At 38.5% G+C, this 144,179-nt stretch overlaps 4 protein-coding genes across 6 annotated transcripts; 1 reads left to right on the forward strand and 3 right to left on the reverse strand.

Annotated features, from left to right (window-relative positions):
- Window positions 1–15,975: 15,975 nt before the first annotated feature.
- Window positions 15,976–18,198, forward strand: ppp1r3c2a (protein phosphatase 1 regulatory subunit 3C2, duplicate a). The gene is made up of 3 exons (XM_084746013.1): window positions 15,976–16,111; window positions 16,262–16,346; window positions 16,502–18,198. The coding sequence occupies exons 2-3, from the start codon at window positions 16,333–16,335 to the stop codon at window positions 17,511–17,513; spliced, it is 1,026 nt and encodes a 341-aa protein (XP_084602139.1). The 5' UTR covers window positions 15,976–16,111; window positions 16,262–16,332; the 3' UTR covers window positions 17,514–18,198.
- Window positions 18,199–24,396: 6,198 nt separating this feature from the next.
- On the reverse strand, window positions 24,397–26,725 carry LOC146308187 (phospholipase A2, minor isoenzyme-like). Its single transcript, XM_084745710.1, has 4 exons — window positions 25,977–26,725; window positions 25,715–25,862; window positions 25,483–25,616; window positions 24,397–24,732 (listed from the first exon to the last, which is right to left on the reverse strand). Exons 1-4 carry the CDS (start codon window positions 26,023–26,025, stop codon window positions 24,614–24,616), a joined length of 450 nt encoding a protein of 149 aa, XP_084601836.1. The 5' UTR covers window positions 26,026–26,725; the 3' UTR covers window positions 24,397–24,613.
- A 3,757-nt stretch (window positions 26,726–30,482) lies between these two features.
- On the reverse strand, window positions 30,483–38,743 carry prkab1a (protein kinase, AMP-activated, beta 1 non-catalytic subunit, a). Its single transcript, XM_084746088.1, has 8 exons — window positions 38,629–38,743; window positions 36,768–36,950; window positions 36,490–36,659; window positions 36,055–36,148; window positions 35,624–35,738; window positions 34,810–34,943; window positions 34,454–34,522; window positions 30,483–31,869 (listed from the first exon to the last, which is right to left on the reverse strand). Exons 2-8 carry the CDS (start codon window positions 36,915–36,917, stop codon window positions 31,792–31,794), a joined length of 810 nt encoding a protein of 269 aa, XP_084602214.1. The 5' UTR covers window positions 36,918–36,950; window positions 38,629–38,743; the 3' UTR covers window positions 30,483–31,791.
- A 7,976-nt stretch (window positions 38,744–46,719) lies between these two features.
- On the reverse strand, window positions 46,720–93,111 carry phf24 (PHD finger protein 24). 3 transcript variants are annotated; one of them, XM_084746446.1, is made up of 9 exons: window positions 92,815–93,111; window positions 76,362–76,786; window positions 73,643–73,828; window positions 62,573–62,651; window positions 61,336–61,538; window positions 59,983–60,149; window positions 54,971–55,003; window positions 51,356–51,433; window positions 46,720–48,255 (listed from the first exon to the last, which is right to left on the reverse strand). In XM_084746446.1, the coding sequence occupies exons 2-9, from the start codon at window positions 76,782–76,784 to the stop codon at window positions 48,159–48,161; spliced, it is 1,266 nt and encodes a 421-aa protein (XP_084602572.1). In that variant the 5' UTR covers window positions 76,785–76,786; window positions 92,815–93,111; the 3' UTR covers window positions 46,720–48,158. The 3 variants fall into 3 exon arrangements, with proteins under 3 accessions (XP_084602572.1, XP_084602573.1, XP_084602574.1); XM_084746447.1 differs by lacking the exon at window positions 54,971–55,003; XM_084746448.1 differs by lacking the exons at window positions 51,356–51,433; window positions 54,971–55,003.
- Between the last annotated feature and the right edge of the window lie 51,068 nt (window positions 93,112–144,179).

The raw sequence follows: 144,179 nt of genomic DNA on the forward strand, positions 1-144,179 counted from the left end.
ATAAATGTTTCAACAGTGACAGCGTTCTGTGTTGTGTCAAAAATATTGCATTTGGAATGACTGCCGCGTGACCGATACAATATTCTTAGTCCCGTTCAAAACCCAATATTTCAACACAGGGCTGTTTGCTCTTTTCTGTGCAAATAAGGAGCTCCCCGGTGGAAGGTCACAGACAATATGAGATGATGATGTGAAAGGGTGGCCCTCAACCATAGCAGGAGACTTTTTCACATTTCAGATATGGTGTGTTTGATTTGTACAAATTGATTCTAGACAAACACAGACAGAAGCAGCGGTGCGAGATTTCTATATTGTGTCTGTCTCCAAAAACACACATTTTCTGTGAACCTGTTTGTGTCAGCATGCTGCTGCTGATGCCATACGTTACTGTTTACAATGCTTGATGCCTGATACATCACTGGTTCCCAACCTGGGGGTCCTGATCCATACTAGGGGTCGTGTGGCCTTTTCGATTTTTAAGGGGTGTAAGAAAACTTTCTTTATATGTTTTTTTTTTTGGTATAATATTGAGCAGGCCTGTATTTCAACATGTCAAGCCTTTCTTCTAAACAAAACTAAATGAAGTTGTTATTTTTTTTGTTTTATTTATTAATTAAGACATAAAGTTAAAAAAAAATCTCACAGGATAAGGGCACAGTGAAGACCTAACAACAAGCTATATTCAACAAGGATTCACTGTCTACTATAAAAGTACACAGTTAGAACTATCAAAGAGCTATGAAGAGCTAACAGAAGCATCGGGGAGAAAAAAAATGTCAAAAGGAAGCCTGTGATGTATTTATGAATGTTGAAAAAAAAGACATGGTACAGACAGGTGGATAATACATTATTTGAAGGGATGTGCATAAGACTGTCGTTACACTGTTACAACCATGTCATGAATGTTATGACTGTTGTCATTAAGTGTCATTTGGTAAGTTATGCAATTTTTAATGCACAGTTGATATAGTTTGTGATGTGTTTGCTATGACAACTTGACATCAATCAAGCCAATAATGTCTTTGTTTTTTCAACCTCAGAGACTGACAATAGCCAGGTTGACAGGGAATACAGTGCTAAGGTGGATTTCTTGCAGGGTTTGGCAGCCCCAGGGGGCTGAGTCAGCATATTAGTCAGCTAGCTCCACAGCAAACAGAGGTAACTAGCTAACACCAACAGATAAGAGCAGACAGCAGTTAGCCTTCTTAGCAACAAGTAAACCAGCTAAGCGCTATGAGTCCTTCAGGTAACTCTATAGGCTAGATCACCTTGTTCCTGTACTCTGTCATCAAACCGACCTTATAACATTTAATGACAACTTTATGAGAAGTCCAAAGGATTCCACTTTACTTGAAGTCAAAACTACTAATTGGTTAAACAGCACACTTATAATGACCTCATGATGGCCAGTGTCAAAAGCAACAACATATGACAATATAATGTAATGTTAAAACAAAAAGCTAAATAGTTTCTTTAAGTTTGATGATATCAAGTTATCATGAAAAAGACAATGACAGGTTATGTCGTCTAGGTTTATGTCAGAGACAACTCAAATAATGTGAACTTTGCATTAAAAATGACAAAAATTTACAGTGACACTAAATGACACCGGTCATAAACATTCATAAAGACAGGTGTCATGACATGATTATGACAATTTAATAACAGGCTAATGCACACTCCTTCAAGTAAAGTGTTGCATATAACTGGATAGAAAGCTCCTAAAAATATCAGGAAACTCTGATGCAACAGTCATATACAATATCTGTTCTAAAGTCATCCAAATTGCGCATTTCTGCAAAGTTCCTTCAGTTATTGCGTACACTATTTTGGGTAATTACACAGTACAGTTTATCAGTTATTCTGTATACTGTTTTTTGTTATTTTTTTGAATAAAGTATGAAATATCCATAAAACATGTCACTTAGTCAGGGCTTGTCACTTTTCTCAACAACAGAAAAGGAGTTCCTTAAGGGAAAAAGGTTGGCAACCACTGGAATATCTGGATGTTATTAATATATAGACCATTGAAGAAGATGGGGTCTGACTACGGCCCTGCATGAAACATGAAGCTGATAAAAGAGCTAGATAGGAAACTGCTGCACCAGATTAACAAGGACGAGCAGCTTGACTCTGTGCTCCTGCTATTACACCCTGCTGTGACTTCTACAAACGCAGAGTTAGACTCGGGCGTCCCAGCTGCTGCCGCGACCCATGCTGAGGACCCCTGGCAAAAGCTAGGAGCTAAACCCACGGCTGCGCTTATCTCTGCTGCGCTCCTACCTAAGCTCTGGACTGCAGCCTGCAAGGGTAAACACAGCAGCAAGAACAGCCCCATGAAGCCAGCTGCAAAATAGATTCAATATCCGAGATCCTGATTTCACTAATAGCTAAGAACAAGCCACTCAGCTGTTGTGGTATAGGGCAGTAGTGCAGATATCACCAGTTAATCTTGATTCCCCTGAGCTCATTCACTTAAAAATGATGTACCGGCATCCACTGTTTTATTCAGTCTGCTCAGTGTAACCTGCCATACACAGATTATAACTGTCATCTTTTAATGATCACCACTAAGCTTTATATTTATATGACAGAATCATCTCTTAGGATCTTAGATTCAAGATTTTCTCACCTCCAGGGAGACATTGATTACATTTCATGTCAGGATGATGTGAAAACCATCTTCCAAAGGCTCAAAACGTGCTTGTCATAGGTAACACATCACAGTAAATACTCCAGAGATGATCTGAGACGTTTCCTTGTTGGTGCATTCCAGTTTTTGTGGAAGACTACAAAGTACCAAATTCAGAAATTTCAAAATGATCGCAGACTGCCGTTTTGATTTTTACAGGCAGAAATAGAAACACTTTTATTTGATTATTTGATTTTCTTCTTTGAAAAAAGAAAAAAAACTCCCTACCTGACTCCCTCCTGACCTAATGAAAGAAAGACGAAGAGAGAAAGAAAGGCCCATCAGCCCGGCAACATTTCAAATAAAATTTGATAAATATAATACCCATTAAGATTATTATTTTCACTGTCATTAAAGAGAAAGGACAGTATGCACTATATTATGAAATGACAGTACATTAAGGACCATCCATGATCGTATACTTCGTTACCCAAAACAAACAAACTTTTACACTTCAAAATCTTTTTACGGGTCTTGGGGAGTAGTACTGCAAATGTGAAAGAAGTAGCATGAATTTTTTTGTGGCTACCGTGTGAGCTGTAGACTTGTCGGCAGTCAATTTGAATTGACCCTTCTTAAGTCCTGTCCCCTTTTTTTCTCTGTTCTCCAAGCTTAGTCCCCGGTGGAACTTTGGTGAACTTTTTCTTTCCTTTTTTCTGTACTTAGATATGCTGGGTCTACATAGAAAAGAAAACCAATTTTTGAAGATGGGCGCCCTGTAAATGCGACATACGGTCACATCTTCAGTTTTAGAAGCCATGCGCACCGGAAAATAGGGCTCCCCCAAAGGCCACTGTGTAGCTAATTTAAGATGTAACTATATATTTTGCTTCTACAGTTCTCCATTTCAGTGATGTTGAACATTTTGGTTTCTTTTCAGCACATAAGCCGAGGCCATAACACATCTGTAACCTACAGGAAACAGGAAAGGAGAAAGCTGACCGCCGCTCCAAAAGGGGTGGGGCTTGGGATGGGTTAATTGTGGGTCATGTAGACAGCAGGCTTAACAAAGAAGAGACGTGGAGTAAAAAGTATAGTTTTTTTTTATCACTGTCTAGTACTGTTTTAATGCTCACCACCATGTTTCCAACCCAACACAATCCCATCAGTTTATACGAAGCTAAAAATGCAAAACCTGTGAAAACCTGTGTGCATATGTGATTAACAGAACAACAACTCTTTTGGAACAGTAAACATGCAAAACATAAGAGAGCAGACACTCTGATGTGCAGACAGGTGCTATGTCATTTAAAGCTTTAGAAAACAACAAGAGTGAAAGAGATGGTGCATAGACATAAGATGTATACACCATACAGTAATATCAGTTATTTCAAACCAGGCAGAAAAGGACACAGTAAAGTAAATTACAGACATATCCTCAGGATGGGATTATAAGAGTGAGAATAGCAAAAGCACATCCAGACATAATCCACTTACACTGTATTGCTAAATTTATTCAAGGTGCTGAGGAAATATTCAAATATCAAAACACACCTAGGAGCTATTCAGTGTCATTTGAAAAACAGCAAAGAATTTGCCCTCATGTCAGTGAGCACCTTTGAACAGGCAAAGTGCATGCTTTTTACTGGACATTTATTTTTCCTTTTATTATTTACAATCATAATAAAAAATACTATAAAGGTTTGGCCATACTGCTTTTGCTCTAACGCTGTGTTATGTTAAGACATTTGGGTATGAGCTATTACCTTTACTGTTTGAAATACTGACTGAAAACTGACATAAGATGTGAGAAGAGGACGACATTAACATAAATTAAATTTATTTGCAGATGACTTTAGACCTATCTTAGCAATATAACATATGATCCCTGTCATTATTAATGATCAAACATGTAACACCCACCATAAAAAAAAAAAAAAATCAGTAATTTTGGGAAATCAACTCATTGTTTGTCATTAACTTAACTTAAATATACAAGTTTAATTTATTTAAGTCAATTTATTTAATGTTAGTTTATGTATTTATTTTCAGAACACTTCAGAACTTAAATTAAGTTTTTGAGAAACATGATCAGCAGATTAGCAGACTTCCCAGCATGCACTGTTAGAGGGTTAAAACTCTCCTGAGACCTTTCTTTTTGGTGGTTTGAAGAAAACAAATATGATGAAAACTGTGTGTGTCTACACTTTAAGTCATGATTGCTTGTTTTCACAAAAATGAAAACACTGCAAACATTGTGAAGGTTAATAATTCAGTCCCTACAACCTTACACTTAAAAATTTAATAAACTCCCTGGCAGCACTTTCACATTGTGTCCAAGCTGGAATGAAGTTTCTAATGTTTGTCAGTGTGACTGGGGAGTTTTTAGATCAAACAAATGCTTTATTTTAACAGTGTACTTATTACTTACTTAAATTTAATCATATCACAAATACAAAAGCAATTCCATGCTGAGAAAACTTCCTCTGCCAACTCATCACTGCTTTGTTGTTAAAACAAATATCTAGTGTCTCATCACTCTTTAAATTGAGTTCTAAACTGTTTATGTGTCTGTTTCACACACTGTCATTAAAAAAAGAAAAGTAGAAAACTCATAATATATCTGTCTTCACAAATTTTTAAATTTTGAATTTAATTCAAGTAATACAGTGGTTTCTGGACACCTCACAAAGATTGTTTTGCTTTTGGCCCAACAACACCTCAAGGAGGAATAATTAGAGATATATTCCTGGTCATAAACAGTCGATGACAGAGGAGAGGAGTCCTCCCATCTCTTCCCACAGGAGGGTGCTCCTCCCTTATCCCTTCTGGCTGTATAGAGAGTCAGCACAAATGATGATGGAGGTCCTGTAGGGTGATATCTTCAGTCAGCCAAGGGTGGTAATGGGGTTACAGTGTGCAATTTGCTGCTCTACCCCTGCAAGCTTACATCAGCCTCTCTCATCATTCTTCTTAAAAGCGGAATCCTAATCGTTCTGCCAGCAGACATACAGTTTTGGCTTTGAAGATGTTATTTTTCCTCCCCAAAAGAAATCAAGTTTGGGCTTTGAAGATGCTATTATTATAGCGATAGTATAGTTATTTATTTATTTATCTTCCACAGAATGAACTTGAGCCTTGAAAACTGTCTGAGGCATTTTTGAATTTTAAATTAAATCTTGAGAAGTGTTTTAGGCAGCATGTCAGACAAACTGGTTTGCAGCAGTGTGTTTATATAGTCATCGAATAATTTAAACCACAAATAGATATCTGTACGGTCTTTTTATTACTTCATTATCAAGTAATTACTGAGTGGAATGTGCAATAAAAATTCTCATTTATCAAAAGCCAACTATGAGAACTTTTTAAATTAGTTTCAATTTAACTTTGAGGATCCTTCTGTATAAAAAACACAGATAAACAGGATCATCAGTAAGATTGATCATTATATAGTATACTGTCCAGTGATTGTTGCCAATGTGTTGGGTCATAAAGGGCAGAGGGAGCAGAGGAGGCTATCTCAGCACAAAATGGCTCCTATAATGAGATTTATATGTACTCTAAAAATAAACTATTTATTTTAAGGTAAAAAGTAAGTGTCCAGTCTTGAAAAGACAAGTTGTATTCAAGTTCTGTGCAAATAAATTTGATATTAATTTAGTTGAGAAAACTTGAGAAAACATGTTCAATAACATTATATAAGTTGAATCAATAACTCTTTAGTAACACTGAAATATATAGAATATATGTTTTGTTACATTTATTATAATTGATGAACTTTTAAGTGTAGCAGGGTAGGGAAGGAATTTATACTAATCTTCATAATGGTTCTTAGTGTTTTTGTTATGTTGATGATACACAACCTTTACTGATCTTCAAGTGTATTTGAGACAGCCTCATCATAGGCTAAATGTGTTCTTCAAACTACACTGTAAAAACAAAACAGTTGAGAAAACTGAACATTTCAAGGAGAGTTTCGTGCCCAAATCAAACTCTAGATATTTTCTCTTTTTTTTAGATAAATTTGAATCTTTGAGTTTCAGATTTCAAAAACTGTTAGGTAAATAACTGTTAATAATTTGATATTTTCAGTTGCAACCATTTAACTTTCAAGCACCCAAATAATGAAAAATCATGTTCACAGCTCACTGCAAACAATTTTTCAAATACAATTTTGGGGGTTTCTAAAACTAAAAGATTCTAATTCATCTAAAGAAGAAAAACAATTACCTCAAAAAAGATTGTATGCCAGCAAAATGTTGTTTTTCTTTTCTTTTTTTCAAAACTTAAGAGTTTTAGTTTGATTCAAAACTCAAAAATGAAGGCAGGTTTTCTTTTACAGTGTATAAAAAGAAAGGTGTCAGGAGAATTTTAACTTTAATTTTAACATACTGGGAAGTCTGCTAAAATGCTGATCATGTTTCTTTACTAGGTTGAACTCAGTACGCAACATTCATTCAAGCCATCGTTACAAGTCTTTGAAAAAAACTCATGTTTTTGAGTTCTGAAGTGTTCAATAGAATGAAAAGCTTAATTAACTTGAATAAATAAAACATGTATATTTATAAAGACCAATTGATTCCAGTCAATTCTTGCATGATTTTCTACAATGCATTTTACAGTGATTAAAGTCCAGCTGAAAAAGGTAAAGTAGGGCAATGTTTATACAGTGCAGTGCAGTGCAGTGAAAAAAAGAAATCTGACCAGTTATTTATTGCATGTCATCATGAATCATGTCATGTCATGTCATTATAAAATAGTCATTCAGCAATTCCCTTGTAGGGTGAAATTCAGTTTGTCAGTATTGTAGTTATATCACTTTCAATGTCCATAAAAGGGCAACACACATTTCGATTGATAAAATTGTGCAACAAGTAGAAAAACCTAGTTATATAACAAATCTGGCAATTAGTGAACCTTTTTCCTTCACTGCTTTCCAGTTGGCAATAATTAAAGTTAATTAAACTCGTTCAGAAACACCTACACCAATGATGGATGTTTTCACAACATGATGTGGGGATTATACAACTGTGCTATTATGTCAACGTTCGTGTTCCGGCTTGAAGGGAAGTGGGGCAATCCGGTGTCCTTGGAAGGAGTTCATCATACATAAACTAGCACAGGACAGACAAAGAGAAATTAATAACTAATACAACAAAAAAGCCAATAAACCCATGGGTGCTGGTGGTGACACTGCAATGAGCTCACCAGTGAAAGTCTGACTCCTCCACTCCTGCATCTCACTGGATAATGTTGATTCACCTGTATGACTTATTAAATGTTGACTGTGTGCTTAAAGAATTATTTATAACTCACTTTCTTTAATTTGTGTATTGTGTTGTATTAATGCATTCAAATCCATGACATAGGGGAGAGTGGGGACAGTTGCTACCCTTAAAAATACTGTTACGTGGTCTGCTATGAGCTAAGACAGGTTACTTAAAAGTCAACAAAACAAGGATTCAAACTAAGTAAGTTTTGATTAATTCATAAAAGGCTGGGGCAGTCTGACAGAAACATCTCATCAAAAATTACTCATAAAAAAATTCCCTTTTTTGTAATAAATGCAGTTGCAGACATTGACTTTGTCCTCTGTCTTCACAATGGGGAGTGGGTCTAACTGAGCATGTGCAGTATGAGTACCATCACTCTAGCATTTTTCTGATTGGAGAATTTAGACTTCTTCCAACCGTCCCAAGTTGCAACCTTCCCCAATCTACCCTACAATTACTGAATTTAGGTTTCATAAGGCGGTTAGATTCTTTCTTTTGTTCTCCCTTTCTTCCTTTCTTTCTTACATGAGCAAACATGCAGAGGCACAGCTGCAGAGCCCTGCTCAAATCACTGCTGCCCTCATAAGCGCAGATTTTAGCATAACTATAACCCTTTAAACGTCTTTCAAAGCATGCAAATAGGGGCCTAATTTGTTTTGTCACCAGTATAAACAGAGAACCTCAGACAGCTCCCTGCTGTATTAGAACAAACAGCTCAGCTAACATGTTCTACTAATGTGTTATAGAGACATTAGTGGCAATTAGTGACAGGAGGCGTGTTTATGAGCGCGACAGAGCGTAATGTGCTTGTGCTGCTGTGGAATGACAAAAGTATTGTTAAAATAATCTGTTTAAATCCGTTAGAGCCCATAGTCATGACAAAATGTCACCAGGAGAAATCCAGACAGACAGACAGACTGGTAATGCACGTAGACAGACTCTGTGAAAAAAAAGAGATTGATGATGCATGTCGGATGATTCTTTGTGAGCTCACTGAACACCTGTATGCAGCAGACTACAGTCTAACAGGTATGTATCATGACTCCTGGCTGTGCTCCCAGCGACTGTTGAGGGGAGGGGGAGCTGGGAAATAAATTTATTCTTCACGTGCCATGTAGTATTCATGACAAGTGCATATCATGATAAAATATATTGGTTCAATATACATAAATTCATACAGCAAGATAAAATCTGTGCCTTGTGTGACAGGTTTTATCTTGCCTTGACTGAATACTGAACACATGCCAGCACTGGAAATTGTATAGTTTACAACTTATGTTGGATTTGAAGAAAAAATACTGTCTGAATGATGAATATGGAATAGATAGACTGTTATTTTGAAAAACAAAACAAAACTGCCATGACATATTTTAAAATGTCATGGAAATTCTGCACCTGCACTCTAAAAAACATCATATTTCTAATAAAGAAATAAAGAAAATATTATGTTTGAAAACTGTTTCAGTGTAAAGTTGACAAAGCAAAATATTTTTGTGTTTAGTATAACACTGCAATTCTTCTTCACTGTATAAATAATATTTGTTTAACTCAAAAAAGCCAGTGTTAGTGGCTGCCTTAAAATTTTAAGTTGACTGAATTTGAAAAGAGGTAATTTTGTAATGATTTACAACAACTAAAGTTTGCTGGTCAAATAAACTTCATAATAATTCAGTTGTACTTGAGAGAATAAGTTAAATAAGTTTAAGATATTAGGTTGAACCATCAACTCTTCATTTGATTTCCTTTGGGATTTCCTTTTACATTTTCTCAGTTTGAAAGGTAAGTTGCACCTTTTCAACACAGAAAACTCACAGCTGCCACAGTTCCTGTTGTATCTAACCTACATTGTTCCAGTCTTGGCACAAAGACAACATGTGAATCTGCTCCAGGAGGTGTATCACATTTTAAGTGCAAGGAAGGCAGCAGGGACTCAACTCAGTACTAACCTTCATCATGGTTCGGGAAAAAAAAGCAACCATGACTCATCTTAAAGTGTATGAGAGACAAACAGCAAGTTTTTATCGTACATGTTTTCTTCAAAATACAAAGAAGAACTCTAAAACAATGCATGTAGGGAAGTCTGCTAACATGGTCTTCATGTTTTTTTTTAGAAACGTACTTTTATGGATTGATTGAACTCTGTACAATACTCATCATGTTTCTAAGTTCTGAAGTGTTTAATTAACTTGAATAAATAAAACGTGTATACTGACATGAGGTTAATGAGAAAAGATTAGTTCATTCCACTAAATTCCTGTGTTGTTACACTAAAGTTTTTCATCTTGTATGAATTTAGAGTGTAGTTGTGTAGACAAGTGTATCTTTTGAATAGTTATGATAATAATGGAAGTATTCATTGACAAAGCTTTACAGAGTTTAATTCATGTAACTTGCAGAGACAGGATGGACTCTCATATACTGAAGTGGAAGTAGAAAGTGTTATCATCTATCAGCCCTTCTTATACACTGTATAAGTAATATGACCTTGAGGGATCATAGGTTAATATGATACGAGGAATACTGTGAAATACCATATGCAAATTTAAAATACGAAGATATTCTGAAACTAATTCAATCTTCATATATGTGTTGAATTCAAGATTGCTGTTTATTTGTTCCTTACTAGATTTTTAAGTTCAGTGTAACACTGAAACTTCTTGCTGCAATAATGTGCTTTTCTTATGTTAAATGAACACAAATTATTTGTTTTATTGAGCAAAAAATTTGCATGCATAATGTGTGTGTTGTTACTTGCTAGGAAGTCTGGTAATACGCTGCTCTTGAACCCTAAAAATCAGCATTGCTTTGACTCATTTTTAATAAACTGTATGGAAATAACACTGAAACTCTTGTTGTAATAACATGCTTTTGTGATGTTAAGTGAACACACTGTTTAATTAAACTAGGAACTGACTGCTACATGAACACATAAACATTGAATACATATCATTACAACTATTTTTAGTTGATTCCGCTGTCAAAATATATGTATGTGTTGTTAATTGTATTGAATTAATTAGGGTAGCTTGGCTTGGCTTAGCTTTAGAAATCTTAATAAAATGAACTGAACTAACTTCTTGACTTAACAAACTATTCCTGTCAGTATCACCAGGGATAAATTAACATAGTTTTCATGTTATTGAGACAGTCCTGAATATTTTTGTTAACTGATGGTTGCATTGAGGTTTTACAGTGTAGCTGTGCCTTTTCAATGATTAGAATGATAATGGAGGCATTTGCTGGAAAAAATTCACAGAATTTAATTTATATGACTTGTCAGTACAAGTGGTTAGATTGTCATAGACTGAAGTAGAAAAGAGAGTGTGTTCATCTGACACTCCGGTATCAGCTCTTCCTACATACTGCATAAGTAATAAGACTCCGGAGGAATTATAGGTTAATATGATTCAAGGCTACAGTGTGAAATATATTATTCAAATGTAGAAGAAGGAGATGCAGAGAATGACACTCACAGAGACATTCAGAAACTATTTGATCCTTCATACATTTATTCAATCTTAAATTCTAAGCATTTCAATTAGAGCCTGACTGACACTGAATTTTTGGGGCCAATGCCTGTACCAATATTAGGGAGTACAAAAGTTCAGATATAGACTGATATAGCTGTGACAGGCTAATATTGGCTGACCGATACACCTTATTTGCATGTAGGAGGTCTCCAGAAAATAAGTCTGTGTGAGAACCAAACTAACCCTGATCAAACTGCTTTGTAACCAATCGTAACCTTAACAAAAACTTAACAAAAACTGAAAATCAGATCATTTTTACCTCGTAGGATTTGGCTTCTTCTGTTTGTTGGAATAGTTAAGAAACTGTTTGCCGCCGAGTTCATAACGCATCTAATCTGATCTGATCTGATGAAGTGAGGCGCTTTCTGAAATGAGCTAAGCGCAATGAATTTAAAGCACTTTCTGGAGGCACAGCTTGTGGTGGAATAAGCCATATTTATGCAGTGGTGTTGCTGAACATCAACTGTATAAAACTGGCTTGGCTCAAGTTTAGCTGCTGCTCTAAAGATTCATACACTGTGGACACAAAACCAACCCATATTAACCATAGTGAAACAATGACAAACCTATAAAACCACATCTAAGTAGTGCAGATGAGCTGTTTTTGCAAGCGACCTTGCAGTTTTTGGGGTAAGTAAGCGATTAACACACACCTTTGGAGAGCGAAAGTGAGTGTAAATACATGGGACTCAACAGCGCCATAAAAGGATCCCATCATGTTCACAGACAGAACAACATTCTCATGTTATTAGTCATCCTGATATCATTGAGAGTTTGTTTTATCACCAGATATGCTTGAGGACTAATCTACAGGAACAGATTTCTGCTTCTCAATCATCATCAGATGATATCTGATGGCTTCCCGCATTTCTGGAGGACAGGCCAACCAATAAACTGAGACTGAAGGCAGACGAGGGTATGTGTAAAGCCTTACTCATCGCTTTTTTGTATGACCTCACCAACTGTGGTGCCTGCATGAGGGCAACAATGGGCTGTTGACATCCAAACATACACAGTGTCTGTACAGAAGGGTTTCCTAAACTTTTTTCTGGGGACCCACCTGAAAAAAGACAAACCATAGCAACCGACTTAATCAATAAATCTTAACTTGTGCATAAATAAACATTCCTAGCAATTTTCACTGCCATTTCCCCGTGTTCTTATAGAGTTAAGAGGTGATGTCATTGTTTTTTTGTTTTGTTTTTTTGACTTGCTCACATCAAGAAAATAATATATACACACATTTATAAAAGGTGCACTGCAGATTTATTTGGCAACCCAAATAAAATCTCTTGTGACCCACCTGTGGGTCACGACCCAGTCTTTGGAAATGACTGGTATACAGTATACAGCATTTGTGAGTCTTAGCTGTAATGTTTCTGACCAGAAATGAAGAAAACTTGCTCCACCTAAGGCATATAAGGAAAGATGCAAGAGATTGATTCACCTGTACATAAATATATGTATGTTATTTTTTTTGTCATTTTAAAATATTGGCAATATATGCACTTTAGACCCACAACTTGATAGGATTTTGTCTCAAGGAATCCTCTCTTAATTATTCTTGTTTTATTTTTAGGTTTGAAGATAATAGTCAATAAATGATAAAACTATGTATTACAATCAATCAAAATGACCAACCCTATTTTTTCCCATGATCTAACTTTCAAAAAATGTGATAAAAGTCCAAATTGTCAAAAAAAAATGTTTGTCCTCTGGTTCCCTGTTCAGAAAACTGACCATCTTACTGCAGTTAATTCATGATGCTTAACTATTTCTTGACTTGTACATTTAAATATATATTTTTTTTTTCTATTTTTCACATATTACTTTTTATGTCTTTCTGGATTTTATTGATTGTTTAGTTTTTCTGCTTACTGTATTGTGTTTCTTGTTGTCTTTTTTGTTGTATTTTGCTGAAATTATGTTAGCTTACCTTTTATTCATATTAATATTTTCTGTTTTTTGTTTTATGCAGTTTTATACATATGCAAATAAGTATATTAAAAAAATAATTATTATTCCTTTTTTTTCCTGGGGACTCCCTTCAACCTACTCAGAGACCCCGGTTGGTCTCCGGACCTAGTTTGAAAACTACTGCAGTAAGTGACATAGGATGATTGTTGAATGCATTACATAAGAAAAGAAAAACAAGAAAACAGCACCACGTGGCTTACATAACATAACTATTTTAACAGACACTATCTTCCTCGATTAAACCAAGTGGTTCAACGTTATGTCATCAAGACCTTTATTAAAAGGTGCATTTCCTGTTTGAACAGCCTTCAGTCTATGAACCTCATAACCTGATAACCTGTTTATGAGAATGTGGTGTCTTCACTTGATTGAATTTGATTGTTCAAGCCTGTTATTTTAATCCATTTATGCAACCACACCTGGGCAGTGCCCAGAAATTCTTAGCCAAGTCTCTGCTGAACTTCATCCAACTGACACACTAGGTGTTTTATAATTGTCCTGTGAGGTTCCAAGGTGAAAATTCCCAGACTGGTCTGGGCCTGAACCTGTTTTGAAGTTAAGTAATACTGTTTTTGGTACAAGTTCAGTAATGTGTTAAAGTAGGGCATTATGTAAGAGAAGAAGATGAACTTACCTTTTAAGGCCTGCTGGTAAAACTCATCTCCACTTTGAGTTCCAACTGACTACATTTGCAGCACAATTTAACCTACATTTATTATACCTTGATTGCATGACAGCACAACAGAACTCCTTGGACCATAGAGCAGTACGCTTCAGAAAACACACAGAATGCCTCACAGTCATTTCCAGAGATGGGCCTTTGCCATGGTTAAAACTTCATGTCACCCAACCATTTGTCCAAAACCTTGCATTTCCCTATTAGCTATGTAACACCTAGCCATAAATGCACCTTCACATGAAGCAACAGTCAGCCAGTTGGTCCTCAGATGACTTCACATAGCAGGCTTACAAAAATAAACTACACAGAATTCTACTGCAGCAATGGTTAAATGCATACAAACTTAAGTATACAACCTTTCTGGACAAATATACATATTGAAAATAAGATACAAAATGTAATAACTCATAAAATGGCTTTTGAGACTGGCTTTCAGCTTTCTAGCCGAGTTTGAGAATACTGATACCACCTTTATATCTGTTTTGTAAACCATGAAGCTAATGCTAGCAGCCAGTTAGCTTAGCTTATATTGAAACAAGGACCAACATCTACTCATATGCACCTTCAGAGCTGACCAACACTTGCTGGCAGTGTTGGTGTCCCTGATCCTGTATATGGGGAGATATAAAACACTAGATGAAACAGTAAAATTTTAAAGATTTTTTTAGGTAGATTTTACTCATATGTTAAATTATTGTGTAAATATAAGGTTTTGTATTTCTCTTCCTCCAGGCAGCTGCCTGGTCTCCCTCACTACTATGCATCCATGGTGTCTGCAGCTGGCTGTACATGCATCTGTTTTGAGGTGCTGGGGCCTTCAGACTCACCTTAGGTCCAGATCTGCAGCTGCCCGTACCCATCACAAACATCTGCACTGAGCTGACAGTGATGCCGTGGAATTATTTTACCCTGAAGGAGAAGGGAGGAGTGCTCACTCTGCAGCTTCTTTGGGGAACTGAAAATAAAAGCAAAACGCATGGCTTGAAGAATCTCAGTGGACTGAGAAGTTTCCAAATGATGATTCAAATCTTTGACTTTTAGGGGGCAGCCCTAATGTTCTGTACTGTTAACTGTACTAAAGATATGTCAGCAGTTGTGTAAAACATAAAGTTGTGAAATTCCAGCAGGAATAAAGGATAGTGAGTGAACACAAAAGAAACAGAAAGCAAAATTTCTCACAGTACACTTATTTACACAAGAATTAATGCGTCAGTGTAAAACTGTTAAGATGCTCAAAGAGCTTTAGCCAAGTTGTCTATATATGAATATCAATATTCTGTTTTAAGCATGAACAGCAATGTCATTCCCTCCTTCAGCAACATCAAAGCTTAATGTTGGGCCATTTCTTTTTATGCGTTTCAGTTTTCTCTCGAGGTCCATTCCTTTCTCCCAATTCTCAGAATGAAAGTCCTGTGCCTGCAAGAGTGATTTACAAACTAATTTGTGGAAGATGACAGAATTTAAAAGTTAACATGTTCCATGGTCTGATTTCTTCTTCACCATTATGCACATTTAATGAAAAATTGCAAATTAATTTTTGAATTTTTGAATTTCAAGTTTAATTGGATAGTGCGCTTTCTGCCTCCCTGTTATCTGAAACTGGTTAAAGGGATGTCTGGTCAATTGAAAAGGTTGTCCATTTTCATAGTTTTCATTTTCCCAACAAACTTGGCCTACAGCACAAGTTCAAATGCACCCCAGAGAGTCTACATACAATATGTGTCTGTATGACACTTCATTCTTTATCATAAACTGTATGCTGTGATTCAAATATTTGGTATTTCCCTGAAGAGGCTCTATCTCTCTTCCCGTAACTTTTCTTCAGGGGCAGGACATAAACAAAGGAGCTTCACTGCATTGGCTAAACTCCACCCACATGCACATGTGGTGTGGTGAAAGGTTCAGCCTCATTTTGAAACTCCATACATAAGCTCCAGAGAGAGGAGCAGAGAGCCACGACGATCCAGATCTCTTTCTTGTTCTCTGGCATTAATTTGATGAAACTCATGTTTGGCAGTCTGTAAGTATCTTCTGAACTGAAAAATACCATGACCTTTACTTGTGTATGTTAGGGGCTGTTTGCGGTAATGTAGACAGCTCATTTTTGGACTGATTGATGTTTACTTCAGGGGGAGTTTTACTGATTCGTAAATCTGATTTCTGCTTATAGATGACTTGGAATTTGCTGCAGCCCTCTGGCAAAGACAACATACTTATGAAGTAACATCAACAGTGGGAAAAATGAATTGTACAAGGTAACCTTCTGTGCTTTCACTGAACTACTTTTACTCTAATACACTGTGCTGTTGGCGATCACATTACCCGAGAGAGCATGTGAAAGTAAAACAGAAATATGTGCAATCATTCCTTGATAGATCTCGTTTTAACCCTATCACATGTTCCTTCTCAGAGTTCTCCACGCCTTTGGTAGCCACCCCCAGCCAGCTGTGATGCCAGTCGACCTCGCCGTGTGTCTGAGCCTTAGCAGGCGTCAACCCCTTTATCAACTGCTGTCCATGTCTCCTCTGAAACCTACGCAACGCCACTGTCAACCGACTGACGGTCCGCCAAGGGCCAGCCTTCGCCCTCACCACCACTCCGTATCTTCCCCCTACCCTTCATCTTCCTCCCCCATGTCCTCGGGGCCTCGGAGCTGTTTCCGAAGGGACAGCGCCAGTCCAAACAAGAAGCGCGTGGTATTTGCTGATGCCAAGGGATTGTCTCTCACTGCTGTGCGTCTGTTTATCCCGGAGCCCTCTTCCCCTGCTCCCACTCTGGTGATAAAACCCTCCCCAGCCAAACTGCAAAGCCAAGAGTTGTTCGAAAAGAAACAGCAGCGGTCCAAGTTGAGACTGGGTTTCCCACAGCCAATGATTGACCATAAAGCCTTTATTGCACGTCTGCGAGAGACACGCATACAGCTGGAAAGCTGCAGCATTTCAGAGCACTCCTTAAGTGGCAGAGTGTGTGTCTCCCATCCCAGTATCGAAAAGGCTGTGCAGATAAGAGTGACTTTTGACTCTTGGCGGAGCCATCATGACATTCCCTGCACATTCATGCAACAGCAGCGCTGTGGGGGTTCTGATATCGATGTTTTTACCTTTGACTTGAGCCTACCAAAGAACATAGATCCAAAAGAACGAGTCGAGTTTTGTGCGTATTTCAGACCTGGACCTGGCGCAACGCCACAATGGGACGACAACAGGGGGCAGAATTACAGGGTGTGGATGGAAAAAGATGGACCGAATGCCAACCAAGGCGACACTAATCGTTTTTCCCCTGCATTTTCACAAAATCGTCCACCATCATGGCCTTCACAGGCGTCCCTCAGTATGCAGAACTCTGCCGAGCTTCAGTATCTTCAGAGGTCTTTATCAAGCAAAGTTGGAGCAGAGTGGAAAACACTGTGTGTAGCTAATTAAGACCAATGAATTTACGCGATAACATCTCAACAGCTTCATGGGAATATGTAAATAATGTGAATATCTTAAGAGGGTGTCTCTTTGCACCCAGGTGAGAATAGGCACACAGGAGCCATTCAGCTATTCACACCCAACCCCCTCTGTGTAGCTATAAAGAATGTAAAAGAGTGAGGTTCAAGTCCCATTCCAGGAGACTTGGATATGAGTTTAATGTGAATTTCAGTGTTAACTTAAGTTTTTGGACTTAATTGAATTATTATTTACAGTTTGCTATATTTATTATTTTCAGTTTTCTGGTGCAGGTGCAGTTGGGTTTGGTTTAGGCAACTTGTTGAGGTTTTGGAAAAGATCATGGTTTGTCTCTGTCATGCAAGTGTAAATAGCCACATTAGCTATTTATTATGCTATGATATTATGCAATGCTATCTACACCCTGGGTGCAGATAGCCACATTACTTGTGCCACCTTGGGTTCAAATAGCCACATTGACCATTCCACCTGCGGTGCAAATAGCATCTGCTATATCTTTATTATTCAATATTTAAGAAAGAGTTGGTGTTTTTAGGGATGACTGAGGATAGAGTGAAGTCTCCTACCTGAACTCAACTACCCTGCTGTAATGTGAATAATAAATGTGCATTAATGTTCTCATTAAATACATTTTTCTAAAAAAAAAAAAAAAAAAGCTTCTTTTCTCTTTTCTTCCCTCTCCAGAAGTTAAATCATTCAACACATACACATTTACAGCTTAAAGTTTACTGCACATAAGCCCTGGATACAGAGGCCCTGGAGGGAAAGTGAAAACACGAGACCTGTATTTGTTTGAAAGAAAGCATGTGTATCAGTACACAAGGAGATTTTTTTTTTTCTAAAAACCTTTTGAAGTCAATGCTACTAACCCATTTTCTCTAAGCACAGTGAATGATTTATTATCACGATGTTCTTTCACACAGACATTATTTCTTTGGCTCAGGCTCAGATTTCTGGTATCTGATTTCATGTGGTACGTCATACATACCAGACAGAACAAGTCAACAATGTGAAAGATCTTCTGAGCGAACTGGCACACGCGGCATGTATGGGAGAGCCCATTCCAGACACTCCCCTACCCGCTGTGAAAAGTAGAACAACACGCTGGGAACTGTTACTTCTTGTACTGTACGTGATTGGTATGGCAAATAGCGAGTAACCATGGCAGCACAGGGGCCAGCCTGTACTTTGGATAATGCGTGGGCATGTGTTTACATGCAACAGTAGCGTCATCAGAGCCACACTGACAGAGAGTCTCTCCCTCTTCTTCTCTTGCTCTACTCCTTCTTAGTCATGTTTCTGTTAGACTCGTTTCTTTGTTTTCTCTCAGGCTCGAGTCCTCCCAGGACCACCCCCTTTTATGAACTGCCACAGCTGAGTGATATCATGTGGAACGTGAGCATGTGAACGTGTCGCACATGTAGCAGGTTCACACACCTTGAACACAACGACTCATTTATTTATTCATGGGAGTCAGCAGTGTTGGGTGGGTGTCAGGTGTTAAGAGCCAAAAATGAGTGACGAACAGAACGATCAGGAGGCACATAATGACAACTGCTGCAAACTGATTTATGACTAGGTTTTCAGCCGAGGGGACTGTGGCATTTCTAAAATGATTCTTAGAAAAACATTTTGCAACCTGAAGTGAATGATTCAGTGTTTGAAACTGTTTGGGCCAACAAGTGTGTAACTCAGGAGGAGCTGTAACCAAAGCTGTAACCAATGCTTTACCAAAGGAGGATTCACTTGTTAAAGGGCCTGTCATTCTAATGTTAGTTTAGCTTTATTTATTCAGGATGTCTCACGGAGATTAAGGTCTTGGAAGAGACCTGGAACATATTAAGTTACATATACTAACACAAGTAGCCCCAGGAGACCATGGCTTACAATGATACATTGTACTAACACCCTCTTAGCTGTTCTAAAATCACTGTAAATCATGGCCTCACATGGCGTATTGTTTTTTATAAAACAGCTACTATTCCAAAAAAGTTGGCACCTTCTCTAAAACATAAATAAAAATAGAATACGTGTTTGCAAAAACTTTTTGACTTATATTGAAATGAAAACAATACAAAGACAAGATGATTAACTTTATGTCTTTTTGTAAATCACACTACTTCTGAATTTGATTCCTGCAACATATTCCAAAAAAAGTTGGGACAGGTGCATGTTTACCGCTGTGTTACATCACCTTTCCTTTTAACAACACTCAGTAAGCACATGGGAACTGAGAATACTGAGTTCTGAAAGTGAAATTCTTTATTGTTTGATGTACGACTTCAGGTGCTCAACCATCTGTTGTCTCTGTTGCAGTTTGAGCTTCATGATGCACCACACATTTTTGGTGGGACACAGGTGAGGACTGCAGGTAGGCCACTCGCCCCCAGCGTTTTTGGTACAGTATAAAGTGACCAAGCAACACACTGTAACAAAAACTATATCACTGGCAGCATAAGCAGAGAAAGGTGAGAATGATAGGCTAAAACATGCAGGCTAGCTCAAGTTACATAATTAAGTTACTATAGATCGGTATAGTTTGTTAGATTGAAATAGGAGACGGCTGACTAGGCAACAACAGGAGGCATTTCTCCAACAAATCAACTTGATAGAGCAAGTTCCCTGGCTGCTCAAACATAAATCCCTGTAGGCTCTCTTTGATTCTTTCATAGGTGGATCATTGATGTATTGATAAAGTCCTGTACATAGGCCAACGTAATTGCCGAAACCACAGGGCTCACATCTCCCGTTTTTCACTGTGGCATAAATCCTGACTGAGAGCCATGGTGATTGTTTTAAAATCAATAGCCAGATCTTTCTCTGCACGCCACAGTGAATGGACCACATTGTCTGTTAAATGGTCCTTCATTAATTTCAGTATGTCTCCTTTCTTTTTATCTTCCTCCTCCATCCTGTCAAATTCTTTTCAGCCACTCAACCATGCTTTAACCCCCCACCCAACCCCCCCGGTTCTGTCCAACATATTTTGCATGTCATACTCTTCTCTCTCTTTCCTTCTACATTTATACTGTCCTGTCTAATAAAGGCAAAAATAAATCTTCAGGTTAGAATATTTATTTTTGTAACATTTGCCTTTTGTTTTCAGAATAACACTGACAGACAAATGACAGTTATAAACAGCTAATCAATTTACAGTGTAGGACCATTTGTTATTGCTAATTTACGATGTTGTGCTCACCTTGCATTCCTGCGGTGTTCCTGCAGCCTGCCTGAGCCTCTTCACATCTGGAAGGGAGGGAGCTGGGGAGAAATAACATGTATATTGTTATTTGGACCACTGTGGTCATTTTTGGACACACAATTGCTACACATTGCTCCTTTAAAGCCCATCAGAGGAATGAGCACCCCTAACTTCAGTTTGTTTTACATTTCATTCCAGTAGTAAAGAGCATATACCAGAAACCAGTCTTTCCCATTTCATACTGGTACAGTAACAGTGATTGCTGTATTTGGTAACAAATTGAATGGCACTGTCGTAAATGATGACCACATGAGCATTTTAAATATCTGAGGAACAGTTGTTCGAGAGCTCTGTTCTGTTATTCTACTGTGGCAAGAACATTTAAAGAACAAAATCATGATAGTGCATTTAGTTTGAAGAGAATACAGCAGATAAGGAAAAAGTGTACATTAAATATTTGAGTTCTGAAAAAAGAGATTTTGAAAACACAGAGATTTGTGTCACATTTTTTTGCAATTCAGCATAACAAAGTAGTTTGTGATTAACCTCAGAACCTCAGAACTAAAAAAAAAAAATGACATCATTGATTGCCAGGAGCAAAAACAGAAGAAGCACAACCTTCATGGACTACTGAAAAAACTCAGGGCGGAATATGAATCATTTTTGTTGAATCATTTGAAATGGCATTGACGAATGAAGTCATCCAGCCAACAGAGGTGCCAGATGAGAAAACACTCATGTGGGTCATTTAGCGAGGCACCCACAAGCGACCTTTTGTCTTTTTGTTTAGAGGCCTGGTGGACTTTTTGCTTCTTATAATGTGCTGCATGTTGGTTAACTCACTTTCCTGTGCAAACACTGTTTTGGCATGAGTTGTGAGGTTGCCAAACGTATTGAAATATCGATAGAAAGTGCTCGTTCAAGACCTCAATTCATTTTAGTCTTCATTGTCCTGCCTGAAATTTTAGCTTGCAACAAAAGCAGACAGTCTTCAGTGAAATTTTTGGTCCGCACTATTTGCAGTTTGTTAATTTATAAACGAAAAAATGATCCTATTTTGAGTGCCTAGGTCTTTTTTCTGGTACTGCAACAGGTACCGAGTATGTTTTTTGTTCTGACATTTAAAATTCTGGTATTTTGACAGCTCTATTAAGTTGTGTTCATCAGTTTGGACACAACAAGTCTCCAACAAGTCAGGACAAGGCAGGAGGCAAAGCCAATTATACCATCCACTTTTACCAACAAGAGAAAATAATCACAAAGATATGCACACAGTTTTCATATGTATATTTTCTTCCTTGCATTTGACATTTTTCTCATTTTATCTCTGAGCCAGCAGCAGCCACAGCTGGCTGATGGCAAGCAGCCAGCTACCAGCTGCTGGTGCTCACAGTGCTGATGTTCAGTGCTTTCTGAACAATAGCCCGAAGACTGATCCAGTGGGCTGCAGCCACAGCTGTGATCACAAAGAGCGAGCTGCTGGGAGCTAACAGCGGCGGCTGGCTGGAGAAGCCAAGGCAGCACTAGGCTGCAGTGACCAGATTTGTTTTCTTCTGGTGCCAAATACTCTCAACAGCAAACCAAAAAATTTTGCTAGTAACCATCTGGTGCATTGAGAGCTGTATGAAACAACTCTAGAAAGTAGCTGAAATTGGATTGTTTGTTACCAAACGCTGTGTTTGTATTGGCTCGCTAGTATTGTTGTTGCTAATGGTGGCTTTTGGCAGAATTAATTCACTCTTTTCAATTAAGTACCCATTACTGTACATCCTTTGTTTGGCTCAATTCCTGCATATCTATGCGATCATGATTATGGTATTTGATTTTATTTGATCCAGTAGACTTGGCCTATTCAACTAGTTGGATATGGCCCTTTCAAATTTTCAATGGCAAGTAAGATTAAGGAGTCAGCAAGACATGTTTGAGTCTAAAGCCAGAGTTTTTAATGTCACCCAGGCGTCTCTCTTTTATCCTGGCTCGATCACCATGGTAAGTTATTCTACACTCAGTTCTGACCTCACTTTTGTGATACAGAAAGTCATTTTTCTCTTTTGCTTCAGGTCATTTTAACACCTTAAAATATACACAGCAGATCGTCCGCACACTAAAATAAGGATGAAGCAGCTCCAGACACTTTGAATGATGTTTCTGTGCTTGATCCCATTTTGCACTGCTGATATTGCAGCTCTGAATACTGCTTAGAAATCTGATTATGTCTAGTCTATACTATTTATCACAGGTAATATTCACTCAGTGACATTAATTTTACTTTGATTTGGTCAAAAATTAAAGTGAATTCCACGTATCCTTCAGACTAACAGAATCAAAATACTGTATCAACTTTAATTGTTTAATATGCAGTTATCACATTCGGCAGGCTTTGAGAGTGCATTAAGTAAATTAGTAAGTAATTAGTAACTAATTTTTTGTCAGCATTCCTCTCTTGCACTTATTTGCAGCAACAGTGATTTTTTTCCATGATATATTTTTTAATAACTCTCCATTATGACAACTTGTTTATCCTGATTTAAGTACGAGGCACTCTACTTTTGTGTCAAAAAAGATGAAAAAGACATGATACACCAAACATCCCTTTTATGCGATCACACACAGAGCCTGAAGAAAAAAAGAGGTTAAGCCTGGCTATGTTGTACAGCCCTCTGGCTGGACTGTGTGTAACATGATAATTAAAACTAAGGTACATATTATGTCTGAGCCTCTTTAAGACATCTGATCTGAATCAATATGGTTTTGGTTTTGCACCTTGGGATGAAGGGATACAGAGAAACTCATGTTAGCTAAACTAGCAACAAGCTTCAAAATGTCTCTCTCGAAGCTTAAGTTGATTTTGAATCCCCAGTTTCAGTATTTAAAGTACTTAGAAGCATTTATTTACTTAGCTAATTAATTAAAAGTACTTACATTTATACTATAGGCCTTCAAAGTTTATAAGGTATAAGGTCAAAGTATCAAACTATGTATTCTAAAAGAAATAGAGAGACCCACATACTGACACCATGTCCCACATTTTTAATAGCTAGTTTTCAAAAATCATACCACTGCAATATTTTATCCAATGGCTGTGGCCAATGAAACTGTGCACACATGGGTCAAGTGTAGGTTAACCCGTCACCATCTTTTTTACCCTCCACCCAATGCGGGAAACTGTGAGTCACCACTAAGTCACAAGCTTTGCCGTTTTTGGCATAATTTAAAGGGACCTAGCAGCCACAAGAGGACATACAGCTACAACAAAGACTACTTTGGAAAGTACTTGTTTCACATTGTCCCACACAAATGTAGTCTTTGTCCCACATTTGGTTTGCTGGGATCTTATTACCTTAATTACAAACCATGTTCGGTCCACATTCAGGAAAGATGACTTTATGTTAAGTGAAGAAGATTAAAAATAAAACAGAAATAAAAAAAAAAATGTGTTGCTTATTTCTGAGCAAATGCATTTTTATTATTTGATTAAGTGCAAATATTACATATATACAAAACATCAGTCTACACTAGACTGTGCTACTGATTTCATCCTGTAGATTAGTAAAAAAAAAAATTGTGAACCACAGCGCCCTCTGTGGTTTAGTTAAGATCACACCCATAAATAATTGTCCATCAGTAAACAGCATGTGAAGTGAGAGGTGCTGCAGCTCTAAATGTGTTTATTGCCAGGATAACTTACAGATCAAATCACAGTGTTCTCCCACACAAAAGTCATGATTCTTGGTTCATCAATGTGTATTCTTTGTGAATACTTCTAATAAGCCATGGATCCTCAACAAATTGATCTGTCACTTGTGAAAACTACAGAAATGGATGTATCATGTTGAAGCATAAATTCCTGATTTGATACAGCTGTTCTTTACTGGCACTTGTCGCTGGGCAGGTGCTCGTTCTCGGGGTTCCAGTGTGATTTGCTGAAACATTCAGCAGCCTTCCTGTCGCACTCGCAGATGAACATCTCACATGGGTCATTATTCTCTGCAGAAGAGGAAGAAGAGAGAACAGATTACAAAACGTCCAACAACTATTGCTATGAATTAAAGAAACTGATACAGGGTTGAACCAATCATTTTAAAATGACTGAATGCAGATTTAAAGTTAGCTTTGTTGCACAATTGAAAACTAATCTCACTTTTAATGTAAAAAAATATAGTATTGTCTGCTAGAAAAAAGCAAAAAAAAAATATCTGCTAGCTGGCTAAACAGTAAAAAAAAGTAATATTTTTTGCTAGCTAGCTTAAAAAATAAAACAGTGCATTGTTGTTAGCCAGCTAAAAAGTTTTTAAAAATTGCAATATTGTCTGTAGCTAGCTTAAAAGTAAAAAAAAAAAAGAAAATTATTTGCCAGGTAGCTCAAAAATTAACAAAACATTGCATTGTTGATGCTGATGATTGTTGATCATATTTTAAATGGGAGTTTACGTTTTTGTGCAACAGAATTCAATTAAATCTAGATTTAAATTAAAACTAAACTGAGATTCAAAGAAAGTTTAAATTGATTTTTTTTCTTAATTTTAAGGTAGTTTAAAACTTATGTGCAATGAAATTTAAAATTAAACTACGATTTAATCTGGTTTAAACATTAATCCTTAACCCAAACACTAATACAGCAGTTTTTCTCATGAACATTTATAAGTTCTTGAATAAAAAAATGTAAAAATGCATATTACAGCACATTTTATGAGCAAATTAACAGGTTTATATATCAAGTGTTTTTGATGTACTTACGTCCACAGGTGACCCTCTTGTTCGACTCGTCACAGCTGTAGTCGTAGAACTCAGTGTAAGGATTATCCAGGATGGGCCAACATTCAGGGTGCTGCATAGCATCGCTGTAACACTGGTCGTGCACATGACAGCACCTACGTGTCAAAAAACAGGGCAAATTTTTCAAACAGACCGAACAAGTTTGGGATTCTTTCTGCTGTCTGAGTATGAAGCAGGGCGACTGAATCACGACCTGTCCAGTTCATCCACAGGTTTGCCAGAGCCTCCTTTTCCGCAGTAGCAGCCGTAGTCGGCGTAGTCAAGAACGGGCCAGCTATCAGGCATCACGCACAGGATCATGTTTCTGAACTGGTTGAGCGCCCTGTAGTCGAGGGACTGGGCTGAATCACAACAAGTAGGCACAATCAGAAATCCATTTATACTCTAGTAAGTGATGCATTTACTCGCAACCGCCATGAGTCTACAGATGAATGGCTGCAGTCAGGTTTACTCACCAACAGAGAGGCTTACAGCCACGAGAAACACAGCCTGGAGGGTATTCATCCTGTAGGTCAGATGGCTCACTCACTCACAACATCAGGTCCTCTTTATATATCAAGTACGAGACCTTGGAAGCTCCTCTGTCAGCTGTTCACACTGAACCAGGTCACACGCCTCATCTCGCACTCAGGCTCTGTGTTTCTGAACCCTGAACCTTGTTGTTGAAAGTGTGTGATGTTCTGTCTAGACTAGACAGAACCTGCTCAGCCTCGGGGAGACTAAATATAGGCACCCAATAGGGATAAAAGCTGTGTCTGAAACTTCTCAAAAAAAAAGTTGTTTTCAGTCCCAATCCCACTTTTTTTTTTTTTATTTGTTTTGTGAGTTTGAGGTGGAAGAACTCGGCCTGACTCAACCTCATCCAACACCTTTGGGATGAACCGCAGCGCTGACTGAGAGTCAGGCCTCGTCGTCTTACATCAGTGGCTGATCTCTATAATGCTCTTGTGGCTGGATGGAAGAAAATCTTGGCAGCCAGGTTCTGAAATCTGGAAGACAGTCTTCCCAGAAGAGTGGAGGCTGTAATAGCGGCATATTAATGCACATAGTTTTTGAAAAAGATGTTACGTTTGTCTCACAAGTTTCTTTGTTCTCCTTAAGATTTTACTACAGATACTGGTGCATAGATGTGGAAGAAAAACCCAGACCTACGTTTACTATATTTTACTGACTTGTGTACTCACCCCTTATCCCAAATGTTTCCTACAATTAAACGCCATCATGCTGAACACTAGTCAATTTATGAGGGTGATCTATAGTCAAGTGACCGTGGTGCAATTCGTTTACAGCCCAACATTAACTTGTTAATTCTGGTCATTGCATATATGCTTTGAAAATCGTGTAAGCTCTGTTCATTTGAGAAGATTATCTTGCTGAACAAAATGTGTCAGTATCATAAACTTCAGAGCTTGTTTTTTTTTTTGGCACTAATCCTTAAGCCAATGGAAAAATCCCACTGGCTGATTTGTGGAGGGAACCAGAATGATGTTAACTTCACAGCTGGCCAACAAAAATATATAATTCCAGCAGCACTGAACCCACACTACTACATATCATGAAACTATATGCCTTTGTTATTCCTTTAATGTTAGAGAGACCCCTAGCGGCAGAATTTACATATTGAACGTCTAATTAAAAATACCATTACCAGGATGCAAGTACTCCATTACAAGTAAGTAATTAATTAAAGATCTTTTAAGTATTATAATAAAAATGTTCATGAAGCATCAAAAGTATTTGTTCTGCAAATTATATATATATTATATTTTACATTTTTAGATTATTGATCCTAATGATACAATGCAATAGAAGCAGATCAGTAGAGCTAGTTTTAACTACCTCATACAGAGAGGTTCAGTACTCTGGTTCCTAACCAAGGGGTCTGGGCCCTCAGAAGGGTCACACAATATATCTGAGGGGTTGTGAGATGACAAATTTCAGAGAAAATAAAAATTGACAAAGTTCTGCTCTACAAATTTCTATTAATATTTTGGACTTTTTCCTCTAATATTTGTATTTAGTAAAATATTGGATAATTTGATCCCTTGAGACCATGGAGTGGGCTGTTTAATCTTCAGCTAATTTTATTTGATAAAATTATCACTTTTTTATGTAATAAAAAAAAAACTTCATTTCAAAAGTAACTATTAACTACAGCTGTCAAATAAATATAGTAGAGTAAAAACAAGAATGTTTCCCTTTGAACTGTAGTGGAGTCAAAGCAAAAAGTAACACAAAATGGAAATACTAATACCAATAAATCACAAGTACCTCAAAATTGTACTTGACTGCAGTAAACATACTCTGGTGAATGACATAAATCTGAAACTTATAACTCATGGTTATCAATCACTCCTATACATGTTCTGTAAGTAAATAACTAATATACTGTATCAAGTTGGTTGAGGGATGCACTCTCTGAGTCATTTTCTAGTCTCTTAATTATGTATTTGCTTTGCCTCCATGCTCTTGAAAATATAGATGTATGTAATACTTTATGTTATACAGTCATAACTGCTGCAGTCAGAGCCTATGAATGGACTCATAGGTCAGATAAGGTATTAACACCCTGGTCAGTGAGTGAAAATGTGCATCATGAAGTCAATGAACGCCTTGCCTAGTCATAAGTCAAGTGATATTGCCATGTGTAAAGGGGGGAATGATCATCAAGCAATTTACAAAATGATTCCCTGTAAAAGCTGTAAAGATACACTCACTGTAGTTTGCATTCACAGTAATATTAGTAAAATTTTCTGTGGAGACTTTTGCAAAATTATGTAACACTCTCATAAGACCAAACACAAGCTGCAAACTGGCATGTCCCACCATATGTACTGAGACACGGAAAATCCCAGACTTTAAAAGCAACGGCGATATGAATGTTGATGTTGGGAACAAAGTGTTCAAAGGCACGTGTATTGTACATCAGCTGTGGAGGAGAATGATTCAGCTTTACCAGCACATCTATGAATTCACCACAGTGATATATCTCCTTTAATTTTTGCTCCAACATATGACTGTTAGGATGGGATTGTATTTCTTATAGGTTAGGTTCATTAAAATACTAATATTTGCAAGATAATACTTATGAAATTATGTTAGATGTAAAAAAAAAATGCGTTTGCTATGTCAGAACCAGCAACAATGGAAAAAAGCACATTTCTATTTAATGCACCTTATGAACTGAAGTACTTTTTTGTCAAGTTTTATTTGTTGTAATGACCTCTGAGTGTCTGAAAGCATCTCACGATACACAAACACAAGTCAATTATTGCTGACGTAAAGGGGTACATTATGATCAAAAATGAAACAACATACGTTTCTGTAACTTAATCTTTAATAGAAATGTCTCTCAAAAAGAAAACTGTGTACACACCAGCATAGTTCAAAGGGTCAACAACATTTTTAATGATACTGCAATTCATTTGAAAGTGTAGCATTGTGGCATCAATAAATCATTACCATTCTAGTTCTGACGCAACAGTATAATTAACACCAACAAATGAGACCTTCACTGAGGAGATTGTCAGGCTCTATTGGCCAACAGTATACAGCAAATACAACAAAAAAAATGTCATGGTCCCATTTGTCAGTGGCAAGTAGACCAGCTGGTCCCAAACTGAGGTGTGGGCCCCCCTGGTGGGGCATCGAGCCACTGTATAGGGGCGGTGTGGAGTGAAACAAAGTTGGATGGATATGACTTATGTAGGAGAAATAAACAATAGTTTGCTGATGCTATCGTGCTCACATTTATTTCACTAAATTTCAACTTTTTTATCAGTTCCTAAATTACTGTTAAAGATTCATAGTAACTGTGGGGTGAGGGGGTGTGAACCAAAAAAGTTTGGGAACCACTGAATTAGACCAAGACACCATATTTGACAATGAAACATTGATGCTACAAGTCATACCTTTAACTTAAAACACATTCTGATCCTTCAGACCTCATGAAACACAGACAGACCATTAACAGTACATGTCAACTATAAAAAAACAGAAATCTTCAGTAACAGTACGACTCCATCACATGATCCTAGGCTTGTTCCTTCAGTGTTAAGGTTCTTCAAGTCAGTGTTGGTCACATTAGTGTTTTTTACTTAGTCTTTTTTTATGGTCAAGTAACTTTAATATCTTATATCCAATTAAACATAATTTCTCATCAACATGAATTCATCTGAAACATCATTTTATAGAAGCTAATACTAAAGATTGGCATTGTTCCTCGGCCCAAATCAATGGTGCCATACTGACTGACCCAATGTCTAGACCGCAAACACTGTTTCAGCATCACAGTTCCATCTTGTCCATGCATTTCAAAGCATCAGCCCCAAAAGAGGAGCCCAATTTTCTGTGCAGTGTGCATATTTCCTTATGTTTGAATGTTCCCGAACTATTTGTCCATCAACACAATGCTTTCGATTGTGGCACGAGCACCGCACTGTGTTTGTTTGAGCCAAAGAGACAGAGTGCTGGTGGCTATGCTCAGGGGAGGAAGTTGGCGAGCAGAGCAGAGGGAAATTTTAGCCATGAAGTTGTATCGTGGCAGTAAATGTACAGTGGAGGTTATAGTTTGTCTATAAACACTGTAAAAGAAGTTGAAGCACTTCCTCTGTCTTACTTCCCTGCTTTCTTTATTGGGCATCATCTTCATGTTTATGTGTATAATGAAAAAAGAAGTAGACTTGAAGTGTAAATAAAACGCTTCAGGTCGTCTTTACACCTGTGAGACGCAGGTGAGACGCGAGACTAATGACATATATAGAAATGTACAACATGAGAGCTCCCCAAAAGTGAAGCCAAAACCTTTTGACTACCCCCTGGTGGCTGGCTACAGTATAGGTCATAAACCCAGCCTCCTCCATGTTGGCAGATGGGAAATAGCCAAGCTAAAATGTCAAAGTCCATATCAAATTAATTTTTCACAAAGATGGTTTCTGTCATACTATGAAGTGTTCATTTTTCCAGTCAGTTCTGGATTTAATCAGTTATTTGATGCTATAAAAAGCAGGTTTCATGTCATGATTTACAGTTGAGCATGAGATGTGCAAGTGAAAGTCACATTTGAAATGTTTGCAGTTGAGCCCAGGGGTTAGCCAGCTGGGACCAACTATCTGGTGTGACTTTTAATTCATGGAATTTGTTCCCACTATATGAAAGAAAGAAAATAATATTACTTGTGCAAAGATATGTCAGTTTGAAGACCACTAAACCTGCTTAGACAGTGTAAAACGTGATAAGCATTATTCTTCTGATACATTGTCATGCCTTAACTGCACATACATTGTATGTATATTCTACTTTACAAAACAAACGTTTCTTATTATCATAGTGCAAAACTAATAAGGTAATCCTAAAGATTAGACCAAATTCATTGCTCAAAAAATAATAACTTTAACTAACTGGTTTTGGTCTCAACTTGTCTATGTCTTGACTGGAATGATCTTGACTACAACACTGCAACTAACTATAGAAAGTTTTTGACAACAAAACATCATCAGCCAAAGTAGAAAAAAAACACATCACTGAATACTTAATTATATAAAATATCTGCTGTGCGCTGTGTGGGTATCATTAAATAACTATTTCTAAAGATAAATAGGCAAATGAAAACAGTGGAGAACTACTGCAGTGCATTTTTTCCCGTCTTTGACCTTAACATTAACAGTCTTGATTGTACTGCTGTTGTCTTCTCAATCAAGGAAAACACTAAAGCAACGTCAAGCACCTAAGGACTTTCAGTCAGATTTTCCCAGCCTTTTACCAATCCTCCTCATTACATTTATGTCTGTTTTCATTGAAGACATGTCACGGCGTCCTACCTCCTTATTATTGCCTCTCTATGTCTACTAAGCAAAGATAGTGTTGTTGAAAATTACAGAGGGCAATCAGTGCACAAATAAAGGCAGGTTATATAGGATTGGAGCGTGAGAGTGACATTTACCATCCTAAAAAGATGTGTACAATGACTGGATATACAGTGAGTGTACAAGATATAATCTCAGAACGGTTAACCTCTTAACTTTAGGTTAATATATGATTTTCATCTAGGTGATTCCTGCTTTCTCTCAAGTTTGGCTAAAGAATACAAGTGGTCACACACTGACTTTCTGTGTGTTAATCTTCAAGTCGAGATGTGAATTTAACAGGTGAGTAATATGGCCTGGATTCACCGGTTGACTTTCTGTTATGGAAAGAACAGGTGAAGCTAATATTTTGTACACTCAGTGTACAGTTAACACACTCAGACAGGAATAAAAAGTCAGTCTTCAATCAGATGGGTTTATATAATAAGGTGGTGACATACTTCTTCTTGTAGCGATGTGTCGCACTGAGCACCATCACTCCATCCTGTAACAGAAAAACACAACATGGGGGAAAAATTTGCTTTTAAAAACTCACATTTTCTACACAATGCAATGCAAGTTTACAGCTTAAATGCAGTGGGCCAATGGGAACAATGCTATCAGTCATACCATGTGCAGTGTCACCATACTGTAAACCATAGAGATTAGTGGGAGGGCCACCCACTAATCTCGACGACCCGCTCCGCTCACTAATCCCCATCAACAATGAAGCAATATAATATCTACCACTACTATATTCCTGTCTCCTGCTGTTAAGCAACTATTTATGGAAAGCAAGCACTTCTTTTTGCTGCTTTACATTAAAAAGATATGTTCACAACTTTTAAAGCCTCATTTTAACTACAGATACATAGCATAATTTAGCATAAAATGAGGACTGCTGCTCTTCTACTAGAAGCATTTCAGGAAGAGATCTCTTAACAGCCAGTAGGGACAAGAGGAATGACAAGAAAACTGTTTCAGTGTACACATGAATATGTATTAGAAGTGCTGTTAAGAGAGACTTAACCTGTTCTTTAAAGGTCTTTCACCACTGAACCACTAGAGGGCTTTTATTGTGAAGCAGCGACAGAAGGTGCAGTCTTACTGATGGAGGTGAGTGGTTTTAACTACTGCAATTCAGGGGTTAACAATTACATTTATCAGGGCTGATACTGATTATTAGTAATCAGTGACACCACTGACTCATATTAGAAGTAGAAATATGGAGTGCATTTGCAGCAAAATTTTAAAACTCAGTGTGAAAATTTAGGATAACTCCAATAGAAAACTCTGTGTAAATGACTTTAAGAGAATTTTTTAAATTATATTTAAAAAGTTAACTAAAATTTGTTTTGAAATTTGAATCATTCTCTCACAGTCTCTGTCCTCAATCTGCAGTCCCAATTCAGCTCCAGATTGTGGTGCAGAAAGCAGAGCTGCTCAGCCAGCTCTCCAGTGAGAGAGCTTACTTTCTTCTATGGCTATAACTTGGGGCAATTTCAGTCCCTTCAAAAACTGCTGTCATTTTGAAAACCCAGCTCTGCTCGCCAGAGCAGATCTTATCTGCAACTGTATTCCTCCTTGCCAATAAGAGTGCCATTTAGCAAAATATGTAAGCCATAAAACGCAACAGTCATGTTGGTTTTTATTGCTTGTTGATCTGCATGTTGATTTGGGAATTTTCAGAGTAACATGACAACTAACACTTATCACACTTTAAATGTGCAGATAAGCTTGGGTTGCAATATAATAGTTACAGAAAGGCTGTGTGTTGTGTTTGCTGATAAAGAAAAGAAAAAAAAGTCTCTGTTTATGTAATGTTACAACACAACTGGTCCAGGCTGAAAAGGTAGCTAGTAGGTAGCTATGAGTCATCTGATTGAATTTGTTATTCTACCTCCAGCTTCCAACTCCAGAACACATCTAATAAACCTCCAGTTTCAGGCTATTGTAATTGTTTTTAGCATAACTTGTAGGTGTTAACTAGGTAGCTCATTTTCACAACAAATCCCTGCAGACCTCCGTCCCTCACACAGGCTACCTTCCGTAAAGTGGAAGATTTGGCCAGTAACACACACGCCTTACAGTTGGGCTGTGGGTGTGCTAACCAGAGGTGGAAGCAGTATTCAGGTCCATCACTTAAACAAAAGTCCTACACTCTAAACTTTACTAAGGTAAAAGTATGTGTTATAGCAAAAAGTACTTAGAGTAGTAGTCCCTGTCTGTGTTGTATTATTATAGTTGATGTTTTTGGATTAATATTACTGCTGCATTAATGCGGATGTTGCATATTACTAGTGTAGATGTTTAAGGCATAGCTATGTTAAGTAAATAATGTACAGTTGAGGAGTTTAATCTACAATAATGCATGATATTCTACAAGACCATCATATGTTCGCATTATTTGGGAATTTACGGTATGTTATTTTAGAGAAGTAGTATTAACTTGGTTTAAAGAAGATGTTCTTTTGCATATATACGCTGCAGCATCTTGTCTGCTCCTGTATAATTGTTAGATCATATTTGCAGATGTCCTGACACCGCTTTCAAGTGAAAGACACGTTCTAAAAACAAAAAATAACCATGACAAATTAAGCCAACCAGAAAAAAGTCAATAACTACTGCCTATCTGGCCAGCTGTCAAATGACATCTAAAACACTGTGTTTGGTTTGGATGGCAATCCATGAGCAGAGAACAATGTGAACTCTGCTTGAGTTATATTTTTTCCTCTTTTTGCTCCAATTTAGTCTGACAGGGCTGCTAGTATTTATAGCTTGGCATGCACGTTTAGTTTGTTTTTCCTGTCACAATGTGGGAAAAAGGGCAATTATCTGTCCTTCAGCCCCCCTATTAGCAGCTTGTTATCAATGTCGGCACTACACAGATGCAATCTGCTGCGCAAGCTTCGTGCAAGCCTGCTAGCAGCTGCAGCAGCTCACAGCTGCTATTAAAAATGCTAACAAAGCTGGTCACTTTTCAAGTGTCAACACAGAAAGTTTTCCCACATTTAAGCAGCCGTATGGTACTAAATATCAGCTAACACAAAAGTATTTTTAGGCATGATTCAGTCAACTTGGGATCTTACCTTAATGGAAAGAGCATACAGGTGGTTGAGCATGACGTGGTTGGGTTCTGGGAGTAATGCAGGGTCACACTGGATATGAAAAAAAAAACATGTCAACTCTTTTTTATGTACAAACTTAATTAATTACTGATGTTGTACCTGTCTTAGGTGTTTATGACTTGATTATTTTTATTTGTGATTGCATATTTCAGCCAAGTATAAAGATGTTGTTTAATGCTTGAAAAAGGGCTATGACAAAATGTGCTTTTTCAAGGAAATTTTTGACAATATTTCAACAGCAAAAATACAGCATGAAATAGAGAAGAAGTTCTTTATTTCAGGAAAACCCACAGTGGAAATAGCTGTGAGCTACTTACAGAAATTCCAGTGTCTTTGTTGAGAATGACCTGTAGCAAGTGCGGTGGGAGTATGGGTGGAGACTTAAACTTCTCTTCCTGTTTAGGAACATAGGCATCCTGATGATATGGCCCGGGGGGAGAGCTGGAGAGGTCTTAATTAGGGAAAGAAGGAAAGGCAGAGTGAGCGTGGAACAATATGACTGGGATTGAATATTTTTTCAAACATTTCCACAACCATAGTCTAAAGACAGTAATTAGTCTGCGGACAAATGAAAAATTGACAGCTATTTTAACATGTCATTTTTGCATGCATAAATGCTCAATTAGGCCTGGACTTTGTCAGTCCATCTGTTGTATGAAGTCTTCTGCAACTCCATCTTGTTGTGCTAAAGCAACAAAAAAAAACAAACTGGTGGGTGCAGATTTTTAAAAATGGTTGCTCAAATAAAATGCTGAGAGTAACTGACCAATCACAAATGTTCAGCGCTGCAAGTATCAACCCCAAAGTTCCTTTATTTTTGGAAAATATTACCCTCAATGCGGAGACTTTTTAAGGGGTAAAATAATGTCCCTGGAACTTAATTTAGACCCTTGTCCTCCACAGGGCCCTAGACTATCGGAAATCTCCTGCTGTAGAGTTTTAATTTCTAAAGGAACAAGATGATTGTGGTAAATAATACAATGTGATGTTTATTAATAGTTGCCAAAGGTTAAAAAATAATAATGGGTATGTGTATTTGAATTTTTTTTTGCACACTGTTCCATCCTGGCTTTGAGACCCTGCACTACACGTCTTCTAGGGCAAATATGAAAAGGTGTTTTCAGCACTCACCTGACATGTCAGAGCATTTCTGCGAGTCCACCATTAGGGCATCAAACACCTCAAAGTCAGTTTTTTTCACCTGGATGACATTATTGACTGTCCCGAGTTGACTGGTTATGACTGGCTGTGAGGAAACACGAGACAATCAAATTCACAACTAAAGCCCAAAAGTATCAATCAGCCAGACACAATATAATTTCTATGATAGATAACCACTGTTTTAGTTAAAACGCCTTTGACGAGACAAACCCCTAAAGCAAATCACAGGTGAAAAAGAATTCAGTGAGCCAGAGCTGCTCATTTGTCAAATCAATAGGAACTGTTTCCATATTTTACTGTATTTTTTTTAAAGATAAACAGGATAAAGCTTGTTATTTATACAGCATAACAGATATGGTCTGGACAAAAAGTCATATCGGGGTGTGAGAATAATTGCTGACCTCAGCTGGGTCATGGGTCCACTGGCCATCCACATAAAATTTGTACTGATGCTCCCCTTCAGGTAGATCAACAATGGCCACAAAGGTGTTCTGACTGATAGATGAAAAGAGAGAGCCTTTGGCACACAGAAACACTGACACAGAATCTTTAACCACATCAGTAATATGCATGCCTGCTGGTTAGTGAGCAGAATTTAAACAAGCCATTAAACTGGGTCTACAAAACCATTCATACTCCCAGACACTTACGAGATGAAGTGAGACTGGATTTTCCCCTCATAAAACAACCAGCTGTTTCATAAAAAAAACTATCACAACAAGTTGTATTTGTGTGTTATTAGCTTCAGTGAGGAATGTTTAATGTTTTCCTACTAATGACTAGAGAATTTAACTGACAAAATTTCAAAATACACACAAAAACAAATGCCCCCTCACCTTCTAATGAGGGGAATCTTGTTGGCCCAGTTGTTGAAAGACCCAGAGAGGTAGACCTCCTTGCCATCTCCAGTCCAGCGAAAGACTGTTGGCCTGTCTAAAGTTGGCCCTTTGTCATCTGCTTCTAAGTCTTGCTGCCATGCAAGGAATTCCTCTTTCTCCAAAGGAGCCTGAAATACCAATCAAACAACTCCCATTCATTTATAAAATGTACAAAAGTCCATGGGCATGACAATGCTGACAACATAAACTGTCTCTGAGAGATCAACACAACTTACTTTCATGTCTTCACCATGGAAAATATCTGCATCCTCTGGACTGTCCATCAGGATTTTTGGCCTCTCTCCCTCCTTGATACCTCGGCTGTCCCTCCGCTGAGCCTTCTCCCCCTGGCCCATGGCAGCCCTCTCGCTGCTTGTATTCCCCATGGCTCTGTCTTCTTGTAGACTGGCACAAGGTCACTGTGAGCAGGAGTTTTAAAGTTTAGCAAGAACTCAGGGAAAATTGCACAAGCCCATCTGACATTTTTTTCTAATTGGTCATTAATAGCTGCTACTGGAGTACTGGCAAGAAAAGTTGCTTTTTGAGAGAGTGAGAGAGTTCAAGGATAGAAATAAAGTTTTGAGTTATCTAGAATGAATGCGATAGCAGAATATGTTTACTCGAATGGTAGCAAATTGCAAGCGCCTGTCCATCATAACGAGGTAAAAAGAGTTGGCAGGCTTATACTCCACACCTGGCTGCTAGATTTACCAGTTCTTTGCACAGTATGTCTTTCTAAACAAAACATATTGTTTACTCATAAAGCAATCTCTGCAGCAGTTATAGACAATGGACCACTCAGGTGTCTTCCTATATTAGGCTCAAAATTACCTTTACAAAATATTTCTCTCAACATGATACCTTCTCTATTTAAAGAACTATTTTTCTGTTCAGTATATATTTTGCTTAAATTTCACTATGGTATAAAAATATATTTGGAATGACTAGAAACCATCTTGAGATAGAAAACCCACTACAGTCAACACACATATATTGACTTTTTATCATGTACTTTACCAATGAAACTTTGACAAAATAAAGGCAGATACAGCAAATAGATTATTTCCAGGATGTCAAAAAATCAATGCAAATTGAGATTCATATCATTGTCAAACAAAATGAAACCAAATACTAGAGATGACCTTGAAAAAGCAAATGTTGTGACCTGTTTAAAAGCAATATGTTTTCTTTCACCACAAGTGTTATTGAAACATTTCTCTGTGATGTAACAACTATCATGTGAATATTGCAATGTGTGTCACCAATTTGTAAACTCGGTTTAAGGTGGCACAAAGGGGTATCGACAAAAAGTGTTAAGTTAATTATGTTAAGTGGTCTGGGTCAGGATTTACGTAAGAACTGAAGTTTAATAATTCAAATACTGTAAGCTTTTCTGGCAAAATGTACGAAAATGTACTTTCCTGGTGATGTCTGATCAAATCTTAGTCTGTAAAATAAATCATATCAACTATTTACTGCAAATCTTGGTTTATATAATTTGGGTAATTTATGATCATGTTGTTTATTCCAGGTTTTTTTTTCTGCATTACTACTGTTGACGGAGTTGTACTTTTCCACTATATAATACTATTAAGAGTTTGAGAACAGTACTTTTTCTACCACTAATCGTGGTGTTCTGACTATATTAATGAGACGATCATGTGAAGAGGAAATTATATTATGCAGCGTTGTTATCTAGCATGCAACACTTCACATCAATGTTGTTGACATTGGCCACCAAAGGTAGTGACCCGCAGCCAAGGCTAATGTTATGTTAGCTGTTTTTAAAGGCTAATGTGCACGGAAATAAACTCCACTGCTAACTCATATGAGATTGTAGCTTAATTTGGCTGTATGTAGCGTTATTTGACGATTTAGTTTCATTCAGTAGTGACTAACAATAAGAGGTAGCGTAATGGCATACATGGCTTAATAAAGCTAACCTTAGTTAGCAGCTAATGTTAGCATCAGTGTGTTTGTGTAGCCGGCTGGACGTCCCGTTAACCCACACAGCGCTACTGGCTGCTGCACAAAATGATGCTAATTTAAACCGTGGATGTACTGACTATAAATACATTAAGTCGTGACGCTTTTTACCTGAAATACGTTTGTAGTAGCTGTCGGTGTTAGCTCATTTCACCGGCCAGAAAACAAAACATTTGGTCACGCAAAACAAACCCGCCCCCCCTCTGTGCGCAGGCGCAGTAGATCAAACAAGAAACACAAGGTGCACTTGATTAAAAACCACTATTACACAATGTATTATTTCCTCACATGTACATACTATAGTATAAACGGTATTTGTTACAGTCTGGCAGTGTTTTGTAATCATGATCATATTTTAAAGTCTATGTAGCCCTCTGTAATAAATGAGAGATGTAATTTTAGGTATTCAACGCTAGATGGAAGCGTGAGTCAAGGACAGTGAACAGGCTACAGTATGAAAACACACCTCTGTTTGCATGTGATGAGCTGATAAACTGGTGAGCCTTAATTTCTAGTGTGTGTAAAATATGTTTTGTCTGTGAAACTTTAAGGGATATACAAAATGCAATTGCTACAAATAATGTCCATCATAATTAATTAGGTGTGGACTGCTACAGTATAAAAAAAACAGAAAAAATGCAATATTGCTAAGTATTTTTTGCTTACATACAATATGTATACTGCACATTATGTACATGGACAGATTATGAGACTATGGGCCCCTGACACAGACATGTTGAAGGCCCTCCTTTATAAAAGTACACCCAGATTGAAAGACACAGTGTCTCTGTAGTCATGTCTCTCTTTGTGATATTTTTGTGTCCCTTTGTAGTTGTTTTGTTTCCTGTCTTAGTTGTATTATATCTTTTTGTTCATTTTATGTCTCCTTGCTGTCATTTTTTGTAGTATTTTGGTGTCTCTGTAGTAATTTTGTGTCAGTTTGTGGCTGTTTTTAGTCTTGCTGTCATTTGTGCCCAATAGGCCTATTCAGTAATCAATCCATGATTGTGGGCCTTCATATAACATATTGCACCACTGGATCACTGTTAAGTAGAAAAGAGCTCTTTATATTTATCTGTTGTCCTTAATGTCATGTGATGCTTTCTGGTTGGTAGCAGTATCTTCAGCTACATTTAGGGTATTGATCGAAAAGAAAGCATGACAACAGCATTGTTGACATTTACCATGAGTTTGTTCAGCGATGACGTGTGCAGCGAATGAGTTCAACCTGCCATTCACACAAAAGGTCTTTAAGTGGCCTTTGAACCATGGAGGTCCAGCTGTAACAATGATAAGGTTACCTTCAAAACTTTGTTTACTTTGAGTTCTCTGCACCCTGAAATATCACGCTCATTATAGATGAAATGATGCAGCAAATCACTGATCATTATGTCAGGCAGCCCAGTCAGCTCTTAGGACAGAGCCAAACCTCATACAGCTGCTGTGGTCACATTTTCTCAGAGCAGTGCTGCTGTGCCAGTGCACCTGTCAATAGATGAAGCAGATATTTTGACTTGTCATCGCAGGAAAAGCGCAAGTGTAATTAATAACACTAACTATGTTCTAATTTCGGTGTAACAGTAGCCATACATACGGGCCAACATGCAGGGCTCTGTAATGCCACACCTAATAATGGAGCAGTAGTGGACTTAGGCTGTCTGAGGGGCAGAAGCCAAAAGAATAGAAAGGGCTGCAGCTGTATCTGTGGGACACCAGTGTGCCTAGAGTCTTGATGTATCATCATGTTTTCTCTACTGGAAGGGCACTCTATAGGGCACTTTACTGGGCCACTCCAGAGGGCCCTGTACCACATTTTCTCCACTGGATGGGTACCATAGAGGCCACTCTATCATGTTTTGTCCACTGGAAGGGCACTACAGAGGGCACTTAAACACATTTTGGCCACTGGAAGAGCACTCTATAGGGCACTTCACTGGGCCAAACCAGAGGGCCCTGTGCCACATTTTCTCCACTGGATGGGTACCACAGAGGCCACTCTATCATGTTTTGTCCACTGGAAGGGCACTACAGAGGACACTTGAACATGTCTTGTCCACTGGAAAGCAACCCTAGAGGACACTTTACCATATTTTTTCATTGGAAGGGCACCACAGAGGTCACTTTATCAAGCTGTCTTGGTCATCGGGCCACTCCAGAGGGCACTTTATCATGTTGTGTTGGTGGGCAACTCAAGATGCCATTACCTACCAGTTGTTATAAGTTACATGTGCTAGACCAGTTTAAAATGTCTGTTTTCAGTGTTCTTATTATTTATTTTCCAGTTGTTGTTTGGATTTATTTCAAACTGTTACACATGCAATAACAGCTCCTCTGATGATAGCATGAGCCTTCAGGTATCTCACCTCAAGGGATACAGTTCACTAACTTCTGTATTTTGTGTTCGCAGAATCATGTTGAGCTGCAGCAAAACCTGAAAAAGTGCCTATTCATCTTTGTTTGGTCCCTGCACCACCATTCCCTAACCACAGCGATTCTCTTTTTCTGCAAACTTTGACACAGATTCAACAGAACTAATGATGTGCACCCCCAAACAGCTCTCCAACATCCTCCAGACGCAGGGGGGTAGCGCATGCTTGGAGGCTTTAGCACATAACGAGGAGCTAAATAAAAATGTGTCCAGCAGAGATGTGTGAACTTAAGGGAGGTTAGCTTTCACTGGACCGTTTAAAAACAGAAGAATCTCCATTTCACAAGGTCCTATTATCGAGAATGTCACAGCAGACACAGCCCCAAATTATGGGCACGGTCACAGTTGATTGCAGCACACAGATGTCGGCCCACACTGGGTGTTCAATTACAGAGATTTAATTTTTCCCTTCACAGCCTTTATGCCTTGTAATAAACAGCGTATATTGTTGTTTTCTCCTCAGGTGGCTTCTTAGCTGGGAAAAAATATCATTGAGAAATGTGAAAACAATAAGATTGTTATTGTGTGATGCAGTAATTTTACGTGCGTGGGTTTTTTTTTGTGCAGATACAACACTTTCATCAGAGTACTTTAATATTTCATCAAGTTCAAGTTTTAAAAAGCCCAAAGTCAGGCATGTTAGACGATTGTCCTGGAACCAGACGGCTGTAATTGGCTCACGTCAGCTTAGGAGACTGAGTGGGCTCCAAGGAAGAACTTGGCCTGACTGGTGGAGGTGGGATGTGATGTTTTCTCTTGCATGCGGAGGTGGATTTAAAAATGGATCAGAGATGGAGTTGGATGGTATGGCGTGTTGTTAGTTTTGATGTGTTGAGAATGTTGATATGTCAGTTGGCAAACGTAGAACAAGGACTGAAGAGGGGGTGGGTAAACCCTGATACTGGATCGCTGTATGACTTTGAAAGCTGTCTTTTCTCGTGCCAAACAGAGTAAATCTGAAGCCCGAACTGGGAGAGTTTTCACAGTCTCATTAGAAATCATGTATGGTCTCACAGGCCTGGTGATAAACTCAGCGATCTGACTGACGCGCTGACATTTTCTTGTGGCTCCACTCTGGCACCGCTTCCCCAGAGCCATGACCACGCTGCCACTGCTGTTTACCATTACTCATCCCTGCTGAGTGAAGCCACCACACAACGGCAGTCAGCCGCACCACGCCGCCTCGGCCAGCAGCTGGCCCTAATACACTCTCTGTAGGACAAGCCAGATAACCTTTATACTGAGCTCCTCTGGATTACACAGGGAGGGGGGGGGTGACTCACACTTGTTGCCTTGGCACTCTAACAGGCTCACATCTGTGCATGCAGCACACTTGACACCCTTGTATTCATGCATTTGTTCCTTTGTGAAACACTGAATGAAAAGGTGTTTTATTAAAGAAGCAGCGTGTAGGATTTAGCGGCATCTAGCTTTCAGATTGCAGTCACCTCACCTCACCGTCCCCTTCCATTCACGCAGGAGAAACAACGGTCGTGCCGAAACTTGCACAAAATGAAAAGGTCTTTATCTAGAGTCACACCAGTTTCAAGTTAAAACGTGTATCAACCTGGCTGTCTGCGCCTAAAAACATGCAAGTTAATTGCATGCATGTCTTCCCATCTCTTATTGCTTTTTAAATTGTGAGTCTAGCATTATTCTCAGCTACCACAAGTCTTGTAATAAGTATTTAAATTTAGCAAATGCTATGCTACAGACACTTTACACAGACAAGATACTCCTCTGCTGTTACAGTAAAGTAGCCTCAGTAAATCTCAACATATTCAAGAAACCAGGAAAGATACCACTGCTGATACATTTATCGAGTTGACTTTAGCTTACCTCAGTGTTTTCCGCTGGTAACATACAATATCCATGGTAAATAGCATTTCATACAACTCTTCTGTGAAGAATGTAGGGGGACACTCAAAGAGTCAGAATTGTTAGTCATTAACAACCAAAATTGCTAAGCAGAATTAGAATCATTACAATCCAAATGATACCCAACCCTAGTGATTATTCACTAACGAATAATACTTTTATTATATTCAGTTTCTAGCATATTCTGCCATTCAATTCCTCTAAATCTTACACGCTGGATCTTTAAAACATTGAAGTTTGAACATTGTGGAAAAGGACCAGTTCTAGATCTGGGCTTAAAGGATATATTATTTGGCGTTACTCTGTATTGGTCTATGCATTATTTTGGATCTCCACATCAAGTCATATCATTTAAAAACGGGTCACTTCTTAAACCGGAGTTAATTGTACATTTGTTGGGGACTGTTTTCAGAGGCAACTTAATAAAGTTTAGTGCTCTAATGAGTATTACAGCAGCATGGGACTGATTTAAGCCTAGAGTGCCCATGTTGAAGATAATAAAAGAAGATGTCAGCCAGTTATGTTTTTATGGTCTGTGCCACAGATAAATAAGATGCTACAACTACATGGACAGTACTTGTTATTAGGATCAATTCATTGTTGGTTTTGATAATTTAATGTGATATGTTAACTGTAAGAGTGTAGAAATAACAGAAAGGATAAGGCAGGCTTTTATTTGAATCTTGAATACATGGCATATAATTGTACAGCAGGGATTTAAAAACTTGCAGTTTTATTTTGTCTGAGACTTTCAATCTGCTTGCTTGAAAGCTTGATTGGTCAATTTGCCTTACATCGTGTCAAGATTTGCCATGGTCTACTAGAAGCTTAAATTAACTGGAACAACTTTGTTGAATCCACTGACACCGTCCATCAAACTGAGTCCTACACGCCACTGCAGCTTAATTACATGTCTGTGTAAAACTTGTGTTGTACAGAAGGAAGAGCTGTCTGTTCTCTTGATGAAATCAATATTTTCTATAAATACAGGTTAAATCTGAAGATCGTGGAGTCCAAGATTAACATTCAATCTTATTATTAGAGAAAGAGCCATCTTTAAGCCTTGGCACAGCATGTGCAAAAACTTGAAAATGGAATACGCAGAAGGAGAGTAACTGAGTTTAAAGATACACACAAGAAAATGTTTTAGATGTCTTTAGAAATACAACTATTTTAAAAATACTTGAAGAAAAGCTTTGGAATTGGTAAAACTTTTTAAATTGTTCCACCACACTGCAGATTTGATCATTTATTCACAATGGCAGGTGATATTTGTACTAAGGTGTCAATATAGCCAACAGTGCTATTTGCACCTGGGGTGGAATAAACCATTGAGGCTGTTTACACCTGTTTACACCTAACACCTACAACTTAAAATGATGAATCAGTTACCAAAATAATCAGTGATTAATTTAAGGCAGGTTATACTGGCACCCAGAGTGAAATAGCCAATGTGGCTTTTTGCACCCAGGGTCAAATATACCTGGATGGATGTATTTAGCGTAACATAGCAGAGACTAGCACCCAGGTGTTCATAGTCAATAATTCTATTTGCACCCAGTGTGTAGATAGCTAATGTTGCTGTTTACACCAGCAAACCATGATTTGTTCATTTATTCACAGTGGCAGGTGCTATTTGCACCAAGGTATCAGTATAGCCAACAGTGCTATTTGCACCTGGGGTGTAATAAACCATGAGGCAATTTACACCAGACAAACCATGATCCTTTTCTAAACTTAACCAAGTAGCTTTTTTTCCTAATTCTAACCAAGTACTTTTGTTTTCTAGCTAAACTGTGACTAAAAACTGAAAATAATAAGTCAAGAAAGTGTGAACACTGACTTCCAGTTTCACTCTAGACTCAAAAAGCAAGTCTTCTGGGTCAGGATTCAATCCCCGGTCTTCCATGTCCCTTTAGTCTTTCAGTCCATTGAGCCACTGCAGTCTCTGAGCTGTAAGGGCATCGATGCTCTTTGTAACCGACTAAGGGGGCTGGGTGTGAGTAGCCAAAGTGCTGCTGTGTGCCTATTCTCACCTGGGTGCTCTACCATTCATATTAGTTACAGGACCGCAGCAATTATTTTCATAATGAATTAATTTGTCAATCATTTTCTCGATTCATTGAGAATTTTTTGGTCCACATGAGGAAAATTGTTCACTGTTCACATTTGAGAAGTTGAAATAGGAGAACTAAGATTCAGGATTGATTTTTTTTTTCTTCAAAACACACCTAAAATGATGAATCAGTTACCAAAATAATTGGTGATTGATTTAAGGCAGGTGATATTTGCACCCAGGGTAAATAAGTCTGAATATTAAAGTTAGCACCGACTCTAATTTCAAAGTTAAATTCAAATCCTGATCTTCAGGAAGGGATTCAAACTCTGCTCTCCCAGTAGAAAGTCCTGTGCTTAACCCAGTCATCCATAACACCTCCTACCTTTAAACTGAGCTAAGGGGTTTGGGTGCAAATAGCGGCTGGTTGCCTATTCTCACAACTAATTGATTAATGGACTAATGGCTGCAGCTGTAGTATATTAAACATTAAGAGAAACAGAGAAAAGAAAATTAACAATAAAAAAGAACATTTTATGGATTTTACTGCTTTATGTGCAGCTGCTTTCATCCATAAAAGACAGCCTAGCGAGACTGCTTTATTTCCACCCTTTTCAACTTTTTTGTTTCAACTCTGTTAAGTGTACTAAGCCTTTATTTGGGGACATGAGGACTTAATCATAAGCTGTGTGTCTCAAGGCTGTATCACAGGGCTTAAAACAATCTCCCTCATCAGAACAGTAATTTGCGAGGCTCTTCGGGTGGGGCAACCTTGGACTGATTCAGAGCTCAAGTTTCACATTTGACTCAGCATTTAATGTAGCAATTAGCCCGGTCAAGAACATCATCATTGAATCTGTTATGAAACAATTACATAACATCCTCATCTGAGCGATTTCTCTCCCACACACGCTCTTTCATTCTTTGTGTCCTTTCATTTCTTTATCCCGTTTTGTCTCTATGTGTCTTTCTTTTTCTGCTCTATGAGCCTTTCTTTTTCCCATTCTCACTGTTTGACCTTAAGTTCAACATTTAGGGAGACGCTACTGCTGGACTCTTTGTTTTACTGACAGATAGAACAGTAACACAAGCTCCAGGGCAGCAGAGGTTTCACAGCTGTGCTCTCCGACCACAGCAAGTATGTTTTCCTTCTCTACTCTCACTTTTTAAAGCTTGACAAGCCTTCGAGGCAAAGCACCACGGTCTCTGTCCAACCCTCCCTCTTGCAATCCCCTCAGTAAGGAAGGTGACCTTTTTGTTGCACGAGAGACAATCCTTTTCATTTCAATTGCAGGCAGGTGAAAGGTCCAGTGGCCATAATGCCGGGAGAGCCGGGGTTCTGTCCTCTTGATGTAAGCTTCAGCCGACACTCAGCCTCTGTTTGCTACACTATTGCCACTTCTGACTGTCCCTGTGCGATGACCCTCTTGACATTCATGCTATTTGTTTGAAATTATATAGATGAGGGTTCAAGGGAAAGCCCTTTGCCCTTTGCGCAACGTATAATATGTGCAATCACACTTGATGAGGCGACCATGATTTCTTCTCCCATCGCTTTGATTACTGAGCAGAAGTGATCAAAGTGATGGACCTAATAACTGATTTTTAAACAAGTGTAAATTCAATGCTACTTTATTGCCACTGTAGCTGACTGTTTGCTAAATTCCTGCCTCTCAGTAGTCGTCTTTTTTTAGTACCACAAGCTGAGTGCCATCTAGTTCCACCAAAACAAACTAGATGTATATAAAGCAATACAGGTAAGAGGAAAAATAAGATTATTTGATTATAGGGTGACCTGTCCCTTTAGAAAAAAGGCAGAAATGACACAAACCCAAGACTCTCAAGAAGGAGAGTAACTGCCATGCATTTATTTCAGCACTTGTGACATATCCCCCAGACAATCAAGATTCATGTCATAGCCATACTTTATTCACTAAGACAACCTGACATTGACCCTTCATTACATGGCATACACACTACATGAACTTCTACTTGTTACAGTATGTTTCCAGTGATTCTATGGGCAGTTTCATGTGCATTTAACTTGTTGTGTAACCTGTAACATTATAGAATGCCCACCACATTTTTCATATCAACTCTTACACAGTGCTTCTGCATATTAACAAAGGACAAAATGTTTGCACCACATCTCCCATTGTCTTTCAGTATTTCATTACAGTGATTATTTCACACGGTAGTCCATCTACATCTCATTCCCACAGTGCGAATAAAGACACTAGAACAGAAGGGCGGATGTTCCCACCTTGTCAAAGTGCAGCTCTGAGTACAACAGGAACAATATGTACTATATATGGCAGTATATACATGTCACGTAATGGGTTAGCGTTCATTAACGTTCACTTCACATCCCGTTTTCACAGTTAGTACTTCAGAAGAACATAGATTCTTGGATGAGAATGGGGAAAACAGAGGATATATCAGATGATACAGGAATAAATACAGAGTTTTTAATGCATGATAATAATAATTTATACTGATATGAATAGCAGTTCTCATATAATGTTACGTATGCGGATAGCTCTCATTCCTGTTTGGTATATATTCCAATAATGGCAGCTGCAGGGTTAATCTCCTCCCAGAAGCCACTTGTCAAAGAGTACCAATAATGAATTTACATGTGCCTCTGTGTAGTGTGATTAACAATTTTGATGGTGAATAATAACACAATCCCATTACAGTAGCATGGAGCTATTATTAGGACATGATGATGCCCTAAGGAATGAATACTTGAAAGAGTAACAGCCTGTCACACTAATGTACCCACATGGAGAGGTGTGTTATGAAGCTGGAGGGCCGTGGATTGTAGTATTTGTCATTTAATACAGAGTGCGAGCTTGCTGGGCGCTTGTCTGATTGTATGCACGATCTGTACACTCAGAAATATCCCTGACTGACTGACTAGTCGTGAGTGAGTGGGTGGGTTGTCTTCCTTCCTCGCTCCTATCTCTCACATTTGTTGGAAGCCGTCGGGTTTGGGAGTTGGGACCTGTGACAGCCGCTGTCACTTGCGTCGTCGGTGTGTCAGTCAGCGTGTGTGTTTGTCAAGTGTCGTGGGTTTGAGGTGACGCAGAGGAGGAGAGATTCCGTCGATGGCTTGATCCGCTGTCTCTCTGTGCTCAATCCAGTTTGCTCGGCCGCCTTCCCCGCATTGTCGTGTGTGTCATCACGTCTGTCTTCCTCCACTCATCTGTAGGTTATAGGGCACACCCTCTATCTCTCTCTGCCTCTCTCTGCCGGGGTGCAGCGGAGGGTCCTGGACTATAGCGGCAGGCGGATGTGCATGGCAGAACTATTGGGCCGCGCAGCCAAAATATAGATGGCACTCTCCTTTAAAAAGTCTTCCCAGGTCACTGGTCTGTTGAATAAAGAGAAGTAACTTTTATTTATTAGTCAAAAATCAGTGTTTGCAATGTCTGACTAAAATGGATAAGAAAAGGGGTATGAATAAGGTTGCAAACTGGATAATATAAGAGTCAACAGAGGACGATGGTAAAAAGGTTATTGTTTGTTATATTTTTTAGATTTTTTTTACTCATCAAATCTCATGAAAAGACCGAAACCATCAATGGATTGAATCCACAAACAAGTATTGTCATACTTGCCAGCCTTGAGATCTCAAAAGGAGGAGGATTTTGAAAGTGAAATGCATTTCAGTGACTTTTAAAGCATGATAATAATAAATAAGTCACCCTTCTGAAACTTGAACTTGTGAAAATCTCACTAATATTCATTAGTTTTCTTTCATTCATTTATTTTTCATTTATTTTTTTTCCTTGAGAGAAAATGAACGCAGCTGATTTTACAAAATGCATGCCCCTTTCCTTTAAAACTTTCCTTAAAAGTATAATCTGCAACATTTTTCTAAAGAAAACTATCTACAAATTTGTGTGACAGTATCTGTATCTGCCTGTATTTCCTTATTTTTTCCTCATTGTTTTGCTGTGCTCGGGACATTTCACCAATTCAGATTTTGGAATTTGACATCTTGATGTGTCAAATACGGGCACGGACAAATCCTACTGACACTGCCTTTAAGAAATGGGAATTTTTCTTAATCTGGTTTGGTGTAGCTGTGCAGTAGACTTTCGGAGTTGTAGGGCTTTAGTGTGAAGGAAAAATGGTGTGAAAAATGGTCAGAAATCAGGAAATACAGGAGAATTGTCATCTCTGGAGGAAATAGGAAAAATGAGAGTTTCCTGGCAAAAGAAGGGTTGCAAGTATTAGTATTGTCTCTGTGGCCAAAGCCTAATAAATTCCACAATACTAAACATAACACCTAAAAAATACATTAATGAGCCACACTGCTGCACTGGGTGACATGTTCCTTCATTTTGATGAGCACGGGCACCAGGGCAAGAATTCCACAATGACCATGGCCTTATGGCCTTAAAAAAATTTTAATGCACTGCAGTCACAGTTGCCTTGATGCCCCACCAACGATTCCTCTACTGATTATGCCATTTTCTCCTCTGCCTCTTTCCTGTCAGTACAGTTTTCTCTTTTATCTCTTTCCTGTCAATGCAGTTGTCTCTTTCCTGTCAATGCAGTCGTTTTTTTGTTTTTTTTACAGCGTCTTTTGTTAAGTTCTGAGTAACATCAAGGCAAGTGCTGCACACATAATCAGAGGTGGGTTAGAATTCAAGCCTGGTATGCATCACTGAAAAACCAGACTATTTGAATGTGATGCAGCCTCGCAACAGAGACAAAGCACTCAGGACAATAGTGAGAAAGGGACTGTGTAAATATGGACAGAAGTGTTGATGTGATATGAATTCTTTGATTTACACTGCAGACTGGAGTCTCTGTTAACAGGTAGATCCAGGTTGTATACGCTCATCTCCTCTATGAAACATCTGTATTTTCATTATGCTGCTGTCCACGCAGTGTCCCTCTCTCTATCAGTTCATCACCACCAGTGTGATGAAAAAAAGATGCTGTAAGTAATTAAAACAAGAAACCTTCTCAAAGTAATCACTAAGTATACCAAAATAATGAGCTTGTATATCAACATAATTAGAAACTTTCTCATTATTGTTCAAAGACTGTTTTGAGAAAGTCTCTCATTATTTTAAGATACTAAGCCATTAGTTTGAGATACTAACTATTTTGAGATACTAAGCCATTATATATACATATATATATATATATATATGTGTATATATATATATTGCACTGTATTTAGTGTGATGTTAGTGTATAGACTATTAGACTTTTCATAGAAATGAGGGAAGAAAATTAAATAAAAATAAAATCAACACCAAAGGCCAAGTGCCCTTGCCTCTAAAATGATGAAACGCCAAGCCTGATGGGCACTGTAGTTTATTTTGAGTCTATCCTACATACACCATCCTGGTCCCATAAATACCCACTATAGTGCAACAAATGTGTATTTATCCACAGCTGAAAATAATCCCCAACAAATGTAGTGTTTACTAGTGTTTGAGTAAGATTTCAGGTAAATATCTGTAACCCATTTTTAAACATTTCACATCGTTCAAAGGCACAAATGGGTTAGTTGACACATTATGGAAGCTGGACAGTACTGAGAGACCAGTCTTGGTCTTCTCATGGATATATGACAACTATAGAACACCAGCCATTTCCTGGTTATCACACAAAAATTTAACTCTGATCTTTATTTTTGGGTGTTAAGTGTTGTGCTTGTGCTAACCACATAAATATGTAGATGTGCAGGCTTTATCCCACACAGCAAACACCAATTTACAATACAATGCATTAACCGTGCAGTACAAATTATCTGGTAATGTCATTAGTAAGTATCTGGCCTCTGCTCCGCTGTAATTTGACCCATGCTGCTTTGAAAACTCAGTTATGAATATAGTGTTTTTCAGACCTCTGTCTAAGCATGTTCAGCTAATTAGAATTCAACTTTAATAAGACTCTCTTGTGTCGCTCTCTTTGTACTTTTGGTTCCCTGGTGTCGCTGCCTGAAGTGCTGGTGCATTAGCTGAAATTTTTGCAAAATGTTGTGATGTGGCATGAGGAAAAGTCTCAAAAGTCATTATATGTCTTTAGTATTTCATGAGAGTCAGAAAGTGAGTTTGAGGTCATTTGCAGGGTAGCAATGCCTCAAACAGGAAGGTCATCGCCGTCCTCACTGCAGGATTCCAGGTCGTCTTGTTTCACTCAGAATGAATCCCACTGTAGCTGCCTATGAAACACTTACTCCCTCTGCACAGCGGGGACCAGTGCAGGGTCATGACAGCCGCGGGCAGCCGGTCCGGTGGGAAAAGTCTCGGCTTATTCTAACAGGACGAACAAGTTTATGTAAATTTCACTGCTGAGGGGAATCTGCAGGCCTTTAAGTCCTGTTAGAGATGAGAGCCTGTGAGTAGAGAGCTTCACCAAATTAGCATTTACTGCCATGTTGTTGTTTCTGATAATTTCATCCCCCGCCTCACACACATTGACTAAAAATATAAGAGAATACAAACCTGTTTTCATCCGTCTTGCTCCTTTCACTGCCAGAGCTAGCTGGACTGCTCTCGCATATGGGGCCAACATGACTTATACTGTTCCAAAGGCCAAAGAAGCAAAAAAAAAAACACAGAGAGAAAAGTTAGATAGTAGGCTACAAAAGCAGTCAATGAAAGGGCGGGAAAGGAAAATGCACCCTAAAGTATTTCACCGTTCTCTCAACTTTTTGAACAAAGGAGCACCTATGACAGTTTTACTGGGATGAGGACATTTTTTGATTCACACCTGTAACTCCTAAATTCAGTTGCCCCACCATGCCTAAGTTGACCCCCTGTGAAGCTGAAAGATTCAAGAATTTAAACTAAAATGCCAGATTATTTTTTGGGCGCTTTGCCTTTATTTTGATAGGGACAGCTGAAGATATAACAGGAAAGGGGGCAGAGAGAGGGGGAATGACATGCAGCAAATGGGTCACAGGCAGGAACTGAACCAGCGACCGCTGCAGAGGACCAACAGTCTCAGTACATGGGGTGAACGCTCTACCAACTGAGCTTTGGGAGCATCCCCCCAAAAAACGCCAGGTTTAACAACATTTCTGGCAGAAACCCTGTGGTGAATGCACAGATTCAGTAAGTATTTCAAATCAGAGCTATACGCAGTGGTAGACAAGACAACATTACTGGCACCTCACTTGTAAATCCATGTATAACAACACTGCAGTGTATGTGAAGGATTGGCCTTTCTAAGTGCTTTTACCAACACTGTCAAACGCATAACTTCAAGGTAACTGAGTCCACTAGATGTTTGAGTTTTGAATCAAACTCAGATTCAGTCCTTATGAAACAAACAACAACAAATTTTTGCCCACCTACGATATTTTGTTGAGGTAATTTACAGAAAGTAAAAGACACAAGCCTCTAAGTCGTCTCCATGAAATCCTCATGTTTTAATTGCATTCTGAGTGGCATGCAGAGAAAGGATGGACCGGGAACCATAAAGACACCTATGCAAAGTTGATGGTGAACTGCCGTTCCCCTGATCTCTTGCTAGCGTGGTACAGTCTTACATTTCCTGACCGAAAGGCCAAATTTCACAGTAATTGTTTCCGATTTTTAGTAAATGGTGTATTCTTCTGATTACAAAGCATGTGTGGGGGTGAGCATGGTTGGCATTCAGCTGCAGTAGAGCCGCTCATGAGAGCAGGGCCAGGTGGGTTGATTGGCACAGCTGGTGCTCGTTGGCTAATCATATTCCCTGTAATGCAGCATCGTGCCGAACCTCAGATGACTGCTGCACACAAGGACAAACAGCCGCGTCCGCCCGTCAGATATTGTTTTATTGAATGAATGGAAATAATGTTTGTGAAACTGTGTTGTGGGGTTTGAACGCACAATAAGTAGGTCTCATATTGAAACAATAACAAAAGACATGCTTTGATTATGGTAGTGTGGGATCATGGGGTTTGTTATCATTTATACAAAACCACCATAGCTGGTTCTAATCTGACATGACTCAGAGAGAAATCATGTTAATGGACAGGGCAATATTAAAGTTTTATTCATGTTATGTTAATGTGGAAAGAGTACATATTATAGCTTTTAAGGGACTGGACATCATGTATCAGAAAAGCTGGGCTAACAGAGGCACATGGGACAAGAGATTTACATTTATATTAAAAGAGTGTATGAGCAGTTATCACAATAAAATGACGTTGTCTTTGAGTGGACTGCCATGTCTTTGTTTTTAGTTGGTTGATCTGAATCATAGGCTACCACCTGGGTTAACTCTGCTAGCTTCTCCACCAGACTGCTGTTATTGGACAGAAGAAGTATGCTAATGTAATTCTGTCTGACCTGTTTCTGTCATAACCAGCATCACATTGTTCTGTCTCTTTTCCATCTTGGAACACAATTTATACACTGATATGAGATAGTAGCGGAAACACTGGTGTTACCAAAGATACCGTTACCCACGAAAATTGGGTGACTCCTTTCCCATTGCAAGCAGACAAGTCTGCCTTTGTTTTATAGTCTTCTTTGTGATGTGTCACTGTGAAAGGCTAGACTCAACTTGTGTGTGCAGGAGAGCAGACAGACAGGCATTTTTAAAAGTCTCCATGTGTTTGGCTTTCAACACTTTTGTAGCTTCTAACTGAACCTGTGAGACTGTGGTTTGAAGTTTGGTTAATTTGTTTGCGTCAGCTGGATAGGATTCATTAAGTTCCTGCTAAAGAAAATCCAACATTTTCTGATTTTGCTGCTTCATATTTAAGAATTTATGGGAAATTAAATGTGCCACTATTTTATAGCCACTCGATTCAAGACAAACGTTTTTAGTTACATTTACCCCTTCAGGCAGGTGAGTCAAGCTAAGCCAGCATGTGTGTATGGAAAAGGGGCAAAAGAGTTGCAAAAAATACCAATGGAGGCAACAAACCTTCCATAGCTCTGCCGAAAAGCTGCCGATCAGAGTTGGAGCCAATAAATACCCGTGACTACAGCAGTCATTTAGCAGTCATTTAAATGCAGATTGTAACCTTTCCCACTTTTTCTGTTCAGTGTAAAAGGGCTGTAATCAAGATCCTATTCCATTTTGTGTAGTAGAGTCTTTCCAGTGAGCCAGCATGCAAAATAGCAGCATTCTGACTCTGTTTGAGCTGAATGGAACAGAACCTTAATTAGCACCATTGGTAACACCTGTGTTTACCCTGCTATTTTGGGTCTGATGTGACAAATGTGCCTTCAGACTTTACTGTTCAAAATCACTGGGTTAGTGAAATATAAAAACTTTTCTGAGCTTTTCAACTGCATTTCATGATCTTCCTCAGAGTTTGAGTTTAAACTAATAGAAAGTTAGTACGTGGTCCCATTTTTTGTTACTACTGTCTCTGGCATTGACAAAAAACTTTCAATGTAAATTCTTTTTGGGTGGTGTTTATTATTATTATTATTCAAATGGAACTAGATTTTTAGAAAAAATATGGAGCAAGGCAATGCCACTTCATATTTAATTAGAAAACCTAATGACTGTCTGCCACACATGAGTCATATGTTTTTGATCTTCCAGAGTCAGATAGAAGCTTTTCTGATTAACCTTCTGACTGACGGCTGCTTGAAAAACACCTTTGAACTTTCACACAGTAGCTTCGTAATGTCTACAATCCATGAATGCACATGAATGAGGTTGTCTTGTAGGGTTGTGTGGACCTGACGTGCACAGTATGCACTCATACTTTTTGTCCACAGTGTCCTCTTTCATTGCTAAGTGAGGCTTTTAAAGCAAAGCTCCCCTAAAGAGAACAAAAATCTGTCTTTTGATCCCTATAATTAGAGGCCAGTCTGAATCTTATCCATGCTTCTGTATAACAAGACCTAATCATATGAAGGGCTCACATTCTGCTCATTAAGCTTCATTCAAGGATGCATGTGTCTTTGATTGCTGTATGTTCGCAAAAAAGTTCCAGTATGGAGTTAAGAGGATTATCTCCTTTTTATTTAGGAGCGAGGGTTAAATTGCGAATGAAATCTAAATCGAGGGGTTGTCTCAGAATACCTGAGGACTGCAGAGTGCTTGATGGTGTCGCTGAAGTGAGGAAAAAGGAGACAAGCCATGCAGTGCTGAGTCACACTCACCCACAATTCACAAGAGAGCAGAGTCCCATGAGTCTGTGGGGAATGCCGTATGTTGAATAGGTTGGAGGGATGGAATGGTACAGCACAGGAAATTTGACAGCACAAGAGGGTTATAAGCAGTAACAGACACGTGCACACGCATACATACACATACAGCACACGCATCCCAGTGGGGTAAAATACACAACACAAATTTGAGGTACTTATACTTTCCATGTAATGCTACGTCGTACTTGTACTCCACTGAATTCTTAAGGAAAATATATAATTTTCTGGGTACTGGCCATTGGTCCAAGTGCCCATTATTCTGAAATCCCAATAATTCACAAAATGTCTCATTGTACCAAAAGTCCACTTGTCCGACAGCTCATTATCCCGAAAAACACACACCCATTGCTTCAAAGGCCTATTGCTCCATTGCTCCACACTCCTTCTGCAGTTGTTAGTGTTAGGATTAGCATTTTCCTGCAGGCAGAGTGTGCATTTTCAGAGCAATGGGTCTTCGGAGCATTGGGCATTTGTATTTGGGATAATTAGCTGTCAGACAAATTTGGTTCAAGTAATTACACGGCTCACTGTTAGGACTATTTGAGGCTCAAACCCCTGCAGTCAGTAAAATCTCACTAGTCTGACAGCCATTATCTGGAAACAAATGCCTGTTGCTCTTAATGCCCACTGCTTCATTGCTCCACACTCTTCCTGTGGCTGTTAGGGGTTAGGGTTAGTGTTCCAGGAGAGTGTGTATCTTCAGAGCAATGGGCCTTTGGAGAATTGGCCAAATGGGCTTTCAGTCCAAGCTGGTTCCATCCCATTGTTTGCACCATTTGGGGCCCAAAGCCTAATAGTACCAAAAATGTCCTTTTGGAGAAAAGGCACATTTGTCTGACAACCCATTATCTTGCAAACAAACAGCATTTCCAGTGAAGGCCCATTGCTCCAAAAATACTCTCCCCCTCACCCTAACCCTTTGTCTGCGATAGAAAAAAATCTCTTGAATTTTTATTTGGTGTAAGACCAGAAAGATGACCTATTAAGGGCAAAGCCCTGAGCAATGGGTGTTTGTTTCTGGGATAATGGTCTGTCAGCAAATGGGCTTTCAGTCTAATGGGACATCTTTCCGATAATTGGAGATTCAGAATAATGGACCGAACAATGTTGTGGCAACCATTCCACAGCATTGATTTGTAGTTGTTATTTACTGTGCAAATTTTACATAAAAAGCACAGAGTGAGTTTATAAAATATGATGCATTGTTATAGATTTAACTGTCCACCATTATTATTAAAGTTTGCTTCACATCAACCATCATACATCAGTAATACTAATCAGTAATAACAGGCCAAAATGTAACACTCTCCCTCAGATGATTCTGCATAGTTACTACTTTGTGTACTTTTACTTAATGCAGAACTTTCACTTGGAATGGATCACAATATTCTCCATGCTGAATATATTTTCAACCACTGTGACACACACACACACACACACACACACAATATCACACAAACAGTGAGTATTAACAAATAACCTCATCAGAGTTAATCAGAACTTATTTTCTTTTCATTATCACTCTGATAAGGTCTGTCTGTGAGTATAAAACTAATAAGGCAGCAGTGATGGGTTTTTTTTAAACATCCCATGCGTTGTGCAATATTGAATGTGGTTTTTTTTCAATGTGTTTGCTTCCTTAAATAATATTAACCTTCAGGTACAGACCACAGGGGATGGACACCATAAAAGCAAAAACTGTACAATGCAATCCAGTACAATAATCATTCAGTAAATAAAAAAATAAATTTTTTGAAGCTTGTGGTTTTCAGTTTTTGTTAAGTCTTTTTCAGAGAGGTGTTGATTCAGCTCTGTAGACGTTTTCCAGGCTGTTCCTTGTGGTGGAGTTGCACAGCATTGCATTATATTATGAAATTTATATTTTGTCTTTCTTTTGATCCAGCATCAACAAAGAGATTCACAAAGGTTGTTGCATGGTTGCTGTTCTGCATTGCCCTATACAGTACATTATGTTCACGTTATTGTGTCAATTCCCTGTAGCCGGTTCAGGTGCTGAACCTCAATTAATCTCAGCCTGACAAGACACAGACAGCTCTGTTCTGAGTCTGCCTCAAGAGCCTTCAAAAAAACACAGTTCAGCTGAGTTCCAAGCAAAAGTGACCAGCTTCATCAATCGAATATGTGACAGTTTTTTAATAGCAGGGATTCAGTCATACCAAGCCTCAAACTGGCGGGCGACTAAGTGCTTGCTAACAACATGAGTAGATGGACAGAATTTATTATTGAATGAAGCGTATTAGTTCAGTGCCTTTAATAGGAGAGGAGGAACTGGCTGTATTCACTTTTTAATTTGAACTTGTTTTGAGAAAGGCATGAGTTAAATATGTTTGACTTGCAGAAACACTTTATTTGAGCAGCATTTTATTGTTCATCACAAGTCCCTCAGCTGTTATCAGGGTTGCACTGGTGTGAGCTTTTACAGCATTCTGCACCCAGTGTGACAGTCAAAAACAATGCCTGTGATTACTCGGCTGAAAGCTCCTCTGCAGCACGACGGAGAAACAACATTGTTATGCCCCAGTCTCGTTACAGTGTCATATAATGAGGGAAACAAAAAAAACAAAAAAAAGTCTAACTCACTGTGGGGATGGTGACTAGACCTCCACAGAGTCCAAAATGTGGTGCTGCATGACAACTGAAGGGTTATTGAACTCTAAAATTTCTGCGAGTTCATGTCATGTATTAATGTATGCTGAATTTCAGAAAGCTTTTTGACTATTTCTTTTGTTTACTTATTTGATTCTGAATATTATCTTCCCTTTCATTATCTTGGAAGAAAAGTGTGATGGGATGCAAATGGTGTAATCAAAGAATGGTGCATTGGTGCAATTACGCCTGTATTTGAAATGTACTTCTCTAAAGCTAACATAAGCTTTGCTGTTTTGCATACAGACAAAAAAAACAACATTTTGTTGACAGCAACTTCAGCAGCTATAGAAACTGAGCTCTGCAACCTTGTGGGGGTGTGAGTTCCCTTATTATAACTGATTCATATACATATGAATGAGATTTACTTTATTGTGGTGAAATTACAAGCTACTGTGTGGACGCCTCATTGATACACAGTTCACTTTTCCCCCTTCATCAGAGGCCAGAGTGCACTGGTGAAAAACAATTAGTTAATTAGTTCAAGTTAAGATTTAAGGCCTGTCTCTTTAAAGGGAATTTGGCACTGTAAATTACTAAAATAAATGTCAGATAGATTGATTAACACACCACCTTACAATAAGGAAACTTCGGATCTGCACTAAATGAATTTTGGGGGGACAGCATTAACATGTTGTGAACACATTTGCCTCTTGAGTTGATATGACAAACTTGCTGGCTCATCACGGTGAGTTCTTGTTTTCACGTTGTAATTTACAATACTGGAAAGTACGGTTACATTGTTAAAACATTACTCAATTACAAGTAAAAGTACTGGTGTTAAAATATACTTAAGAAAAGGACAAAGTATTCATCTCAAAAAGTACTCAGAGTATTAGCAACTTTTAACAGTTGATGTCACGATCGATTTTGTGCATTTTCCTTAAACAATAGTAGAAAACACTACAATCGATTAATCATCAATAAGTTATGGGATACAAAACACATCTATTTCTTTATTTGATTTTTTTCTGTTCTTTTTGTCTTTTTAAGTCGTTTAAATTTTAAGTAAATATCATAGAAATGTCCATGGACACATTTTAATTGGTTAAATTCTTAACAGCATTTAATCAACTAATGATTAGTCATTAATTATTAACATCCTTACTCCAAATGTGTGCTGCCCCAGTGTTTTGTTTTGTTTTTCATTTGTACGTCATTGTTTTCATTGGCCTGTTTGTGATCACATCGCATGATTGGCTACTAAAATGCAACATTAAAGGTTTGGATATTAATTCAAATTGTATTCAGCTATCAACTATGGTTTTAAAAGTAACTAAGTAAATTACATCTTGTAATGCATACTTAAGTATGAGTAAAAGTACAGACTTGAAAATCTACTCATAAAAGTGCAAGTACCCCAACTGTTTATATAAAAAAAACAAATGTATTGCATCCAAAGAATGACAACACATAAAAATGAATTGCATGAATTTTTCATTTGTCTCAATTTTGCTATCAGCAGTAATAGTTTCTTAAAAGTAGTAATATTATTGTTTTAAAATGCAATAATGAATGTAAAGGCAGATGTAGCTTTAAGAAAGTCTATTACTAAGTCCATTACAAGAGGCGATTTCAAGCCTAATCTTGCATCCACATAGAAATGATGAAATGTGAGGTAAAACAGTACGCCACATGTGCGCTGCAGTTAAATTAATTGTGTTGTCATGTTATAATATTTCTAAGTGAGGCTGAAAGATTGATACTACAGCATTTTGAAAAGCGTTTTGAAAGTTGTGTCTCAAAGGCAACAGCAAAGTTCTAAACAGAACATTTTAACTAGAAGAGACGGATCTAGAGTCCTAGTTGCTAATTTGGGTTCTTGCAGGTTGTATGTGGCCTCCCAGGAGAAACTATTTAACACTGAAAACTGTCGCTGAAAACACAGAACACGGTCTCAGGTGATTTTATTGTTTGATATATTTTGGGCACGTAAAATGGTGTGTCATCTGCAAAGAAATGAAAATGGACACTGTTACTGTGAATTATGTCAACCACAGGAAGCATATGTAAAGAGAAAAGACCAGCTTGATATGTGGCTTCCAGCCTTCCTTCTCACTGTCTGTATTCCCAAAGCAACCAAACCTTTTTCTTCTTCTGCCAGCTACAGTTTGCATAAAGATGAGATCCAAAATCTCCATACTCCTGCCAGGGTTGTAAATAGATGTACAGCTTTTATCTCTGTCTAGACATGGAATACTTTTGTTTTCTCAAAGTGTGCTCCCAGTTTGAATTTTATTATGTACTGCTGGGCATGGAACTGACTGGATTTACTGAATCTCCTTTGGTGTGCTTACCTCACATTGCAGGATTGCGAGTCTTTGTTGAGCTTGTGGAACCAGGACTGCTGGGCCTGGCGGCATTCTGCTCTTGCGATCGCGGCGTCTTTATCCCCGCCCAGACCCAGGAACACTGACCGTGCCTTGTCTCTCTCCTTGCCAGTCAACAGACGCACCAGTGAGTTCTGGGAAAAAAATAAAATCCAAACAATGTTTGAGATTAGGTGGCCTGGATCTGCCCCTTTAAATCACTCATATTAATTCCATCCCATTTTCTGCTTTTGCTTGCTGTATTTTGGGGCCTAGGAAAGGTATTTTTAGGGCTGATTTCTTTGGTCTTAATCATTCTCAATCACATTAGCATGGACATAATCTGCTCGCACCAGAGTCACACACAGTCCATAAACTGCACATTTAATCTCTAAAGCCAGAAACAAAGGACAATATTTAAACTGCCGTGTGGTGATCAAGTGACAATAAAAATGAGTAATTCAAGCAGGTAGATTTAAGCATTTTCCCCTGAGCCTTTCTATCAAACTAACCTCATCATAATGTATTCTTTTGATGCTCCTTCATTCTCTTGAAGGCTGATTACAGAGAGTAATTTGGCTGACCAGAGGAAGGTGTGCCAGAAACTGAGGCAGCAAGGCTTGACGGTACCTTTTATCAGTTTATAAAGTTGAATTTAGAGTTCCACACAAGGATGTTATAGTGCAACACGTCAAGCAAGGTTAAATAAGATTCGCAAATCTTTTCAGTAACACTATTATGTGATCTATTGTTTGCTGCAATTGTTTGCCTGCAGTTGCCTCCAAAGTCTTTGTGACTGCCAGACAACCTTTCTAACATTTTGAAGAGAACAATCTGTTTTTTTTCCTAAACATATCTAAGCGGTTTTCTTTCCTAAATTTTAAACTAAAGTTTTGGTGCTTAAATCTGTTCAAGGTGTTTTGGTGCCTAAACCTTCCCAAATAGTTTGTGACTCTGTGACTAATAATTTTAAAAAATAGTCTAAATAAAAAGTAGTCCAAAAATATTAAAATGGACTTTTAGCTTCATATAGGAAACAAACCCTCGTCTCCTGGGTGAAAGTTGTGTTTGACCTGATCCATGATGACCCCATCAATTTTCTCCCAATTGATAATATCTACATACACACTTAAAGCACAGTCAGGAAGGATTTGAACATAGATAGCACCAGGCAACAAGTACTAGCCTAAAAGTAGTAGCCCATCAGTTGAATCACCAGTGAATGGGGAATTTGGGGATTTTTCGGGGACCTATTGGATGCTGTAAATCAGGAATGGCATACTCTGTTTTATGGTCATGTTTTGAATATATTCAACTTGTTTCCTCATTCAAATACTTTACCTCTGTGCGCAACTTCCTCAAAACCACCAGAGACTCAAAGTAGAGGAAGTCTGACCATTCGATGTGACCCTTCTTCTCGGGATCCAGCGCTGCAAACTGGGCCAGGACCTCCTCCTCCTGCTCATCAGTCAGGTCCTTATCAAACTGCTGCTTGGACGCAAAGTGGCGGTACTGCAGCAGCTCATCCGACACCAGGCATGACTCTACAGTGGCAAGAAACAATTCATCACATCAGACCTAATTAGTCACAGAGCAGTCTTCCAGATATAATTAACTTATGGTGACTCATTCTCTACAATGGCAAGACCACCTCCCACTGATTGCTGTCCATCCAAGCCGTGGAATAATTCCACACATTTGGAAGTAGACAGGAGTGAGGGAAAATAATGTAATAACTCTGACAATCCATTAAAAACAGGGAGAACACTTTTCTGTTAGTGCTCATGAGTTCACGTTATATTATACTATTATCTCTATATGTTAAATATTATTATAATTTATGTGTGGTGCGCAAGCAAAAGAGGCACCACTGCTATCTGTATCTGGATTATGGGGGCTTGTGACTGACACTCTGGATTGATAAACATAATACATATTGTACACACTCATATATGCAGAAAGAGGGCCTGTTGTTGGAGTATTTCTTTTTTTAACTTTTTTATTATAACTCCCACTTATTTTTAATGTCTTTTATGTTTTGTAAAGAAAATGAGGCTTATTAGGTCTATGGAAATGTAAAAAAAAACAAGACTAAGGACTTGCTCAGACTGCCAGCCCAGATAGATTTTAGAAAATCCAGACACCATAAAATACATAAATCAGATGTTTGCAAATTGGGCCCAAGCCTACATTTTGAGGCTTGCAACGTGACGCACAGCCAACAACATTAGTTCCAGAGTGACAGAAGTGCATCAGAACGGTTGTGTCCACATGGAAACTCCAGACCTGTGGAAGATCTCACGAGAGTGATAATTTCTAACCCAAACTGTGATCTTTCCCTCAATCAAAACAGATCTTAACCATATTAACCAACCTTAAGCACTGTCACATTTTAAAATTCAGATATTTCAGTCTGGACCAAAGTGGACGACCAACCCTGAACAGCATTATCATCTCTAGAAATATATTAACAAAGTCCCTAACTGCTAAATGTTGAATGAAATGCACAGTGTCACCACCTCCTGCTCCTGCCACACTTTAACAAAACATATTTTCTAACCTTGATTCAGGAACTCACCTGGGATGATCTTGCACTGCTTGAAGGTCTCCATGAGGCTGTACATCTCTTCCTCTGTCAGGAGCAGATTCAGATTATCCTGCAGAAAAGGGTGAGATGAGGGCAGAGAATTACACTTATTAAAAATGTGATGCTCAGACAATTTCTTTTATAGTCAAGTGGTACATTACTTGGTATTTAATATGTGAGTGTGTTCTAATTATGAGGAGTTTGTCCCAGATGTGCCTCCCGCAATTAGCCATAAGCATACAAAGTACTGGATAATGAATCCATTTCAGCAACTATTCTGTTTCCCAGGTGATTCTTTCTTAACACTCTTCTCATAATTGTATTGGTAATAAGAGAAAGCCAGAAAGAAAGGGATGATTCAAGTTGACTTCAATTAAGAAACTTAAGTGCAGAGCGCCATAGGGCTTAATATTTCACAAATTGTAATGAAATCAAAAAACTTTTAATATGCCATGAGCTTTCTTAAAACATGTTAATGCATGCATTTTTCATTTGCTTAGCTTACAACTCCAAAAAAGTTGGTACATTGTGGAAACCATAAATAAAAACAGTATATATATGTATACAATACAAAGACAAGATAATTAAATGTTCAAATTATTAACTTTTTTAAAATATGCACATTACAACGTGCTCCAAAAAGGCTGGAACAGGGGCATGTTTTTCTTAATGCAGTGCAGTGCAATGTGGGGTCAAAGGTCACAGACATTCAGTGTTGGTTTTTGGCCTTTTCACACATGCAGAGATTTCTCCAGATTCTTTGAATCTTTTCAGATTCTCTGATCTTTGAATGAGTTACAGATGGTGAAATCCCTAAAATTTTTTTTGCAGATTTGTGTTGAGAAACTTTTCTCTTAAAGTGTTGGACTATCTGCCCATGACTATTTGCACATGTAAAGCTTTCAAACCTAACACCACCCATGCTTGTGAATGACTGAGCCTATCAAAGATGCAATCATCAGACAATCATGATACTGTCAACTGTTACCAGTTAACTTGTTTACCTTTTGAATGTCCCACATACAATGTCCCAGTCTTTTGTTGGCCTTGTTCCAACTCAGTGTATATTTCATATGCACATCAGGTACGAATATATCACTGCATTTTTACAAAAACCAATAAAGCTGACCAGTTTGTAAATTAAATATATTTTTCTAATGTACTCAATGGAATACAAGTCAAAGATGATTTGTAAATCATTGCTTTCTGTTTGTATTTACATTTTACACAACATTTACACTAATTCCAATTATATATGAAGGCTAAATTGGGTATTTAATCAGAGTTATGGAAAACAGACATTTGACTATATCAAATTGATTTAAGATGTGTATGAGGAATATATATATTTCTTCCCTGCTTGATGTAGACATCAGCAAATCCACAGGCAAGGAAAACCACAGGAGACATTGATTTGAATATTTATATTTGTATATTATTTGTACATAATTTATAAGATAAGTGGTGTGATGAAACTCTAATGATCCCTTTGGGATTTTTGAGATAAATCAGTTCCAGTTTGTTTACATAGTAGTAATCACAGTTACAATCTGTCAGGACTTTATAAAATCCCATTTATGAAATGAATGGATCTAACTGAAAATGCACACCTGCCCACCCCTAAAATAAATTTAAAAAACATGCTTGAGCTCAGCCAATAAGTGCGGATTGTAGCACTAAGAAGAGGTTATTTGTGAACTTTGAGTCAGAGTCCAAAAGAAAATTCCAAGACGATTGTCTGAGATTATTTCTCTTGAGTATATCCCACATTTCTACAACAGAGGAGGTGAGTACTATCATGTTATCATGATGCATGGTAATAATGGACAAAAACACATTACTACTACTTTAAATATGATATAAATCAGATGAGAAGTTCACGTGAACAAAATGCTATTTGAACGTAACTTGCCGTCGCCCACACGCTGCCCCTGTCTGAACTCCAAACCTATCCCCAGCCTTTTGCAGAAAAAAAATCGATCTATCCACAAACAGACAAGGCCGCATGGCCTCATTATATCAGACACCGGGAGATGAGAATGTGCATCAACAAGCTGTGTGATGTCCTCCTGCATTTCTTCAATCTGTCATCAGGATCACAGTAACTGCCAACACTTTGCTACTCCTCTGTCTGCAGCATTTTTACAGATCAAGAGTGCAACACTGTATGTGTAGCTAATTATTCATTCGTTTGCATTGCCTTGAATAATACCCAGTCCTCCATGATAATGTCTGGGTGCTGCAGGTGGGTGGTGACTTAAATGGATTATTTGATTTGGGGTTGTGTGAGGTATTTACCGACAGTCAGCGCATTATCTACAGTAGATGCACGCTCCCATCTTGGAGAAACAGAGAGGAGCACCAGCACAGAAGCTAAGCAACGTACTGCTGTCAACAGGGTCAGCAAACAACTTTTTTTTAGTGTGCACTATATTGAGAAGATTTTCACTGCTTTACTTTGCCATCAGACAGCTTTTTCTGACAGGAAACCGACGCTATGTAAGCCAAATATCGCTCTCTCCAAAGTCACCAAATTCCATAGGCCAAATGAGTAATTTTACTTCACAGAACACAGGAGTTGCTGGTCTGCCACTACCTTGATCTACAAGGTTGTTCTGTGACTCTGGTGTTTTAAAAAGATAGTTCAGATTCACTGAAGTGTCAGTAACCCAAACTAACAAACAGATCAAGTTAGCAGTAGACCAGCAACTCCTGTGTTCTGGTTGGTAAAATTACTGATTTCGTCTATGAAGTTTGGCTGGTTTAGGTGGACATTTTTTTGAAGTTGCTAAAATACATTTTAACAGTACATTGCTTAGCTTTCTTGCTGGTGCTGCTCTGTGCTTCTCCTAACTGGGGGCATGCTGAGTGGTATCTATTGTAGATGACACACTGACTATCAGTAAGTATCTCATACAACTCCCCATCAAATAATCTGAACCATCTCTTTAATATTTTAAAGTACCCTAATGGATATAGGAATCTCACTCAGATGAATAAAATCATTCATCTTATTTCCCTTTCCTTCCATTTGTGCACTCACTCATTCAGGATTAACCTTACATATTCAGCCTTTGTGGTCATTCCAATTTTAAGGAAATCTAAAAAATGAGACACTGAACCAGGATAAGAGACTCACATCCTGTCTGCAGCACTCCAAAAAACGTGTCGGGGTGCAGTCTGGGACACTGTGTCCTTGTTAAAATTTTGAAATATGTAATTTTAAAAGAGTGGAACTATTAGACCGAAGCGCCTCATCTGAGTGAAAGATATGGCCACACAGGGACACTGGTGTCACACTGAAAAAGCCTCCATGCTTTCTTCCACATTGTTTTGTACTTGTCCTCTGGTGGCTGCTGTCTGCAGCCTTGCCCTTTTTATACAAGCACAAAGGCCACTGAACATGGGTACTTTTTTGAGAAAGAGCAGCCGGTTCAGAATAAAATGTGAAAAAAAAAGAGCTACTTTAATGACAGTCCTTTCAAACAGATTGTGCATAACTGAGTTAAATGTATCTCATTGTCATTTTTGTGGGCCATGTATCTTAATAATAGTGGCATTGAAACAGCTACCATCAGTACGCACGGTTTCATCAGATATCAAGCTCGAAACGCAGCACATGAATGTCAGCCTCTGGTTGATTCTAGTGCCTTCAGTCCCAGCTGAGCCTCCAGTGCTCGCTTGAAATTCAATTTTTGACTTGTACTTGTATATACACTATAAAAAAAAATGAGAAATCAAACTCAGACTCATAAGTTTTGAAATGAACTTATTTAAAAAAAAAAAAAAGTTTCTCAACCTATAATCTTTTGTTGACATTATTCACTTTTGTTCTTTTAAACAACTGAATATTTGAATTTTAGATAGAAAAGAAATGCATTTGAAAAATTGTCAAGTAAATTCATTAAAATGAAAGTGAATAATGGTCAATAATTTCCCATTTTAATTCCAATTAATTAATTAATTTAAAAAAACTCAGGAAATCTATGAAATAGTTGCATATAAATGCTAAAAAAAAAAAAAAAAAAGAAACCTCATAATTTCAGGGCAACTGACTTCACTAAATTTGGGGTTTTTGAATCATACTCCCAAGTTCTGAAATAAACATCTGACACAAAACAAATGTACTTCAAAAACTGTCAAGTAAATTAATTTAAGTGAAAGTGAATACTGACTATTAAATATTTTCTTTTGCAACTATTTAATTGTATGTATATTGTAAAAGTGGCCAAAGAATGAGAAATTAATGACATAAATGAATGAAGACTCAAAAGATTCAAGTCTATCAAAAGAAGAAAAGTAAATTATCTCAATAAAAGACTTTATTTCAAAACTTAAGAGTTTGGGTTTGACTTAAAATCTCATATATATAGTGATGCCAGTTGCCCAGCCAGTGAATGATCCTGATATCATCAGGAAACTGTTTTCTTTGTTTGCTCTATACCAGACCTCATTTCAGTGCATCTCTAAACAGGAATGATATTATGTTCACATTACCAACGGAGGCTATAATTATATTGTTTTGTAAGAAATTGGGAACTTTAAAAGTGATTTAAGGATTTATGCCTCCTGACAGCATCTGGAAAATAGGTTCTCTAGGACAAAAGAGGCCCCTGGGGGAGAAGTATAAAAATAACAACACATTCTAATCTTACTCTGGCAGCTTGCATAAATACTTCTGTCCTGTTCAGAAAACTGACAGCATTGATTGTGTCTTTAAACCGCTTTTAAAAAAAAAATACAAATTTAGGCTCAGTGCCAGAGCAGGAAGTTTGAAAAAACATTCTTATTGATTCTAAAGCTGCAAAAATCAATATGTCTACATGAACAAAGCATCAGATGACTGTGTGATGTGAAAAATGTCACTTGTAGGGACATAAAAACTAGATTATGTCATAAAATAAGAGAAATAGAACCCAACCCCACAGTTTCCTTTGTATGTCTTTAAAGGGACAGGGTTGTATGATGTACTTAGTCAGTGTATTACCTGCAGTAGAAGGTGGTCAACATTTCCCCAGAGAGGACAAGCAGATGGACGCCAGCACAGAAGCAAAGAAAATCTATATCAGTTTAAGTGTATCCTATATTGAGAATATTTTTACCTTGTCATCACACAGTTTTGTTTGACAGGAAACCAAGATTATACAAGCCAAATATTATTTTCTCCACACCAACCAAACTCCCTGGTTGAAATCAATCATTTTAGAATTTGAACACAGGAGCTGATATACAGTTGCCTCAGTTTGCTAGTTTGTGTTATTGTGTGATTTTGACATTTATCTTTTTATACAGCAAAACTTTTTCAATGCAAATAAAATGCACGTTTGCATAGAGTAACAATTTATCACTAAAAGATACAATTTATCATTAAAAAGTGTAAAATTGCCATATTCTGAAGCTGTAATCAAAAATATAATCGCATTAGGTGACAATGTAACTAGAATTACACATTTACCAAACATGATATGGGCTGATAATAGTTACGTATTTTTTGTCATCTGATTATGTAATCCTGATTACATGTAATCCATTATTCCTCAACCCTGTATATAACAGTGGTTAACTGTCAGAAGAGGCTGTCTGACGCCACAATATTCTAAATATTCTAATATTACGCACCCTTCAGCTGATATTGTTTTTTCCTTTTAGGTGGACCTTTTTACAGAGGCTAAATTACCTTTAGTTGTTGACCTTGCCCTCAACACTACATTACTTAGCTTCCATGCTGGTACTCCTCTCTGCTTCTCCTCACTAGGACCATGTCGATTTGGCATCTACTGTAGGTAATACACTGACTATCCTCATGCAACCCCACAAATAATCTGAACTATCCCTTTAAGTCACTTTTTAGCTCGCCGTTTTGCCATCTCCACTCTCATTAACCTCATTTCCACCTGCAACAGAATGTGTTTAGTAAAAAAAAAAAAAAAGCTCTGATAAGCCTGTATACTCAGTTCCCAGAATCATCTTGCAGTGAAAGAGTCAGATATTTTTCTCTGGAACCGGTGGAACCAGAGCTAAAATGAGAGCGAATATCGCACTTACATTCATCACGGTGGATATAAACAGGACTCAAAATAAATGCCTAGCTTGCTCCGTGTCATTTACACAACCAGCATGTCAGCTATAAATGCACTCCTTAACAGGGACTACTCAACCTTAACTGGAGCATGACCCCAGGATGTAGCACCAGGCATCAAAAAGAAATCAGGTCTGTATGGAAGGGTCACTCGTGTTAATGAACCCCTCCTGCGCCTGATTGGCTGCCGTTGAGCTATACATGCAGCACTCTGCTTTGAAGGCTGGCTGTAAATCCACAAACTCAGTCCATCTGCCAGCAGCAGTCTCCAGCGCCTGTGTGAAATTAAATGTCAGATGCGACAGAAGGGGGGATTTGTAACAGCTGACTGATGTGTGCTAACAAAAATGCTGCTTTCTTCAGCCGTGAGGACGAGAATTGACAATTTAAATAAAGCATTTCGCTCTCTGTCTCTCTCCCTCGCTGAATTGTCTTCTTCCACTCCCCCCAATTCCTCACATGGCGAACGAGCCAGCCAGAGACAGAGGACCTTTCAGTGTCCTCTCTCAGACTGTGTGAAAATATCACCCTCCAAGTGCAACTTTGGCAAGTGATTTCGCTTCTCAGGGCCGGCGAATGGCAGCGAAGCCCCTACTCCACTTTGAAGGGTGCTCCAGCAAAAGCACTCTTCAGCTGTTTATGCCTCAATTAAAACAGATTGCATTATGCCTCTAACGGGGCAGTGATCGCCAGAGAGTCATCAGCTTTGGCATTGGCCTCGAATTCCTGATGAGAAGCTGGGTGTTTTTTATTGTTTTAAAAACACTAAAAACTCTTCCGGAACACAGCACTTTATTTGAATTTTATCTTATTTAGTTTCCCAATTAAAATATTGAGCGTTTGTATTATGAGGTAGGGGATACCAGGGTGTGTTGAAACCCTGGGTTAGCTGTAACACTAAACAAAGAAAGAGGTTAGATGCCATCAAACCAATCCACAAGCAGCAGCGATCAGCCTCTCTGGTGCTTCTCAGATTCGGGAACTCGGATGAAGACAAAGACAATATTGAAACATTCGTCCTCCAATAAAAGTCTTTTTGGCTGTGTCCATGTGCTCCAGTCGTACTTTACAAAAGTTATCTGAAGCTTCTCCTGTCACATAAGATAAGATATTATTATATATATATTAATTTAGTAAATGTTTGTGCCAGATTGCTGAAAAATTTCAGCAACGTAATAATAACAACAATACAGCATCAAATAAGTGAAATACAAATTTAAAATATAAAGTATACAAGGTCTAAAGGTAAAGAAACAACGCCTAATAGCGTAACAATATCAGAAAGATAAGTACAAAAGTAAGCTAAATAGAAAAATTAGTAGTGGCAAACCAGCACTGCTAGCTAAACCAATCAGAAAAGAGCTGTGGTGATGTCATCAATGGCATGTCTTTGTGAGCAACATTGAAGATTTTATGACCAAAAAGATTTTGATTTTCAGGTAAGTTACATATTTTTTCAATATTTTTTGCCTAGCATACATTGTATTGTAGATACCATGGCTTTGTTTATGTAATCTAAAGTAGCTGTTTCTCTAGATTAATTTGACTGGCATTCATGCTACCTTCCAGAACACATGCTAATTCAGTTAGCTATAAAATGGTACCTTTAACTTGAAATTATTCACTTTATTTACATTGTTGAGTCTTCATTCTTCCATTATTTCATACATTAGATAGTGTGTACCTTAAATCCCCAAATTACCTCTCAATATTGTTTTTTTCCCCAGCTAGGCTTACAACTCACCCCAGCAGTGGGGTAGGTTGTAACAACAGTACTCCTTATACTTGACATTAACTCATATAATCTTTGATGATGTAGTGGACATACAAGTGAGTTTTATTTCTGGTAGACAAATATGGGTACTAAAAGTTTGAGAGATCTAATACAAACAACCACTGAGTTACTGATGGTCAAACAAAAAATGTTACAAAGATTCCAGGTCTCCCCTACAATAGCTGCTGTCGATTGAACATGTGTTCAACAGTAACAACTGAATGCTAGCTCACTGTCTTTAGTTTATCAGTGCTGTAAAACATCCAAATCAACATACTGTATGTCAGCCAGTCGCCTGTCACAACAGGGATGGTCCAGATCTCATACATAAAAAAGAAAATTGCAATTTCAAAGAGTGCAGTTTTCCCATTGCAACGGCCACAGTTTTAATTATAACTTACATAATTAGCATGTATATTAACAAGCTGTAGCAAGTGAGTGTGGCAGCAACAATTGATTTGCTGGTATGACAACTGTAGCTGGCAAACTCACTCAGCTGTAGCTAATTATTGTAATGTAACTCTGACACTTAATGGAAACAGAGCAATCATTAGTGATATTAGTTCCACCTGTGCTCTTCCTGCTATGATATGTCAAAATATCTGCGGTGAAAAAAAGGCTTAATGTTGCTGTGTGGTTACAATGCTATCTGCATGTCAGTGTCTGTACATCTACACTTGGTCAAAGATGGGTTTGTGGAGGAAGAAAGTCCCATCTATCATTTTTTATGTTTGAAAATGGAAGAAAGGATGGGATCTTTCTGACAGCTAGCTAGCAGGTAGGTCAGCAGTTGTTTAGTGTAATGCTGACAAGGTTGTTGAAATCTCACAGTGAAACTGTTACAATACTGTTGTGACAGCAACAGAGAGATCGATAGCAGATCGATATCAAAATACAAAGGTAATATCAAAGTTTTATCCACATCAGGTTTAGTCACTTTTGCTGACTTCCTCTCTCATGTCCCATGTTTTTCCAGAAAATATAACAACTAGCTAATAACAGCTACCTTATTTAAATTATAGGTTTCTCTGCATTTGAACATTATTGGAAAAATTTGGAATGATTAGAAGTACAACTCCATAAAATATATGACATGACTAGTATTTTTGGACATTTTAATGCGTAAATGTTAAATAATATACATACATAATAATAAAATAATAAAAAGATGTGTCTTTATTGTGAGAAACTGGTGACAAATATTGAAAGGTAACAGTGTAAATACACCTGCTTATTGTTGAGCATCCTATACTAGTGTATGCATCTGTAACAAATTCTATTATATCTATATTATCTCAATTATAAAGCCATAATATATGTAACAGATGGGGCTGCAACTAATGATTATTTCCATAGTAAATTAATTGGTTGATTATTTTCTTGATTCACTGATTAATAGTTGTTTGTTTTAAAATGTCAGAAAAATGTCAACGTTTCCCAAAGGATAAGAGAACGTCCTCAAATGTCTTGTTTTGCCCACAACCCAAAGATATTCAGTTTGCTGTCAGACAGGAGTTAAGAAACCAGAAAATATTCACATTTAAGAAGCTGACATCAGAGAATTCTTTAAAAAAAATACTTACATTTAATGATTAATCATTGAAGCTCTAGTAACAGAGTCAAGATATATTTGTAAGTTATATGGTCACAACTGATTTTGTTATTTACCTCTTTGCTGTCAGAAATAAACAGAGGTTGCCTCCACAGATGGTCTGGACTTCATCGCAACACAATGCAGACAACACTAGATTTCATTGGTTACATATGTAAGTACCAATGTTGCATATATACTGTTGTGAGTACATCTTAGTGCATCTTTGCTTCTCCACTGCCTGACTCAAACAACATACGTATTGTGCACGTGGAGCACATACAAACCCTGACTAGTTTGATCCAACACAGAATTGCAATGATGGCTGAACGAAGGAGAAGCATCATTTGGAGCTATTTCACAGCTGTGAACATGAAAACTTGTGTAGTAGGAAGGCTGCTGTAGCAACACGACACATAACAAAAAAGAAAAGCACAAGAAAGAGAACTCGGAGCTGCAACAGAAAAAAAGGGAGGAGGGAAATGCAGACCCTAGACACAGACACTGGCAGAGCGTTTTCAGAGAGACCCAACTAGGAATATCCAGGTATAGTAGTGAAATTAATATTTTAGTCAAATCGGATCTCCAGCGTTTGTTAATGTTACATTTCCAGACTGTAACTGCTCATCTTTTAGCAGAATAATTAAATATATTCAGACATTCAAATAATATATTCAGCCCATTAAAACATGTTATCTAAATGAATTATGTTAATGAAAATAGCCAAATATAATACCCTTTTTGTGTAACTGTGAAAAGATTAGTCTGATGACTGCTAACCTCTGGCAGACCATTTAGTGGTCATGGAAATGTCTTCAGAATTAGCCTGTTGATGATGCATTCACTTCCCTTCCCTACTTAATGGTACATAAGCTGCTTTTAATAATAAAACACTTACCTGCAGTAGTGGCCCCGAATTACGTGTATTGGATCATGCCACTTTTGAATGGCATGATCAGTGTCATACCTTTGTAAACTTACACAGAAGTTGACTTTCCTCTAATTCAGGTGCGTCAAATTCAGTTTCATCCCAAGCCACATCAGCAAACTAGTACACTATGTGTTACTGAAACTTACTGGCCAACTAACACAGCTAACATTAGCTGTGCTACAGCTGCTGCTGACTAGAAGCTATGGGCTAACTTCAAACTAGAGAAGACCGAAAATATTCAATGCAATACATGTAGTAAGGGGTTTCTGGCCTGAAAACCTAAAGACGCCTGCTCCATAGCATTTGGATGTCTGAAGTGTCTCAAGTCATGATGCTAAACATTTTCACGGAATCACTCAGAAAGCTACAGTATAAAAAGTAATAGCGTGAAGTAGAATAAGGTTTGCTGCTGATCTTGGATACATGTTGTGACAAATGCTCACAGCAAGAGACTCATCTCATTGTCCTGAGTGATGAACAAGATGAAATGGTGACGGAAAAACAGTCAAATCAAGAAAAGAAAGAAAAACTCGGGCTGAAGTTTGCTGAAATAATTCTTTGATGATCCACAGGCCAGTGGAACAAACCGTTAACTCTGAAACCTACCTATTCACGGACTTGCATTTATAAAACCTACGTGTTTGTCGACCAGCACGAGCTGCTGGCAGCGAGCTGTGCAGACTTACACAATAGTAGCAGCTCCAGCCAGTAACAGTGTGGGCTGTATCTCTCATCTCCTGCAGGGCCTCGGCACGCAGGTAGCCCAGCTCCCTCAGGCAGCCGTCGTGGAACACTCGAGTGCAGATCCTGCAGGGGTACAGGTCGTCGGCCGTCCACACCTCACACACGTCACACATCTCGTCACTCGGTGGCTGATGTAAAAACAGAGTGCACCAGTCAGATTGTGTCATCTGCATAAATATTGTTGTTGCAGATTGCTGATCGATCATCTTGATTAGGCAGACTGAGGAATGATTAGGCATCACTCCATCAGTGGTAGGCGTTTGATGGTGTGTTTGAATGGCTATTGTATTGTACTGTATTCTGTGTTGTGTTCTTATGGTCTTAGATAGATAATCAAGACAGCATTGCCTTTCACATGAAGACTGACATCTGTGTCCCTGTCTCACGTCTTCATTGTCTTTTCCAGCTTCCCCGTAGGCTCCATTTACAGCCAGGATACATTCAGCTGTCAAGCCAAGCAAAATAACTGCAGAATGCTTGACTGGTTAACCACGCGAAGACATTGTCAGTCTCCATACTTGCTGTTTTTTATCTCTATTTCAGTGCCATAGCACCAGCTTCAGGGCTGTAGACACATAACAGATGAGACATTGTCAAATTTCCTCAGTCACAGCTTATCTTATCTTTAAGGGGGTTGTTTTGGGGAGTTTTTTTCTCGCCCGAATCCAGGGTCTAAGGACAGAGGGTGTTGTATGGTGTATATATTGTGAAGCCCCCTGAGGCAACTGTGATTTGTGGGTTCAGGCTATATAGATAAAACTTGACTTGACCTGACTTGACTTATAGTTATGGCCCACTTCTGACATCAGCAAGCTTCCCACATCGTAGCCCCAGTCAAAATGAGATAGACATTCAATGAAAGGACAATTAAGGCACTATAAATCATGGCAAAGGTCATTCAACAGCTTCCAAGATGCAGGATTTTTTAAAGAATCAAGACTAATAATTAAAATGAACCTGTTCGCTTGAATTTTCATTATGCCACAGAGGATTAAATGTGTGTTGGATGCAACAAACAGCATAATGATTTCACCCTTGAACATAGTGGGGCACAGAGAGAATGAATTCTTATTCTAAAGATTATACTAAAGGAAAAGCCATGGGGTCAATAAAATTCAGAAGCGTCATCCCCTTTGGAACATGATTGTGCTCAGCAACTTTCCTTGCAGTTAGGGCCTGTTGAAGTGTGAAGTATCTTGTATGCACAGCTGTAGTAAAGCTGTAGCTGAGTAAAGCTCACTAAATGTAAAAAGTGGAGGAAATTCAGCCACTTAGCATACTTGCACTTTAGATTTAGATGTTTCTCTTATACAACGCAAGGAAAGATGGAACAGCACTGAAAAGAAAACAACACAAGAAAAGCATAGATAGCACATATATTAGGATAGACTAAAGAAAAAAAATAAATAGACAAATCGACTCAACACAGGATATTGTATGCCTTACAGTGTAAGCATTTCAGATCTTTGTTTGTTTTAATGATAGATTGGGGATTTGTGGGGGGAATTATGTTCATCACATAACATTAGAAAAATCAGTGTTGATTATTGGCTTTACATAGGACATGAACCCAACTCTTCTGAGTGAAAGTCCTGTGTTTGCTTGACCCATTCATCCACCTCACCTAGTTAGACTTTCTTGCCCTTTGTGCTACTTCACATGAATTCAAGAGCACATCAAAACATAATGCTAGAGGGGCGCCTCCAGTAATGATGCTAGAGGGGTATCTACGATGTTAGAAAGTTTGAAGCATAGGGACACTGACATTGTGATGTCATGTCGGATGTGTTGGGGGGTCAGAAAGGACCTGATTCTTGACATTAGTAAATAAGGTAGGAGTTGCTATGGAGATACAGAACTGTCAGTGTGTATGCTGACGATTTAATGCCATACCAAGTAAAGCCACCCACTGGCATTATTAGTTTGGCAAAACCATGCATGAGATTACTATACTCATCGTGGTCTTGGCACAATTTCTGTTAAGTTTCAACCTCACCCTCTCAAGTACATATCCATTATTATTGCAAGGTAGATGTTTTTATTCCTGTACCTCTTGTTAAAGTGCAGCTTTGGCAGTACAGCAAGTTGCCAGGCAATATTTACTCTTTGCAAAACAGAAAACCTGATGGTGTCAGTGCTCCTGTGAACTCCATCCCCTGTTAGTCAGCGTCGCCCTGGATATGGTCACCTCTCTGAGCCAGCCAAAGCAGCCCGCCCACGAGATACACGCTGTGAAGAGTCCTCGCGCACAAAAACACAAAAAGCCTTGCAAAAAAAAAAAAAAAGAAAAGAAAAGAAAAAAAACTTCAATCTCATACTTTCTCACCTTCAACAAGGGTGTTTAGATAAAGCTTAAGAGTCCCTTTACATCCTGGCTGAACTGCTTTATCATAATGCCTAACTTGAGGGAGGAAAAGAGATAATATGCTGCTGTTGCCATGGAGATTCTTTGACATCTCTGAGACATCTCTTTAATCCGAGGACTTGGGGATTTAGAGTGTGTTTTGTCAGAGTAAAAGTTTTATATATATATATATATATATATATATATATATATATATACATATATATTTCTGGTTCAGATAACATCCTGGCCATGAATTCTCAATGACACATACAGAGATCACCCATCATCGCTCTTTTTAGGCCATCATTCAATACCTGCTCTTTCTTTTCCAGCTCCACCTCCACAGGCTGGTCATCATCAGCTTCCCTTTTGGGCCGCACAAATGCTGGCGGTGTGAGCTGATGGCTCTTGTCAAGGTCTTCAGGCTCCACTCCTTTTCCATCCCGTAACCTCGACCAAGCTTCCTGGTTGACCTTACACTCGTCCCTTGGCGCTGATGCCTGCTGGGAGGTCGACGGACCTGCGCTATTGTCTGATTCCTCTTGCACCGCATTCTCTGTGGTCTTCTCTTCAGAATTGGCCGATGGTTTGGCAGGGCCGTCGCCTTCCTCTACTTCTGCTTCTGCCTGTTTAGTTAGGATCTGACGCTCCTTAAGGCCCGCCTGGAAGGCAGAGACGACAGCGGTGCATTTCTGCACCTTCTCCACCTGCTGCTTCTTTGACATTAGCACTCCCATGGCTACAGACAGATGGAGAGAAAAGGAAGCAGAGAACAGTTAGACAAGTATGCTGCATTTATAATTCATCATAACCTTGACTTACAACAGTACAGTTATTATTAAGAGAGAGATTGAAGCCCCTCCAAGGTTAGTGTTATTGTAAGCATTTCAATATACTGTTAAATATGAATGTGACTAATAAGCCACATTAAAAGTTATAAAGTAAAGAAAACATCCTTGAGTATCATTTATTGAAAGAGAAACTTTCATAAGTTAGCTAATCAGATTAAAACACAAAACTAGGAATCACTGACTGTCTAACACAACCAAAACTCTTTGGCAGAAAATCATGTGGGACTGCATCCCTCATATTAAGAAGCTAATTGAGAAAATACTTTTTTTATGGCCTTTAAATGAACAATATGTTAATTTTGCCACTAGGGGTCTCTCTTACATTGGAACAGTCAGAATAGATGCAGTTTGATGATGTCATTATGATAGATAATCCATAGCCTACCTAATTATGCATCTGCATTTATGAAACTCAGATGCTCATTGACCAGTAAGAGCTGCTGGCAGTGAACTGTGCAGACTTACACAAAAACATGTTTCTGAAAACATTTTAGTCTAGAAATAGGCAAGGATACAACAGTCTTGATTCATATTTGATCAGCACCACCTACAACCAATCAGACCAGCAAAATGTGCTCTTTTCAAATCTGGAGTGGTGATACTCCTGTGTTGATAAGTTTTTAGATGCCACCCCATATTTAATAAGTAGTTGTGAGTGGCCCAACTGCAGCCATGGCTACAGCATATGTCAGTGAATACACAAAAGGATATGTTTTGGACCACATTGATCGTTTAAGAATGAGTACAACTCTTGAAAGAAGAGCTGACTGAGGTACAGAGGTACACAGCACGGACAGTAAACTAGCTGAAGAACTCTGGGGAAATCATCCTTTTCTTGTAAAAGATGGAAGAATACAAAAAGGATGAGGTGAGAAGGACAAGCTGCAGTCTAACATAAGAGATGAGATCAGCACCCTATGAAAGCATTTACTCCCACTGCACATCGTTATCTTACTGTTACTCAATGTCTTTCTCTTTCTGTACTCAATGAACAGCCTGGTCTTTTTCAAATCTCCCAAATCTCTTTCTATCAGCAACGGTGTCCCTGAACTCCTATGCTTATTACTAATAAACCCTGGCCCATCTGCTCCTGTTCCCACATTTCTGTGGCTGTTCAATCTGCATGACCAGTTGGACATTGACTGAAATTACATTCAAGTGGCAACTATAAAGGTGCAAACTAAGATAGTAGGTCCCACAAAAAAAACTCCATTGCACAGTTTTATATAGTCCTGGTATAAGATTTCAAATCCCAAAATGATCTTAAAACCTTTTACAATGGGCAGAGATGCTGCGAAAAGACAAGTAAGCCAGTCTATGTGCCTCATCAGATTATTGTGAGGAAGGAATGCTGTTCAAATCAATGCATGAATCTATACTTTCCTCTAATGTGTCTGTGGATTCCCACAACTCATCATATGCATTGCATCTGAATACCAATGAATAATTGCTCAACAAAGAGACTGCCAAAGAAAAATCATTAAGATTTGTGAAGGTTTTGAAGGTCATGTATCGTCATCATCTTGGCATATGGATGAAGGGTTTCTCCACACACAGAGCCTAAAAATGTTGTTAACCACTTTGTCCTAGTAGTCATATCTATAAACATATATCTGGATATGCAGAATCTGTAGGGAAGGAACGCGATTTTGATATCTGAAATGTTTTGGTTTCCATTTGTAGTCGACTGGTATTGTCCAACCATGTTTGGGCTGGCTTTGGCTATGCACATTTAAACAGTTCGCAACACACTGGCCAAAGTGCAATCTGTCAATGTGTCCTGACACATCTGACAATTTAGCTTTGCATTAGCCTCCGTCCTCCCACAGCTCAAGCTGCTAATCAGATTGTAAACTGCGAGTGGTGCATGAGAAAGGAAGTCTTGGACAGCGCAATATGAAACACATTCTCATCTCAACTCATTACGTACTGGCGATTTGTCACCACGCCTCAGCATCTGATACTGAAGCACAAGGCACCCTTTAGCAGCTTTGTCTGACATGGCCAGGAACCCTTTTTAACACATGCTAAATGCTGTGAAATGCTCGCATTTTGGGTAGGTTTAGGCACATAAACTACTTGGGTAGGTTTAGGATAAGACCACGTTTGGGGTTACAATAACAACATTATGATACATAAATCACTGAAGTGACTTGCACGATGAAAGTCACGTGATGTACATAACTTCAAACTTTTGGTTTCACTTGTGACATGAACCTGGTTTGGTCTGCTTGAGCCATCCATTCACCCTAACCCCTGCATCTGCAGATTTTCTCCCTCTTTATACTACGTCAGCAGCCTGGGGCATCTTATACAACCATGGATGGGTTGATATTGAAGTCACTTGAAAAGCATGGCGTGTTGCTTTCAGCTGCCAGTGGGTATCGTGCACATCTGTGCTGCCAAAGGGCAGTGACAAATACTCAGTATGTGACAAATTGGTTTGGGATATCCTGGCCACATCAGAAACCCTGAAACATTGGCTATTGCTCAGAGTTTTTTAAGCCAATGGGTTCCCGGATTGCCCCTGTAGTATCTGGCCATGCATGGAGTTTTAGGCTTGTCTGTCAAAGTGTTGCGATATCTAAGCCCTCATCCTAACACAATGTGGTTGAAAAGAATTTTGTTTGTGGTGACAAAGACCGTGAAGAGTTTTCATCAGAGCAACGTTCCACTACTAGTTCTTTCAGTGTTTGCCATTATATTGGGTTTAGTTAAAATTTCTATAAGTTGATTTTATGCTGAGTGAGGTTTCTATTTCCCCAACCAAATTTCCGAAACTGTTCAGGGAGTCATTTTGATATGATCTTCCACCCACATGTCACCCCCTTTAACCTGTGGGCCAGCAAGAAACATCACCTGCTCTCTGCCTGGTTAATTAACCTCCACAATTATGTCAGGAGGCCAGATTTTGCTGAGTTCAAAGAAATCCCAAGAGAGTCGACCTTTGCTGTGTGCACAGATGAAATGTTTTAATCCCACAGTAGAATACACAGCATCAATGACTCCAACTTGCTGAGCTCAGCCAGCTGTGGATATCTGACATCACATCTCTTCAGTTCCAACTGTTCACCGAATGAAATGACTCAAGATAAGATAAGGTAAGACCAACATTATTGATCCCCAAGGAGAGAATTAACTTCACTCTCCCTGCAGGTTTTCAATCAGTTTTCGCTGGTTATCAAAATGAACGCCTTTAGACTGCTGAGCATTTGTCTGAAATGCTGAGACAATTTGATTTTGACTACGTTATTGTTAAAGCTTTGCTTTATTTTGGCAGTAAAAGAGTGAAATCTATCAATACACACCACACGGATGCTCAAAGCTATTCACAGTTTTCACTGATGTGATTTTTGTCAAAACAGTGACAGTCTTGGTCACATTTTATTTGAAGGGATGTGCACAGGACTGTCATTACACTTACTTAAACATGTCATGAACATGAAGACGTCCAGTTTAATGACTGTTGTATAAATGTCAAAGTTGACATTGTCTGAGATTTCTTCATCATGACATCATCTTCATTGACATTAATCGGGCCAATAATGTCTTTGTTGTACAACTTGACATTAACCAAGACAACATAAGCTTCAATGTCATTGTCATGGCAACCTGATATTATCAATCTTAAAAAAAACTATTTAGCTTCATGTTTTAACATTATATTATATTTCCATATGTGGTTGGTTTTGACACTGGCCGCCATAAGTGTGTTATGAATATTTTAAATGACTTCCAGTAAAATGGTCCTAACCTTAACCTCTAACCCTAACCCTTTCATAATGATGTCACAGAGTTTTCTTACACTGTCAAATGCATTTGTAATTTCATTTGTAAAATCATAAATAATTTGTTTGACCACAAGTTAAGTGGCACATTTTGGACTTGTCATGAATATGTCATTAGATTATATAAGGCCAGTTTGACAACGGAATACAGGACCAATACCAGTACAGTGATTCAGCTTACAGAGTAATCTGATGGACAGATAGCGGTTATCTGGTTTAAGTGAGCTCTTGTCTTCATTAATTTCAAGTTGTCATAACAATGGTATCTCAAACAATGTCAGCTTTGCACTGATACTTAATGACAACAGTCATAAACATTCATAAAAACTTCTTCATGTTCATGATAGATGTTGTGGTATGGCTATATGACAGTGTGCTGACAGTCTAATGCACACCCATTCAAATAAAGTGTTACTGCACTCTTTTCTTTTATCGTGCTGGAGAAAACTGCCAACTCCTCCATTTGTAAGGAACTCCTAACCAAATATTTTACAGTGGTTGCATAATTCTTAAACACATTAAGTGAAATCCTGCACCGTAGGATGTGGTGCAGCGGGCAGGAAAGTTGGAAAAAAAAGACACATGTAAAAACTGACTTAGTTCTCATTTCCACTTAAGTGAGACACAACCATGAATTCCATTATTGAAAAAAGGCGCCTGTCATGGAGTCAAGTTGATTACATGGTACTTATGAGACATGTGTCTTTGCTCTCAAATGCAATCCCCATCCATCCATGCTCCACATAAGTGCTTGTGTGAAATTCAATCGCATTTATCTGAAGTGAAATGGGAGTCATTCGCTTTCTCTTCCTCCCCGGCTAAGACACTAATAGTCTGCCAGCCCTCGTGTTCTCAGGCTGCTGGTGGACTCATGCTTCATAGACTGGAGAAGACACAACACTCATTTGTATCACACACACTTCAACACAGGTCATACTGTCTCTGGTTTCAGACATTTCAATGACCCTACAGCAAAATGACATCACAGTTAAAACAAATAAAAATTTTATATCCTCTTCTTCTTTGTATTTCTTTGTCCTAGTTGTGGGTTTCCTCTCATGAGAACAAAACGGAGGAGGATGCATAGCACTCATTTAGGGATTTATTGTGTCCTGTCAGACTAATTTTAGCCATGTTTCAGGTATGCTGTGTCCACACTGAACAAAGGACAACATGAAGGATACTCCAATGTGCAAACATGCTTACTAAAATCACTTCAGTGTATTGCTGATGGACTGTTTTGTTCCACAGTGCACAATAGGAATGGAAGTGGTGCTCAGAGTTGGACAAAAACAGGAAAAATTAGCAGAATGATGCTGAAATGCACTCAGTTACATGACAGAAAAGGCCAAAATAAACATGAAAAATCACTGGAAAAAAACAGCTTTTACAAAATCCCTGTATAACTGCCAAGCCTCAGTCTGTGCAAAAGTCAGGACACCCTGATTGTCTTCCTGAAGGACAGCCACTTCATTTAAAACCTCAGTCTTCCTAATACCATTGCCCTCCTGCAGACTAATAAATGACAGCAACATGATGAGAATATACAATGATTAAAATACACACATGCAGGCCTGAGCGACAGTGACTGAGACTGTTGTCCTCACTACAGGAGTGACGATCAGCTCAGTGGGGTTAGCACAGCTTAGGCTCAAAGGTTTTGTTCCATTATTTTAATGCAGGAGTAGTTTGGTTTTCCAGTAACAGAGAAAAGAGTAAGAATTTACAGCAACAGAATCCAAATTAAACTACCTGAAGTAATTCTTTCTGGAAAAAAGTCTCTTTCCAAACATTCACATAAACTACAATGTTCCACATACACACTGTACAGCAATTTTTAAAAAATATTTTTTGGCAACTTTGCGTTTATTAATAGAGACCGTAAGCTAGACTGGAAATGTGGAGAGAGATGCGGTTGACATGCTACAAACAGCTGTAATTGAACCGGGAACACTGCAGTAATTGTGTATGATATGCACTGTATCTTATCCTCTCAGCCACCTCAACAAAACAATCTTCAGAAAAAAATATATTTATGTATTATATATGTATGACCACATCCTTGTGTGCCAGCCCATTCTCACTATTACTGTATCAAATGCCCCTATGCTCCAAACTATGATTCTGTAGGTACCCCTTTAGTGTCATCTCTAGAGGCTTCCCTCTAGCGTTATGTTTTGATGTGCCATCAAAGTCACATGACATAGTATAAGAAGCCAGAGAGCTGGCATGTGAAGGAGGGAAATGTTAAAACAAACATGCACCCAGGAGACAGCGGTTTATGTTCCGTGTGAAGCTAATAGTCAGTTTTGATCTCTTTTTAACTATAGTATACATGTCATGTTCGTAATGTATGCAAGTTACCCTCATAATGTATATGAGTTATGTTACATATGTTACCTTAAATAAATACTGTATTATTTAACACAAACTGTGATCTTTTCCTAAATCTACCCAAGTAATTTTTGTGCCTTTGTTTTGATAGCTTTTGTGGACGTCCCATATTTATTATTGTTAACTTGACCACCACCTGCAACTTCATAGTCAGGTTGTTCCAGTAGAGGAAAATGCCAATACTGCCCAATATACGTAATTGGGTTTCGCAAGTGCATGAGTCTATGCACTGATCCGATACCACACAATGTATAAGCCACAAAACGGGACTGTGCTATTTCTCAAAAGCATATGCTGAATTTTATGATGAATGCTATGTCCATGATATTGTGGCCAGCTTGTGGTGGCGTAAGGTCTTTAGAGTCGAGAGGAGTAATAATCCAGTGGACTGTGTATTTCCCAGTCTGAATTTCTCCAGGAGATGCCAGTATTGTAGTGGAGCTAAGGGTGATGATGCAGACTGACTGACTCACCATTTCTACCACTGGTTCCTGGTTTATATATTGTACATAATCTCTGTTACTGATCTGTGAATACGGACACTGTTACACAGTGTTATTTCAATCTTTTTTAACCCGGAGTTGTCTCTCTTTTGTGACTGTGAACTGCATTGGACTGACTGAGGTTTCCTTTTTAACACACTGGTATTGGATCAGTATTTGTAAAGAGTTCTATAGAGAACATGTTGTGTATGCAGTTTCTGTTACATATTCGTTTTGGGAGTATATCAAGCTATTTAAAGAGCATTTACTAAATCAAAACCATTGTGTCTTAACCTTATTGTTGTGGCCAAGAAGTTATAAGATAAATCTGAAGTCACAAGATAATTAACACCACCTGAGAGAGGAAGAAAAAAGCACCTCTGGTCTATGAAATATCCTTTTTTGTTTTGATCACAAAAGCATCACAGGAAAAGCTAAAAGATCAGGAACCTATGATGTAAACTAAGGAAATAAGGAGCATCCACAAATTTCATGGCAATCCGTCCAACAGTTTTTGAAACATTTCACTCAAAAAATGAATGTCTGCACACCATTTCATGGCAATCCATTGAGAACTTCATCAGCTGGACTGAGGTGGTGGACCAACTGACTGACTGACCATCAGTATGGTGTAAAAAGTTGAGATACTGCTTGCTTGGATATTGTTTGAACGCATAAAACTCTCTCAGCAGAAGCTCCCAAATAGCTCATGCATTGTAAATACAGATTATGTGGCGATTACAATACAGGGTGGCACAGTCATTATTATAGAGACTTAATTATCCACTGAAGTGACCTTCCCATTCCGGTTCAGAGCAGAGCTGGCACAGACATTAGGCAGTGACAGTGTTTAGATGCCAGAGATGCCTGCGAGGACCAGCTTGTAAACTGCTGTCTCTTTCACATGAACCAGAGGAAAAAGCAAGTTTGAAAGCTTTGCACGCTCGAAGCCATAATGGTATGGTTGATATATCGGTTTGTTGCTGCTACCACAGCTGGATCCTTACTGTGCAGTGCAGATAATGGGCCGTGCCTTTTTAAATGAGATAATCAACAATAAACAAATTGTTCTTTAATGGCCGTCAAAGTGAATGGGCTTTAGAAACAGTAGGGGTAAAATAAGAAAAAAATAACTATAAACTAAGTGCTATTACAAGCCCCAAGGTCTTTACACACTCCATCAAATCAATGCCAGCAAAAATAGCACTATCCTTTGAAAGTCAAGCACTCGTTACAAGTCAAAAATCTAATTTCTCCGCAAAAGAAGAAGAAATATATACATGGATGCATTCTTCAAACAGAGCAGGAAGTGAAGCCACTGCTGATGAGGACACATCAGAGCACACGGACGACCTTGTCATTTTCAGGTTAACTTATGAATTTTAAATAAGGGTGTTGTGTTTTTTTTCTCCTCCATGCACAAGTCGATTCTGACACAAATGGGTCAGCGGCAGCCTTTGATACCTCAGTTTATTAGGTAGCGCTGAGTAACCTGCCACTTGGTTGCCTTGCAAGTCTGAGATCCAAAAGCTTCTGACCATGAGCCTGTCAAAACTGCTCTAGCCTCTCACTGCCTGACTGACAGCAATATTTGTGCAGCTCAACACCTGCGTGCACTTCATGCTAACAAGAGGGATGGGTGATGTATTCGTTTTCAAATCCATATCAGCACTGTGGTGAGTATCTACAGCAAAGACATGAATAGTTTTTGAAGAAGATGCACATATCCATATTGATCAAACAGTTTATTAGAACTTGAGTCTCATTTTTGTAGTTTTGTCCATCATTCCTATCCTTATAATAACATTGCACTCTCCAAGTGTGATCTGACAACACTAGAAATATGCTCAAGGAGACAAGAAACAACAACAGGCAGACAATTATACAAGTTTTAAATACACTTCATGCTTAGCTGTTTGGAAGACAAATTTGTTTATCCAAATTGTCTGTTGTAAAAATCCATCATAAGTTAAATACACAATTATATTACATTTAGTAATGTGGTAATGTAATGTAATGTAATTTTCCAGGTGGCAAAGTCATGACCCACCCAACTCTGACATTGATTGGCCTTGGTTGGTTTGGGTCATTTAGGTTGGGTAGATTTAGGGATGAGGAATGAGACCGGGTAAGGTTAGTGTATGAATATTAAGGTAAGCCAATCAGAGGCTAGCGAGTAAGGCGTGTCATACTTTCACCATCCTGAAAAAATAGATTTCACATCTGGTGCACACATTAGCTTGGCGCAGGAGCTGGAAAAATGAGGAGGCAGCTAACCTCTCCTGCTAACATTAAATTTGTCATGCCACTAGAAAACCCACAGGAATCACATTAATCATCTGGTGTTGTTCATAGTTGAAAGTTAAACTGCTTAAGTAAGTCTAGTTCTTTGAGGCTAATGTTAAGCTAGCTGATGATAGTGGTAAATACCATCAAACCATAGGCTTGCTGAGGAGTGCCCATTGTCCTCAATAGCCTGAAAAATGTCCCATTGGACCAAAAGCCCATTTGTCACACAGACTGTTATTCCAAAAAAACCAAACCCTCAATATTCCTATGCTCGAAACTACAATAGTTTGAAAAATATCCCATTGTTCCGAAGACCCATTGCACCAGAAATACACACTCAATGCAGTTGTTAGTTCAGTGACTGCTGGCCCTGACCTTGGTACTGAATTATTGGGGGTTTTCTTTCTGATCTTACACCAAACAACATTTCAAGCTATTTTACTATCAGAGACAAGGTTTAGGATGGTAGACAGTGAGTATTTTCAGAGCAATAGGCTGACAGAAGAATGGGTATTTGTTTTGGGGATTTTTTATTTTGACACATGTTGAATACAGTATGTGTGACTTGTGGGTGTAGGGGACATGGAGCTAAGGCACCTTGGACAGAGCTTGGCTGACTACTAAAAGTAAAGTAACAAGTAAGTAAACCAATTACTTTATCAGTAAGCTGATGTCCTGAAACAACTGTGCAATAAGGGATTATTACAAATGTTTAGTTAGCTAGTTCTAAATGAAGTTGATTAGATAATGTAGCTGAACTACCAACTTATTTACAACCTGTTTGATCCTCTGACTGCTTGTGGGGTTTCTATTTCCTGATCCATCACAATTTCTTGAAACAATTTTGCCACATTCTCAAATCTCAGCAAGTACTTTGGAGAGCATAATGTTATCATACATGATTGAAAATGATGGCCAAAACTACAAAAACGAGACACAAGTTGTGACGAATGGCAGATGTTCCCTCAAGTGCCAAATGTATTTTATAAAAGTGACGCCACTGAGGCTCAGCAGTCACCCAAATTCACCCTTCATATTACATTTGAGGGCAATACAAGCAGAGGAGGATGGGATAGAAACTCCCTCAGGCTTGACGTTCACTGGGCTCCTGCAGGAGCAGCTGCCTCTGCTGCTCTCCTCTGCTCTGCTCCCCTTCCCGGACCCCTCTGAATGATTTAAATGCCCCTGGATAAAAAAAGATCTGGACCAAGAGAAGGAAAACAGGGCCACTCCTTGGGGCAGAACCTGACATATATGGCTGAGGAAATGTTATTCTGTCAAGCTGCACTGCGACAGAATATTCTCAAGATGGTGAAGTATATCAGCATGTCTGATGTTGTTTGACAAGATATAGATTTTTATTATATTTATGTGTTTCAAAGAGAAAACAGCAGTTTTTCAGAGGAGTACAGGAGAAATCAATTCTTCATTTTACCTCTCTGACACTTTCTATGATTTTTTTCATATGATGCTGATAAACATTTTGGATTCGATATGCATTTAGGCTCTTGATTCACCTCAGCAATTGAGTGTGACGAGCTCTCAGATGATGAAGCTCTCAGGAGCATCTTGGTTTAATTAAATATTGATAGTTTCTGAGGGAGGTGGCACCAAAGTGCTCTTGAAATCCTTGTGATTTTTTTTTTTCTGCTCCTCTGAGTAATCCTTTTGTAGACCCTCCACAACTCACTCATTAATTTAACACTACCAGACCATGGCGGACATAACACACTCCCTCCACTACATCAGTTCACAGCAACAATGAAGTAGCATCCAACACGGTGGACTCAAACTCCATCATTCCATTTTTCCACTTTAAGTCATTTTGTCAATGTTATTAAAAAAAAAAAGTTGCTGGATCTAGTTTTGTCACATAGGCTGGTGGAAAGAGCTGAGTATTATGCTTAAACAGGAAATTAATATTTAGTTTGAATTTGATCCATTTTCTCCTGTAAGCAGCAGTGTATTCAAGGCCAACAGGGACACCTTAAGGTCTATATTAGTATTCAGTCCTCTGCTGCGCAAGTGTCGCCATGGGAATGTTATTGAGATCTACAGGAGCTCATGTAACAGCCATTTACCAGTCTCTGAAAAATAGTCCAGCTAAGATATAAAAACACTCTAAAGTTAATTATTTTGCTGACATACATTGTTCTTTCAGCTGGCATCATTTCTCTAACCAGATCTGTTGTAATTACAGTTACATTTGGCTGGCCAGGTGCCACAGAGTTAACCCAAGAGGATATTGCTCTGAGATGTCACACAAGGTCACCGGGAGAACGTGACAGGCTGATGTGTTCAACAATTCAGCTAAAATAAGATCACCTTTAAAGATGGACCTCAAAAGTGCATTCAGTGTGTTATCAGAAGAATGAAAAACCACACTGGCAATGAACATAATGTTTTCTCCGTAACGTATTGAGCATTACAGCCTTAAAAATAAGCGTTTTTAGCTGTGGCATGTGGCTCCCAGTGTATTGTCTTGTGGCCCCTTAACACCAAGACATTTCATTCAACCAAATTGTTTTTCCTTCTCTTTCTTTTATGTTCTAGGCTTTTCTCTACTTGCACTATTTAGTGTGACATAAAATGTATCTGTTTTACAAGCTGCACGTTGGTTTACTTCCTGTCAGCTCCAGAGTAACCTTACCATTGCCAAAAAACTTCCTTAAATTAGTTACTTCACCCTTCAAAGTTAGCTTGGTAAATTGTTAGTAGCATTTACATTTGTTTTGTAGATAGTATTTTTGAGCTTTTTGATAATGGCCTCAGTGTCTTAGATAACTGTTTGCAATGTTAGTTAGCTAGCAGGCATTGTCTTTTTCATTTAGACTCAACAGAAACAATGTGAATCTCACCAAAAATGTCTTAGCTCATCTTTCCACTGCTCCAACAAACACCACCTCTGGTCTGTTCGGAGGAAACCCTTAATTCACTGAGGTACGTCTGACCTTCCTCTCGCTCCTCTCCCACTGATATTTTCACATCATATTTCAACAAAACCAGAGTTGGTGATTCTTGCACTGCATGAGTATACACAACACTTACAGCTGTTGTTGTTTTTTTATAATGTTTTCGAATATTTTTATAATCAATCGTCTTAGATAACCGCAGCATTAGCTTGCTAGTTAGCATTGTCTTCTTCATTCAAACTCTACATAAACAATCAAACTCACAGAAAGCGTCTTGGTTTGTCTTTCCTCTGTCTTAACGATCACTGACTATGGTTTGTTCAAAATAAACCTTGAATTCACTGGGATAGATATGAAAATATTCTGGCTGTGAATATTGTTTCTTCCCCCTACTTCTCTGACGTCTATCCTCCCTCTCACTCCTCTTTATTTCAACCAAACCATAGCCAGTGATTGTTATTGCAGACCAGGATGTTTTTGGTGAGTTTGATTTTCTTTCTGTCACATTTGAATGAAGAAGGCAATAATAGCTAGCTGGCTAGCTAGCTAACAATTCTAATGGTTATCTGAGACTCGTATTTGAATGCTGAAAAACCCTCCATATAACAAGTTGGTAGGTATAAATAACACTGTTCTAGAGAGGTGAAGTCACTCCCCTTCTTATCCTAATGTTAGCTTGTGGAGGGAGGAAATCATGATATCACTTATGCAACTTTTGGATGTGTAGTCTTTCTAATTACATAGATTCACAGTCTGGTACTTCAGCAATTTAATGACAAAGGCTGACTTTACTGACTTGCAAAATTTTCTTTTAAATTGACAAACATCATATGTGTGATTCATGGCACGATTCAAAGGGGAACAAAAAATTATTTGTCCCTCACCACTGACTACTGTTATATTTTTTTCTGAAGCAAGGGCCTGTGGAGACTTTGGACTTCGGCTCTCTATAGCGTTGGCAGGAAGTAAACAGACGTGCAGCTTGTAAAACAAATACGTCACACACTAGCCCACATTGTGCAAGTAGAGAATTTCCAGACTCTCAAGGAAGTATATGTTGCCAGTGCTTCACAAGAATAAAGCCAAACTCGGATTAAAGTCGAGAAAAATATGTTTTTTTATCTGTCTGATCCCTTTAACCATCTTGTAACACTTAAATGTTTGGGGCCTCTTGAGTTGCAAATGGAGAGGATACCACTGCTTTACATGACAAACAAAACAATCATGTAAGACTGAATCTGCAATTTTATAGTTCTCTTTATCCCACTAAACAACAGATCATTAGAGGGCCCCATTTTCAAGCCACATTTGTACAACACACTGTCATGTATTTATACATCATAAAAGCATGAAAAGGATGCTAATCTGTGTCTGGCTTTACTCACATGCTATGTGTACTGTACGATTCCCTTCCCAAAGCTGCTGGATGTCACTGTTATGTGCTGATTAGAATCCCAACCAGCCCTCCTTTTCAGTCCTTGTTTCAGAGGAGCAGGAGGAGGGGTTTGGGGAGAATTTTTGAATGGAAGCCCCACAAAGCATGCCTTTTCATGGGAATGAATCCCCCTTTAGCCGAAGATCTCACCCATGGACCAGGGAAGCAAAGACCTGGAACTAATTACACTAACGAGTTCACCCTGATCCCTGTAATAGCGAGTGAGTGGAATCATTAACAGCCATTTAAAACACGCAGACGTACGTGCACTTGGACACACAGAGCTAAACAAATCAAACACCAGAGCCTACATATGGTTCTTTTTCTGCCCCATGGTCTGCACTCAGTTCTTCCGCTATATGCCAACAACAACTGTCTGTATTTCAGTGCCTCCTCTCCTGCCTGAGAACAACAGCATTCTCCAAAGACAGAATATACATGCTCTAGGCTCAACAAATGCATATGGGGGTTTTAAATTCAGCTTGTGAACGGACCCCTTCCCAAAAAGAATAGTGCCTGAATGGAGGAGGAATTTAAATCTCAATGCATCGTTAGGCTGGAGACATCACGTTGGCATTGAGGCACTGCCAGCCCGGAGAGGCTGTGCCAGCCCAAACGCTCTGAGAGAGTCTGACAATAAGCACAGAGCAGGCGGCAGTGAAGCAGCTCAGGCTGCAGGGATCTGTCACAGACTGAGGAGCAGGACTCACTCCAAGGATAACATCAGAAATTGGCTTGTTTGTGGACCTAAAACAGCGAGAATATAACAACAACAGGGTTGAAAACAAAGATTGATGGAGGGGTTAATGGACAGCAGCAGTCTCCTTTGGGACAGTGCTGAGGACAGTGGACAGAGCAGGTCGGGACAGAGCAAACGACAATGACTCCTATAAACACAGTGTATCACTGCAACAACGCTTCGACATTCCTGCAACAGTACACTCAAAATGTTACATCACAGCAACATTACTGCAACATTACACTTAAAATATTATGCTGTAGCATAATATTACTGCTACATTACAATAGAAACACTGTACTGTACGTTGCAGTGACATTACTGCGACATTTGAAACATTACAGTGCATCGAAGATACTGCAACATTACACTTAAAACACTACATTGCAGCAACGTAACTGTAACATTTGACCTAAAACATTATGTTGCAGCAACATTACAGCAGCGTTACATTGAAAACATTACATTGCAGCGATATTACTGCAACATTACACTTAAAACGTTACGTTGCAGCGACGTTACCACTATATTACACTTACAACATTCTGAAAGACTTAAAATGTTACATTGCTGCAATGTTACTGCAATATTTCACATGAAATTACATGTTGCAGGACCATTACAGTGACATTACACTGAAAACAGTATGTTGCAGCGATATTACTGCAACATTACACTGAAAACATTACGTTACTGGAATGTCACTGCAACATTCGATTTGAAATGTTACATTACATCTATATTATTGCAACATTACATTGAAAACATTACCTTGCAGCAATGTTATTCAAACATTTCACCACAAAATTGACATTTCTGCGATGTTACTACTACAGTACACTTGCAGCGTTCTAAAACACTTTCATCGCTGCAATGTTACTGAAATATTTCACGTGAAATTTTACGTTGCAGCAATCTTACAGCAACATTACACTGAAAAGTGATATTACTTCAACATCACACTTAAAAAGTTACACTGCAGAGACGTTACTGCAATATTTCACTTAAAATTTTATATTGCAGAAACACTACTGCAACATTACATTTACGGTAAAATGTTACATGGCAACATTACACTTAAAATGTTACATGGCAACATTACACTTAAAATGTTACATGGCAACATTACACTTAAAATGTTACATGGCAACATTACACTTAAGATGTTACATTGCAGCAACATTCCAACAACAGGCCAGTCTTAGAAGGGATGTCACATGCAACATACCAGCAACATAAAGTGATATTGTCAAAATATCTCCAAAAAGTGGTTGAAACACTGGGACATCATACAAGCAACGTTAACTTGCTGGCCAATACACTCTGGAATTTCACTTGGTATGCTGCTAAAATGTTACATGTGACATAACATGTTGCAAAAAAATTACATCTAAACTAGGTTCCTGTAATGACTTCATCAGTTGGGCTGGAACAGAGAGGAGCATCAGTTCAGAATTATCCAGCCATGCCATTAGTGGCAGGATGTCTCACTGATACAACTCACTGTGTGAGCTGAAAGGAAAACACTTGTTCCCTTAATGACGTAAATACACCAACTATAGTCCCCAACACTCCAAATTTCTCTTGATATGTCCAACATTTTTATGACAATAAAGGGACAAAAGCAGCTTGAATATCGCTGTGAACTCCTGTAGTTTGATTACAACATCCACACCCATGTGCACGATGACCTAAATATTCATCTCATCCCATACACGCATCTGTAATGAGGTTTCTCAGCTCAGCCACCTTTATGCGAGTCCCGTCACAGCCCGCGTTTGCAACATCAACAAAAAAAAGAAAAGAAGCTGAACCTAGACCAGTTTAGGTTGTTATGTAACATTCAGTATAGGAAAGCTGTCTGTATGTGGACTCACCGTAAAGAGTAAAAGGCTGCTGTTGTGACTTTGTCCTTTTCCGTCTCAAGCCCGGCCGTCCAGCATGGCAGTAAGACTTTGCTCGAATGAAGTATGTGCGCCTTTACTCGGCGCTCGGCAGCCCCCGCGGAGAGATGAACGGCACGGCACTTTATTATTCCTTCCTCCTCACAGTCCCACAGAGAAAATTTACAGTCGGAAGCAGCAGCTTCACCCTTGGCAGGAATAGAGACTTCTTCTTCTTCTTCTTCTTCTCCAAGAGGAGACAGCGGACAGCTCCGGTGCTGAAACCTTTTTTTTTTTCCTTTTTTTTCTCTCTCTCTCTCTCCCTCTCTCCACCCTCCTCCTCCTCCTCCTCCTCCTCTTCCTCCCTGAGCTACTCCCTCAGCATCTGAGGAGACACAGCCTGAGCAGTCTGCTGCTGCTGGCAGTTCAGATGAGGCAGGAGGTGCAGACTCACAGACGGCCACTGAAGTTAAATCACGGATTTATAACCATCATATTTGCAGCCCCCCCCCCTCCCCTTCACCCTCCTCCCCTCTTCCTCCCGAGATCCCCTGCGAGTTGGTCGTGATCATTTAGGTTAATAACTTGTGGGCTCCCCAGTCAAGAATTGATTGGCCACCAGGACCACCAAGCAGGACCCTGTAATTCATAATAATAATCATAATGATGACGTTAGGAAAGATGCTTTCTCAGCAGCCAATTATTTCACACAGGAATTTAAAAACGTTAGGGGGAGCATTTGGAGAATGTGTGTGTGTGTGTGTGTGTGTGTGTGCAGCTTGAAGAGTCACATATTTCGGTATAAGAGAGGGATGGTGGGGGGTATGTTTCACAGTAAGAGGAGCCTGGAGTCAGAATTTAGCATGTGAGTGTGACATGGAGGCATCTTCTGTATTCAGAGCTGCTTCTGCACAGCTCAGATTAAATATAGAGCTCATCGCAGTCATTCCTTACACTTCATACTGCTCAGTGATCTGCGTGTTCCTGCACATCATATTAAATATATATTTTTTGTGTTATTTCTTATTTGTTTTTATTTGTGTTTTGTTTTGTTTTTGGAGATGTTTTTTGCTTTTGTTTTGTTTGTTTTTAGTTTTATTTTATTTAGTTTTGTTTTTTGTTTTGCTTTTGTTTTGTTTTTGTCTGTGCGTGTTTTGGGTTTTTCTTTCCTTTGGTTTGTTTTTCCTCCTGAATACCCCGTTCAGTGTTGCATGAATTGAGTGTATTTGTCATTCTCTACCACATTTGTTGTTGTTGTTGTTGTTGTTGTTGTTGTTGTTGTTGTTGTCCTTGTTTTGTAAACTCACTAAGATACCATTATGATGCACATATTTGTTTTAACTTCATATATGCAGCTTGGGTTATGCCTGGGAATTCTTATATGTGTGGGGAAAAGGGGAGAGGCGACACACCTGTAATAATATCTGCCCATTGTTTTGCCAATCTCTAATAAAAATAATTGTCAGAAAAAACTTATTGTCACGTTTCAATTGTAAGTTTTTCTTGCACTTGGTTTATTGTTATGCACCAACATCAGATTCATTGTACGTGAAAACCTGCTTGGCAATAAACCCAGATTCTGATTCTAATGCTAAAAAACATTAAAAACTTCTGTAAAAATCCAGTTTGGGGAGTGATCCTCCCAATGATAACCAAACTGTCACATGAATTTTGAAAACAGACTTGTGCTGTTCTCCTTAAACACCAGGAAATATCCAGTATATTGAATTCTATGTCCCTCTTACTATTATAGTAATATATTGCCAGTGAAGCTGCTTCTGGCCCAGGCCCTGCAGTTATCTGCAGATGGGGTCCAAGACACCATTAAATTAGTGTTTATTTATTATTGATCAACATCTTTATGATTTTATGTTGTTAGCCCATTCAGTCTAATAGACAGTGGCCAAGAAACAAAGCCGAATTTCTCTTTTAAAATACATCCACAACTCAAGCAATACCTTTATATTGTCTCTTTACACAATTTTCTGGACATTTAGTGACATAGTCACCTGACAATATGTATAAGGCAAATAGTTATTGTTTTATTATTGATTAACCTGTCGATTATATTTTAAATTAATTCTATACTCAAAAAAGTCAGAAGGTAATTAAAAAGGCCCATCAAAATTCCCCAGCATCCATTATGATGTCTTCAAATCACTTGTTTTGGAGAACCTACTGTTCAAAACCCAAGGACATGTAATTTATATTCATCTTAAACAGCCAATCCTGACATTTGAGAAGCATTTGACATTTTTGGTTATTGCTTATTGCTGGTTATTAATATTCTGTCAGTCTACTAAACTATTAATCTTCCAGCATCAGTCTTACATATAAAAGTACAGGTGAAGTATACTGCTGTGATGCTGAGAGTAGAGCATTAAAAATATGAAAATCTGCTCCTAAAATCTAAAACATCATATTAATATTCATCATATGATTGTTGAAAACAGTTTGTTCTCTTTAATACCAGGAAGTCCACCAGGCTATACTGAAAGTCATCATCATATCATCAGCAGAGATCCAGTAAACCAATGAATTATTGTTAATTTATTCTTGATCACTACTATTTTAACTTTTGTTTGAATAGCCCATTCAATCTAATGGACAGTGACCAAAAATATAAAACAGAATGTCTCTTTTACAACAGAAATATGTCTCATGACATTTAGCAACATAGTTACATGAAAACAGCATAAATATAAGTATCTGTCATACAGCTGCAACTAATGATTGTTAGTTGCTATGAAGGTTATGTCTATAATACATTATAAGCATATTCATAAGACATTGCAATGCATGTATATGGCTTGATAAAAGTCTATAAATATTTATAATCATGCACAACAACCTATAATTAGGTTTTGAAAGTATTATAAGTGGTGGACATAATGTATGATAAGTTCAGCATTCATAATGCTTTTTATTTAATGATGTTTATAAGTCATAATTTTCAGAAACTTAGAATTTATAACCTGCTCTGGCTGGTTAAAGCAGTTCCTTATGTGTCCTTATAACTGGCTAGTTATGGTAGATTTAATTTGCTGTGTAACTCAGATTCTTCTTTCAAACATTGGTGTCACTTTGGCATGGAGTTATAAAGCATTATGAATGCTGAACTTATGGCACATTATGTCAACAACTTATAATATCTTATAAACCTTTTTTAGTCTTTTAATTTTTAATTCTATAGTAAAAAAAAAAAAAAGTCTTGCTTGCTTTAAAAACAAAACAAAACAACAGCAACAAAAAAACAGACATATAATTTACATTGATATTAAACAGCAAATCCCGACATTTGAGAAGCTAGAACCAATAAATATTTGGCATTTATGCTTATTGCTTGTTGTGGGTTATTAATATTCTGTCAATCTGCTCCACGATTAAACTATTTATTTCACTGCAGAAATCTCAAATCTCAAATACTGCAGAAATGTCCACAACTGTGCTTCTCAGTGAAAATATCCCACCCAGATGATGTATTATCTCCTTTCTATTAACATACAAGGGGATTCATTTGGCCTGAAATATTATTTTTCAGCTCAAAATGTTCTGTGATTAGACATCTTTGTTCTTTAATTAACAGAAAACTGACAGAATAGCTGGAACACAGATGTATCTCAGTATTAGCAGAACAAAGAGTGCGAGCAAATTATCTCAAAGTTGTACTATAATAACCTCTAGTTAGTATGCTTTGCAACACATGTGGCTCCTTCCTGCATCAGTGTTACATAAAATTGATTTACATAGTGACATGGAAAAATAATAAATCCTGCACAAGGAGAATAGTAAACCCTGAAATCCATCTATATGTCAGCATTTCTTGATCTTAATCATGCTTAAAACATCCACACATAAAAGCTGAGTCAGTATCATTACAGGCATTTGAAAGCCAGTTTCTCCAGTGCCTGTCCACAGCAGAGTGTATGGTTAATGTATGAACGGCTGTATGCACCATGTCCAACTGTGTTGTTCCACAGCCTGCTGGTTCAAATGGAGGGCTGTTCATTATTAATGAGGACGTAAGTGCACACTGACCCATTGGTCTTGAGGTGCTTGGCCTCTTTTCTCAGCAGGGGTGGAGGAGGAGGAGGAAGAAACGGTCAGCTATGGTAATGTCACAGGGGGAACCTGATCTCTCACCTACCAGCCTGTGGCACTTGTTCCCTGTAGTCACCTCTGTGCTTTACGACACAAATAGGATATGGATTTTTTTCTGTGCGCTGGTTAGATTGTGTTAGGCTACTACAGAGTTCTTACACTTGGAACCCTTCCAAAAGGTTGTAGCAACATAAAGGGGTATGGCTAGAACCATCTGTGAAAGGTTCCAGCCAGAATTTTGAGAAGGTCTACAGAGAACCCATCTATGATGAAATGGTTCCCTCTCTGGGGGCTCTATCCAGAACCTTTCCACCTTCCCACACCAGGATTCCCCTAAGAACCATTTTATATTCCAAGGATTTCATACAAAACCCACTCAGTGTTCTACTAAGAACACTTTTATATTCCATAGGTTTCATCTAGAACCCACCCCTGGAAACCCTGGAATAAAAAAGTGTTTTCAGAAGAACACCCTGAATCGAAGTAGATGAAACCTTTGGAATATCCAGGGGATTCATGTACCGCTCACCCTCTTCCAACTCTTCTATGAAGCAGTATATTGTATTCTACAGATGATCTGTGTTACAGTTACCATTATTTACAATGAGAAACCATCTATTACCATACATGCTTTCAACAATACTTGAAGAACTTGTTCTTATAAAAAGGGTTCTTTAGATGAAAGGGTTCTTAAAGGAAACCCCTAATCTTACAAAGAACCCTTGACAAACCCTGTCTTAAAAAAAGAGTTCTTCAGGAGCAAATGGCTCTGGGTAGAACCTCTGTCTTTCAGGCTTTCTGTGTGTTTGTCTGCAATATTAAAATCAAAAACAATGGCCACTTGAACACAAATGAGTCTTTAAGTCTTTAAGAGGAGAGAAAAAGTCGCTGAAGCTCATGATTTAAACCTTTATTTCACTTTTTGTTTTTGTTTTTTTGTTTTACAGAAAGTGCTCTAAATGAAGACAAGTGGTGGATGCAAAGCCAAGCTTGGAACGCCTTTAAAAGAAGAATTAGGCTGGGAAAGTAAATAGCAGTGGCTTCAGTTCCTCTTTCAGAATAATGGTCTCGGTGGAGCAGTCTGTCATTATTAACAGTCCATTCACAGTCCAGTTGCATTCTCACTGTGATAGCATTCCCATGGATCTTGGAGTTGGACTTTGGAGCTGTGCAATCACTGCCCTTTCAGCGCTGAATTGCTTTCCCTGATTGGGCCGTTCAAGGGAGCAGTAATTGTACCTTTCTCTTCACTTGTTCCTGTGGTGATAGGATGTCACTGCTGGAGCACCAATTAGAAAAATTGGTCCTTGTTCTGTCATGTTATCAACCTCCCCACAAATCACCTCTTGGTTCAATATGTGGGAGGTGATTATTTACAATCTTTTAAGGTGAAGAATTAGTGAGCCTTAGAGGTGCTTGGAGGTTACCTTTGGGTGCTAGGCTAAGCTAGCCACCTGTAGCTTCATGGCTGTATCTTCATATTTACCACACACATATGAGAGTGGTATCAGTCTTCTCATCTAAATTTCAGCAAGACAGTGGATTATATTGAGGACTGAATATGGACTGAAATTGGGGTGAACTGCCCTTTTAACATCATCAAGAGTGATCATATAGGCCTTGATTTGCACTGAACCAAGTGAAACTGCTTGAACAAGCAACATAAGTCACAATGGAGCTAACAAATTCAAAATTAATACCACAACGCTCAAAGCAACATTACATATTATTTCATTTCCAGCAACAATGGACCTTGTGCATGAATCCTTTCTCATTTTTCTCCTTTATTTCTTCTTGCACAAAGCAATAAGAGGGAAGTAAGAAAATCCTATGTGGAGGAAACACTGAAAGCCAAGTCTGTTCTTTCCCACCTGCGTATGTTGATGAATTCCATTTGATTTTACCATGAAGGAAATTTGCAATTAGCACATGGAAACGCCTCAGTAAACCCATATAAGGGCAACAGACGTATGTGGTGTGTTCAAACCACAAGCCAATAAACCAATGACTTTTGACAGGTAACATTTCAAAAAGCCCCTTAAGGCTGGCTTTACACAATGAAACTTTCACGCAGCCAGCTGCTGCTTGCAAATTGCATGAGACGGAATTTGTCTTGATTGTAAAATTTCCATCTGCTTTATTGTATTCTCACTAGATTATATCAAGCAGGAAGGGTCATTGTACCATTGGATTCTTCCACATTCTAGTACAGCTATATCTAAGCTAATAGTAATGTTAGCCAACTGCTAACAAACTTTGCCTTTGCTCATGTTTGTTTGTTGACAGCGTTGCCAATCTTGCATGAAATCAGTGAGGATGATTTCCTTCTGAAGTATCCAAAAAACTATCTTCTGTTTTATTATTTTGCTAATTTTGGTGATAAGCCATTGTCAGTTAAAATCAGCTTGAATGACACCGCATCGTAGTTTGATGTCATCACCTGACATGTTATCAGCCTTTTTATCGGCTTTTGCATGGAAGTAGTTTTAAGTTGAGAGTTTTGCAACTGTCGTGTCTGAGTTTCAGAGACGTTGTAGAGGAGTTTACACCGTGCAACTCAAGTGCTACTTAGCTTCACCTAGGTTTCAGCCAACTAAACTTGCATGAAAGATTTATAGTGTAAATCCAGCCTTGATGCAGCAAAAAATAAACACACAAACAAAAAAGTTATTTCCATAGCACATCAGGGGTGCAGCAGGTACATATCATCAAGGGATAAAATGAGCACTCTTAAAGCAGATATAAATAATTAAGAAATTTTAAGCACAGTTGACACAACAGGAAAGTCACTAAACACACATAAAATCATAATATTTTCCTTACAATAAACACAATCATTCATTCATTATCATATTTAATTCAGTGTAGATCATATTTCACTCAATATTCCCTGGTATGTTCAAGTTTTCACCCAGTACAGGTGTGTATATGATGTTCTCATATCTCATTCATACTGTTCTCTCATGATTTATTAATGAATTACTGAGGCTTTATGTACTTACAGCATGTATACTTTCCATATTGTGGTTTCTTCACAGCATTACCAGTGTCTTGCTGCATTCAGGAAGCTGTTTTAGTCTCTATACTCATGAAAAAAACTTTTCATTTCAGCATGACACCTGTCCCTGATCCCATGACCTTCATCACCGTACAACAACGTGCTGCTCGGGGCTCGCTCGTCCTCTTTGGACCATTTCACATGAAAGAGGCTGAATATGTTAGTGAAAGCTGAGAGGACAGATGTCATTATATTTCTTTTGGTCAAACACTTAAAAAGAATAAAGGAGACAAGTACTCCAGTCTTTTTCATGTGGTTCTGGGCCCATCCTCACTGAAATACAAAACAACAGGAGATGTCATCGATCTTGTCCAAACACCACATGTGCCTGCGTTAATATTCCAAGATCATTAGGCATATTCAAGGGTTGTAAGTTAGAATAAGCACATTTAGACATCTGAATTTTACCAAGCCAAATAAAAAACAGGGACAATAGTAGCTTAAATATTCATCTAAATATTTATAAAACTTACCATAAAATGTATGCAAGGTTTTTTCATGCTGGTTGTGCAGTTGGATTTAAACTCTTTAATACGAGCTTGACTTGGATATAAACTCTGTGTTTTTTCTTACTGCAAACACTTAACAAACCATTAGCTAAACCCCTCCCCTGAACATGCTGAAGCAGTGTGCATGATGCCTTATTAAGAGTGTATGGAGGATGGTGTCAAAAGAAATACACAAAAGCAAAAGCGCTGGACTCATTTGTGATGCACTTTGTCAAGTTTTGTCCACTGAAAGGGCACCCTTGTGGGATTACTTTTACCCTCCATGTTGGGTTGATTGGGTCAGCATATGAGTTGATTGTACTACCCAGTATGCATGTTGGGTAGTCCAATGAACCCAGCATGCTAGGTAAAAGTTCTTTGTTTTCGTTTTTTGACCCAACATGTTGGGTTGTATAGTTCAGTCCAACCCAGCATGCTGGATAGTTGTAATTCTTTTCTGGATGTACCATTGATCTATTGAGAACAGGATACAGGATGCCAAGATGCTGCCTATTCTGTCCAATGAGATTTGCTTGCCTGCTGCATGCGCAAGTTTTATAGCTTCCAGGTTTACTTTGGCAGTATGCTTCCCACTGATAATATGCAGTGTTTTTCTCACTGGCCCTGCCAATGAGTTCCATCACAGATATTTAAATCACTTTTCTCAGCTTTAGGAAAGTTTCATGAATCTGAAACTCACTGATCAAAAATCTCTGGAGTCTGACTTTAAATGACCTTCTTTGCAGTTTGAGGTGTCCTGTCAACAGTTTTACAGTTGGCTTATGGGGAAAATGCTTTTTAGACCACAGAAATATTTTTCGCTGCAGTACTGCAAGTGACCATTGGGAAAATTTGGCAGCAAGCCTGAAAGGCAATGCCGTATCCAGGTTCTCCTTTATGCAGCCGTGATTTGTACTCGTGAATGACTGCTGCTTCGACTCAGTGGGTGTGTGCTTTGTGGTACAGGGTTAGCTTAGTTAAATATACATATATGCAGATGCACCATAAAGAAGCAGGATTTTGGATTGGATTGATTTCAAAACAAGCATTTCATTTGCAAATCTAACATCAATGTGGTTTAGTCTGCCACAGTATAAACTGTGCAGAATGGAGAGCTTGACAAGTGTACAGTAGCAACAGTAACTAGCAGGGCTTAACAAATGGTCAGCTACATCTTACACAATAAGAGCTTTTCTCCTCTTCTCTTTTTCTCCGTTTGTTTTGATCGTCTTCTGATATCTGAGTCTTTCCAAAAGTCTTTATTTCTGGACATCATGTTTTATTCAGCTCACATGGGTGAACAAAAAGCAACAAACAAAGAAACTCAAAGATACAGAGGTCAAACAGGATAATTTTCCTGAGGCAGTGACAGCTGTGAATGCAAAATAATTGTTGTTTTCCTCTAGGAAATGATAAGGAATCTTTTAAGTCACATTATCTAAACATTTATTCAACATTTTAGAGAAAGATCTTGGCTGCAGGGGTTTAGGACCAGCCAGAGTGAAGGCTGTGGATGAAAATCGTTTGATGCAACATGATCAGATTAACTGGAAGATGACTCAGCCTCGCATCTGAACACAATGTGGATTAGGAAAGAAAGATGGAGGGATTTTAGAATTTTACTGTAAATGGACTGCACTGTAACTTTTGGTTTACATTATACATTTATTATTAAGTGTATAATAACCCATGGATAGTGGGAAATATTTCTTTATCATTCAGAAATCTGTGCTGTACCCATATAACAATGTGTATCCTTCCTAAGCATGGTGTTAAAGGCTGTAGACTGGGAACACCTGTTGATGCCAGTACCAACTCTGTTGCTAGGAAACTCATCAGTCTGATTTAGCTTCACTTCTAATCAGACAAATTTCTTTTGCAAAGTTTCAAATAAGATTTTAAGAATTTTTAGAAACTGGACAATCATTGCCTTGGTCCATATCTTCAAATCTGCCCACTTCATCAAGTTGAAATAAAGTGTAACAAGTTCAAGCTAGCACACTTAGTCTCCCAGACAACAACTTGTCTTATACAACTTTGTCTCTCAGAGGACTAATACTGAGTCATGCAACGAAGCCTCCCTTCACAGTTTTTCGTAGAAAAGTTTGTGGTGATTAAACTTCCCTGGTGTTTTATATATATCATTAAAGGACCAGTGCGTAGGATTTAGTGGCGCCTCGTGTTGAGCTTGCAGATTGCAAACATCTCACTCTCCACTTACAAGCATGTAGGAGAACCTATGGTGGCAGAGAAACTCAAACTCACAAAACACGAAGGTGGTATGTAGATCCATGGTTTGGTTTGTCATGGGCTACTGTAGAAACATGGCAGCATAGGCGCCTTCTACAGAAGTACATTGGGTTTTATGCTCCCCCAAAGTTAAAAATGGGACAAGCCCCCAATCCTAAGGTAAAGCAGGGAAAAATGCAATTGTAAAATTGCCTAATAAAGACTAATAAATTCCACTGGCATTTGAAAGGACCATAAATAAAGTTGTAGCATCTGCTATATTATTCTTAATAACTGATTTTACATGATGAGGCATAGTGCATGTTTTGTTGTTCTCATGTATTACTGGCTGACTGGTTGTGCTTTAAATTATCTTAAGTGTTTTAAATAATTGGTTTAATCACAAAATGCAATGAATTTAAACACCTCTGACCATTAATGTAGTTGACACAGTAAATTGTGGCTCTACAATTTAGATTAGACTAACACAACGTGATGTCTGCCACCAGCTTTGTGTGGAAACACTTCAAAAGATTAAACAATGAAGATGTAAAGTGTGCGCTGCACTCTAAGGAGGTATAAAATGCACTGGACTGAGGTTTGCTCCCATGTTCCCATGAATCTTAGACAAAACTCCATGTGAAAGTCCAAAATGTGCAAGAACATCGGTTTCATACTTTATCCAGAACACTTCTGGGAGAAACACTGTCAGAGATGGCAGCATATGATGGATTTACCTTCAGCAGTTGGCTCTGGTGAAATTTGCCTCTCACTGAAAAAAGACAGCCAAAATCTCCTGAAGAATCCATCCAAAATCTCTCACCAAGTGAGTAAGAGCTTTTTAACTTTGAGTGCCAGGCTTCTGCTGGATATGCAGCAGTAGCCTCAGACCGTGAACAGAATATGGACTCTGTTTCAGCTCAGCTTAAAAACATGACTTTGAAAACACCAGATAACTTGATTTAACTAATTTCGTTAATTTATAATATGAAGAATTGTAAAATAACACTCCAGTGAAGCTGTTCAAACAGATAATGATGGGTCGTATTTTGTTATCTTCACAGCTGTAGCAAAGGTCAAGCTGCAGCAAGCTGTATTATGTTCAGTATGTTCATACCACCAGATAACACACTGAAGCAGCCAGGTTTGGAACTCACATACATTGGGATTTTGTGCTTCTGGGAGGAAAATTAAACCATACTCTTCACCACATCTCACAATCATTGCCACCCCCTCACTCTGTTCAACCAGAGTCAGCGTCCATGCATTGTGGTGCAACATGGCGACCTCTGTGGAAGAGGACATTCTAAGGTAAAAAAAAAAACACAACAATTCTTATTTTCAGGTGACTATACACTAATGAAAACATACTTATACATATTATATTTAATGTATGCCATATTCTGCCAATAGAAACCTATAAATACACATGACCTTTAATTACATTCTCAAATTGGCCCAGCATCCTTATGAAAATTTATTTCTTAAGAATTCAGCACAAATAATCTCATACTGAAACTGTCAGGACTCTAAATATGCTCATTTGAATATCTCAATTTTGTTTCTGGGTTTCTGTTTCCATGGTAACATTTCACATGTACAAGCCATTTTACTGGAAATGAAGATACATCATACTCCTGATTCTGACCTTTAACCAGTGGTGGACAAAGTACTCAACCCCAGTACTTGAGTCAAAGTATAGATACTCCTGGTCAAATATTACTCAACTACAAGTGAAAGTTGCTCAGTCCAAAAAGCATTCATGGTTTTTTTTTTTTTTTTGTAGAGGGGGAAGCAGCAGCAGGGGCTTTTTGACTTTCTGAGTCAAGTCAGGTCAGGTGAAGACACACATGACTGTATGTAATGGCATTTAACAGTAAATCTGAAAGTGCAGATTCTATTGTGACATTAGATGTGTTGAAAAAGCAGATAACAAAAACTTAAAGTCTGTAATGACTAGAAGAAATAATTGTTGAACTAGATTTTCAACTGGCTTTATGTAGCCCCATTTTGCTACCTGCCATCTGATGCTCCTTTTCTTCTGCTTAAATATTTTAGTATTTATATATATTTTAAATATTTTAGTATTTCAGTAATAATGGAACATATGATTACTTGTGTGAGAATAAGGTCACTCATGGTAAAGAACCCACAGAGAATCATTAACTAGATGTGTTGCCCTCAGTTCTCTGGGGCTTTATGGTAGCCTTCAGCTTTCATCTCTTTGGTTAGTTTATTTTTACACTTGTCAGAAGAAAAATTCTGATCAAGCAACTGTACACTACCTGCCTGGCACCAAACAATAGACAGACAAAGTTAGCAATTAGCTGGTGGAGCGTTTCAGCAGCTGAAAAGCCAGTTATTTTCCTCAGGAGATGGTGGAGACCAAAAACAGAGCTAAAAGAGAGTGAATTGTGTACTTAAATCCATGAGGTGACCAAAAACCTCTCAAAAATTAATATTAGTAGTGTAAATGGGCAATTGATTGCTATCTACTCGGGCATAATGACTTAGAAGATGATAATATGTCATGTCATGTTGTGTTTACAGCTTAATTCTGTTACAGGGAAGTGGCCATAGACAGATATAGATCAAAACATTTCTCTTTCTTTACAGTTAGCAATATTTTTGCTGATTCATATTGAAGTTTGGGGTGTAGACAGGCCTGCAGGGGCCAATCTGGAGAAACAGGAGGATTCCTGGTGATCCACGCTGGTTGCTGGGCCCCAGGGACTGACTGCCCCTGTGACTGGGTCAGTAAGCAATCAACGTTATCAATAGTTCATGCAGGATACACTCATAGAAGCCCAGGAGGTTACGACTGGTCACCTTAACAACAACAAAATTGCATTTGACTTTTGACTCTGACCACATTGAACAACCAAAATTGCACACTGCAGTGTTGGGTACTTGGCAGGGGATGTGAGTTAAAGACAAGATGGATAGTAGAAAGAGAAATGAGGGAGCAGACAAGGCCAGAATATATTTATTTAAAAAAGATTCACCGGCTGAGGCAAAACGTACCAAACTCAGCATCCTGTTTATGATAAAAACAAGCTCACAGCTTGAGAGTGAAGGTTCAGAACACATGTAGTAGATGATGCTGATCAGACACATATGCTTACTTAGGCTACAGCAACGTCTGCCTTGCAAAACTAAATATAACATTGCCAAGAAACCACATACATCTCCAATATAAGAGGTTGTGAACTAAAATTGGCTGTTCTGAAGCATAAAACTCCCAGACTAAAAATGAGTCCCACTACAGCCCTGAATGTAGACACACAATGAATCTAATCGAATGTGATGATAGATAGATGAAGTCACATCCCTTCCAGTGGAACAGCAGTCAATGGTGAGAGACAAATAATTTTTTGATTCTGTTTTAATTGTGCCATGAATTACACACAAGATATTTGTCAATTTAAAAGATAATTTTACAAGTCAAGAAAGTCCCCATTTGTTGTAAAACTGTTAAAGTACACACCCAGAAGTAAGTGATGACATCACGTAAGTTAGTTTTAGTTGTTCTTTCTCTTCACAGCCAATGAAAGCACAGAGAGTAACTGCATTAAACACTTCAGGTAAGATAATCTTGCAAGGGGCAATATTCATGTTGATGACATATAATCTGCAAGACAAAAGATGTAGTTAATCAAACTACATGACAACAAACATGCCACAGATTGTGACTCTCTTGTCTTGTCTTGTGCATCAGATGTGTAATTTGTGGCACAGTTCAAACCATGTGGCACACCAGAAAGCACGTGACTCCGCCTCTCCTTCTGGACGTGACCAGGCCTTAAATGATCCCAACCCCAGCTACTCCTCCAAAGTACAGCAGGGTACAAACTTTCGTCTTCCTTCCACTTCTGTGTTTTCCCCAGCTCCAAAACCTTGACGGATAGTTCACCCAAAAATGAAAATTCACTCATTATTTACTCACCTTCATGCATATGGAAGGTTGGGTTTAGTATTTTAGTCCACAAAACACTGCTGGAGTTTCACAGGAAAACAAGAATGCAGGGAATTTAAGTGAATGGTGACCAATTTTGAATTTTGAATTTTTCATTTTTGGGTGAACTATCCCTTTAAAGAAGCTCCTAGTACAGTTAGGTGACCAAAAGATACAGACATCACCACACTGTTGTCCAAAAGTTGTCTGATAGCGCTACAGTAACAAAGGATTGCCAGTGTTTATGCCCTCTTGCTCCAAATCGCTGTAGTTGTTAAAGAACTTCATGCTGCTTATTCACAAATACATCCCATTAAAGATACTAAAGATGCTCCATTATATTTTGCTGTTATTTGAATGTAAAAAAAAAAAAACGCATTGTTTCTTTAAACTGACTGTTTTTTCCCTTTAAGACTGTTTCTGTTGTCTCTCCTCCGGAGTAGCTTATCCCGCTCTTACACACCCCTCCATGATATGATAGAATGAAGTGGTAATTGGATTTCCATCCGCGCGCTGAAATCCGATAGACTGCTGCCAAATGCTAATCTCCTATCTACCTGTCCATCACAGCAGAACAGTATGACAAAGCAGAGCTGAAGAACACTGACTAATCTGGAGCACAGCTGCTCTTTGTCACATCGTGGAGCTCGTTCAGCGACATGTGGCTTACCTCCTGACTAAGCACAGTCGGTGTGATTTTATCCAGATGCTACCTGCCATCTGATGCTCCTCAAGCGCTCCCATTAAATCAAGGCATCACCCGAACGCCGTCCTTTCTCCTCTTCGTCAACCCAGATCAGAGGATTTGCTCTGTCAGACGCAGCATTGTTTACCTCTTTGGTTTAGGAAACTGCCCGTGACGTGTTACACAATTTTATCATTTCCCAAATTGAATTTAAAATGTGCATAAACACGGTCATTTCCTCCATCCTCTGGGTTGATTAATGATTAGTGGATGTTTGCTTTTCCTCAGACAATTTGACGTCTTCGTCTGGCGATGCAGATTTATTACCAGATCTGACAGACCCCCATTATTCAGCGTGGCTCCCCAGAGCTGACACGGGGGATCTCGCACCGAGGCATTATGGACCGCAAGCATCCATTAGGACCAGAGGAGGGGAGGGCCGAACACAATGTCTGACAGCTTGAGCTTTTGAGTTTAATTAAATGTGTCACAGGTTTCTGCCTATTTATGGCCTGGATGGAGTAATAGGGACAGGCTGTAACTCCAGCGAGCACAGCAAGAAAATTTACCTCATTTATCTCCCACTGTGAACAGAGAGCTGCATGTTTTCAAAATGTGAGCACTTGGAGCTGTGGATTCACCCGGGATGCCATAAATTGCTACAGAGGAGATAAGGGTGACATTAAAAGACATTTTGCAGGATGAGTATTGCCTGTCAGCCTCTAATAACAGTAATGCAATCCTTAAAAGAAATACTCCTTCCCAGGGATTCCTTTGAACAACAGTGCACATGGTTTTTCTTGTTCTCACAGTATTATTAATGTATTCCCAGCAGTTTCTTACTGTATATCGTGTGTATAGTATGTTACTGTATGTTTTCAATGCATTCTGGGAAAATATTACTATGAATCTAAATCTCAAGCTCAACAGTGATGTTCCAGGACTGACCACAAGCTATGAGATTCTGAAAAGACGCTATATGTTCCTGTAGAAACCACAAATCCATACAATATCAACAAATTTTATTTGCAGTGTCATGGAGAAGTACTTCACTACCCACAATTCCAAAGTGTAACAGCAACGTCTGTGATTGGTAGAGCTCACTGTTACCATGGAAATGTTTACCGCACCTGCAAACGAGTATGTCTGTTAACATTAGCAAACGTGAGTCGAACTAATAATGCTGTCATGCCACAGTGAATATAATTTATATACACACACAACACAAACTACAATATATTACAACCCTGTTTTTAAAAATATAAACACTAAAATAACAACAAAAGTTACATTTAAGAAGAGGTATCACTTGCAATGGTTTATGGGATGTGAAGTTCCTTCACTCCAAACAAAATTATGTACATTTTGCTTCAAATGAAATGTTTTATGGTTGTGATTCATCTTGTAGTTCGTTGGTTTGGTTCAAAGCTTAAAACTCTTTATATGAGGATTTTCTGAAACATGAGAGGAGTGAATGAATGGGAAATTCACTTCTGGAGCCACTGAGAAAATCATCGGTCACTGTTGAGCTCTATACAGTAATGCAAATGAAAGACTGTCCTGTTTTATATGTTTTAGTGCAATAATGGATTTTATTCTAAGTTGTAACATCATAGCCCAGAAAAATTAGCGTGTGACTTTAACTGCAGACTCATAAAGTCCGAAGGTTAAAAAGATTCTGTTCTGTCATCTGCTTCCTGGCACATGCTTCATTTTTTTGCAAAGAGAAATTGCACTAATATTGTTAGTCTAGAAGAAACGCCCATAACTATGATGTTCTGTAACCTTATCAATAAATAAGCCACAGCTGATGCAACTTAACTGACTTAGCTAGGTAACATTAGTGTTATATAGCTGTAGTGTTTATGTCAGTTAGAAATTAAGGACTATTACATGAGATTGTGTGCTTAACCATCATTATTAACACAACAGTAAAGCAGTCAGGACTGAGACCCTTGCACCAAGATTCATAAGCATCACTTAAGTGTAATATTATGATTATACAATGGTTAACAACAAATGTACTCATATGTGGGGCAATTCACCATTTCTGTTTTCCTGGAAACATATAGGGTCTGACTAATAACTGGAAACAATTAGGGACTTCATGAGAACTCCTACATAATGAAACCTAGTTTATTACTCCAGCAAATAGGCCAAATGGTAACAATGTTAGCAACAGATGACTTCTCGTCACTGTTGAGTCAGCCAGCCAACTTCTGCTAACACCAATACTTTCTACAGAGATCATTCGATTTCCCAGAATTAATAATTATCACACATACAAACACAAAAGTTCTTTGCTAGCTCAGCCTTGCTGTAACTAAGATACCTGCTGAAAAAAATAGATTTTACATGTACAGATTTAGCTTCTACGTCCGCAAACGTCATGTATTTTTAAGGTAGTAGCACTGTATGTCACTGACTGACTGCCAGAGCTGATGAAGGCGTGTTTAGCAACATCAAGGCCCAACAGTTTCATAACAGTACAACACTGCACTTCATTTTACAGTAGTACTACTGCAGTTAGTTTTATATGTTTTCATGTATGAAATACAGCAACTACTGGATACTTGTTGAGAATAAGTTATTGTTAATTTAACAGTAAACCTTTTACAGTATTGAGCTCCAGAACAAATATTTGCAAATAAAGCTTAAAACTAGACTCCACAGAGCCATGTAACACATTTGTGATGTCCACAGATTGTACCAGCTCAGACTCTAATAAATCGTAGGTAGACTTTATGGATCCATATTAGATTTGTCTGAGCATTTGCAATGAAATGAACTTCATTGTCTGGCAGCAATAATCAATCTATGCTGAAAAAGTACACATTATCCCAGCAGATTCAGGAGAGGAGTAAGCTTTTGTCTCTGCTAAAAAATTGATCTGTCCTACGGCATACAGTCTGAATAATGTATTTGAGGACTGATAATCATTCATGTCTTGTTTTGATATTATGGGATGTGGGCGTGATTTGATAGTGAATTTTTTTTTAACGTCATCAACTTTTGTTTTTTTCATTTCCACTGTCTTTTTTTTTTTTTTTACCCCTGAAGGCTTGGATGGATACACAGTTGTGCTGAGTCACCCTCCTTTCATGTCCTAAATCTAGTTCAGCCTGGTTTTGTATTGGTGGCCTATATTTCAAGGCTGTATACTTTTCAGTTTGTTTAAAGTTGAATCAAATGCTTGTTGATGAAATTTGGTCACGAATCAGACGCAAGAACAGAGACAGCAGCTGCAAGTGGAAGCAGTGGGAAAGGCACTGAAGGATGTACGTATCACTGCACTGTAACTCAGATAAAACAAAATGTACATTGAATCTTACCTCCAGTCTATTTGTATTTTAATAATGATAAAAGTGTAGTCTAAATTATCTGAAGTGGGTTTGTACCGGAGTACCGGTCTAGGAAGCTAAGCGATGTGCTGATGCGGTCAGAGTCAGCAGCAAAACGTGTTTTAGCCACTTATAAAAAAAGGTCCACTTAAAAAAATCAATATCAGTTTGAGTGTACACTATATTTAAAATATTTTCACCTTTACCTTGCTGCCAGAGAGCCTTTTTCAACAGGAAACCACTCTTATATAAGCCAAATATCAATCTCTCCAAACCATAATCATCACCATAATCATAACAGTGTTTTCCATCAGTAAAGGCTGTCGGACGGCAAAGGAAAGCAGTGAAAATACGGCACACACTTAAACTGATGTTGATTTTTTTTTAATGTGGGCCCCTTTTTAACAGGCTAAAATATGTTTTGCTGCTGTACATTGCTTAGCTTCTGTGCCGTTACTCCTCTTTGCTTCTCCAGAAAAGGGGTATGCCAACTGCAACCTACCGTAGGTAATACAGTGACTATGAGTGAGTACCTCTTACAATCCTACTTCAAATAATCTGAACTATCCCTTTAAATAATATAATGTGACTGCATCCTCTTTTTGGCTGTCAGCAAAAATAGAAATGTTGCAATGGCTATAAATACCGCAGTAAGAGATGTTTATCTACTTTACCATCACTTTGGAGTATTTTCTGCTTACACTGGGACGTGTAGCGGTGCAGCGTGATCTAGCTACCAAGGTAACCTGGCTCTGCTGCTGAGGGCTCTGAAAGGACCTCGCAGGGTTAATTAATTAGACATGAAGTGACAGAAACAGAAACAACATCTGAGACCACCTCAGACGACGGGACAGAGTCGGGTTCAGCCTCCTAATTTCAACTGATATACGGAGCCCCTGGAAGTTTTCAGAGAGGTTTTGCTCTCTTGTTTTCTCTTGACATCTTCATATTTTAATATGTGGAGGTTAATTTCTGTGTGCTCCGAGGAAGGCAGTAATGAAAGGAAAAGCCATTAGCTGTGCATATAAGAACCACCCCCCTGCCTCTTGTGCGATCCAGATCTCAGAAATCAGACATAGATAATGTCTAGAGTACAAATGACAGTCCATATTTCCATGGCAGCAGCCCAACAGAGCATTTTAGCTCAATTTAATATTTGATAGGACCCCTTCCTGTAATGGAAACCCTGTGTTTCAGATGTACCTTATGGGGGGAAGCTCACAATGGACAGGATGTGGTGAGAAGTCTGGATGTCAGCTACAAAAACAAAGAAAAGATACAAACTACCCACAAGTTGTGGAGCGTGCCAGTGGGTGAAATTCAACTCTAATGAGTGACGTCTTCTACACTCCATTGTTTGAAATCATCACTGTTCTCTCCTTTGTGCATTCAAGTCAATAGCACCCCGCGGGCATTGTGTAGAATCCATCGCCACACCCAATGCATATTGAAACAGCCATCATTCAATGCTCGGCAAATTATCATACGCAAATAAAAATGTAATTGGACTTCTGTACGGACGGAGAGGGAGGAATATGACAAACCTATTTAGGAAAACTGATGAAAAACAGACAGCTGCAGGCAAAACACAGCGTCGCAATGATCTAATTACTTTCTTCCGCACATCCTCCACAATTACAGTACAGCTGCCTCCCCAAATCACTGGGTATGTTAATAAGTAAAATATCTCATGCTACAACTCCATTACATGGAAACAAACACAGAAGTCGCTGGCTGAGCAGGCTGGCTAATTGGAGCTCTGTAGTCCTTGTTTATTAGAATTTGTCAGGTATTTCGTTTTGATTTAATATATGTTAATGTTTCATGTTCCAACTAGCTGATAGAAAAACCCCATGCCTGTGTTTACCTTTGGCCCCAAAATGACCTGAAGCCAGGTTCCAGAAGGTTGGAGGCTGTTTTAGCTGCGTTTTTATATCCATGGTTATGTTCATCACTCAGATACGGGGGGTTGGTGTCCACATACTTGCGTACTGTAAAACAAGAGCCATGCTAGTAGCCCTGTCAGATCGTACATGAGTATGTGAAGGCTAATATTAGTATGCTAATACGCTCACTAGGTGCCATGCCATTGGTCTAACAGCTCATTATTTGGAAACCCCGATAGTCTGAAAAATGTTTCAATGGACCGAAAGCCCATTTGTCCGACAACTCATTAAAACAGACTCTCCTTGTAGTTGCTAACCTTAACTCTAACCCATCTAATCACCTAAAGACTTAAGTGAAGGTATCACACAGCAACTGTGGTAAAACTCTCCTGATTTTATTCCAACACTGTAAATTTGTCTGCAAAATACCATATTAAGGGTAAATCCCCAACCAGTTCAGCACCAATGACAGAGCTCACTGAAATAAAAACAGCATTTTCTGTATTTTCAGAGAAGTGGATCATCAGAGCAGTTGGCATTTGTTTTCAAGATAACAGGCCAGATGGCATAGGTAGTTTATTTCTGGCACCAGTGGGCAAAAGTTCCATAATAACCTTTGAGCATCATGTAAATCAAGTGGTCCCCAAAAACTAGACTTCAGCACCTTCTCTTGGTTCTGTTTGTTCTGTTTGACATTTTCAGCATCACCTTTTCCTAACTTAGCTCCACCTACTTCAAACCAATGAGTGGCGCACAGACAGAACAGACCTAATGTGATCACTCGTGAAATTGTAAATAAAAATGTTCAATAGAAGACTCCATCATCAATAGCAGAAAGCTGATTGAGAAAGTAGGTTTTCAGAACCTTTAACATCATCATTAATGCCAGGATATTCTGTGGATTACAGGCCCCTTTGAAGCAGTCTTTTCAACATCAATGAGCACAGCTTTTAAAGATGGATGATCACTAAAATCTATTTTAGGACACATTTGCTGGTTGATGTAGAACCGCACATCTGGCCAAAAATAAATGAGCGAATGAAGTCCAAAGTTTCCTCTTGCCACTTGCAACCTGAGAGTGGAGGGTCTGACCACAAAGCAGGAGAGAAATAAAGGATAATGACGACACTCTGTCATTATGCACAGACACCTTGAATGGCGCCTCAACATATGAGCCGTGATGCTCTCGTGTACTTGAGTAAGAAAGGCGTGCTTAGCTTGCATGCATAATTGATCGAGTCACTGGGTTAGATGAAAGACGGATATGCTGTTGTGCACAATGAGAAGTGGAAAAAAAAAAACAACAACAAAAAAAAACGTTTCTCTTCGGCCGGGCCTTAATGTGAAAGGAAATGGACTGCCACTTATCGCAGATGCACTGTTATGGATGTCTTGTTTCTTAGGCGAAGCCGCTCTGGCTGTTGCCAAAATGGATACATGGCTGGTCAAAAGGTTAAGAGGGAGGATTTAAAAATAGGACTGCATATCAAGTCATATGCAGAAGATCTAAGCACATATTTGATTAAGTGCTCAATGGGTGAGGCACTCACCATGTTGCTCGCTCTCGAATTTGAATTTGAATTTGGTTGCATGTCATTTCTCTTTCTGACCCAGTCTGTCCTGGATCACTTATCTAGAACAGCTAAGATATTTATATGTGCAATAACTTGTATTATGATATTATATTACACAATAAGTTTAGAAAATACATTTTGAATGTGAAAGCATTTGTTGTAAAAAGTTAGCGTTCATTAAATGTGTCTACTAATATGCTGTTCATGTTCCTTAGAAACTTAATGACATGAGTTGGGAAAACTTTGTACAGTACATTCATTAAACCCATCATTTCAAGTCAAAATACTTCATGTTTGTAATTTCTGAAGTGTTCTGAAACTAAATATCAGCATTTTTAAGCCTAATTATATTGAATGAATACTATATATTGAATGAAGATTTACAAGTTAAATAGAAAAAAATAAGTTGATTCCACCTAAGTCCTGTATGATTTTTTTACAGTGTACTTCTGAGTAAGTTTTTTGTATTGGTGTGGAAAAATGGAAAAAAGGCTATGCTTTTTTCAAAATAAATGATAGGAATTTGATGTAGATGTTGTGATTTACGAACATACAGATGTATCTGAATAACAGCTAACAGAGTGATGCGCCTCATATTGTTTCCGGAGACATTTCTGTCACTTACATCATAAATTCACACCACTTTTTTATTAATGCCAGACAGGTCTATCTTTCCACCTCTGGCATTTTGATTTTGCGATATCTCGCTCGTCAGTTTTTTGAGGTAAGAGTTCACGCTGGAGGACAGAACTGTTCATCTTTCTCTGCTTCGTCCTCAAAGTTTCATTTGGTGTTTTATTGAAGCTGCTTTCTTGCTTCTCTATGCAATCTGTCATCTACTGTGCCCACACCAGCTCTACGCTATCTGTCTGTATAATGCTGCAAAATGGATTGTGGAGGAGAGCTAGACAGACAGCTACTTGAATAAAACTCTCAATAGCATCAAAAAGACAGACAGCTACAGTTTTACCCATCCTTTTCTTCCGGAGATGGCTGTGTGTGGTGCATGGCTGCTGTATGTTTTTGTATCGTTCATCTGTAACAGTACAAATGAGAAATTGTGTTTTCATTGTTATACTCAGTTTACTGCTTCTGACTGACTGACTTTCTTACGGCAAAATGTTGCAACATGAAAGCGTTCCAGTACAGAACGTTCTGTCAGTTCTAGCAGCAGGGCCAGATTCACCCTGTAGCAAAACATGAGCTCTGGGCCCCTCTGGACCCCCGTTTCCTCCCACTCTCTGTGCTTTGTGTAGTGTGTGTGTGTCATGTTGGCTTTAAACCTGCAATCACTACTTTTTGGCCACTTGGGGGACAGCGGAAACAAGCTGTTAACACAATGCTGATATATTGCGTAAGAGGATGAAACACCTGATGAATGTATGAATGTAAGTCTTTCTATCAGATACCAGCTCCTTACCTCAAATATTTATACCTATACATTCAAGTCATACTGGTTTTTGTGTTTTCCATAAAAGAAAAATGATATGATACACAAACCTCTGTATAATTAATCAGTTTTCTGTTTAGCAAAATTCTTCTATGATCCTCTCATAGATATTCAATAGATAATGCTGGATGAGTGTCAATTGCAGTTTCTTTTCATAGATTAAAGATTAATTATACATTCAAATATAGGTTGTATATATTAAAAGCAGAGCATGTGATACCGGGAAAACCTCCAAATGGTCTCAGTCAAGCTATATACATGTAAATTTATTCAGTGTACTGTTATTTTTCTTTTTTCTTTTGCTGTTGTTGTTTATGTTTGCTTGTTTGATTTAAAGAAATATGTAAAATGAATAAATATGAATAAGTTTTTTTACCCTTAGAAAGTTGGATGAGACTTTTTTGACCCTAAGTAATGTCTGCAGCAACCTTAACAGCAACCTTAGCAACCTTAACAGCAACCTTCACCAGGCGAGAACTCTGTGTGTGGACTGGGAGGTCAAACCCAGGCCAGAGAATCACAAAGCCGCTGCTCATTAAGCTAATTACTCTGAGTGCATGGTTGTAAGTGAGGGCCACTCAGATGAGTGGATCAACATCTTGGTCAACTCAGATCTTCTCATTTGTGGATGTTGTGGCTGGTGGTGGTGGTAAACTATGTAATTGTTTTTGCTCCAAGTTTTTACGAATTGAAGTTAAAACTGTAAGACATCTATGCACATTAAAGGTTAATTTCTGCCAAATTTTGTTCACAAAGTTGTTAAAATTGATGATTGCCACCAATTCTACTACAAATAATTATTACAATGATAAAATCAAAATTGGAGGGCCATTAGCCAGCTCCACAACAGAGCAGCGGGATCAACCACGTTATTGTTTTCTTTGTAGAAATTGATATGAAATTTGAACTTAATGCTCTTATGGCCATTAGTTCATTCATTCATCATCCATAAGCACTTACCCCTGACAGGTCGCAGGGGGCTGGAGTCTATCCGAGCTGACATTGGGTGAGAGGCGGGGTACGTCCTGGACAAGTCGTCGGGCAATTTAGAGTCACCAGTTAACCCATTATGCTGCATGTCTTTGGACTGTAGGAGGAAGAGAGAGAGAACCCAGAGAGAACCCACGAGAACATGCAAATTCTGCACAGAAAGGTCCTGCCCCAACCACAAACTAACTGCAGCTCCAGTCTTTTGTGTTCAAAGCTTATCTTGTGCCATTATTGAATACAGTATTTTGTTATTATCACAAACTAAGCTTTTCTCTGACTGGCATTTAAGTGAGCACCACTATTTCCCAATGTGAGTTTGCACCAAAGTGAGCATCCAAACAAGCAGATGTCTCAGAGGGAGTCGAGCTTCTTTTTTGGCTTTTCACAGTGCTGGGATTTTCAAAACAAAAGCTCAAGGCTTCCCAGTCAGTAGGGAATCGATTCTTCTGTGCCCAATAATTTGATGCCTACACCTTTGCTTCTAATGTTTTCAGTCCTCCAGCACTGGTGAAGATGACATACGACCTCCCATTGGTTCCTGCATGGACAACTTTCAGACACAGAATCCTATTCTTTTAAACCTTTTTGTATCAGAGCAAAACTTTTCCTGTGAAAGCATCAGACAAGAAAGGTTAGAAGGTTAGAAACTATAAAATGTATTAGGAAGCAACCCACAGATGTTATAACCTCGGGGTTTTAGACTGTCAAAACATGATGCTGGTGTTGAGTCTACAATTACAGGTAGCTGAATTGACCCGGGGCTGTAAGCTTTCTTATCATATCCAAGTTCACAGTCTCCAATCTTTAAATGCCCCCCACAGACCTCAGACAGAAGTTTAAAACCTAAAAGCTTTAAAAGGTTTTCCTCTGTGTATCAGCTCACTGGTCTGTTTAAAACCATTGACCAGTGAGTGCTTCGATGCACTCCAAATGTGACCTGGTATTAACATGCACGCTGGTTGACTGGAATGTAACCAGAAACCATGACCAAAAGGTGTAAATGCACTCAGGACACATTGAGAGTGGAGACTCGTCTGACCGACAAACCACCTCCGGAGGTGGTCAGGGGCAAATTCGACCATGTTAACAGTAAAATTTAAAAGCACTGTCTCTCTAACCCACATGGTAGAGCAACTGAGATGAGCTGCTCAGACAGTAACGCAGCTTAAAGTGTCAGGGTGTTGCTGAATGGAACACAAGAGACAGGGTATTAACAAGAAATGTTAATGAGAGGATATGATGTTTTTGACAAGCTGCTGAGAGAAAGGAGTTAACGTGCATCTGATTTAGTCACAGTCCACGCACAAAATTCACATTTAGTCAGGTATAAATGAGAGAAAGTGGCCTACAGACATTAGAAATACACTTTGGACTGCTGCTGGCAGATGAGTTGGCAACACTTTTCAGTCCTGTAACGTGTTTTACTGCATATTTATCAATCTGATCAAACACTTGATGCCAGCCTTTGGTACTTACAATGCCACAAATGGACAGATGTCTGTTTTAGTGGAGTTTCATTTGACAACCAGCATGCATCTGCAAAATCTACTTGATCTGTACTAATCAGAAGTTTATTTTTGTGCATTTTTGTCTTTTGGTAAGCTGATGCTACAGATTCTAGGCATGAAAATAACTAGTAACTAAATGCTCCTACAATCCCATTGACATCCAGATAAGAAGCATTATCAGAAGCTGTGGATGTAGCTTTAATGCCAATTTCAGTGGGCTGTCTTTCATGTTTATACAGCGGGCTACTGGGAGGTTGAGTACATGGTTAATACAGGCCGTCAACCATTTAAATCTTCTTCTAGGTGTTCATTACAAGAACAGTTGTGTGTTAATGTTGTCCAACATGTTATGTGTACTTCTCAAGCTAAACTCAGACAGTGAATATTGTTTTTGTGAGTAAGTGAGTGAATCGTGCTTCTGCAGTGGAGAGCACAGGTGGCTGTAACATGCTAAGTAAGCGAGCCAAGTTCTGTCCACCAACAGCCGTTCACAGCCAGCCAGCTGAATTACTAAGGAAAGGATGCCTATTGCTACAGACAAGGAAACTGCATGGTCACGTCTTTGTGTCAGTTTGTGCTCCAGAAAAGTTTACAGGGAAAATTTACACACACTTGTGTGTTTTCACAACTGCACCAACTATAAAGGCGCCATGACGCAGACCATTATTCTGAAACTTCAATAGTATGAACAATGCTCCATTGGTCCAAAAGCCCATAGCCTATTTTCTTGAAAACAAAAGGCTTTTGCTTTAAAAGCCCATTTCCCTGAAAATATATATATTATGCAGTTGTTAGTTAAACATTTGCCACCTCTTTTCACAGCACTGAATCAGTGATGGTTTTGTTTCTGATCTTTCTGGCCTGACACCAAACAACATTTTAAGTGATTTTACTGTTGCAGGCAAATTTCCAATCTTGAAATAAAATAATGAGAGTTTTACCTAACCCCTAAGACTGGTTCAACTCAAGTAGAGTATATTTTCATCAGGACCTTAGGAGCAATGGGCATTTGTTTCTGGGATAACAGACTGCTGGACAAATGGATTTTCAAACTACTGGGGTTTCATAATAAGCCGCAATTTCCACCAAGCACGGCTGCGCTGTGTTACGGCTGTGCCGTGGCAGTCGGACCGATTTCATGCCATTCTAGACAATGCTTGTAATTCCACCAGGAGCGCTGCAACGTGTTTCAGATGCGTCCCAGGAGTGGCTGGATCCTCTGCTCCACAGAGAATATGCGCCAAGTCTATTTCTGACGAATGCCACGTCAATTACCATAGAGCAGATTGAACGGTCAGGAAGTCAGACACAGAAAAGGCAGGGAGAATCCAGTTAACTTCCAAAACACAAGAGCCCGTGCAGACTCACGATCATAAAGACAGACAGAAAAGAAACTATGTCACCACATAGCCTGCTTATTCATGGTAGAAGCAACAAAGAGCAAGGACAGAGGACTTAATGAACAAAATCTGAGCAAGTAAACATAGAACTGTGGTGCAGACATGCTGCACCTGGTGGAATTTACCCTGTCTGACCAATGGGCAGTCCTCCTCTGAAACTAGCTTTGTGTTGTGTTTGAATTTACAGTCATAATGTTTAGAATGCATGAATATTAAATATGAACAAATAAGACAAAATCTTCACAGACAAACAGAATGTTCTTTAGCTCTGTCAACTAAAACTAACAAATAACTAATGACAAAGATGTGACAAAGAAAAATTCTCACATTTTGGTCAAAATACTAAGACTAAATCAATGTAGCATGTAGTAAATGTTCATTACAAATAAGTTATAAAGTAATAATTTCACAGTTGCTCCCTTCAGAACTTTTTGTGAATATTGCACACATGATTTTATTATAACTCTCCAGCACCCCTTTCAGATATATAGTTATATAATAAAAAAAAAAAATCACTGCTAAAAATATAAATAACAAAAATAGTGTAGTCAATGGTAGCAACTGTCATCAAAAGATGAAATAAAGGAGTTAAAAGCTTTCTCTGGCTCAGATAAAACATGAGATATTTTCAACAAAGTACAAACAAGTCTGACTGAAAGAAAAAAAAAAACACTGTCCTGCTTTCAGTGTAAATGATCTCTCTCCTCCTCGCTGTAGTAAATCTCACTAACTGTATTGATCTTCCTCCCTTCTGGAAATAAGTGGCTGAGGTGAGGGAGCCTCTACCATGTTGTTTTGCTCTCACATCCGTCTGTGTCGTCCGTCGGCTGCCTACAGCGGCAGCAATAATCTGAATGTGATAGACCGCTCCTGGCCACGTTGGCCCCATCCGCGATGCATGGACTATTATGATGATAGTCCGCTGAGGATGAGAGTCTGCCAGCTATGGAAGTGAACTGATGACAAAAGAATGGAGAGAGCGCGAGTCTGAGTGCTACTCTGTCTGCAAGTCAACACCGGAACAGATTTTTGAGCGTGCAATCACAGGTTTCTAAGTCTAAGTCCTCGCCAGCTGTTTCTGCAGCTTCTGAGCACTTGAGAACACAACAGGTCTCCATTTTTGACTTAAACTGCACATAGCAACAGCACACACCCACATCAAGACATTGATTGTGGGCATGTTGGTCTGCACTGAAGACTCAAGTTCAGTCTTCTTATGGCGATCCAGCTGATCCTCGCACGTCACCTAGTTTATTCATACCAGTATGACTATTACTGGTTTTCATTTGAAAGATTTGTTTTATTCCCATGTGGAGTTGAAGGCAGCATTCAGCTCAGATGTGACAATGACCCTCATTTGTGAATGTTTTACTTATAATGATTCTAATAAGTAGAAAAAAAAAAATAAGAAGAAAACCAGGTTCATGTTGTTCAGGAAGTTAACATGAAGCCAACACATCCACTGTGACATATACTGGAGCTAATAACAATTGGAGGTATCACGATTCTCCAGATTTGCACTGACATTTATGCGAGAACTAAGTTCCATCATTGGTTTTATGCCCTGACAACTGTCATTTTTAAATTTCAAAAGTCTTCTTTAAAAAAATAGGTGCTGTGTCACATTTAAAGTGTCAACCCGATGCCACAAGGAGAGAGAAAAAAATTCTAGGAGAATAATGTTCTTAAAATTGAAAGCTTATTTAGATTAATGTTCTATTTAAAACTGAAATTGAAATGCTGTAATGGTTTAGGAACCAAATCACTTGCAAATAAATTGCAAGTGATCTGATGTGTTATGCTGCGTTCCAGACAACAAAATTTCCCAGGTGAAATTGTTGAAAACATGGCTGACAAATTGATGAGTTTCTTCAGGCAGTGTAAACATAATTGAACCCTCAGCAGTGCATCCTCCTTCCACGAGGAACACAAACAGGAAAAACAACACGAGGTGACATATTTTGGCATCAGTTTACATGCAAAATAGGTTGTACTTGATAGTATGTATTATTTTAGGTTTCCGGTGGTGCTGCTTTTTGTTTGACATCAGACGACTGCTCACAAATAGGAGTTTTGACTTTGAGGCCTGTTCCATTGTTCCTTTTCTAGTAGGAAATCAGAAATTTTCAAGCTCCGACTTTTCTGTCACGCAGCATTAGTCATTTAAGGCTGACACATTTACTGATATTTGTCACCATCTGTGGGTTAAAAATCCCATTGTCCCAGCTTTTATTTCGAAAGTAGAAATAAAGGAAAGGCAAATTTGTTTGTATAGCACATTTAAACAACATGGCAATTCAAAGTAAAAGGAACATAGTGCTTGTAAAAGGAACATAAGGGGATATAAAAAAGACCTTTTGATACAATTAATAATAATAATAATGTTTCATTTTGACTTTAGGAATAGAAAGTAGACCTGTCCCAGATGACTTGACACACTCTGATGCTAAAAATCAGTATCCTGATTCCACTGGAAGGTTGGACTCAGCCTGCATTCAAGGTGGTTGTAGAGACACATTTTCACATATTAAAGTAATACTGATCATGCCAAAACAATATATAGTCTACATTTAAAAAATAACCTATAGACCAGCATTTTTAATTAGAACCCCCCCAAAAATCCAAGCTGTTGTGTAAAATGGGCAGGTGCAAAATAATAATTTCACAGCTCTTTCTCGGAAAATGCAATGCGCAACATAATTCTCACTTGCATCATTCTTAAATATGCAAGAATCCTCAGTGTGGTGGAAGTCCCAAGTAGATGACTCTGAACTACCACTGGCAGCACCGCAACCAGATAAAGGGTCAATGGGAGACACTCTGCTGAACCATTGCTTTACTTATGGTCTTTTGATCAATAATAACGATGTATGCTGTATAAGAATACTGACAAAACTGTTACGTGTTCTTGTTTTTTTGTTATTTACGCAGTAAGACATTGAATTAATGATAATGATGCACCTCACAACATTTTCACATCTGTGTTGATGAAATGTTACTTTGACCTACAGATAGAGGCCTGTTTATAGGACTACAAATCTAGACTCTGTAATCCTGATCTTGTGGTACCTGGATCAGAATGATCTTACCTGAAAATTCTTTGAAAAGACAAAACCTACAAGATCAGTTTCATCCAAAACAGCAAAAATCTGGATAATTCTGAGAGGAATCTAGATTACAAGTTTTGAAATACTGGCACCCAGCGATGTGGTTATGTACGTTAAAGTGTCTAAGAGAATGATCCTTCACTTCCAGGTCAAACTCAGTTTGAACTGAGGAGATTCAGATGGCTCAAATATAGTTAACGCTTACAAAAACGCCTGCCCTCTTAAAGTAAAGGTGGACTTGCAGTAGAATATTTTGTGCTTGCTCTCAAATCTTTTGTCGTCAATAAACTTCCAGACACCAATACCCATGATTTCTCAAGAGCACTCAAAGGAGGTAGGAAGAAATAAGTATCCATTTTCCCTTCAACTGAGACCTATAATTTACTGACCAGCAGTACGATAGAACATTTCCTACGGCACACTGCCCCCGTAACCTTTGACTCTTGAGTGTGAGGCAGTCAGTGGTTCTAAAAGGCAAGCATCACTCTAAAAGCCAACGCTGCTAACAACAAGCCAGCTGGATGAAACAAGTGCACTTTGAAGGTTGACAAAAGAGACGCCAGCCTTTAATCACATTGGCCAACGAAAGCAGTCTATTCTGGTGATTCTGTCTAATTGTGGCTTTGCTAATTATTCTCATCAAACCGTGGCACATATGGCACACTCCCCCCCCTTTTCATCAGTAAAGGCTGACGAGCGTGATCATCGATTCTGAATCCTCTTTTAGTATGCCAGTGTGGATGTTATCCTTTCTGCATTTGCTGCCCAAATGGGTTAGACACTGGCAGCAAAATCAGGGGATGTTACAGGAGGTAAGAAGCTGTCAGAAAATAAGCTCAACCCAAAACTCACATCAAAGTCTGGCTGCAAAATGTTGTCTACCATTCATGAACCCGCAATTCACTTTCATGCTTAAATCAACAGCTTTTGAGGGAGACTGTTTCAGTGGAGTGTCAGCTGCACAGCCTGCTGTAAGCCCACCTTGAATCAAGGTGAATCTACCTTCCCTGTGGGTATGTCACCAAAACTAACCACATATCAGTGATTCTGCTCAGTTTACAGAATCCCATCAGGCCTCTGCTGTCACTGTCAGCTCGGAAATAACGTCACGTCTCGTGATGCTGTGTTTGTCCTTGTCTTTTCTGAGAGGAAGGTTTGTCTGTCCTCTTGGTGTGCATCCAGTTGTTTAATCAAATACCCCTACCTCGTCTAGGTCCTGAAAAGTTGGTAGATTGCTCCTTCACAGAGGGCAGCAGCTGAAGTCATTCACAGCAGTTGCAATGGCAAAAAGTAGGCCTACAACGAAAAAGCAATAAAACATCAACAAGAACTTGTCAGGTCTGTCTTAATTAACTTCTCCAGATCAAGCCAGATATTAAGTATGTTGTATACACAGATCACTATGTTCTCCTAATAGCTTTCAATCGAATATGCCTATTTAGCAATTAACTAGCAAAGCAACAACATAATGGAACATACAGATCAAGAGCACAGTCAATGCCATTACATTCAAGTCACAGAGCTGAACATTCAATTTTCAGAAATGTATATATCCAGCAAACTTTGGAAAATGCAGAATATAATTTAACTACAATAGCCCAAAATGTCCCCATGCTCTTTATGGATAACACAAGCAAAATATCAACCTGTTATTTTGTAAAATATAAAATATTAGGCACATATAATACAATTTTAAAATTTGGTTAATGTTGTAAAACTTGAGAAAGCTGATATGTAATTTCCAGCTAAATTTACAGAGAAACAGATGCAACTTTAGCCTGGCATCACCAAACCAATTTGCGGTTGCAAATTAGTCTGGAGTCTCTCAGTTCATTTTCAGTTTCCAGGGGGTGTTGGCATTGGACGCAGACCAGAATGCAATTGGAGAGACTTGACTAATCGGAGCCATAAAACCTGTCACATAAAGTAGCGTAGTTGGTAAATTAAACATACTAAATCCTGTCCACAAAACACACTTTTCTTATCGAGAAAAGCTTTAAGCGCAGATGTTTTTTCTTTATTTAGAGAAATATACCATCCAGTTTGTGTAATGCTGATGTTATAGCAGATTCAACAAAAACTTCTACATCAGCATCATCTATTTTGGTTGTTTATGAAAATGCCTCAGGGCCAGTAAGGGCACATTCCTCTGTACAGTAATTGTATTAAATCTGCACCATATTAGATAAGTGGTGGTGACTGAGATCCAGGACGGGTGGAACTCCATCTGAGCAGGAGGGAGACCAGATGTATCTACCAGAGCAAATAAAACAGGAACTCGCAGATCTGATTCCCAGCGTAGTGCAACTTTGGATGAACAGATTATTTTCTACTCAGATGGTTAGAAGAGTCTCTGAAGATGGAAATACAGATTCAGAATCGTGGTTGTCATGATTTGGGGTTGGGCTTTTATTCTGAAAGAGCCAATCTTTTCATGTTTTGATTGGTTTTCCGTCCAGACTTTGTTCTTTTCCCACCTTTTTTTTGATTACTGATTTCTTTCACCTGTCCCCAAGTATTTAGTCTATGTGTTTCCCTCCTTTAGCTGTCAGTTCATTTTTGTCCTCTGCATCAAGTGTCCTGGTGTTTTCCCCAGCATTTCTTGTAATTTAGGACTTTCTTCTGTTTTTTTGGTTTTTGGAATTCTTGCCAACAGTTTTGGATTTGTTTGCCTTTGGATTGCTGTCTGATCATCAGCATTTTGGATCAATTCACTTGTTTCTTGTGGTTACCAGCGTTACAATTGTGATAATTTGTTTTGTTTTTTTATTAAACAACCTTCTTGGTATTTCAAAGATCAGCCTGCACTCATTTTTCAGAAAAAAATGAATGTGACTCCAGTGTTATGATAATATATGAGAGGTACACTCTGGGGCAGAATGATCAAAAGCCAAGATTCTGCAGAAGTGATTTGCGACATTTCATTGGATGTTTTATTCTTGGAACCACCTGTCTGGCCTACAGCGATGAGTGCTTGATTCTCAAAAGGTCAAAAGATTTTTGGTGGAGTAGTCTTTTAAAAGAGCACTGGAAGGATTCAGTCAGGACTGGTGTCAGGGCTCTGTTATAGTCCCAAACAGATGCACCCTCAGACAGCTGCAGATGCCACAGACACCTATTATTGTTTATTGTACTTTTTGGTGGATGCATTCCACACATGCACAACAGATTCATGTCTGTAGTGGCCCACATGAAGTCCACCCAACATGGAGTCCATGCGGTCACAAAAAATTGGGAGTACGTGGATGTCTGCACATATGACAAAGTTTATGTCACATGGACCCCAGTGGGATCCACAAGCACTAGCGTACATGGAAGGTGTCATTTTGGCTTCAGAGTAAAAGGATTTGGAAGAAATGGTTTGTCAAAGTGCCCACATTTTTGACATTGTGTTTCATGATAGCATTACTGCGCTGCAAATATACTGACATCTGATTTATGGCTTTTCCCACTAATGCCTCAGTCGGGACCTGATGTGAATCTTTCTCAGATGTCAGACATAAGCTCCTTCAGGAGAGTATTCTTTTCCAAAATGCACCCATAAAAAGCATCCCGCATAGTCTCTTAGGGAGTACAGCAATTGTCCAGCACGCCTTGGCTGGATGATACATTAGTGTGCAGAGGTTGTAGATGGTGTTTGGAGGCTGTGGGGGTTGAAGAGCAGTCCATTGGCATTATCCATTAGCCTAATGTGTTCTTTTCCACTCAATAGCCAAACCCTTCAATGCCCCAATGACTACTTTGTCATGTGCTCTTCTCTTTTCACCTCTATGTTGTGTTTGAGGAGATGAGACAGAAAATATTGCACTGTATTAGGGAGTTATGCCTCCTCTAACAGCCAATAATGGGTCATATTCCCTTGTATCAGTCCCTTTTTCAATGCTCTTGAGGTGCCCTTAAGAATAAGAAGATGAAAGGCAGACTGAGGTGCTAAAGCTTGCTGACTCACTGTCATCATCATATATTTTACAGGTTTAACTTTATGGTTTTAGTTTTCTTACTGGCACCAGAAATACATCTTTCTACACTGACAGATTCAATCTTCTCCCAGACATAGCTGGCGCCATCAGAAAGAAGATGAGATTCTTATAATTATGAAAATAAGTTTAGTGATGGTCACTGCATGTTTGATCAGATAGCAAAGCCTTTTAATTAAGTGGAAGCAAATTAGCATGTAAAGGTCAAGTGTGTAAGATTTACAGGGAATTATTGGTAGAATATAATTAATAAATAAGTCCTCTTCCATGTTGCACTCCCAAGTTTCTACAACAGGCCAGACTGCACCATCTAAACACTGGCTCTAAGTCAGTGTTGGGTTACTTTCAGAAGTAACTTGTACTATTACAAAATTACTTTCCAGTTACTTGCTCATGATGCTCACAGCTGCCTCTGTGAAACACGGGCTTGCATAGACTCACCTAACCAATGTTCTCTGTGGTTCATTCTTTTATGACAGGGAGGAGTTGTGTTGTGACTTGTCTTTCAAAATGAAGACACTTCCAAAGCCAAAAAGCCCCTCCACAGGCGCACTAACCAGGATGGTGTTGTAGTATTAGCTTGATGAGAGTAAACATTTGATCATGAGGAATTTGTTCAATACATCAGTGTCATGACCCGATTTGAGATACTGCACAATTTCAGTGTCTGCCAAGACCGTCTCCTCTGCATCTCAAATGAACAGAAGTCACCCTCAGAGTCTCCTCCAGTGACGGATGCAGAGGACTGCAGTTCTTGTGGTGGGGGACTCAGGCTAAAACTCTAGAGGTAACTTATTTGAAAACCTAATAAAATTGAGTTCTTGAATTGCAAAACTAACATAATGTGTTGCTTGTTACAACAAAGCAATAACAGGCTTAACTACTCTAACAAGTTACTTTGTTCGTGTTCCCTCCAACACTGTTCTAGATAGGGCCTTTTGGTTTTTTGTGAGTTTGGCGGACACCGTAGGCTTTCCTACATGCTTGGAAGGAGAACATGAGGCGAGGAGTCAGTGATACCGCTAAATCCTGCACACTCGTCCTTTGACAGTTGTACAAATGTGATGCAGTTTGTAATCAATAAGAGACAGAAAACAAAGGAGCGTAAATGAGTCAGGTGCTGGTAGAATCCAAAATTAGAAAAGCATTTGCAGCACACAAAAATGAATGTGAAAATGACAATGGAAAGATATTAAATGAGGCTAGAGTTATTTTGTTTATTATAGTTGGTTTCCCATCAGGGAACTCATATGCAAAGCAGAACCAAAAACTGGGGAAAAAAACATAATTAAAATCTGTTATTTACTTGTCGCACAGCTTTGAGTGAAAACTCTAGTATCTGTATGTCCCACTGGAACAAAGCATTGGCCCTGATTCTGATTCTGCTATCATTCATACGGCGGTGGAAGCGTCTTTACCATCTAACAGCATCCAGTGGATATGTCACTGCGTCTGCTGGCATCTGCGCCACACACAGCAGCATATGCCTCACAGCTGTCAGTGCTGCTGAGAGGTCCAGAGCTCGCTGCTCCAGGTTTTTAGATATGCAAACAAGTGACGATCAGCCATGCAAGGCTGAGGCATCATCACACATTTAATGGTATAAGCGAGAATATCCTGCTCACCCTGGGAATGTTACTAAAATTTAATTTCACTGAAAAAAACATGCAATCAAATGTGTGTAAATATTGTAGTATGCCAGGTAACGGGCTCTGAAAATAAAGTAAAAAACAAAAAAGCCAATTTGGTCCCAGCTGGAGAAAAACTTTATTAAAACTGGAGTTATAAACCTGAAAATGAAACCAGATGGGGTTTCAAACATACCCAACTGAGGGATGTTGAATGTTGTTACTTTCATTATACATACTTTTCTGATCACTTCTGCTCAGAGCTTATTTTAACTTGTGACTGGAAGACTAATTATACAATTGGGATATACTGTATCTGTTATCCCACTAAGTTAGAATGGTTAGGTTAGTTAGGTCGGTCTGTGTGGCTAATGTTGATTCTTGGTATGTGTAGCTACTGTTGCATTCAAGTGGAACTCATGATTTCATACTTACGACACAGAAGTCGCAAATATAACATTGTGAACTCAGAGCTAAGAGCTAAGTGGGCTCATCTCACAAACACGGTGGACACGACCGCATTTGAATGTGCCATAATGTTAGCAGTTGGTCTGAGTAGCTAACATTGATGATTGGTCTAGGTAGCTAACTGTAGTAATTGGTCTGTGTGGCTAATGTTAGCGCTAGGTTTTACCTGTAAATGTATATTTTGATTGAATGTCAAGTTCTTGGGTGATGATAGTATTTTCACAGATGAGGCCTGGCTAGAATCAACCTTGAATGTGTGTGTATGTTTCTATATAAAGCAAGAACAAGGGTACAGCCATCATCTGCACCCACACACAAAGAGACAACATTGCCGCAAAGTGCCACACAGCACGTCTGAAAATAATGAGTGTCATTAGCCAGGTCCAGGCTCCTTTCACAACCAGGTGGGCAAGAAATGGGGTCTGAATATTTGAGAATATCTGCAGGGATTGAATTATCAGAGACCTTGGTTTTCCTATTTGTGACTGAGACCATCTACCTCTGGTTAAAGCATAAAGGTGAGGAATAGTTTTTCTTGGCTAAGGATCAAAGATTGTTGTGCACTTGTAGGCAGATGTACGCTAGACTGATGTTAAAGTGGGTATACCATTGCCTATTTTAGTATGTCTATTTGTCATGATTCTTAAGTCTTTAACCATTCTCTCTGGGTCATATCTAAATCAATGATATTATTTTTATTTGCTGTGTTTGAGCTGGATTTGAGAGGAGATACTGCTGCCTTTATGTGCCCCAGGCAGTGGAGAAGCATCTGAAGCACACTTCAGATATGTGTGTGTGTGTGTGTGTGTGTGTGTGTGTGTGTGTGTGTGTGTGAGTCACTGGAGGAAGCCTGGGATCTCAGGAGCCACAGAGAAGAAAAATATTCCCCCAGAGAAGAAGAAGGGACAGCTGAGACTAATTTGGCGGATTACCTGGCAGCTGGGAGAAAAAAGTAACACGCCAAATAACCCAAGAGTTTTGCTGTGTAATTGCTGTCATTTGCATTTCATATTTGTGCATGTGTGTGAGGAGTGTGTGACTGTGTGTTTCACAGGTGTCGTTGGTGGCAAAAACAAGACTACTTTTCTTTCAGCGCACGTCCCGTCACTTTGTGGAGCTCAGGAGTTTTCTGCCAGCCAGCAATGAAAGACAGACAGTACAAGAAAGTAAATTCACAAGGCAAAATGTTTTTTGTTTTTTTTTGTTGTTGTGTTTTTTTATATCTTCTTTTTATTTTGCCAAGAGAAGAAAAGCAGCATCGCGGTCAGTGAGATTCCTTTTATACTCTGGGAACTTTGGAATTCAAAAGGAAAGATGTTTTGAAACATGCGAAAACTGGATTTTCGATTGTATCGATATCAATTATACAAAGTTAGTTGGATTGTGAAAGTATATGGAGGGATTTTTTGTCAAAATCAGAAGCTAATTTTCCAAATATCTCTATTTATTTCTTATAATGGAAGGTAATATTGTGATGGACAGTGTCTTCTTGCAGCAGGATATCAAATCTGGTTGAAAATCATTTTAAAATTACCAGTTTCTTTTCAAAAAATCTTGGATTTTTTCATTTAAAAGAAGTTAAAACCTTCATCTCAGAGCGTTTTCACATGTGCCTTGTTTGGCCGGGTTAAAATGAACTGTGGTCCATTTGCCTGTTTTGACAGTTTGTCTGGGCTGGTGTGAAAGCTGTCAATTGAACCCTGATGCAGAACAAACCAAAACTAGTCCCCCTGGATAGGTGGGTCTCAGTATGGTTCCAAAAGGGCCCTGGTGCGCTCTGTTTGTGGTGAGAAATTAAATGAACCAACCGCAGAATTTTATGACGGAAGTTGTAATTATAGCACTCAGCAAAAAGCTAAACTATGAATAAATCCATCTGCTGATTGTGGAAATTTATTCAAATCATGTGATCACATAATTGATCAGTATCAATTACTACTTTCTGTCTGCAGTAGAATCTACTGGAACTACTTTCTTTCTGCTGGAAAGAAAGTAGTTCCCACATGAAACTGCTCACAACAAGTCCTGTGGATTAACCTGAGTAACCAGGTCATGAACTTTGGAAAGAGACACTGGTGTTCAATTTTTCAAATGTATTTTTTTTGTACAGCTATGAGCTCCACAGGCAAAGTGCCTTTTAGTCCCATTATGTTAGAGAGAAGGCAGACACCTCTATGGCCAACACCTCCAAATCTCTGCAGCTCACACCAAAACCATCTAGATGGAAAAATGGTACTATAGGCCCCTGTAAAAAAAATATGTATTTTAGATTTTAGGGTGTGTTGTCCCTTTAATATGAGCTGCACAACAGTCACAAACAGCCACACATCTGTGCAGCAGTTTAAAGCCATCTAAAGTGTGGACTGGGATTGTCATATTCACAGAAAAACAACAGCCTGCGAAATCGGGCAGGTTGGCACACAGTTGACTCAGCCCTCCAGCATTTCACAAACAGCTGGGGCCTGATCGCTCCCTCCTCACGGCGCCTGTTGTGCTTGTATACAGCTGTAACTACAGGAAATACTGGTTGTTGATAATCTGATCTCCTCTGGCATGATCGGATGATGTATTAATGACACAGAGAGTGTGTTTAGGGGATTCAAACAATATGGATCGGAGTGCTCTCTTGAACTACATGTACCATGCAGTCCATCACATATGATATGACATGTTGTCCTGCGTGCATGTAAAATCCTCTGTAATATTACATTAGTTATACACCTACTGAATCTTGCCTCTAATGTTATTATATTAACTGGTGGAAACTAAAGTCAGCAACAATCAGCTACTTTGATTAATTTAGGAAACTTGTCAGCATCAACACCCACAGTTAAACAGCTGTGTCAGCAAATGTATTTGTCTGATCAGATTATTAGCTGCCATGATGCTAAAAAAAAAAGATCCTCATATTATAAGAGTTTAATATTTATAATTACACTTGATTGCTTTTTCTTTCTCTTTCTTCTCTCACTCTCTGTCTGCTTGTCTTCAGGGGGTTTTTCTGCATACACCCTAGAATCGCTGCATGCACACACTCTTCCTGCAAACATTATGCTAAAGCAAACACCACAGGGAGACCGGTGTATAAATCCCTTACAGAATACATACATACAGAAAACATATTTCCACAGGATTCCTCCTCTAACCCCCACATCAAACAGTAAGGCAGTTTTCATATATTTGGCCTGCTGCCCGCCTGCATCTCATGCATGACTATTTTAACAGTGGGATGTCTGTAATTCAGGCTGTGAGGGACATTCAGTCTAAACGGCCCACTCAGTGGTCTGGCAAAAAGGGTACTTAGAGTATATCCAGGATAAGAAGGGCTATAATGTAGTCCATTCATAGGGTCAGTATTACAATCAATAAACCTTCATCAATCTGACTCAAACTCAGTAATCTAATCTGAGCCATTTCAAGCAACCATGGGTATCATGCAATGCAAGCACAGTCCAGCATTAACACCAATGTAACACTATATGATGTTGGGTTTTGTGTGTGAAAGTCACCATGCATAACACTGTATGTGCAAAAAGACCACCAGTATTCTTCATTAGATGTTACATTTCTACATATTTGGCCTGTAACTATTAACAACATTTTGACTGCTTAAGATCTGCATGTTAGTATTGTCATTGTGAGTAGAACTGCAACGATTAATTGATTAATCCAATGTTTTCAACATTTTATGGACCAAACACCTAACTGATTAATCAATACAATAATCAACAGATTGATCAACAATGAAAATAACCATTGGTTGCAGCCCTAGTTGTAAGTGTGTTAGCATGCTGCTTCTGAAATCAATCCCTCTTTCACTCATTCACCGTCCCTTATATAATAGACTCAGGAGTTTATTTTATTGTAAGCAGTAAATTGAGATTTTTAGACAACTTCACGTTCCGCATAAATTTAACATCTTGCATTGTGGAACTGAAGAAAATAGTGTACAGGCCATGGTATTTTTGGTGTTGCTTGACTTTATCTAATAAAAAAAAATTAAAAAATACAGCATAGACAGTAATCAGGGGTGGATCTAGGAGTTGAGGAGATCTGGGGCTAAGCTCAGTCACTGCGACCAGTTCTTTTTTGTTGTTGCTTCCACAAGTACCAAAACAACATTTCTTGCTTCACCACACACCAAAATGTTTTTGCGCCTTCACTGAAATGTTTTATGAACTTAAAGTGGACAAAAGACACTGGAGAACAAATATTAACACATATGAATTCACACCCTTTAATGATGCAAACAACTGTTTTAATTCAGTCAAGATTCTTTCAGCAGCTGGTTGAAGTCACCGTCTCATTTCCTATTTTTTCTCCTTTCTTCTCCTCACTTTCTCTTTCATTCTTTTACCTTTCTTCTCTCCTCTTCACTCCTTCACTCCTTTCTGTCCTCCTCTCACCAATTCTCCACTGCTTTCCTCATCATACAGTTTTCTCCTCTCTCACTCCCCTCATCATCTCTCCCTCCCTCCTCTGCTTTGTGCAGTGTTGTGACAGGTTTCCTCCTGTCCTTCACTCTTCACTCTCTCACTCATTTTCTCTCCTGGCTCATTTTCACACTTCATCAATATCATCCTCCCTCCTCCTTTATTTTCTTCACTTTCTCCTTCATTCCTTTTTCACTGCATCTTTTTATCATTGTAAACCTTGAATTTCAAAAAATTAAATGAATTAATTAAAATTTCAGATAACTATATGACATGTAAAAGCTATGACCCATCCATAAATACTGTATTAAGCATCTTTATTATGTGTTATATTAGGAATTGCACTTGCAGATTCACCTGAAATATCATCTGTCACTGGCAGCTGCTGCTGCTGACATACCGCTTTCTGTCGATGGCGGTGGCTTTTTGAAAAGGTTGCGGATGTCCATAATTGCTGACAACCGCGAGTGAGAATGAAACACTTCTTCTTCAGGGCAGGCTACGTAAGCTACATGTTCGTAAGCAGTGTATTGCTACCTCTCTGTTCAGTACTGCACATGGACATAGAGGTGACACACTGGTGCAGTCACTGAGAGAAATTACTTGTACAATGTCATTTTCAAAATGTAAAAGATTCGGGGCTTTTGAGAAAACTTTCGGGGCTTGAGCCTCAGTAGCCAACCCCTAAATCCACCTCTGATGATAATAACAGAAACCGAACATTACCGCAAATGTTTATTCAAGACAGCAGTTTAGAGTTCAGTAATTACACTCACCAAAGATGAGGAAGAAATATACATAATGGTGTCATCTGCATACAAATATAATTTTGTATTAATAACATTACAGACACTTGTTGTTCCTCTGATACCGTAATTTCCGAACCATTTAACCATTTTTAAGGCTGCCCTGTGTTAACCAATCTTTACAAACAAAACAATGGTCAACCACATTGATAGCATTAGATAAGTCTAGGAATATTCAACACAGTATTTCTTTGAGTTGATTGCATTTATCATGTCATTGAAGACATTCATCATGGCAGTAGCTTGTTTTCTCTGTTGCCAGTCTGTTAGATACCAACCTGTTCTGTCCATGGGCCTTTTTTCACTGCAGAAAATTTGACTTGTCATAAAAAGCACAGGTGTTATTAATACCATTCACGACAATTCTGTTCTAGTTCAAATGTCTGAGTAAGTCACAGCAGTGAGACAGTGAGCCGCCATGCAAAATGCTGCATCTCCATCCAGCTAGATGGATTCCTTGAATGACATGTCAAAAATGTCTTCTGTGAAAACTTTCAGAACCTGCCATTCCCTCCCTGTCCTGCACTACTCCTCAGTGCACCTATCACCACCTGACCTCCACACCTGCTCCCAGTCCCCTAATCAGCTTCCCACCATATGTGGCCTATAGCTATAGTTCCTTGTTATATTGTCTATCCACGCTCTACTCCAGCCTCCTTGTCCTGTTATCCTGCCCCCCTTGTTTTTCTTTCTATGCCCTTTTGAACTTGGTTGCCTGTTCAGAGTGGCCTGTTCAGTAACCCGATCCTTTGCTTTACTGCCTGCGAATCATGCTTTTTGAAAAGTCATTCTGTGTTACTTCCACAGGATAGTTCAGGGAAGAGTGGAAACGGAGCTGTGGTGTTGATCTGTGAACCAAAACTGTAGAAATATGACACTGACTCACTTTTGAAAACGTACTTAAAATCACTTAAGTAACTGCAAAAATCATACAAGAATTTAGTGGAATCAACTGATCTTGTCTCATTTACTTAATTTAAATGTACAAGTTTTATTTGTTGAAGTTAATTCAACTTATTTATTGACTTATTTATTTTTAAAGCACCTCAGAACTTATAAACATGAGTTCTTCTAATGTAAAGTCTTTTGACTTGAAACGATGAGTCGAATGAATGTACTGTACTGAGGTCAATCAACTCATTAAATTAAGTTTTTAAAGATACATTATTAGCATCTTAGCAGACTTCCCAGCATGCATTGTGTGGGAGTTAAAACTTTTCCTGAGACCTTTCTTTTTAAAGTTGAATGTTTTGAAGAAAACATGATAAAAAAAACTTGCTGCTTGTCTATAATAGACTTTAAGATAGTCGTGGTTGTTTATTTTCTCAATAATGAAAACACTTCAAGCTAAAAAAAAAGGTAATAAATGCATTAGGAAGCAGTTTTATTGTCTTTGAAGCTGAAAGCTGGAACAAAATAGCTCCAACAGGAGCAGCTGAAGCTTAAGTTCTTTTTGTGAAATGAAGAACTTAGACACTTAGACACTTAAACTTATTGAACATGTTTTCTTAAGCACAGCTGAACGAACATCAGGTTTATTTGACTAGAGAGTTTATTTGCTTTAAATCATTACAGAATTACCTCAACTTGTGTTTTTAAATTCAGTCAACTTTTAGAGCAGCAAGTAAAAATAAAAAATATTTTACCACTGTATTAATTTATATTTTCAATGATCACTAATGTTTATGAACATTCTGTGAGGACATTAAGGAATAAATGCATCAGTTTTATTTTCACATTTCCTGGAACAATACATTATTGTGGTAATATATTGAGCACTGATTGACTTAATGCACACAAGTGCTGATAATTTATCTCCATAAAACCACAGCCAGCTTTCTAATTTCCTGTAATCCTAGCTGCGGCTCAACACTTGTCCAAATTTAGAAATTTCTGTAGGCCCTGAAGGAAACAGGCGGCTCAATACTTCTACCTCACGTGTGAGAAGTCAGGGTTATCCTTAGAGCGTTCTGAATCATTCAAGTCAAATTCTGGATTCTGTTTTAAGGTGGAAGCGCTTTGATATCGCCCAAGGAATATTGTCTGACCAGCGTGTGTGTTTTTAAGCCGAAGACTACTGAATCTATTTGACTCCAGTAGAACATACCTGAGGTCTTTCGAAAACACATTCCTCATCAGCAAGTCAACTTTGAAATTAACTAAAGTAATGGACCACTGGAGTGGTAAATGTACTGGTATACCTACTGTTATTTGGTCAGTTTTATATAAAAAAAAAAAACAGACACCACTACCGATGAGCTGAATTTCACTGAGGCAAAAATGTAAAATTAATAACGCTGAAACACAAACCAGATTAAAAACAAAATAATTAATACTTAATAACAATATAAATAATACATTTTATAAATAAAATATAGCCACCCAATGTTGCATTGACAATCACCAGACCCTGGCCAGTGAAAATCAATATTTTAACCTTCTTGTTCTATTTTAAATGCTAGACATAAACAAAACTGCAATTTTCAGTCTACAAAATGTCAGAAAATTGTTAAACATTCTCACTAGAACTTCACAGACCCTAAAGTGACGTCTTCAAATCTGTAACTTTGTCCAACCAACAGTCCAAAACCCAAAATTCATTTACTATAATAAATGAAAAGCTGAAAATCCTCACATTTAAAAAAACTGGAACCATCAAATATTTGACATTTCTGCTTGAAAAATGACTGAAATGATCTATTATCAAACTAATTGGCAGTTATGTCTAGCAGCACCGCAGCAGCAGCGCTGTCTATGGCCACATTAGTTCAGTGAGGTAGCCCACATCCACAGGTACACATGGATCAGTGTTTTACAATGAGACACGTAGACTTTTGCCACAGAACTTGTATTAAAGTCCCCAGCAAGTACAAGCCGACATATTAGTCGAGCTGTAAGTGTAGCAGCACATTATTAGCTGTTTGATCGTGTACTCAAGTCGAAGGCTCATGTTGTCATTGTGATTCTAGACAGCAGTACATAAAATACATTACATTGATTTGTGGGCGACCCTGTGCAAGTCACTCTTTTTTTTTTTTCAGAATCAGTTTCTGGTTCCTTCTTGTTGTCATTGTGTAGTGTACAGCAGGGTAGTAAAACAGAAATAAGAGGAGGTTTGTGTGTTTGATGAGTTGAAGGTGAGCAGGTATGCTCAAGATGTAGGCGAGCAGCTGAGGGGTGGGTGGAGATATTTGCATATTCATAGACATGCATACTAAACGAAGGGAAAGATGTAGAGTTATATTTAAGCCACTTTAAGGCATGAAGGGGATTATTTTCATGGAAATAAAACTAAATATGTAGCCTTGATGCACAGAGACATCCTTGTAATCAATCAAGGAGAGCAACTTTAGCTGTAAAGCAACAATTAATGTGTATTCTGAGTTTGTCACACCACAGCAACATGTGTTATTAACCACCCAAATTTAGATGTTTAAAAAAATTTTGATAATTATATAAAAATTGGTTGTCAAAATCATGAAAAAGTGAGCAGTTTTCTCTGCTCTGAAACGCTGGGGGTGTGTACATTCAGCTGTGTCAGTGTCAACACCGCTGCCACATGAAAATGGCCCGAATCACAGACGCTCCCTCCAGCAGCTTCACTGCACACGTCCTGACACGTTTGAGCCACCAGAGCCAGAGGACAGTGACAGGATGGTATTTTGTTTCGGGTAGTTGGAACTGAAGTGAGCTGAAGTGAACTGCTGAGCTCATTCGAGAGTCGCTTAAGGTACGTTTGTAACTGACCGTTATCGAGGTTGAGGAGAGGGTGTCATTTGTGTGTTAGTTCATTAGGCTTGTAAAGTGTTGGAGGACAACCGCTCCAGCATGTAACCGGGTTTGTTTAAAAAAATCCAGAACACAGAAATGTTTTCAGAAGCTAAAATACTCCCATTTTTTCCCACTTGTTGCTTTAAGTATACTATATGACTTCTGACTTGATGTAATTTGAACTAATGCAATAAACTCAGTCTATGCATTGTGAAATTATATTAGGCATGGAACCTCAACCTGACCTTTGGCCCTTTTATTCTTAGAGGGATCAATAGAAAATCACTACCCCATTGTAATGTCAGCGTCTGGTCTTTCTTCCACTTCAGCGCGTCAATGGCGAAGTAAAATCACCACAGCGTTTCATTTATTGGCCGTTAAAGAGTTCGGTGTAGGATCCTCTCAGCTCTGTGACCTTTAAAAAGTAGGGCACAGACATATGATAAGCTGAGGTTTCCCACAAGCACGGAGCTTTCAAAAGCTGCAACGAGATCCTTTCATATTTACTCCAAAATGCTGGATGAGATCGCTATCTTATCACAGCCAATACTTCTCTTTCACACTTCAAACGCCTACAAGCAATTTCAGCTCCAAGGACTGAAACACAACCACTCTGCACTTTTTTTTTTAACCTTTTGTCTATTGTGTGTCTGTTTTTGTTTTCTTTCTATTCAAAATAATATCATTCCCCTGGGAAAAATCAATTTATAGTGAGGCACAGTATACTCTATCATCACAATGAGCAAAATCCTGATTACACAGGGTACAAAAATAAATAAAATGAACAAACATACTAGAAAAAAGTAAAAGAAAATATGGAGAGACATACACTGGACTCTCTCGCAGTGGGAGCTTTCTTGCAGTGTCCCCTTGATGTTTGAATGTCAGTGGTTTATGCCACTTTTGTAGAGGAACGTTTTATTGTTCACTATCAAGCAGTCGTCAGTGGCCTTGTGTGTGTTTGGTGCCATCTGGACAAAAGATCATGGGTATTATACTCCTGCCCATCTGTGTTTACCATCTGTAACATCAAATTTACACTGCATTAGCAGCCTAACTCCAGTCTAGGCCTCCAGCAACTTCTTAGGAGAATATTCACCTCGTTAGTAGCTAAATGTGCAGCAATTTTTCCCCAACTTGTTGCTAACTATGTTTGCTGGACAGGTACCATTCAGTGGGTGTATCAGATCTTGTCACTGAAAACAGTTGCTTGCTAAGGATGGATGTGGCGTTTGATGAGCAGCTTGAGAGGGAACAAAACTGTTAAGTGGAAAACGAGCTAAAGGACAGTAATACGCTCTGTGGGATGGAGAGGAACTATTAAGGCCGTCTCTTTTTGAATTATAACATACACTCAGTGGCCATGCAATCCAATACAACAACTCAGCCATGAACTCTTCATGTATAATGTTTTTTTTTGATTGACGCTGTCAGAAAGGCATTAAATATTAATTAAGTATGCTGAAAAAAGTACAGTTGTAATCAATACTCAGACCCACTTATTCATGCAGCATTGGCATGCTTTAACAGGCAAGTTCTTTCATAATTTTAAAAAGACAACTTTAAAACATAGTTAATACTTAAAATCATAATTTTAATTGATTTTGCAGAAAAATGAAGCATCTCCTGCATTTTTCTGATTTCTCTTTTTATTATTACAAGTGGCAACTAATATTACACAAGATTAAGGTTTAAGGGGATCTATTAGCAGAATTTGGCAGGAAAAATATGATATTCATTAGTATGTTTGCAATTGAATTGAGCAATTTGAACTCACAGACAACAATTAGGCCATGATAGTCTAATATAGCTGATTAACATAATTTCAGACTATACCAAATACACAGTGGGTCTGACCAAAGCCATTTGTTAGTTTCTGCCTGGGAAAATGGGAAAAGGAGTAAATTTACCCAGAATTACTGTATCTCTTAGACCTAACCGTATATTTAGGCAATTCTATGTGGTCTTCTTTTCATAACGAATGTAATATTTTTTCACTTCCATTAACTGAGTCTCCTCTGAAACTCTCTTTTTAAATTTCTTTTTTTTTTGCTCCTGAGGGTGCTATGTGTGTGTTTTTCCAAGACTTGGTTTGCATCAGGATGCTGTTGTGCATCTAAAAGCTCACTGAGCCATTTCTCAGACTGCAATATTAGACTATAAAGACAATCATGACTTTCCTTGACCTTGGACAATGTCTTTCCAACGTGAGTCATACCGTCTTAAAAACACATTCACTCCCACAAAGTTGTTTTTTCAGCACAAAAGCTGAACTTTACAAAATACTCTTCAGAAGTTCCTCAACTGCCATCAGAAGTTTGATTGTAGAATCGTCACATTTTACAGTGTGTGATTAACTCTGCTAACTCAGAGCATTCATGCAACAAATTGTACCCCTCATTGGATCTACACGTGTTGCATTTTGAAATGAAATCTCTGCTTGGTTTTTGATGCAGCTCACTGAGGCATATCTCACCTACAGAAAGGTGCCTCAGGACCGACGCCAGCGCGAGTGCAGTTGTGAGCAAACACGTCGTGTCTTGCAGCTCCTTTGTGTGTGTCTTTCGGTTGTTTATGTGTGCAGCTGCTGTGACCCGGCTGATTGGTCAGGTCCCACCCTGCTGCTGCAAATCACTTCAAGCGCAAAACTTTCACGTTCACTCTTTTTGACTGTCAGGCACCGAGTCCAGGCCATTAACCCTGAACTGGAATATGTCCAGTTTGTTTCATGCTCTGTGGGGGCTGCACAGCCTATACCTGCATCTCAGTGTGCAGAGACAATCCAGCATACATACAGTATATGTTTGTAAAAATGCTTGTCTTTGTGTGTGTGCGTGTAAATAATCCCTGTATTAAAATAAACCTGTGCATTTTACATATTACACCTTGTTTGTACAGTATGTATACATTACAGATGTTCCAATATCATATTTTCCTTCCTGGTACCGTTTCCAATTCTTCAACTTTACAAATCAAGCATTACCGAGGACAAATTTGATACCAGTGTGTTTGAAAGAATATTATTTTTTAACAGCTGTATTCTACTTACACTGTATGGATGTGATATTATTGTTGTATGACGTGGCTCAGGTAAAATCCTTTGTAAAACATGAACAAATACATGTAGAGAATGACTGCCACAGGACATGATTTTTGCCTAACTTGACATGCCAGATGGTTTGTTACACAGAACCATCTGGGAAGTCGTACTTAGAAACCGTTTGGAAAAGGGCAGGCGCTTTTACAAAACACTCGATTGTTCATGGTCAGTTACATGGATGCAGGACAGTTTCCATCAAGTTTTATTGACTCAACATGAAATTACATTCACCTTTGATTTTATTTTAATAGTTATTGCAACAATTTTAAAAATTTCACCATTTCAGTAAAAGGTGTAATATAAATTGAATTTATTTCAGTAATAGCAGTAGTTGTACTTGGTTGGAAATCTTATAATTGAAAATAAATCACAAGTATCCAGCAGAGTTTGTGTCTACGTCAGTGTTGTGTAAAATGTGAGGGTAAACAAGTTATTTTTTTGTGTATGCTCTTCTTCTTCTATTTTTGAAAGGACTGTTGTTACAAATCGAACTGCCAAACTTTGGGCTGGTTAAGTAAAATAAGAAGGAAATAAGAAGGTTCAGGCGCAGGGCAGAGTCTCTGTGGATGCAGGCCCTGCCACACACTGCTGGTGGGTTGTGGGCCATGATTGAGAGGAGTTATTTTTATTTTAGTCTACGCATTGTTTTTTTTTTTTTTTTTTTGTTTTTTTTTTTTTTTGCACATTTTGCCTTTAAGATTAGAATTAGAGTTAGTACAGAGTTACAGAGGTTAGGATGTGCATGTTTCAAGCAAGCAGTATGGATAACACATTAACCACAGTAACCAGGAGCCTGTACTACAAAGCTGGATTCATGGTTAGCGAGATAACGTCAGGATTAGCTCTGGGTTCGAGTGTCACGACAGTGTTTCACTACTTGTTGGGGTACATCACCATTGTAACTTATGCCGATGGCTAACCTGCTCTGGAGCAGGTTATGTTCCAGATAAGAGCTCAATATGGATAAAGCACCGCCTGCTAACCAAGGTCCTGTGGAGCTCATTGCACAGTGTGCAATTCAAAGTGATTATTTATTTCTTACTGATTGGTGTGTTATCCTAAATGTTATCCATATAAAAAAGATATGGTTGCACTCATAAGTACATCATTTAATACTGTCTGCAGATCAGATGTGTGAATGATGTATTTCTCTCCCAAGTCAGTTTAACAGCACTGGTTGCAGCTGGAAGAATAAGGTTAAAACTGTCTCACACACCATAAGAATACGTCTAAGCAGGGCATTAATTTAATGGACTACATGTGATCCAATGATGGAGCAAGTGATATTTTAAGGCCCTGTGTCCAAGGTGTTTTTCTCACCTGAAAACACCAGACACCTTCTGAAAATAGCTGGGAGTGCATGATGATGCAGTGAGAAGACTTAATTTACACCTTGAACTGTTTATAATATGTAACAGCCATAAGTGGTCATACTGACCCCAAAGAAATTGCCACTGTTCTATTGTTGCTTTCTGCACAGTTGGAGATACATCTTAGTTGCTGAGCAACTATCATTGTATCTGTCAATAAAACTTCATAAGCGGTCTCAATTTCCAATTTCCTGACATTAAATAAAAATACAGCAGGGGAGACCAGGGATGATTGTAACACTTTTTGTCTCAACACCCACAGAAAAATACTGCTGATAATCACTCTAATAGCTGCGGAATTCTAACACTTCTAATGTTAATGTGCGAATAATGTTTTGTGTTATAAATATTTTATTGTGTGTTTTATTTGATCATTTTAACTTATGTAAAGCGTCTGAGTATCCTGAAAAGCACTCTAGTAGTATAAAGGTATTGATGTAACTGTCATTGTTGTTTTTTTTGTTGTTGTTGTTTTTGTCAGCTGTCCTTCCTGCTTGCCTTCTTTTCTTTATTAGTCTAACATAGTTTGTTCTTTGTTAACTGTTCATCTTTATGAATCTGACTTGGTTTTAATGTTAAGGTTAGAAGGTTTAAGGTTAGGATAAGGGCTGGAGTTAAGCATCTAGCTGAGTGTATACCATAATGTCTTGCACAGCCTATAATCTGCTACCCTCACTGTACATTTCAAGCCATATTGTATCCAATCCTTTTAGAAGCACTCAGCCATTTACTTTGAACGTGTTCCTTTTGAACATCTCTCTTCTCGGAGTGTGTTGAGCCCTCTGGCAGGTCTGCTGACAGGGTAAACATTGGTGCAATCAGATTCAGGTATAACATTATATATTATCCCTGTGCACTGAATGGACTTTTAAAATGAACCAAAGTGTATAAAATTCAATTCAGTAAACATGAGTAAACAGCTTTTCTTCTTATCACTGTGAGCTCAAGCTAGAAACTGACTTTAGCCTTTTAAAACCACATATCCCTAAGTAAAATGTCTCTTTAAAGAGTGTTTTATCACAGCAATGTAGATTGCATTATTACTCGGGCAGAATACAAAACTATGTGGAAATGTACCCAGGAAGCAGCTGAAGTCAGAGAAATGTAAACGGTATTTTTAATATTATTATATATTCATATTCTGTTACTTTTAACACAACAGTTGAAGTGAGTCTGCATAAATCTTGTGCAAACCTTTTAAAGTGATGTACACTGTATATTCTCTTTCACGCTGGACTCGCTCTCTCAAAACGACTTCCAGTGGCTGCACTGATCTTCGTTGGCTAAAATCTTGAATGGAAACAAAACAGAACTGAGTCACACAGGTAAACGTGGCTTGAAAGAGAAATCAAGTGACAGATTGCTGTATGAACAGAACTGGTCGGTGATGGAGATTTGTGCCAAAGACACAAAGAAATTCACAAACAATTACACCCCCGTGATGAGTAATGATCCTGCAGATTAATGAAGAGATTTCTCTGCCTCTGTCATTACATAAATTCGGAAATGTGTAGTGGGACGTTTCAATACAAATTAACAAAAACTGCAGTTTTATTAGTCTTATAGTCACTTAATCGCCCACCCATCCACTATCGCCATTTTTACATCTAATTATGTTAAATAGGGCAAAATAGTTATGTCACCAGTCACCCAATTCAAACTCCCTGCTGACGTCAAACATGTTTATTAATAACCCATTATTATCTGATTTATTTTCAGATACATATAATCTGATTGTACAGCATGTCTTCTCTTATTTGAATCAAATCAAACAGGCTTTTGCAGGAGCATCAGCCTAGCACACTGCTACTATTAAAAACCTACTTTAAAAAGGAGACAGACTTTTTGTTTCCATTTCAAGTCATAATCCTTAATTTTCATGAAATCAAACCATGTCGGCCACGATGGTCAGTATTTTTTCAGCAATAATCCTTAAATGAATTCACATCTGTAATTATCTGTCTATATAGTGTAGTTTTCATTGATAGTGGCGGAGTCCGCCAGTCCCATGCTGGATTTAAATTTCGTTCACAC

The sequence above is a fragment of the Lutjanus erythropterus genome, chromosome 20 (assembly GCF_056507025.1).
Source record: "Lutjanus erythropterus isolate fLutEry1 chromosome 20, fLutEry1.hap2, whole genome shotgun sequence".
Lineage (NCBI taxonomy): Eukaryota > Metazoa > Chordata > Actinopteri > Lutjaniformes > Lutjanidae > Lutjanus > Lutjanus erythropterus.

What these genes read in the sequence shown, in the direction of transcription:
- prkab1a (XM_084746088.1), bottom strand. Translation starts at nt 36,917, where the DNA reads ATGGGGAATACAAGCAGCGAGAGGGCTGCCATGGGCCAGGGGGAGAAG. An exon ending in GAAATGCTCTGACATGTCAG is followed by an intron (nt 34,944 to 35,623) that starts GTGAGTGCTGAA and finishes TCCCTAATTAAG; the next exon opens with ACCTCTCCAGCTCTCCCCCC. An exon ending in TGTATGCTCTTTCCATTAAG is followed by an intron (nt 31,870 to 34,453) that starts GTAAGATCCCAA and finishes TTTCTGTTACAG; the next exon opens with GATGGAGTGATGGTGCTCAG.
- LOC146308187 (XM_084745710.1), bottom strand. Translation starts at nt 26,025, where the DNA reads ATGAATACCCTCCAGGCTGTGTTTCTCGTGGCTGTAAGCCTCTCTGTT. An exon ending in GGCTGTAAGCCTCTCTGTTG is followed by an intron (nt 25,863 to 25,976) that starts GTGAGTAAACCT and finishes GTTGTGATTCAG; the next exon opens with CCCAGTCCCTCGACTACAGG. An exon ending in CAAGAGGGTCACCTGTGGAC is followed by an intron (nt 24,733 to 25,482) that starts GTAAGTACATCA and finishes CCTCTTCTGCAG; the next exon opens with AGAATAATGACCCATGTGAG.
- phf24 (XM_084746446.1), bottom strand. Translation starts at nt 76,784, where the DNA reads ATGGGAGTGCTAATGTCAAAGAAGCAGCAGGTGGAGAAGGTGCAGAAA. An exon ending in TCGCAATCCTGCAATGTGAG is followed by an intron (nt 55,004 to 59,982) that starts GTAAGCACACCA and finishes CATTCCCCACAG; the next exon opens with ACTCATGGGACTCTGCTCTC. An exon ending in TGCTCTCTTGTGAATTGTGG is followed by an intron (nt 51,434 to 54,970) that starts GTGAGTGTGACT and finishes CCTTTGGAACAG; the next exon opens with TATAAGTCATGTTGGCCCCA.